This window comes from Mesoplodon bidens, assembly GCF_964165515.1.
Source record: "Mesoplodon bidens genome assembly, chromosome: Y".
Taxonomy (NCBI): Eukaryota; Metazoa; Chordata; class Mammalia; order Artiodactyla; family Ziphiidae; genus Mesoplodon; species Mesoplodon bidens.
The window spans coordinates 33923952-34068130 of NC_138180.1; positions in this window are offsets into that span (position 1 = coordinate 33923952).

Below are 144179 nucleotides of genomic sequence, written 5' to 3' on the forward strand. Positions count from 1 at the left end.
ATGTACAAACAACAAATTCTGGGGAGGGTGTGGACAAAAGGAACCCTCTTCCGCTATTGGTGGGAATGTAAATTGATACAGTCACTATGGAGAACAGTATGGAGGTTCCTTTAAAAAACTAAAAAGAGAATTACCATCGGATCCAGCAATCCCACTTCTGGGCATATACCCAGAGAAAACCATAAATCACAAAGACACATTCACCACAATGTTCATTGCAGCACTATTTACAATAGCAAGGTAATGGAAGCAACCTAAATGCCCACAGACAGAAGAATGGATAAAGATGTGGTACATATATAAAATGGAATATTACTCAGCCATAAAAAGGAATGAAACTGGGTCATTTGTAGAGAAGTTGATGGATCTAGAGACTGTCATGCAGAGTGAAGTAAGTCAGAAAGAGAAAAACAAATATTGTATATTAAGGCCTATATGTGGAACCTAGAAAAATCGTACAGATGAACTGGTTTGCAGGGCAGAAATAGAGACACAGAGGTAGAGAACAAACGTATGGACACAAAGTGGGGGAAGCCATGGGGTGGTGGTGGTGGGATGAGTTGGGAGATTGGGATTGACCTGTATACATGTTTATGCATAAAATAGATAACTAATAATAACCTACTGTATAAAAAAATAAATAAAATTAAATTTCAAATTTTTAAAAAATAAAATGTAAAAATAATACAGAAAAAAAAGTTCTTCCTTTCACACTGATGTATTTATAAGAATGAATTATTTCCATGCTTATATCCATAAATACATAAAAGAGGAATAAAATCTAACTTGAACCAAAAAAGAAAAAAAAAACTGAACCTAACAGTTATACAGAGGAAAACACTACCAAGGCACTTGCTCCAGTGGTAAACAATTCTGAAATTGGTCAGAGGTGGGGAATCATCTCCCATACAGCCAGCAGCCCCGCCCGCCCACGTAAGGAGCGTCCTTATTGCAAAGCTGGGGGACCGTGCCGAGGCCTTTGTGAGTAAATGTGAGCTGAGCCCCAGGCCAGCTGCTGCTGAACTGTTCCCACCCTTCCCAGGTGAAACACCTGAATATGTACAAGGGCTTGAAAGCCTAGAGGAAGGGCCGTGGAGGCACACCAGCGACAGCACGCAGGCCAACTTGGTGCCTGCAGGTCAGCCAGGATGGTCCTGGCCACGGGCGCTCTTCTGGAAGCTTTCCATTGCCCTGCCTGAGATACCCCTCCTGTCCCGGCCCCCACTCCTTTTTTTCCTTCCTCACCTCAGCCCGGAGAGATATTCCAGTGGAAGTTATGGGTGACACATCCTCTTCTTTACAGGTGGCAGCCTGGCAACTCCTGCCGAAAATCCAGCAGAGCCCCACTCACACCGGGCCACCCACAAAGCCGTGGACCCTCACACCCTCCCACCAGCACAGCCCCGAGACGGCTGATGGTGCAGAGAATATGGAGTCAGGCACAGCTGCAGGGGCTATTGCTGCCTGGAGTGCTGTTTATATTGACCTCAACACAGGCACACCTGGAGAGGGCTTGCCGGCAGGGTCAGGCTGCCCAGGTCAGCTAATCCTCAGCCCTCAGGGAATCACATTGCAGAAAATGGACCTCGCTAAGACAGCATATTCGCCAAGGAAAAAAAGGACACAATGCCATTTGCAGCACCGTAGATGAGTCTAGAGGTAATCACGTGACTTGGAGTAAGTCAGAAAGTGAAAGACACATATCATATCATATCACTTATAGGTGTTACCTATAAATTGATACCAGGGCAGATATTTCCACGGAGAAGGGCAATCACAGATTCATTAAACAAACATATGGTTCACCAAAGGAAAGGTGTGAGGATTGAATTCATTACGATATTGGGGTTAACAGACATATACAAACACAGTGGACGTATATAATCACCAAAGACCTACGGAGTACCAAGAGAAGACTACTCAACATTCTGTCATAAGGTACATGGGAAAAGGATCCCAGGGAGAACAGACATATGTATATGTGTAAAAGAACCACCTCTTGCACACCTACAACAAGCTAAACGTTGTACTCAAACTTGCTGTAATAAAAAATAAAAAATTAAATTAAAAACACGAACAAGAAGTAGTGAGACAAACTTGAGGGGCTTTCTCCTGGCACATTCCGTTCTACATTCCAATCTAGAAGGCTTCTTCCATTGAGGCTCTGCTGCCCTAGAAACCAGATTTGGTAAGGGAGAACTGCTGCCACCTTGTGGCCGTTTCACACAACAGCAGCTTTAATCCCAGCGCTAATGGTCAGTGGATATTCCAAATCATTACAGGCCAGTAAATGACACCTGCCCTGAAAACAAATCCTGGGGTCATATATCGACGAAAAAATTCAAAAGACGTCCATATTTCAAAACGACAGTTTCAAGAGGCATATTTCACGCACATTAGTGTTCTGCTTCTTTTGCTTTCTTTCTTTCTTTGTTAAAATAAGAGAATGGAAAAAGGCAACCCTCAGAATGGGCGAAAACGTTCACAAACGAATCAATGGACAAAGGTTTAATCTCCAATATATATAAACAGCTCATGCAGCTTAATATTAATAAAACAAACAACCCAATACAAAAATGGGCAGAAGATCTAAAGAGACGTTTCTTCAAAGAAGACACAGAGATGGCCAAGACGCACATGAAAGCTGCTCAACATCACTAATTATTAGAGAAATGCAAATCAAAACTACAATGAGGTAAGACCTCACACCTGTTAGAATCGGCATCATCAGATAATGTACAAACAACAAATTCTGGGGAGGGTGTGGACAAAAGGAACCCTCTTCCGCTATTGGTGGGAATGTAAATTGATACAGTCATTATGGAGAAGAGTATGGAGGTTCCTTTAAAAAACTAAAAAGAGAATTACCATCGGATCCAGCAATCCCACTTCTGGGCATATACCCAGAGAAAACCATAAATCACAAAGACACATTCACCACAATGTTCATTGCAGCACTATTTACAATAGCCAGGTAATGGAAGCAACCTAAATGCCCACAGACAGACGAATGGATAAAGATGTCGTACATATATAAAATGGAATATTACTCAGCCATAAAAAGGAATGAAACGGTCATTTGTAGAGAAGTTGATGGATCTAGAGACTGTCATGCAGAGTGAAGTAAGTCAGAAAGAGAAAAACAAATATTGTATATTAATGCCTATATGTGGAACCTAGAAAAATGGTACACATGAACTGGTTTGCAGGGCAGAAATAGAGACACAGAGGTAGAGAACAAACGTATGGACACAAAGTGGCGGAAGCCATGGGGAGGTGGTGGTGGTATGAGTTGGGAGATTGGGATTGACCTGTATACATGTTTATGCATAAAATAGATAACTAATAATAACCTACTGTATAAAAAAATAAATAAAATTAAATTTCAAATTTCTTAAAAATAAAATGTAAAAATAATACAGAAAAAAAGTTCTTCCATTCACACTGATGTATTTATAAGAATGAATTATTTCCATGCTTATATCCATAAATATATAAAAGAGGAATAAAATCTAACTTGAACCAAAAAAGAAAAAAAAAACTGAACCTAACAGTTATACAGAGGAAAACACTACCAAGGCACTTGCTCCAGTGGTAAACAATTCTGAAATTGGTCAGAGGTGGGGAATCATCTCCCATACAGCCAGCAGCCCCGCGCGCCCACGCAAGGAGCGTCCTTATTGCAAAGCCTGTGGACCGTGCCGAGGCCTTTGTGAGTAAACGTGAGCTGAGCCCCAGGCCAGCTGCTGCTGAACTGTTCCCACCCTTCCCAAGTGAAACACCTGAATATGTACAAGGGCTTGAAAGCCTAGAGGAAGGGCCGTGGAGGCACACCAGCGACAGCACGCAGGCCAACTTGGTGCCTGCAGGTCAGCCAGGATGGTCCTGGCCACGGGCGCTCTTCTGGAAGCTTTCCATTGCCCTGCCTGAGATACCCCTCCTGTCCCGGCCCCCACTCCTTTTTTTCCTTCCTCACCTCAGCCCGGAGAGATATTCCAGTGGAAGTTATGGGTGACACATCCTCTTCTTTACAGGTGGCAGCCTGGCAACTCCTGCCGAAAATCCAGCAGAGCCCCACTCACAACGGGCCACCCACAAAGCCGTGGACCCTCACACCCTCCCACCAGCACAGCCCGGAGACTGCTGATGGTGCAGAGAATATGGAGTCAGGCACAGCTGCAGGGGCTATTGCTGCCTGGAGTGCTGTTTATATTGACCTCAACCCAGGCACACCTGGGGAGGGCTTGCCGGCAGGGTCAGGCTGCCCAGGTCAGCTAATCCTCAGCCCTCAGGGAATCACATTGCAGAAAATGGACCTCGCTAAGACAGCATATTCGCCAAGGAAAAAAAGGACACAATGCCATTTGCAGCACCGTAGATGAGTCTAGAGGTAATCACGTGACTTGGAGTAAGTCAGAAAGTGAAAGACACATATCATATCATATCACTTATAGGTGTTACCTATAAATTGATACCAGGGCAGATATTTCCACGGAGAAGGGCAATCACAGACTCATTAAACAAACTTATGGTTCACCAAAGGAAAGGTGTGAGGATTGAATTCATTACGATATTGGGGTTAACAGACATATACAAACACAGTAGACGTATATAATCACCAAAGACCTACGGAGTACCAAGACAAGACTACTCAACATTCTGTCATAAGGTACATGGGAAAAGGATCCCAGGGAGAACAGACATATGTATATGTGTAAAAGAACCACCTCTTGCACACCTACAACAAGCTAAACGTTGTACTCATACTTGCTGTAATAAAAAATAAAAAATTAAATTAAAAACACGAGCAAGAAGTAGTGAGACAAACTTGAGGGGCTTTCTCCTGGCACATTCCGTTCTACATTCCAATCTAGAAGGCTTCTTCCATTGAGGCTCTGCTGCCCTAGTAACCAGATTTGGTAAGGGAGAACTGCTGCCACCTTGTGGCCGTTTCACACAACAGCAGCTTTAATCCCAGCGCTAATGGTCAGGGGATATTCCAAATCATTACAGGCCAGTAAATGACACCTGCCCTGAAAACAAATCCTGGGGTCATATATCGACCAAAAAATTCAAAAGACGTCCATATTTCAAAACGACAGTTTCAAGAGGCATATTTCACGCACATTAGTGTTCTGCTTCTTTTGCTTTCTTTCTTTCTTTGTTAAAATACGAGAATGGAAAAAGGCAACCCTCAGAATGGGCGAAAACGTTCACAAACGAATCAATCGACAAAGGTTTAATCTCCAATATATATAAACAGCTCATGCAGCTTAATATTAATAAAACAAACAACCCAATACAAAAATGGGCAGAAGATCTAAAGAGACTTTTCTTCAAAGAAGACACAGAGATGGCCAAGACGCACATGAAAGCTGCTCAACATCACTAATTATTAGAGAAATGCAAATCAAAACTACAATGAGGTAAGACCTCACACCTGTTAGAATCGGCATCATCAGATAATGTACAAACAACAAATTCTGGGGAGGGTGTGGACAAAAGGAACCCTCTTCCGCTATTGATGGGAATGTAAATTGATACAGTCACTATGGAGAACAGTATGGAGGTTCCTTTAAAAAACTAAAAAGAGAATTACCATCGGATCCAGCAATCCCACTTCTGGGCATATACCCAGAGAAAACCATAAATCACAAAGACACATTCACCACAATGTTCATTGCAGCACTATTTACAATAGCAAGGTAATGGAAGCAACCTAAATGCCCACAGACAGACGAATGGATAAAGATGTGGTACATATATAAAATGGAATATTAATCAGCCATAAAAAGGAATGAAACTGGGTCATTTGTAGAGAAGTTGATGGATCTAGAGACTGTCATGCAGAGTGAAGTAAGTCAGAAAGAGAAAAACAAATATTGTATATTAAGGCCTATATGTGGAACCTAGAAAAATCGTACAGATGAACTGGTTTGCAGGGCAGAAATAGAGACACAGAGGTAGAGAACAAACGTATGGACACAAAGTGGGGGAAGCCATGGGGTGGTGGTGGTGGGATGAGTTGGGAGATTGGGATTGACCTGTATACATGTTTATGCATAAAATAGATAACTAATAATAACCTACTGTATAAAATAATAAATAAAATTAAATTTCAAATTTTTTAAAAATAAAATGTAAAAATAATACAGAAAAAAAAGTTCTTCCATTCACACTGATGTATTTATAAGAATGAATTATTTCCATGCTTATATCCATAAATACGTAAAAGAGGAGTAAAATCTAACTTGAACCAAAAAAGAAAAAAAAAAACTGAACCTAACAGTTATACAGAGGAAAACACTACCAAGGCACTTGCTCCAGTGGTAAACAATTCTGAAATTGGTCAGAGGTGGAGAATCATCTCCCATACAGCCAGCAGCCCCGACCGCCCACGTAAGGAGCGTCCTTATTGCAAAGCTGGGGGACCGTGCCGAGGCCTTTGTGAGTAAATGTGAGCTGAGCCCCAGGCCAGCTGCTGCTGAACTGTTCCCACCCTTCCCAGGTGAAACACCTGAATATGTACAAGGGCTTGAAAGACTAGAGGAAGGGCCGTGGAGGCACACCAGCGACAGCACGCAGGCCAACTTGGTGCCTGCAGGTCAGCCAGGATGGTCCTGGCCACGGGCGCTCTTCTGGAAGCTTTCCATTGCCCTGCCTGAGATACCCCTCCTGTCCCGGCCCCCACTCCTTTTTTTCCTTCCTCACCTCAGCCCGGAGAGATATTCCAGTGGAAGTTAAGGGTGACACATCCTCTTCTTTACAGGTGGCAGCCTGGCAACTCCTGCCGAAAATCCAGCAGAGCCCCACTCACACCGGGCCACCCACAAAGCCGTGGACCCTCACACCCTCCCACCAGCACAGCCCCGAGACTGCTGATGGTGCAGAGAATATGGAGTCAGGCACAGCTGCAGGGGCTATTGCTGCCTGGAGTGCTGTTTATATTGACCTCAACCCAGGCACACTTGGACAGGGCTTGCCGGCAGGGTCAGGCTGCCCAGGTCAGCTAATCATCAGCCCTCAGGGAATCACATTGCAGAAAATGGACCTCGCTAAGACAGCATATTCGCCAAGGAAAAAAAGGACACAATGCCATTTGCAGCACCGTAGATGAGTCTAGAGGTAATCACGTGACTTGGAGTAAGTCAGAAAGTGAAAGACACATATCATATCATATCACTTATAGGTGTTACCTATAAATTGATACCAGGGCAGATATTTCCACGGAGAAGGGCAATCACAGACTCATTAAACAAACTTATGGTTCACCAAAGGAAAGGTGTGAGGATTGAATTCATTACGATATTGGGGTTAACAGACATATACAAACACAGTAGACGTATATAATCACCAAAGACCTACGGAGTACCAAGAGAAGACTACTCAACATTCTGTCATAAGGTACATGGGAAAAGGATCCCAGGGAGAACAGACATATGTATATGTGTAAAAGAACCACCTCTTGCACACCTACAACAAGCTAAACGTTGTACTCAAACTTGCTGTAATAAAAAATAAAAAATTAAATTAAAAACACGAGCAAGAAGTAGTGAGACAAACTTGAGGGGCTTTCTCCTGGCACATTCCGTTCTACATTCCAATCTAGAACGCTTCTTCCATTGAGGCTCTGCTGCCCTAGTAACCAGATTTGGTAAGGGAGAACTGCTGCCACCTTGTGGCCGTTTCACACAACAGCAGCTTTAATCCCAGTGCTAATGGTCAGTGGATATTCCAAATCATTACAGGCCAGTAAATGACACCTGCCCTGAAAACAAATCCTGGGGTCATATATCGACCAAAAAATTCAAAAGACGTCCATATTTCAAAACGACAGTTTCAAGAGGCATATTTCACGCACATTAGTGTTCTGCTTCTTTTCCTTTCTTTCTTTTTGTTAAAATACGAGAATGGAAAAAGGCAACCCTCAGAATGGGCGAAAACGTTCACAAACGAATCAATGGACAAAGGTTTAATCTCCAATATATATAAACAGCTCATGCAGCTTAATATTAATAAAACAAACAACCCAATACAAAAATGGGCAGAAGATCTAAAGAGACGTTTCTTCAAAGAAGACACAGAGATGGCCAAGACGCACATGAAAGCTGCTCAACATCACTAATTATTAGAGAAATGCAAATCAAAACTACAATGAGGTAAGACCTCACACCTGTTAGAATCGGCATCATCAGATAATGTACAAACAACAAATTCTGGGGAGGGTGTGGACAAAAGGAACCCTCTTCCGCTATTGGTGGGAATGTAAATTGATACAGTCACTATGGAGAAGAGTATGGAGGTTCCTTTAAAAAACTAAAAAGAGAATAACCATCGGATCCAGCAATCCCACTTCTGGGCATATACCCAGAGAAAACCATAAATCACAAAGACACATTCACCACAATGTTCATTGCAGCACTATTTACAATAGCAAGGTAATGGAAGCAACCTAAATGCCCACAGACAGAAGAATGGATAAAGATGTGGTACATATATAAAATGGAATATTACTCAGCCATAAAAAGGAATGAAACTGGGTCATTTGTAGAGAAGTTGATGGATCTAGAGACTGTCATGCAGAGTGAAGTAAGTCAGAAAGAGAAAAACAAATATTGTATATTAAGGCCTATATGTGGAACCTAGAAAAATGGTACACATGAACTGGTTTGCAGGGCAGAAATAGAGACACAGAGGTAGAGAACAAACGTATGGACACAAAGTGGGGGAAGCCATGGGGTGGTGGTGGTGGTATGAGTTGGGAGATTGGGATTGACCTGTATACATGTTTATGCATAAAATAGATAACTAATAATAACCTACTGTATAAAAAAATAAATAAAATTAAATTTCAAATTTCTTAAAAATAAAATGTAAAAATAATACAGAAAAAAAGTTCTTCCATTCACACTGATGTATTTATAAGAATGAATTATTTCCATGCTTATATCCATAAATATATAAAAGAGGAATAAAATCTAACTTGAACCAAAAAAGAAAAAAAAAACTGAACCTAACAGTTATACAGAGGAAAACACTACCAAGGCACTTGCTCCAGTGGTAAACAATTCTGAAATTGGTCAGAGGTGGGGAATCATCTCCCATACAGCCAGCAGCCCCGCGCGCCCACGCAAGGAGCGTCCTTATTGCAAAGCCTGTGGACCGTGCCGAGGCCTCTGTGAGTAAACGTGAGCTGAGCCCCAGGCCAGCTGCTGCTGAACTGTTCCCACCCTTCCCAGGTGAAACACCTGAATATGTACAAGGGCTTGAAAGCCTAGAGGAAGGGCCGTGGAGGCACACCAGCGACAGCACGCAGGCCAACTTGGTGCCTGCAGGTCAGCCAGGATGGTCCTGGCCACGGGCGCTCTTCTGGAAGCTTTCCATTGCCCTGCCTGAGATACCCCTCCTGTCCCGGCCCCCACTCCTTTTTTTCCTTCCTCACCTCAGCCCGGAGAGATATTCCAGTGGAAGTTATGGGTGACACATCCTCTTCTTTACAGGTGGCAGCTTGGCAACTCCTGCCTAAAATCCAGCAGAGCCCCACTCACAACGGGCCACCCACAAAGCCGTGGACCCTCACACCCTCCCACCAGCACAGCCCGGAGACTGCTGATGGTGCAGAGAATATGGAGTCAGGCACAGCTGCAGGGGCTATTGCTGCCTGGAGTGCTGTTTATATTGACCTCAACCCAGGAACACCTGGGGAGGGCTTGCCGGCAGGGTCAGGCTGCCCAGGTCAGCTAATCCTCAGCCCTCAGGGAATCACATTGCAGAAAATGGACCTCGCTAAAACAGCATATTCGCCAAGGAAAAAAAGTACACAATGCCATTTGCAGCACCGTAGATGAGTCTAGAGGTAATCACGTGACTTGGAGTAAGTCAGAAAGTGAAAGACACATATCATATCATATCACTTATAGGTGTTACCTATAAATTGATACCAGGGCAGATATTTCCACGGAGAAGGGCAATCACAGATTCATTAAACAAACTTATGGTTCACCAAAGGAAAGGTGTGAGGATTGAATTCATTACGATATTGGGGTTAACAGACATATACAAACACAGTAGACGTATATAATCACCAAAGACCTACGGAGTACCAAGAGAAGACTACTCAACATTCTGTCATAAGGTACATGGGAAAAGGATCCCAGGGAGAACAGACATATGTATATGTGTAAAAGAACCACCTCTTGCACACCTACAACAAGCTAAACGTTGTACTCAAACTTGCTGTAATAAAAAATAAAAAATTAAATTAAAAACACGAACAAGAAGTAGTGAGACAAACTTGAGGGGCTTTCTCCTGGCACATTCCGTTCTACATTCCAATCTAGAAGGCTTCTTCCATTGAGGCTCTGCTGCCCTAGAAACCAGATTTGGTAAGGGAGAACTGCTGCCACCTTGTGGCCGTCTCACACAACAGCAGCATTAATCCCAGCGCTAATGGTCAGTGGATATTCCAAATCATTACAGGCCAGTAAATGACACCTGCCCTGAAAACAAATCCTGGGGTCATATATCGACGAAAAAATTCAAAAGACGTCCATATTTCAAAACGACAGTTTCAAGAGGCATATTTCACGCACATTAGTGTTCTGCTTCTTTTGCTTTCTTTCTTTCTTTGTTAAAATACGAGAATGGAAAAAGGCAACCCTCAGAATGGGCGAAAACGTTCACAAACGAATCAATGGACAAAGGTTTAATCTCCAATATATATAAACAGCTCATGCAGCTTAATATTAATAAAACAAACAACCCAATACAAAAATGGGCAGAAGATCTAAAGAGACGTTTCTTCAAAGAAGACACAGAGATGGCCAAGACGCACATGAAAGCTGCTCAACATCACTAATTATTAGAGAAATGCAAATCAAAACTACAATGAGGTAAGACCTCACACCTGTTAGAATCGGCATCATCAGATAATGTACAAACAACAAATTCTGGGGAGGGTGTGGACAAAAGGAACCCTCTTCCGCTATTGGTGGGAATGTAAATTGATACAGTCACTATGGAGAAGAGTATGGAGGTTCCTTTAAAAAACTAAAAAGAGAATAACCATCGGATCCAGCAATCCCACTTCTGGGCATATACCCAGAGAAAACCATAAATCACAAAGACACATTCACCACAATGTTCATTGCAGCACTATTTACAATAGCAAGGTAATGGAAGCAACCTAAATGCCCACAGACAGACGAATGGATAAAGATGTGGTACATATATAAAATGGAATATTACTCAGCCATAAAAAGGAATGAAACTGGGTCATTTGTAGAGAAGTTGATGGATCTAGAGACTGTCATGCAGAGTGAAGTAAGTCAGAAAGAGAAAATCAAATATTGTATATTAAGGCCTATATGTGGAACCTAGAAAAATCGTACAGATGAACTGGTTTGCAGGGCAGAAATAGAGACACAGAGGTAGAGAACAAACGTATGGACACAAAGTGGGGGAAGCCATGGGGTGGTGGTGGTGGGATGAGTTGGGAGATTGGGATTGACCTGTATACATGTTTATGCATAAAATAGATAACTAATAATAACCTACTGTATAAAAAAATAAATAAAATTAAATTTCAAATTTTTTTAAAATAAAATGTAAAAATAATACAGAAAAAAAAGTTCTTCCATTCACACTGATGTATTTATAAGAATGAATTATTTCCATGCTTATATCCATAACTACATAAAAGAGGAATAAAATCTAACTTGAACCAAAAAAGAAAAAAAAAAAAACTGAACCTAACAGTTATACAGAGGAAAACACTACCAAGGCACTTGCTCCAGTGGTAAACAATTCTGAAATTGGTCAGAGGTGGGGAATCATCTCCCATACAAACAGCAGCCCAGCCCGCCCACGTAAGGAGCATCCTTATTGCAAAGCTGGGGGACCGTGCCGAGGCCTTTGTGAGTAAATGTGAGCTGAGCCCCAGGCCAGCTGCTGGTGAACTGTTCCCACCCTTCCCAGGTGAAACACCTGAATATGTACAAGGGCTTGAAAGACTAGAGGAAGGGCCGTGGAGGCACACCAGCGACAGCACGCAGGCCAACTTGGTGCCTGCAGGTCAGCCAGGATGGTCCTGGCCACGGGCGCCCTTCTGGAAGCTTTCCATTGCCCTGCCTGAGATACCCCTCCTGTCCCGGCCCCCACTCCTTTTTTTCCTTCCTCACCTCAGCCCGGAGAGATATTCCAGTGGAAGTTATGGGTGACACATCCTCTTCTTTACAGGTGGCAGCCTGGCAACTCCTGCCGAAAATCCAGCAGAGCCCCACTCACAACGGGCCACCCACAAAGCCGTGGACCCTCACACCCTCCCACCAGCACAGCCCCGAGACTGCTGATGGTGCAGAGAATATGGAGTCAGGCACAGCTGCAGGGGCTATTGCTGCCTGGAGTGCTGTTTATATTGACCTCAACCCAGGCACACTTGGACAGGGCTTGCCGGCAGGGTCAGGCTGCCCAGGTCAGCTAATCCTCAGCCCTCAGGGAATCACATTGCAGTAAATGGACCTCGCTAAGACAGCATATTCGCCAAGGAAAAAAAGGACACAATGCCATTTGCAGCACCGTAGATGAGTCTAGAGGTAATCACGTGACTTGGAGTAAGTCAGAAAGTGAAAGACACATATCATATCATATCACTTATAGGTGTTACCTATAAATTGATACCAGGGCAGATATTTCCACGGAGAAGGGCAATCACAGACTCATTAAACAAACTTATGGTTCACCAAAGGAAAGGTGTGAGGATTGAATTCATTACGATATTGAGGTTAACAGACATATACAAACACAGTAGACGTATATAATCACCAAAGACCTACGGAGTACCAAGACAAGACTACTCAACATTCTGTCATAAGGTACATGGGAAAAGGATCCCAGGGAGAACAGACATATGTATATGTGTAAAAGAACCACCTCTTGCACACCTACAACAAGCTAAACGTTGTACTCATACTTGCTGTAATAAAAAATAAAAAATTAAATTAAAAACACGAGCAAGAAGTAGTGAGACAAACTTGAGGGGCTTTCTCCTGGCACATTCCGTTCTACATTCCAATCTAGAAGGCTTCTTCCATTGAGGCTCTGCTGCCCTAGTAACCAGATTTGGTAAGGGAGAACTGCTGCCACCTTGTGGCCGTTTCACACAACAGCAGCTTTAATCCCAGCGCTAATGGTCAGTGGATATTCCAAATCATTACAGGCCAGTAAATGACACCTGCCCTGAAAACAAATCCTGGGGTCATATATCGACCAAAAAATTCAAAAGACGTCCATATTTCAAAACGACAGTTTCAAGAGGCATATTTCACGCACATTAGTGTTCTGCTTCTTTTGCTTTCTTTCTTTCTTTGTTAAAATACGAGAATGGAAAAAGGCAACCCTCAGAATGGGCGAAAACGTTCACAAACGAATCAATCGACAAAGGTTTAATCTCCAATATATATAAACAGCTCATGCAGCTTAATATTAATAAAACAAACAACCCAATACAAAAATGGGCAGAAGATCTAAAGAGACTTTTCTTCAAAGAAGACACAGAGATGGCCAAGACGCACATGAAAGCTGCTCAACATCACTAATTATTAGAGAAATGCAAATCAAAACTACAATGAGGTAAGACCTCACTCCTGTTAGAATCGGCATCATCAGATAATGTACAAACAACAAATTCTGGGGAGGGTGTGGACAAAAGGAACCCTCTTCCGCTATTGGTGGGAATGTAAATTGATACAGTCATTATGGAGAAGAGTATGGAGGTTCCTTTAAAAAACTAAAAAGAGAATTACCATCGGATCCAGCAATCCCACTTCTGGGCATATACCCAGAGAAAACCATAAATCACAAAGACACATTCACCACAATGTTCATTGCAGCACTATTTACAATAGCAAGGTAATGGAAGCAACCTAAATGCCCACAGACAGACGAATGGATAAAGATGTGGTACATATATAAAATGGAATATTACTCAGCCATAAAAAGGAATGAAACTGGGTCATTTGTAGAGAAGTTGATGGATCTAGAGACTGTCATGCAGAGTGAAGTAAGTCAGAAAGAGAAAAACAAATATTGTATATTAAGGCCTATATGTGGAACCTAGAAAAATCGTACAGATGAACTGGTTTGCAGGGCAGAAATAGAGACACAGAGGTAGAGAACAAACGTATGGACACAAAGTGGGGGAAGCCATGGGGTGGTGGTGGTGGGATGAGTTGGGAGATTGGGATTGACCTGTATACATGTTTATGCATAAAATAGATAACTAATAATAACCTACTGTATAAAATAATAAATAAAATTAAATTTCAAATTTTTTAAAAATAAAATGTAAAAATAATACAGAAAAAAAAGTTCTTCCATTCACACTGATGTATTTATAAGAATGAATTATTTCCATGCTTATATCCATAAATACGTAAAAGAGGAGTAAAATCTAACTTGAACCAAAAAAGAAAAAAAAAACTGAACCTAACAGTTATACAGAGGAAAACACTACCAAGGCACTTGCTCCAGTGGTAAACAATTCTGAAATTGGTCAGAGGTGGAGAATCATCTCCCATACAGCCAGCAGCCCCGACCGCCCACGTAAGGAGCGTCCTTATTGCAAAGCTGGGGGACCGTGCCGAGGCCTTTGTGAGTAAATGTGAGCTGAGCCCCAGGCCAGCTGCTGCTGAACTGTTCCCACCCTTCCCAGGTGAAACACCTGAATATGTACAAGGGCTTGAAAGACTAGAGGAAGGGCCGTGGAGGCACACCAGCGACAGCACGCAGGCCAACTTGGTGCCTGCAGGTCAGCCAGGATGGTCCTGGCCACGGGCGCCCTTCTGGAAGCTTTCCATTGCCCTGCCTGAGATACCCCTCCTGTCCCGGCCCCCACTCCTTTTTTTCCTTCCTCACCTCAGCCCGGAGAGATATTCCAGTGGAAGTTATGGGTGACACATCCTCTTCTTTACAGGTGGCAGCCTGGCAACTCCTGCCGAAAATCCAGCAGAGCCCCACTCACACCGGGCCACCCACAAAGCCGTGGACCCTCACACCCTCCCACCAGCACAGCCCCGAGACTGCTGATGGTGCAGAGAATATGGAGTCAGGCACAGCTGCAGGGGCTATTGCTGCCTGGAGTGCTGTTTATATTGACCTCAACCCAGGCACACCTGGAGAGGAATTGCCGGCAGGGTCAGGCTGCCCAGGTCAGCTAATCCTCAGCCCTCAGGGAATCACATTGCAGAAAATGGACCTCGCTGAGACAGAATATTCGCCAAGGAAAAAAAGCACACAATGCCATTTGCAGCACCGTAGATGAGTCTAGAGGTAATCACGTGACTTGGAGTAAGTCAGAAAGTGAAAGACACCTATCATATCATATCACTTATAGGTGTTACCTATAAATTGATACCAGGGCAGATATTTCCACGGAGAAGGGCAATCACAGATTCATTAAACAAACTTATGGTTCACCAAAGGAAAGGTGTGAGGATTGAATTCATTACGATATTGGGGTTAACAGACATATACAAACACAGTAAACGTATATAATCACCAAAGACCTACGGAGTACCAAGAGAAGACTACTCAACATTCTGTCATAACGTACATGGGAAAAGGATCCCAGGAAGAACAGACATATGTATATGTGTAAAAGAACCACCTCTTGCACACCTACAACAAGCTAAACGTTGTACTCAAACTTGCTGTAATAAAAAATAAAAAATTAAATTAAAAACACGAACAAGAAGTAGTGAGACAAACTCGAGGGGCTTTCTCCTGGCACATTCCCTTCTACATTTCAATCTAGAACGCGACTTCCATTGAGGCTCTGCTGCCCTAGTAACCAGATTTGGTAAGGGAGAACTGCTGCCACCTTGTGGCCGTTTCACACAACAGCAGCTTTAATCCCAGCGCTAATGGTCAGTGGATATTCCAAATCATTACAGGCCTGTAAATGACACCTGCCCTGAAAACAAATCCTGGGGTCATATATCGACCTAAAAATTCAAAAGACGTCCATATTTCAAAACGACAGTTTCAAGAGGCATATTTCACGCACATTAGTGTTCTGCTTCTTTGGCTTTCTTTCTTTCTTTGTTAAAAAAACGGGAATGGAAAAAGGCAACCCTCAGAATGGGCGAAAACGTTCAAAAACGAATCAATGGACAAAGGTTTAATCTCCAATATATATAAACAGCTCATGCAGCTTAATATTAATAAAACAAACAACCCAATACATAAATGGGCAGAAGACCTAAAGAGACGTTTCTTCAAAGAAGACACAGAGATGGCCAAGACGCACATGAAAAGCAGCTCAACATCACTCATTATTAGAGAAATGCAAATCAAAACTACAATGAGGTAAGACCTCACACCTGTTAGAATCGGCATCATCAGATAATCTACAAACAACAAATTCTGGGGAGGGTGTGGACAAAAGGAACCCTCTTCCGCTATTGGTGGGAATGTAAATTGATACAGTCACTATGGAGAACAGTATGGAGGTTCCTTTAAAACACTAAAAAGAGAATTACCATAGGATCCAGCAATCCCACTTCTGGGCATATACCCAGAGAAAACCATAAATCACAAAGACACTTTCACCACAATGTTCATTGCAGCACTATTTACAATAGCCAGGTAATGGAAGCAACCTAAATGCCCACAGACAGACGAATGGATAAAGATGTGGACATATATAAAATGGAATATTACTCAGCCATAAAAAGGAATGAAACTGGGTCATTTGTAGAGAAGTTGATGGATCTAGAGACTGTCATACAGAGTGAAGTAAGTCAGAAAGAGAAAAACAAATATTGTATATTAATGCCTATATGTGGAACCTAGAAAAATGGTACAGATGAACTGGTTTGCAGGGCAGAAATAGAGACACAGAGGTAGAGAACAAACGAATGGACACAAAGTGGGGGAAGCCATGGGGTGGTGGTGGTGGGATGAGTTGGGAGATTGGGATTGACCTGTATACATGTATATGCATAAAATAGATAACTAATAATAACCTACTGTATAAAAAAATAAATAAAACTAAATTTCAAAATTTTAAAAAATAAAATGTAAAAATAAAACAGAAAAAATGTTCTTCCATTCACACTGATGTATTTATAAGAATGAATTATTTCCATGCTTATATCCATAAATACATAAAAGGGAATAAAATCTAACTTGAACCAAAAAAGAAAAAAAAACTGAACCTAACAGTTTTACAGAGGAGAACACTACCAAGGCACTTGCTCCAGTGGTAAACAATTCTGAAATTGGTCAGAGGTGGGAAATCATCTCCCATACAGCCAGCAGCCAAGCCCACCCATGCAAGGAGCGTCCTTATTGCAAAGCTGGGGGACCGTGCCGAGGCCTCTGTGAGTAAACGTGAGCTGAGCCCCAGGCCAGCTGCTGCTGAACTGTTCCCACCCTTCCCAGGTGAAACACCTGAATATGTACAAGGGCTTGAAAGCCCAGAGGAAGGGCCGTGGAGCCACACCAGCGACAGCACGCAGGCCAACTTGGTGCCTGCAGGTCAGCCAGGATGGTCCTGGCCACGGGTGCTCTTCTGGAAGCTTTTCATTGCCCTGCCTGAGATACCCCTCCTTCCCGGCCCCCACTCCTTTTTTTCCTTCCTCACCTCAGCCCGGAGAGATATTCCAGTGGAAGTTATGGGTGACACATCCTCTTCTTTACAGGTGGCAGCCTGGCAACTCCTGCTGAAAGTCCAGCAGAGCCCCACTCACACCGGGACACCCAAAAAGCCGTGGACCCTCACACCCTCCCACCAGCACAGCCCCGAGACTGCTGACGGGGCAGAGAATATGGAGTCAGGCACAGCTGCAGGGGCTATTGCTGCCTGGAGTGCTGTTTATATTGACCTCAACCCAGGCACACCTGGGGAGGGCTTGCCGGCAGGGTCAGGCTGGCCAGGTCAGCTAATCCTCAGCCCTCAGGGAATCACATTGCAGAAAATGGACCTCGCTAAGACAGAATATTCGCCAAGGAAAAAAAGCACACAATGCCATTTGCAGCACCGTAGATGAGTCTAGAGGTAATCACGTGACTTGGAGTAAGTCAGAAAGTGAAAGACACATATCATATCATATCACTTATAGGTGTTACCTATAAATTGATACCAGGGCAGATATTTCCACGGAGAAGGGCAATCACAGATTCATTAAACAAACTTATGGTTCACCAAAGGAAAGGTGTGAGGATTGAATTCATTACGATATTGGGGTTAACAGACATATTCAAACACAGTACACGTATATAATCACCAAAGACCTACGGAGTACCAAGACAAGACTACTCAACATTCTGTCATAACGTACATGGGAAAAGGATCCCAGGAAGAACAGACATATGTATATGTGTAAAAGAACCACCTCTTGCACACCTACAACAAGCTAAACGTTGTACTCAAACTTGCTGTAATAAAAAATAAAAAATTAAATTAAAAACACGAACAAGAAGTAGTGAGACAAACTCGAGGGGCTTTCTCCTGGCACATTCCCTTCTACATTTCAATCTAGAACGCGACTTCCATTGAGGCTCTGCTGCCCTAGTAACCAGATTTGGTAAGGGAGAACTGCTGCCACCTTGTGGCCGTTTCACACAACAGCAGCTTTAATCCCAGCGCTAATGGTCAGTGGATATTCCAAATCATTACAGGCCTGTAAATGACAACTGCCCTGAAAACAAATCCTGGGGTCATATATCGACCAAAAAATTCAAAAGACGTCCATATTTCAAAACGACAGTTTCAAGAGGCATATTTCACGCACATTAGTGTTCTGCTTCTTTGGCTTTCTTTCTTTCTTTGTTAAAAGAACGGGAATGGAAAAAGGCAACCCTCAGAATGGGCGAAAACGTTCACAAACGAATCAATGGACAAAGGTTTAATCTCCAATATATATAAACAGCTCATGCAGCTTAATATTAATAAAACAAACAACCCAATACAAAAATGGGCAGAAGATCTAAAGAGACGTTTCTTCAAAGAAGACACAGAGATGGCCAAGACGCACATGAAAAGCAGCTCAACATCACTCATTATTAGAGAAATGCAAATCAAAACTACAATGAGGTAAGACCTCACACCTGTTAGAATCGGCATCATCAGATAATCTACAAACAACAAATTCTGGGGAGGGTGTGGACAAAAGGAACCCTCTTCCGCTATTGGTGGGAATGTAAATTGATACAGTCACTATGGAGAACAGTATGGAGGTTCCTTTAAAACACTAAAAAGAGAATTACCATAGGATCCAGCAATCCCACTTCTGGGCATATACCCAGAGAAAACCATAAATCACAAAGACACTTTCACCACAATGTTCATTGCAGCACTATTTACAATAGCCAGGTAATGGAAGCAACCTAAATGCCCACAGACAGGCGAATGGATAAAGATGTGGTACATATATAAAATGGAATATTACTCAGCCATAAAAAGGAATGAAACTGGGTCATTTGTAGAGAAGTTGATGGATCTAGAGACTGTCATACAGAGTGAAGTAAGTCAGAAAGAGAAAAACAAATATTGTATATTAATGCCTATATGTGGAACCTAGAAAAATGGTACAGATGAACTGGTTTGCAGGGCAGAAATAGAGACACAGAGGTAGAGAACAAACGAATGGACACAAAGTGGGGGAAGCCATGGGGTGGTGGTGGTGGGATGAGTTGGGAGATTGGGATTGACCTGTATACATGTATATGCATAAAATAGATAACTAGTAATAACCTACTGTATAAAAAAAATAAATAAAACTAAATTTCAAAATTTTAAAAAATAAAATGTAAAAATAAAACAGAAAAAAAGTTCTTCCATTCACACTGATGTATTTATAAGAATGAATTATTTCCATGCTTATATCCATAAATACATAAAAGGGAATAAAATCTAACTTGAACCAAAAAAGAAAAAAAAAACTGAACCTAACAGTTTTACAGAGGAGAACACTACCAAGGCACTTGCTCCAGTGGTAAACAATTCTGAAATTGGTCAGAGGTGGGAAATCATCTCCCATACAGCCAGCAGCCCCGCCCGGCCACGCAAGGAGCGTCCTTACTGCAAAGCTGGGGGACCGTGCCGAGGCCTCTGTGAGTAAACGTGAGCTGAGCCCCAGGCCAGCTGCTGCTGAACTGTTCCCACCCTTCCCAGGTGAAACACCTGAATATGTACAAGGGCTTGAAAGCCCAGAGGAAGGGCCGTGGAGCCACACCAGCGACAGCACGCAGGCCAACTTGGTGCCTGCAGGTCAGCCAGGATGGTCCTGGCCACGGGTGCTCTTCTGGAAGCTTTTCATTGCCCTGCCTGAGATACCCCTCCTTCCCGGCCCCCACTCCTTTTTTTCCTTCCTCACCTCAGCCCGGAGAGATATTCCAGTGGAAGTTATGGGTGACACATCCTCTTCTTTACAGGTGGCAGCCTGGCAACTCCTGCCGAAAGTCCAGCAGAGCCCCACTCACACCGGGCCACCCACAAAGCCGTGGACCCTCACACCCTCCCACCAGCACAGCCCCGAGACTGCTGATGGTGCAGAGAATATGGAGTCAGGCACAGCTGCAGGGGCTATTGCTGCCTGGAGTGCTGTTTATATTGACCTCAACCCAGGCACACCTGGAGAGGGCTTGCCGGCAGGGTCAGGCTGCCCAGGTCAGCTAATCCTCAGCCCTCAGGGAATCACATTGCAGAAAATGGACCTCGCTAAGACAGAATATTCGCCAAGGAAAAAAAGCACACAATGCCATTTGCAGCACCGTAGATGAGTCTAGAGGTAATCACGTGACTTGGAGTAAGTCAGAAAGTGAAAGACACATATCATATCATATCACTTATAGGTGTTACCTATAAATTGATACCAGGGCAGATATTTCCACGGAGAAGGGCAATCACAGATTCATTAAACAAACTTATGGTTCACCAAAGGAAAGGTGTGAGGATTGAATTCATTACGATATTGGGGTTAACAGACATATACAAACAGAGTACACGTATATAATCACCAAAGACCTACGGAGTACCAAGACAAGACTACTGAACATTCTGTCATAACGTACATGGGAAAAGGATCCCAGGAAGAACAGACATATGTATATGTGTAAAAGAACCACCTCTTGCACACCTACAACAAGCTAAACGTTGTACTCAAACTTGCTGTAATAAAAAATAAAAAATTAAATTAAAAACACGAACAAGAAGTAGTGAGACAAACTCGAGGGGCTTTCTCCTGGCACATTCCCTTCTACATTTCAATCTAGAACGCGACTTCCATTGAGGCTCTGCTGCCCTAGTAACCAGATTTGGTAAGGGAGAACTGCTGCCACCTTGTGGCCGTTTCACACAACAGCAGCTTTAATCCCAGCGCTAATGGTCAGTGGATATTCCAAATCATTACAGGCCTGTAAATGACAACTGCCCTGAAAACAAATCCTGGGGTCATATATCGACCAAAAAATTCAAAAGACGTCCATATTTCAAAACGACAGTTTCAAGAGGCATATTTCACGCACATTAGTGTTCTGCTTCTTTGGCTTTCTTTCTTTCTTTGTTAAAAGAACGGGAATGGAAAAAGGCAACCCTCAGAATGGGCGAAAACGTTCACAAACGAATCAATGGACAAAGGTTTAATCTCCAATATATATAAACAGCTCATGCAGCTTAATATTAATAAAACAAACAACCCAATACAAAAATGGGCAGAAGATCTAAAGAGACGTTTCTTCAAAGAAGACACAGAGATGGCCAAGACGCACATGAAAAGCAGCTCAACATCACTCATTATTAGAGAAATGCAAATCAAAACTACAATGAGGTAAGACCTCACACCTGTTAGAATCGGCATCTTCAGATAATCTACAAACAACAAATTCTGGGGAGGGTGTGGACAAAAGGAACCCTCTTCCGCTATTGGTGGGAATGTAAATTGATACAGTCACTATGGAGAACAGTATGGAGGTTCCTTTAAAACACTAAAAAGAGAATTACCATAGGATCCAGCAATCCCACTTCTGGGCATATACCCAGAGAAAACCATAAATCACAAAGACACTTTCACCACAATGTTCATTGCAGCACTATTTACAATAGCCAGGTAATGGAAGCAACCTAAATGCCCACAGACAGGCGAATGGATAAAGATGTGGTACATATATAAAATGGAATATTACTCAGCCATAAAAAGGAATGAAACTGGGTCATTTGTAGAGAAGTTGATGGATCTAGAGACTGTCATACAGAGTGAAGTAAGTCAGAAAGAGAAAAACAAATATTGTATATTAATGCCTATATGTGGAACCTAGAAAAATGGTACAGATGAACTGGTTTGCAGGGCAGAAATAGAGACACAGAGGTAGAGAACAAACGAATGGACACAAAGTGGGGGAAGCCATGGGGTGGTGGTGGTGGGATGAGTTGGGAGATTGGGATTGACCTGTATACATGTATATGCATAAAATAGATAACTAGTAATAACCTACTGTATAAAAAAAATAAATAAAACTAAATTTCAAAATTTTAAAAAATAAAATGTAAAAATAAAACAGAAAAAAAGTTCTTCCATTCACACTGATGTATTTATAAGAATGAATTATTTCCATGCTTATATCCATAAATACATAAAAGGGAATAAAATCTAACTTGAACCAAAAAAGAAAAAAAAAACTGAACCTAACAGTTTTACAGAGGAGAACACTACCAAGGCACTTGCTCCAGTGGTAAACAATTCTGAAATTGGTCAGAGGTGGGAAATAATCTCCCATACAGCCAGCAGCCCCGCCCGCCCACACAAGGAGCGTCCTTACTGCAAAGCTGGGGGACCGTGCCCAGGCCTCTGTGAGTAAACGTGAGCTGAGCCCCAGGCCAGATGCTGCTGAACTGTTCCCACCCTTCCCAGGTGAAACACCTGAATATGTACAAGGGCTTGAAAGCCCAGAGGAAGGGCCGTGGAGCCACACCAGCGACAGCACGCAGGCCAACTTGGTGCCTGCAGGTCAGCCAGGATGGTCCTGGCCACGGGTGCTCTTCTGGAAGCTTTTCATTGCCCTGCCTGAGATACCCCTCCTTCCCGGCCCCCACTCCTTTTTTTCCTTCCTCACCTCAGCCCGGAGAGATATTCCAGTGGAAGTTATGGGTGACACATCCTCTTCTTTACAGGTGGCAGCCTGGCAACTCCTGCCGAAAGTCCAGCAGAGCCCCACTCACACCGGGCCACCCACAAAGCCGTGGACCCTCACACCCTCCCACTAGCACAGCCCCGAGACTGCTGATGGTGCAGAGAATATGGAGTCAGGCACAGCTGCAGGGGCTATTGCTGCCTGGAGTGCTGTTTATATTGACCTCAACCCAGGCACACCTGGAGAGGGCTTGCCGGCAGGGTCAGGCTGCCCAGGTCAGCTAATCCTCAGCCCTCAGGGAATCACATTGCAGAAAATGGACCTCGCTAAGACAGAATATTCGCCAAGGAAAAAAAGCACACAATGCCATTTGCAGCACCGTAGATGAGTCTAGAGGTAATCACGTGACTTGGAGTAAGTCAGAAAGTGAAAGACACATATCATATCATATCACTTATTGGTGTTACCTATAAATTGATACCAGGGCAGATATTTCCACGGAGAACGGCAATCACAGATTCATTAAACAAACTTATGGTTCACCAAAGGAAAGGTGTGAGGATTGAATTCATTACGCTATTGGGGTTAACAGACATATACAAACAGAGTACACGTATATAATCACCAAAGACCTACGGAGTACCAAGACAAGACTACTCAACATTCTGTCATAACGTACATGGGAAAAGGATCCCAGGAAGAACAGACATATGTATATGTGTAAAAGAACCACCTCTTGCACACCTACAACAAGCTAAACGTTGTACTCAAACTTGCTGTAATAAAAAATAAAAAATTAAATTAAAAACACGAACAAGAAGTAGTGAGACAAACTCGAGGGGCTTTCTCCTGGCACATTCCCTTCTACATTTCAATCTAGAACGCGACTTCCATTGAGGCTCTGCTGCCCTAGTAACCAGATTTGGTAAGGGAGAACTGCTGCCACCTTGTGGCCGTTTCACACAACAGCAGCTTTAATCCCAGCGCTAATGGTCAGTGGATATTCCAAATCATTACAGGCCTGTAAATGACAACTGCCCTGAAAACAAATCCTGGGGTCATATATCGACCAAAAAATTCAAAAGACGTCCATATTTCAAAACGACAGTTTCAAGAGGCATATTTCACGCACATTAGTGTTCTGCTTCTTTTGCTTTCTTTCTTTCTTTGTTAAAAGAACGGGAATGGAAAAAGGCAACCCTCAGAATGGGCGAAAACTTTCACAAACGAATCAATGGACAAAGGTTTAATCTCCAATATATATAAACAGCTCATGCAGCTTAATATTAATAAAACAAACAACCCAATACAAAAATGGGCAGAAGATCTAAAGAGACGTTTCTTCAAAGAAGACACAGAGATGGCCAAGACGCACATGAAAAGCAGCTCAACATCACTCATTATTAGAGAAATGCAAATCAAAACTACAATGAGGTAAGACCTCAAACCTGTTAGAATCGGCATCATCAGATAATCTACAAACAACAAATTCTGGGGAGGGTGTGGACAAAAGGAACCCTCTTCCGCTATTGGTGGGAATGTAAATTGATACAGTCACTATGGAGAACAGTATGGAGGTTCCTTTAAAACACTAAAAAGAGAATTACCATAGGATCCAGCAATCCCACTTCTGGGCATATACCCAGAGAAAACCATAAATCACAAAGACACTTTCACCACAATGTTCATTGCAGCACTATTTACAATAGCCAGGTAATGGAAGCAACCTAAATGCCCACAGACAGACGAATGGATAAAGATGTGGTACATATATAAAATGGAATATTACTCAGCCATAAAAAGGAATGAAACTGGGTCATTTGTAGAGAAGTTGATGGATCTAGAGACTGTCATACAGAGTGAAGTAAGTCAGAAAGAGAAAAACAAATATTGTATATTAATGCCTATATGTGGAACCTAGAAAAATGGTACAGATGAACTGGTTTGCAGGGCAGAAATAGAGACACAGAGGTAGAGAACAAACAAATGGACACAAAGTGGGGGAAGCCATGGGGTGGTGGTGGTGGGATGAGTTGGGAGATTGGGATTGACCTGTATACATGTATATGCATAAAATAGATAACTAGTAATAACCTACTGTATAAAAAAATAAATAAAACTAAATTTCAAAATTTTAAAAAATAAAATGTAAAAATAAAACAGAAAAAAAGTTCTTCCATTCACACTGATGTATTTATAAGAATGAATTATTTACATGCTTATATCCATAAATACATAAAAGGGAATAAAATCTAACTTGAACCAAAAAAGAAAAAAAAAACTGAACCTAACAGTTTTACAGAGGAGAACACTACCAAGGCACTTGCTCCAGTGGTAAACAATTCTGAAATTGGTCAGAGGTGGGAAATCATCTCCCATACAGCCAGCAGCCCCACCCGCCCACGCAAGGAGCGTCCTTATTGCAAAGCTGGGGGACCGTGCCGAGGCCTCTGTGAGTAAACGTGAGCTGAGCCCCAGGCCAGCTGCTGCTGAACTGTTCCCACCCTTCCCAGGTGAAACACCTGAATATGTACAAGGGCTTGAAAGCCCAGAGGAAGGGCCGTGGAGCCACACCAGCGACAGCACGCAGGCCAACTTGGTGCCTGCAGGTCAGCCAGGATGGTCCTGGCCACGGGTGCTCTTCTGGAAGCTTTTCATTGCCCTGCCTGAGATACCCCTCCTTCCCGGCCCCCACTCCTTTTTTTCCTTCCTCACCTCAGCCCGGAGAGATATTCCAGTGGAAGTTATGGGTGACACATCCTCTTCTTTACAGGTGGCAGCCTGGCAACTCCTGCCGAAAGTCCAGCAGAGCCCCACTCACACCGGGCCACCCACAAAGCCGTGGACCCTCACACCCTCCCACCAGCACAGCCCCGAGACTGCTGATGGTGCAGAGAATATGGAGTCAGGCACAGCTGCAGGGGCTATTGCTGCCTGGAGTGCTGTTTATATTGACCTCAACCCAGGCACACCTGGAGAGGGCTTGCCGGCAGGGTCAGGCTGCCCAGGTCAGCTAATCCTCAGCCCTCAGGGAATCACATTGCAGAAAATGGACCTCGCTAAGACAGAATATTCGCCAAGGAAAAAAAGCACACAATGCCATTTGCAGCACCGTAGATGAGTCTAGAGGTAATCACGTGACTTGGAGTAAGTCAGAAAGTGAAAGACACATATCATATCATATCACTTATAGGTGTTACCTATAAATTGATACCAGGGCAGATATTTCCACGGAGAAGGGCAATCACAGATTCATTAAACAAACTTATGGTTCACCAAAGGAAAGGTGTGAGGATTGAATTCATTACGCTATTGGGGTTAACAGACATATACAAACAGAGTACACGTATATAATCACCAAAGACCTACGGAGTACCAAGACAAGACTACTCAACATTCTGTCATAACGTACATGGGAAAAGGATCCCAGGAAGAACAGACATATGTATATGTGTAAAAGAACCACCTCTTGCACACCTACAACAAGCTAAACGTTGTACTCAAACTTGCTGTAATAAAAAATAAAAAATTAAATTAAAAACACGAACAAGAAGTAGTGAGACAAACTCGAGGGGCTTTCTCCTGGCACATTCCCTTCTACATTTCAATCTAGAACGCGACTTCCATTGAGGCTCTGCTGCCCTAGTAACCAGATTTGGTAAGGGAGAACTGCTGCCACCTTGTGGCCGTTTCACACAACAGCAGCTTTAATCCCAGCGCTAATGGTCAGTGGATATTCCAAATCATTACAGGCCAGTAAATGACACCTGCCCTGAAAACAAATCCTGGGGTCATATATCGACGAAAAAATTCAAAAGACGTCCATATTTCAAAACGACAGTTTCAAGAGGCATATTTCACGCACATTAGTGTTCTGCTTCTTTTGCTTTCTTTCTTTCTTTGTTAAAATACGAGAATGGAAAAAGGCAACCCTCAGAATGGGCGAAAACGTTCACAAACGAATCAATGGACAAAGGTTTAATCTCCAATATATATAAACAGCTCATGCAGCTTAATATTAATAAAACAAACAACCCAATACAAAAATGGGCAGAAGATCTAAAGAGACGTTTCTTCAAAGAAGACACAGAGATGGCCAAGACGCACATGAAAGCTGCTCAACATCACTAATTATTAGAGAAATGCAAATCAAAACTACAATGAGGTAAGACCTCACACCTGTTAGAATCGGCATCATCAGATAATGTACAAACAACAAATTCTGGGGAGGGTGTGGACAAAAGGAACCCTCTTCCGCTATTGGTGGGAATGTAAATTGATACAGTCACTATGGAGAAGAGTATGGAGGTTCCTTTAAAAAACTAAAAAGAGAATTACCATCGGATCCAGCAATCCCACTTCTGGGCATATACCCAGAGAAAACCATAAATCACAAAGACACATTCACCACAATGTTCATTGCAGCACTATTTACAATAGCCAGGTAATGGAAGCAACCTAAATGCCCACAGACAGATGAATGGATAAAGATGTGGTACATATATAAAATGGAATATTACTCAGCCATAAAAAGGAATGAAACTGGGTCATTTGTAGCGAAGTTGACGGATCTACAGACTGTCATGCAGAGTGAAGTAAGTCAGAAAGAGAAAATCAAATATTGTATATTAAGGCCTATATGTGGAACCTAGAAAAATCGTACAGATGAACTGGTTTGCAGGGCAGAAATAGAGACACAGAGGTAGAGAACAAACGTATGGACACAAAGTGGGGGAAGCCATGGGGTGGTGGTGGTGGGATGAGTTGGGAGATTGGGATTGACCTGTATACATGTTTATGCATAAAATAGATAACTAATAATAACCTACTGTATAAAAAAATAAATAAAATTAAATTTCAAATTTTTTTTAAAATAAAATGTAAAAATAATACAGAAAAAGAAGTTCTTCCATTCACACTGATGTATTTATATGAATGAATTATTTCCATGCTTATATCCATAACTACATAAAAGAGGAATAAAATCTAACTTGAACCAAAAAAGAAAAAAAAAAAAACTGAACCTAACAGTTATACAGAGGAAAACACTACCAAGGCACTTGCTCCAGTGGTAAACAATTCTGAAATTGGTCAGAGGTGGGGAATCATCTCCCATACAGCCAGCAGCCCCGCCCGCCCACGTAAGGAGCGTCCTTATTGCAAAGCTGGGGGACCGTGCCGAGGCCTTTGTGAGTAAATGTGAGCTGAGCCCCAGGCCAGCTGCTGCTGAACTGTTCCCACCCTTCCCAGGTGAAACACCTGAATATGTACAAGGGCTTGAAAGACTAGAGGAAGGGCCGTGGAGGCACACCAGCGACAGCACGCAGGCCAACTTGGTGCCTGCAGGTCAGCCAGGATGGTCCTGGCCTCGGGCGCTCTTCTGGAAGCTTTCCATTGCCCTGCCTGAGATACCCCTCCTGTCCTGGCCCCCACTCCTTTTTTTCCTTCCTCACCTCAGCCCGGAGAGATATTCCAGTGGAAGTTATGGGTGACACATCCTCTTCTTTACAGGTGGCAGCCTGGCAACTCCTGCCGAAAATCCAGCAGAGCGCCACTCACACCGGGCCACCCACAAAGCCGTGGACCCTCACACCCTCCCACCAGCACAGCCCCGAGACTGCTGATGGTGCAGAGAATATGGAGTCAGGCACAGCTGCAGGGGCTAATGCTGCCTGGAGTGCTGTTTATATTGACCTCAACCCAGGCACACTTGGACAGGGCTTGCCGGCAGGGTCAGGCTGCCCAGGTCAGCTAATCCTCAGCCCTCAGGGAATCACATTGCAGAAAATGGACCTCGCTAAGACAGCATATTCGCCAAGGAAAAAAAGGACACAATGCCATTTGCAGCACCGTAGATGAGTCTAGAGGTAATCACGTGACTTGGAGTAAGTCAGAAAGTGAAAGACACATATCATATCATATCACTTATAGGTGTTACCTATAAATTGATACCAGGGCAGATATTTCCACGGAGAAGGGCAATCACAGACTCATTAAACAAACTTATGGTTCACCAAAGGAAAGGTGTGAGGATTGAATTCATTACGATATTGGGGTTAACAGACATATACAAACACAGTAGACGTATATAATCACCAAAGACCTACGGAGTACCAAGAGAAGACTACTCAACATTCTGTCATAAGGTACATGGGAAAAGGATCCCAGGGAGAACAGACATATGTATATGTGTAAAAGAACCACCTCTTGCACACCTACAACAAGCTAAACGTTGTACTCAAACTTGCTGTAATAAAAAATAAAAAATTAAATTAAAAACACGAGCAAGAAGTAGTGAGACAAACTTGAGGGGCTTTCTCCTGGCACATTCCGTTCTACATTCCAATCTAGAACGCTTCTTCCATTGAGGCTCTGCTGCCCTAGTAACCAGATTTGGTAAGGGAGACCTGCTGCCACCTTGTGGCCGTTTCACACAACAGCAGCTTTAATCCCAGTGCTAATGGTCAGTGGATATTCCAAATCATTACAGGCCAGTAAATGACACCTGCCCTGAAAACAAATCCTGGGGTCATATATCGACCAAAAAATTCAAAAGACGTCCATATTTCAAAACGACAGTTTCAAGAGGCATATTTCACGCACATTAGTGTTCTGCTTCTTTTGCTTTCTTTCTTTCTTTGTTAAAAGAACGGGAATGGAAAAAGGCAACCCTCAGAATGGGCGAAAACGTTCACAAACGAATCAATGGACAAAGGTTTAATCTCCAATATATATAAACAGCTCATGCAGCTTAATATTAATAAAACAAACAACCCAATACAAAAATGGGCAGAAGATCTAAAGAGACGTTTCTTCAAAGAAGACACAGAGATGGCCAAGACGCACATGAAAAGCAGCTCAACATCACTCATTATTAGAGAAATGCAAATCAAAACTACAATGAGGTAAGACCTCACACCTGTTAGAATCGGCATCATCAGATAATCTACAAACAACAAATTCTGGGGAGGGTGTGGACAAAAGGAACCCTCTTCCGCTATTGGTGGGAATGTAAATTGATACAGTCTCTATGGAGAACAGTATGGAGGTTCCTTTAAAACACTAAAAAGAGAATTACCATAGGATCCAGCAATCCCACTTCTGGGCATATACCCAGAGAAAACCATAAATCACAAAGACACTTTCACCACAATGTTCATTGCAGCACTATTTACAATAGCCAGGTAATGGAAGCAACCTAAATGCCCACAGACAGGCGAATGGATAAAGATGTGGTACATATATAAAATGGAATATTACTCAGCCATAAAAAGGAATGAAACTGGGTCATTTGTAGAGAAGTTGATGGATCTAGAGACTGTCATACAGAGTGAAGTAAGTCAGAAAGAGAAAAACAAATATTGTATATTAATGCCTATATGTGGAACCTAGAAAAATGGTACAGATGAACTGGTTTGCAGGGCAGAAATAGAGACACAGAGGTAGAGAACAAACGAATGGACACAAAGTGGGGGAAGCCATGGGGTGGTGGTGGTGGGATGAGTTGGGAGATTGGGATTGACCTGTATACATGTATATGCATAAAATAGATAACTAGTAATAACCTACTGTATAAAAAAATAAATAAAACTAAATTTCAAAATTTTAAAAAATAAAATGTAAAAATAAAACAGAAAAAAAGTTCTTCCATTCACACTGATGTATTTATAAGAATGAATTATTTCCATGCTTATATCCATAAATACATAAAAGGGAATAAAATCTAACTTGAACCAAAAAAGAAAAAAAAAACTGAACCTAACAGTTTTACAGAGGAGAACACTACCAAGGCACTTGCTCCAGTGGTAAACAATTCTGAAATTGGTCAGAGGTGGGAAATCATCTCCCATACAGCCAGCAGCCCCGCCCGCCCACGCAAGGAGCGTCCTTACTGCAAAGCTGGGGGACCGTGCCGAGGCCTCTGTGAGTAAACGTGAGCTGAGCCCCAGGCCAGCTGCTGCTGAACTGTTCCCACCCTTCCCAGGTGAAACACCTGAATATGTACAAGGGCTTGAAAGCCCAGAGGAAGGGCCGTGGAGCCACACCAGCGACAGCACGCAGGCCAACTTGGTGCCTGCACGTCAGCCAGGATGGTCCTGGCCACGGGTGCTCTTCTGGAAGCTTTTCATTGCCCTGCCTGAGATACCCCTCCTTCCCGGCCCCCACTCCTTTTTTTCCTTCCTCACCTCAGCCCGGAGAGATATTCCAGTGGAAGTTATGGGTGACACATCCTCTTCTTTACAGGTGGCAGCCTGGCAACTCCTGCCGAAAGTCCAGCAGAGCCCCACTCACACCGGGCCACCCACAAAGCCGTGGACCCTCACACCCTCCCACCAGCACAGCCCCGAGACTGCTGATGGTGCAGAGAATATGGAGTCAGGCACAGCTGCAGGGGCTATTGCTGCCTGGAGTGCTGTTTATATTGACCTCAACCCAGGCACACCTGGAGAGGGCTTGCCGGCAGGGTCAGGCTGCCCAGGTCAGCTAATCCTCAGCCCTCAGGGAATCACATTGCAGAAAATGGACCTCGCTAAGACAGAATATTCGCCAAGGAAAAAAAGCACACAATGCCATTTGCAGCACCGTAGATGAGTCTAGAGGTAATCACGTGACTTGGAGTAAGTCAGAAAGTGAAAGACACATATCATATCATATCACTTATAGGTGTTACCTATAAATTGATACCAGGGCAGATATTTCCACGGAGAAGGGCAATCACAGATTCATTAAACAAACTTATGGTTCACCAAAGGAAAGGTGTGAGGATTGAATTCATTACGCTATTGGGGTTAACAGACATATACAAACAGAGTACACGTATATAATCACCAAAGACCTACGGAGTACCAAGACAAGACTACTCAACATTCTGTCATAACGTACATGGGAAAAGGATCCCAGGAAGAACAGACATATGTATATGTGTAAAAGAACCACCTCTTGCACACCTACAACAAGCTAAACGTTGTACTCAAACTTGCTGTAATAAAAAATAAAAAATTAAATTAAAAACACGAACAAGAAGTAGTGAGACAAACTCGAGGGGCTTTCTCCTGGCACATTCCCTTCTACATTTCAATCTAGAACGCGACTTCCATTGAGGCTCTGCTGCCCTAGTAACCAGATTTGGTAAGGGAGAACTGCTGCCACCTTGTGGCCGTTTCACACAACAGCAGCTTTAATCCCAGCGCTAATGGTCAGTGGATATTCCAAATCATTACAGGCCTGTAAATGACAACTGCCCTGAAAACAAATCCTGGGGTCATATATCGACCAAAATATTCAAAAGACGTCCATATTTCAAAACGACAGTTTCAAGAGGCATATTTCACGCACATTAGTGTTCTGCTTCTTTTGCTTTCTTTCTTTCTTTGTTAAAAGAACGGGAATGGAAAAAGGCAACCCTCAGAATGGGCGAAAACGTTCACAAACGAATCAATGGACAAAGGTTTAATCTCCAATATATATAAACAGCTCATGCAGCTTAATATTAATAAAACAAACAACCCAATACAAAAATGGGCAGAAGATCTAAAGAGACGTTTCTTCAAAGAAGACACAGAGATGGCCAAGACGCACATGAAAAGCAGCTCAACATCACTCATTATTAGAGAAATGCAAATCAAAACTACAATGAGGTAAGACCTCACACCTGTTAGAATCGGCATCTTCAGATAATCTACAAACAACAAATTCTGGGGAGGGTGTGGACAAAAGGAACCCTCTTCCGCTATTGGTGGGAATGTAAATTGATACAGTCACTATGGAGAACAGTATGGAGGTTCCTTTAAAACACTAAAAAGAGAATTACCATAGGATCCAGCAATCCCACTTCTGGGCATATACCCAGAGAAAACCATAAATCACAAAGACACTTTCACCACAATGTTCATTGCAGCACTATTTACAATAGCCAGGTAATGGAAGCAACCTAAATGCCCACAGACAGGCGAATGGATAAAGATGTGGTACATATATAAAATGGAATATTACTCAGCCATAAAAAGGAATGAAACTGGGTCATTTGTAGAGAAGTTGATGGATCTAGAGACTGTCATACAGAGTGAAGTAAGTCAGAAAGAGAAAAACAAATATTGTATATTAATGCCTATATGTGGAACCTAGAAAAATGGTACAGATGAACTGGTTTGCAGGGCAGAAATAGAGACACAGAGGTAGAGAACAAACGAATGGACACAAAGTGGGGGAAGCCATGGGGAGGTGGTGGTGGGATGAGTTGGGAGATTGGGATTGACCTGTATACATGTATATGCATAAAATAGATAACTAATAATAACCTACTGTATAAAAAATAAATATAATTAAATTTCAAAATTTTAAAAAATAAAATGTAAAAATAAAACAGAAAAAAAGTTCTTCCTTTCACACTGATGTATTTATAAGAATGAATTATTTCCATGCTTATATCCATAAATACATAAAAGGGAATAAAATCTAACTTGAATCAAAAAAGAAAAAAAAAACTGAACCTAACAGTTTTACAGAGGAAAACACTACCAAGGCACTTGCTCCAGTGGTAAACAATTCTGAAATTGGTCAGAGGTGGGAAATCATCTCCCATACAGCCAGCAGCCCAGCCCGCCCACGCAAGGTGCGTCCTTATTGCAAAGCTGGGGGACCGTGCCGAGGCCTCTGTGAGTAAACGTGAGCTGAGCCCCAGGCCAGCTGCTGCTGAACTGTTCCCACCCTTCCCAGGTGAAACACCTGAATATGTACAAGGGCTTGAAAGCCCAGAGGAAGGGCCGTGGAGCCACACCAGCGACAGCACGCAGGCCAACTTGGTGCCTGCAGTTCAGCCAGGATGGTCCTGGCCACGGGTGCTCTTCTGGAAGCTTTTCATTGCCCTGCCTGAGATACCCCTCCTTCCCGGCCCCCACTCCTTTTTTTCCTTCCTCACCTCAGCCCGGAGAGATATTCCAGTGGAAGTTATGGGTGACACATCCTCTTCTTTACAGGTGGCAGCCTGGCAACTCCTGCCGAAAGTCCAGCAGAGCCCCACTCACACCGGGCCACCCACAAAGCCGTGGACCCTCACACCCTCCCACCAGCACAGCCCCGAGACTGCTGATGGTGCAGAGAATATGGAGTCAGGCACAGCTGCAGGGGCTATTGCTGCCTGGAGTGCTGTTTATATTGACCTCAACCCTGGCACACCTGGAGAGGAATTGCCGGCAGGGTCAGGCTGCCCAGGTCAGCTAATCCTCAGCCCTCAGGGAATCACATTGCAGAAAATGGACCTCGCTAAGACAGAATATTCGCCAAGGAAAAAAAGCACACAATGCCATTTGCAGCACCGTAGATGAGTCTAGAGGTAATCACGTGACTTGGAGTAAGTCAGAAAGTGAAAGACACATATCATATCATATCACTTATAGGTGTTACCTATAAATTGATACCAGGGCAGATATTTCCACGGAGAAGGGCAATCACAGATTCATTAAACAAACTTATGGTTCACCAAAGGAAAGGTGTGAGGATTGAATTCATTACGCTATTGGGGTTAACAGACATATACAAACAGAGTACACGTATATAATCACCAAAGACCTACGGAGTACCAAGACAAGACTACTCAACATTCTGTCATAACGTACATGGGAAAAGGATCCCAGGAAGAACAGACATATGTATATGTGTAAAAGAACCACCTCTTGCACACCTACAACAAGCTAAACGTTGTACTCAAACTTGCTGTAATAAAAAATAAAAAATTAAATTAAAAACACGAACAAGAAGTAGTGAGACAAACTCGAGGGGCTTTCTCCTGGCACATTCCCTTCTACATTTCAATCTAGAACGCGACTTCCATTGAGGCTCTGCTGCCCTAGTAACCAGATTTGGTAAGGGAGAACTGCTGCCACCTTGTGGCCGTTTCACACAACAGCAGCTTTAATCCCAGCGCTAATGGTCAGTGGATATTCCAAATCATTACAGGCCTGTAAATGACAACTGCCCTGAAAACAAATCCTGGGGTCATATATCGACCAAAAAATTCAAAAGACGTCCATATTTCAAAACGACAGTTTCAAGAGGCATATTTCACGCACATTAGTGTTCTGCTTCTTTGGCTTTCTTTCTTTCTTTGTTAAAAGAACGGGAATGGAAAAAGGCAACCCTCAGAATGGGCGAAAACGTTCACAAACGAATCAATGGACAAAGGTTTAATCTCCAATATATATAAACAGCTCATGCAGCTTAATATTAATAAAACAAACAACCCAATACAAAAATGGGCAGAAGATCTAAAGAGACGTTTCTTCAAAGAAGACACAGAGATGGCCAAGACGCACATGAAAAGCAGCTCAACATCACTCATTATTAGAGAAATGCAAATCAAAACTACAATGAGGTAAGACCTCACACCTGTTAGAATCGGCATCTTCAGATAATCTACAAACAACAAATTCTGGGGAGGGTGTGGACAAAAGGAACCCTCTTCCGCTATTGGTGGGAATGTAAATTGATACAGTCACTATGGAGAACAGTATGGAGGTTCCTTTAAAACACTAAAAAGAGAATTACCATAGGATCCAGCAATCCCACTTCTGGGCATATACCCAGAGAAAACCATAAATCACAAAGACACTTTCACCACAATGTTCATTGCAGCACTATTTACAATAGCCAGGTAATGGAAGCAACCTAAATGCCCACAGACAGGCGAACGGATAAAGATGTGGTACATATATAAAATGGAATATTACTCAGCCATAAAAAGGAATGAAACTGGGTCATTTGTAGAGAAGTTGATGGATCTAGAGACTGTCATACAGAGTGAAGTAAGTCAGAAAGAGAAAAACAAATATTGTATATTAATGCCTATATGTGGAACCTAGAAAAATGGTACAGATGAACTGGTTTGCAGGGCAGAAATAGAGACACAGAGGTAGAGAACAAACGAATGGACACAAAGTGGGGGAAGACATGGGGAGGTGGTGGTGGGATGAGTTGGGAGATTGGGATTGACCTGTATACATGTATATGCATAAAATAGATAACTAATAATAACCTACTGTATAAAAAATAAATAAAATTAAATTTCAAAATTTTAAAAAATAAAATGTAAAAATAAAACAGAAAAAAAGTTCGTCCTTTCACACTGATGTATTTATAAGAATGAATTATTTCCATGCTTATATCCATAAATACATAAAAGGGAATAAAATCTAACTTGAATCAAAAAAGAAAAAAAAAAACTGAACCTAACAGTTTTACAGAGGAAAACACTACCAAGGCACTTGCTCCAGTGGTAAACAATTCTGAAATTGGTCAGAGGTGGGAAATCATCTCCCATACAGCCAGCAGCCCAGCCCACCCACGCAAGGAGCGTCCTTATTGCAAAGCTGGGGGACCGTGCCGAGGCCTCTGTGAGTAAACGTGAGCTGAGCCCCAGGCCAGCTGCTGCTGAACTGTTCCCACCCTTCCCAGGTGAAACACCTGAATATGTACAAGGGCTTGAAAGCCCAGAGGAAGGGCCGTGCAGCCACACCAGCGACAGCACGCAGGCCAACTTGGTGCCTGCACGTCAGCCAGGATGGTCCTGGCCACGGGTGCTCTTCTGGAAGCTTTTCATTGCCCTGCCTGAGATACCCCTCCTTCCCGGCCCCCACTCCTTTTTTTCCTTCCTCACCTCAGCCCGGAGAGATATTCCAGTGGAAGTTATGGGTGACACATCCTCTTCTTTACAGGTGGCAGCCTGGCAACTCCTGCCGAAAGTCCAGCAGAGCCCCACTCACACCGGGCCACCCACAAAGCCGTGGACCCTCACACCCTCCCACCAGCACAGCACCGAGACTGCTGACGGGGCAGAGAATATGGAGTCAGGCACAGCTGCAGGGGCTATTGCTGCCTGGAGTGCTGTTTATATTGACCTCAACCCAGGCACACCTGGGGAGGGCTTGCCGGCAGGGTCAGGCTGCCCAGGTCAGCTAATCCTCAGCCCTCAGGGAATCACATTGCAGAAAATGGACCTCGCTAAGACAGAATATTCGCCAAGGAAAAAAAGCACACAATGCCATTTGCAGCACCGTAGATGAGTCTAGAGGTAATCACGTGACTTGGAGTAAGTCAGAAAGTGAAAGACACATATCATATCATATCACTTATAGGTGTTACCTATAAATTGATACCAGGGCAGATATTTCCACGGAGAAGGGCAATCACAGATTCATTAAACAAACTTATGGTTCACCAAAGGAAAGGTGTGAGGATTGAATTCATTACGATATTGGGGTTAACAGACATATTCAAACACAGTACACGTATATAATCACCAAAGACCTACGGAGTACCAAGACAAGACTACTCAACATTCTGTCATAACGTACATGGGAAAAGGATCCCAGGAAGAACAGACATATGTATATGTGTAAAAGAACCACCTCTTGCACACCTACAACAAGCTAAACGTTGTACTCAAACTTGCTGTAATAAAAAATAAAAAATTAAATTAAAAACACGAACAAGAAGTAGTGAGACAAACTCGAGGGGCTTTCTCCTGGCACATTCCCTTCTACATTTCAATCTAGAACGCGACTTCCATTGAGGCTCTGCTGCCCTAGTAACCAGATTTGGTAAGGGAGAACTGCTGCCACCTTGTGGCCGTTTCACACAACAGCAGCTTTAATCCCAGCGCTAATGGTCAGTGGATATTCCAAATCATTACAGGCCTGTAAATGACAACTGCCCTGAAAACAAATCCTGGGGTCATATATCGACCAAAAAATTCAAAAGACGTCCATATTTCAAAACGACAGTTTCAAGAGGCATATTTCACGCACATTAGTGTTCTGCTTCTTTGGCTTTCTTTCTTTCTTTGTTAAAAGAACGGGAATGGAAAAAGGCAACCCTCAGAATGGGCGAAAACGTTCACAAACGAATCAATGGACAAAGGTTTAATCTCCAATATATATAAACAGCTCATGCAGCTTAATATTAATAAAACAAACAACCCAATACAAAAATGGGCAGAAGATCTAAAGAGACGTTTCTTCAAAGAAGACACAGAGATGGCCAAGACGCACATGAAAAGCAGCTCAACATCACTCATTATTAGAGAAATGCAAATCAAAACTACAATGAGGTAAGACCTCACACCTGTTAGAATCGGCATCTTCAGATAATCTACAAACAACAAATTCTGGGGAGGGTGTGGACAAAAGGAACCCTCTTCCGCTATTGGTGGGAATGTAAATTGATACAGTCACTATGGAGAACAGTATGGAGGTTCCTTTAAAACACTAAAAAGAGAATTACCATAGGATCCAGCAATCCCACTTCTGGGCATATACCCAGAGAAAACCATAAATCACAAAGACACTTTCACCACAATGTTCATTGCAGCACTATTTACAATAGCCAGGTAATGGAAGCAACCTAAATGCCCACAGACAGGCGAATGGATAAAGATGTGGTACATATATAAAATGGAATATTACTCAGCCATAAAAAGGAATGAAACTGGGTCATTTGTAGAGAAGTTGATGGATCTAGAGACTGTCATACAGAGTGAAGTAAGTCAGAAAGAGAAAAACAAATATTGTATATTAATGCCTATATGTGGAACCTAGAAAAATGGTACAGATGAACTGGTTTGCAGGGCAGAAATAGAGACACAGAGGTAGAGAACAAACGAATGGACACAAAGTGGGGGAAGCCATGGGGAGGTGGTGGTGGGATGAGTTGGGAGATTGGGATTGACCTGTATACATGTATATGCATAAAATAGATAACTAATAATAACCTACTGTATAAAAAATAAATAAAATTAAATTTCAAAATTTTAAAAAATAAAATGTAAAAATAAAACAGAAAAAAAGTTCTTCCTTTCACACTGATGTATTTATAAGAATGAATTATTTCCATGCTTATATCCATAAATACATAAAAGGGAATAAAATCTAACTTGAATCAAAAAAGAAAAAAAAAACTGAACCTAACAGTTTTACAGAGGAAAACACTACCAAGGCACTTGCTCCAGTGGTAAACAATTCTGAAATTGGTCAGAGGTGGGAAATCATCTCCCATACAGCCAGCAGCCCAGCCCCCCCACGCAAGGAGCGTCCTTATTGCAAAGCTGGGGGACCGTGCCGAGGCCTCTGTGAGTAAACGTGAGCTGAGCCCCAGGCCAGCTGCTGCTGAACTGTTCCCACCCTTCCCAGGTGAAACACCTGAATATGTACAAGGGCTTGAAAGCCCAGAGGAAGGGCCGTGGAGCCACACCAGCGACAGCACGCAGGCCAACTTGGTGCCTGCAGGTCAGCCAGGATGGTCCTGGCCACGGGTGCTCTTCTGGAAGCTTTTCATTGCCCTGCCTGAGATACCCCTCCTTCCCGGCCCCCACTCCTTTTTTTCCTTCCTCACCTCAGCCCGGAGAGATATTCCAGTGGAAGTTATGGGTGACACATCCTCTTCTTTACAGGTGGCAACCTGGCAACTCCTGCCGAAAGTCCAGCAGAGCCCCACTCACACCGGGCCACCCAAAAAGCCGTGGACCCTCACACCCTCCCACCAGCACAGCCCCGAGACTGCTGACGGGGCAGAGAATATGGAGTCAGGCACAGCTGCAGGGGCTATTGCTGCCTGGAGTGCTGTTTATATTGACCTCAACCCAGGCACACCTGGAGAGGGCTTGCCGGCAGGGTCAGGCTGCCCAGGTCAGCTAATCCTCAGCCCTCAGGGAATCACATTGCAGAAAATGGACCTCGCTAAGACAGAATATTCGCCAAGGAAAAAAAGCACACAATGCCATTTGCAGCACCGTAGATGAGTCTAGAGGTAATCACGTTACTTGGAGTAAGTCAGAAAGTGAAAGACACCTATCATATCATATCACTTATAGGTGTTACCTATAAATTGATACCAGGGCAGATATTTCCACGGAGAAGGGCAATCACAGATTCATTAAACAAACTTATGGTTCACCAAAGGAAAGGTGTGAGGATTGAATTCATTACGCTATTGGGGTTAACAGACATATACAAACAGAGTACACGTATATAATCACCAAAGACCTACGGAGTACCAAGACAAGACTACTCAACATTCTGTCATAACGTACATGGGAAAAGGATCCCAGGAAGAACAGACATATGTATATGTGTAAAAGAACCACCTCTTGCACACCTACAACAAGCTAAACGTTGTACTCAAACTTGCTGTAATAAAAAATAAAAAATTAAATTAAAAACACGAACAAGAAGTAGTGAGACAAACTCGAGGGGCTTTCTCCTGGCACATTCCCTTCTACATTTCAATCTAGAACGCGACTTCCATTGAGGCTCTGCTGCCCTAGTAACCAGATTTGGTAAGGGAGAACTGCTGCCACCTTGTGGCCGTTTCACACAACAGCAGCTTTAATCCCAGCGCTAATGGTCAGTGGATATTCCAAATCATTACAGGCCTGTAAATGACAACTGCCCTGAAAACAAATCCTGGGGTCATATATCGACCAAAAAATTCAAAAGACGTCCATATTTCAAAACGACAGTTTCAAGAGGCATATTTCACGCACATTAGTGTTCTGCTTCTTTGGCTTTCTTTCTTTCTTTGTTAAAAGAACGGGAATGGAAAAAGGCAACCCTCAGAATGGGCGAAAACGTTCACAAACGAATCAATGGACAAAGGTTTAATCTCCAATATATATAAACAGCTCATGCAGCTTAATATTAATAAAACAAACAACCCAATACAAAAATGGGCAGAAGATCTAAAGAGACGTTTCTTCAAAGAAGACACAGAGATGGCCAAGACGCACATGAAAAGCAGCTCAACATCACTCATTATTAGAGAAATGCAAATCAAAACTACAATGAGGTAAGACCTCACACCTGTTAGAATCGGCATCTTCAGATAATCTACAAACAACAAATTCTGGGGAGGGTGTGGACAAAAGGAACCCTCTTCCGCTATTGGTGGGAATGTAAATTGATACAGTCACTATGGAGAACAGTATGGAGGTTCCTTTAAAACACTAAAAAGAGAATTACCATAGGATCCAGCAATCCCACTTCTGGGCATATACCCAGAGAAAACCATAAATCACAAAGACACTTTCACCACAATGTTCATTGCAGCACTATTTACAATAGCCAGGTAATGGAAGCAACCTAAATGCCCACAGACAGGCGAATGGATAAAGATGTGGTACATATATAAAATGGAATATTACTCAGCCATAAAAAGGAATGAAACTGGGTCATTTGTAGAGAAGTTGATGGATCTAGAGACTGTCATACAGAGTGAAGTAAGTCAGAAAGAGAAAAACAAATATTGTATATTAATGCCTATATGTGGAACCTAGAAAAATGGTACAGATGAACTGGTTTGCAGGGCAGAAATAGAGACACAGAGGTAGAGAACAAATGAATGGACACAAAGTGGGGGAAGCCATGGGGAGGTGGTGGTGGGATGAGTTGGGAGATTGGGATTGACCTGTATACATGTATATGCATAAAATAGATAACTAATAATAACCTACTGTATAAAAAATAAATAAAATTAAATTTCAAAATTTTAAAAAATAAAATGTAAAAATAAAACAGAAAAAAAGTTCTTCCTTTCACACTGATGTATTTATAAGAATGAATTATTTCCATGCTTATATCCATAAATACATAAAAGGGAATAAAATCTAACTTGAATCAAAAAAGAAAAAAAAAAACTGAACCTAACAGTTTTACAGAGGAAAACACTACCAAGGCACTTGCTCCAGTGGTAAACAATTCTGAAATTGGTCAGAGGTGGGAAATCATCTCCCATACAGCCAGCAGCCCAGCCCCCCCACGCAAGGAGCGTCCTTATTGCAAAGCTGGGGGACCGTGCCGAGGCCTCTGTGAGTAAACGTGAGCTGAGCCCCAGGCCAGCTGCTGCTGAACTGTTCCCACCCTTCCCAGGTGAAACACCTGAATATGTACAAGGGCTTGAAAGCCCAGAGGAAGGGCCGTGGAGCCACACCAGCGACAGCACGCAGGCCAACTTGGTGCCTGCAGGTCAGCCAGGATGGTCCTGGCCACGGGTGCTCTTCTGGAAGCTTTTCATTGCCCTGCCTGAGATACCCCTCCTTCCCGGCCCCCACTCCTTTTTTTCCTTCCTCACCTCAGCCCGGAGAGATATTCCAGTGGAAGTTATGGGTGACACATCCTCTTCTTTACAGGTGGCAACCTGGCAACTCCTGCCGAAAGTCCAGCAGAGCCCCACTCACACCGGGCCACCCAAAAAGCCGTGGACCCTCACACCCTCCCACCAGCACAGCCCCGAGACTGCTGACGGGGCAGAGAATATGGAGTCAGGCACAGCTGCAGGGGCTATTGCTGCCTGGAGTGCTGTTTATATTGACCTCAACCCAGGCACACCTGGAGAGGGCTTGCCGGCAGGGTCAGGCTGCCCAGGTCAGCTAATCCTCAGCCCTCAGGGAATCACATTGCAGAAAATGGACCTCGCTAAGACAGAATATTCGCCAAGGAAAAAAAGCACACAATGCCATTTGCAGCACCGTAGATGAGTCTAGAGGTAATCACGTGACTTGGAGTAAGTCAGAAAGTGAAAGACACATATCATATCATATCACTTATAGGTGTTACCTATAAATTGATACCAGGGCAGATATTTCCACGGAGAAGGGCAATCACAGATTCATTAAACAAACTTATGGTTCACCAAAGGAAAGGTGTGAGGATTGAATTCATTACGCTATTGGGGTTAACAGACATATACAAACAGAGTACACGTATATAATCACCAAAGACCTACGGAGTACCAAGACAAGACTACTCAACATTCTGTCATAACGTACATGGGAAAAGGATCCCAGGAAGAACAGACATATGTATATGTGTAAAAGAACCACCTCTTGCACACCTACAACAAGCTAAACGTTGTACTCAAACTTGCTGTAATAAAAAATAAAAAATTAAATTAAAAACACGAACAAGAAGTAGTGAGACAAACTCGAGGGGCTTTCTCCTGGCACATTCCCTTCTACATTTCAATCTAGAACGCGACTTCCATTGAGGCTCTGCTGCCCTAGTAACCAGATTTGGTAAGGGAGAACTGCTGCCACCTTGTGGCCGTTTCACACAACAGCAGCTTTAATCCCAGCGCTAATGGTCAGTGGATATTCCAAATCATTACAGGCCTGTAAATGACAACTGCCCTGAAAACAAATCCTGGGGTCATATATCGACCAAAAAATTCAAAAGACGTCCATATTTCAAAACGACAGTTTCAAGAGGCATATTTCACGCACATTAGTGTTCTGCTTCTTTGGCTTTCTTTCTTTCTTTGTTAAAAGAACGGGAATGGAAAAAGGCAACCCTCAGAATGGGCGAAAACGTTCACAAACGAATCAATGGACAAAGGTTTAATCTCCAATATATATAAACAGCTCATGCAGCTTAATATTAATAAAACAAACAACCCAATACAAAAATGGGCAGAAGATCTAAAGAGACGTTTCTTCAAAGAAGACACAGAGATGGCCAAGACGCACATGAAAAGCAGCTCAACATCACTCATTATTAGAGAAATGCAAATCAAAACTACAATGAGGTAAGACCTCACACCTGTTAGAATCGGCATCTTCAGATAATCTACAAACAACAAATTCTGGGGAGGGTGTGGACAAAAGGAACCCTCTTCCGCTATTGGTGGGAATGTAAATTGATACAGTCACTATGGAGAACAGTATGGAGGTTCCTTTAAAACACTAAAAAGAGAATTACCATAGGATCCAGCAATCCCACTTCTGGGCATATACCCAGATAAAACCATAAATCACAAAGACACTTTCACCACAATGTTCATTGCAGCACTATTTACAATAGCCAGGTAATGGAAGCAACCTAAATGCCCACAGACAGGCGAATGGATAAAGATGTGGTACATATATAAAATGGAATATTACTCAGCCATAAAAAGGAATGAAACTGGGTCATTTGTAGAGAAGTTGATGGATCTAGAGACTGTCATACAGAGTGAAGTAAGTCAGAAAGAGAAAAACAAATATTGTATATTAATGCCTATATGTGGAACCTAGAAAAATGGTACAGATGAACTGGTTTGCAGGGCAGAAATAGAGACACAGAGGTAGAGAACAAACAAATGGACACAAAGTGTGGGAAGCCATGGGTTGGTGATGGTGGGATGAGTTGGGAGATTGGGATTGACCTGTATACATGTATATGCATAAAATAGATAACTAGTAATAACCTACTGTATAAAAAAATAAATAAAACTAAATTTCAAAATTTTAAAAATAAAATGTAAAAATAAAACAGAAAAAAAGTTCTTCCATTCACACTGATGTATTTATAAGAATGAATTATTTACATGCTTATATCCATAAATACATAAAAGGGAATAAAATCTAACTTGAACCAAAAAAGAAAAAAAAAACTGAACCTAACAGTTTTACAGAGGAGAACACTACCAAGGCACTTGCTCCAGTGGTAAACAATTCTGAAATTGGTCAGAGGTGGGAAATCATCTCCCATACAGCCAGCAGCCCCACCCGCCCACGCAAGGAGCGTCCTTATTGCAAAGCTGGGGGACCGTGCCGAGGCCTCTGTGAGTAAACGTGAGCTGAGCCCCAGGCCAGCTGCTGCTGAACTGTTCCCACCCTTCCCAGGTGAAACACCTGAATATGTACAAGGGCTTGAAAGCCCAGAGGAAGGGCCGTGGAGCCACACCAGCGACAGCACGCAGGCCAACTTGGTGCCTGCAGGTCAGCCAGGATGGTCCTGGCCACGGGTGCTCTTCTGGAAGCTTTTCATTGCCCTGCCTGAGATACCCCTCCTTCCCGGCCCCCACTCCTTTTTTTCCTTCCTCACCTCAGCCCGGAGAGATATTCCAGTGGAAGTTATGGGTGACACATCCTCTTCTTTACAGGTGGCAGCCTGGCAACTCCTGCCGAAAGTCCAGCAGAGCCCCACTCACACCGGGCCACCCAAAAAGCCGTGGACCCTCACACCCTCCCACCAGCACAGCCCCGAGACTGCTGACGGGGCAGAGAATATGGAGTCAGGCACAGCTGCAGGGGCTATTGCTGCCTGGAGTGCTGTTTATATTGACCTCAACCCAGGCACACCTGGAGAGGGCTTGCCGGCAGGGTCAGGCTGCCCAGGTCAGCTAATCCTCAGCCCTCAGGGAATCACATTGCAGAAAATGGACCTCGCTAAGACAGAATATTCGCCAAGGAAAAAAAGCACACAATGCCATTTGCAGCACCGTAGATGAGTCTAGAGGTAATCACGTGACTTGGAGTAAGTCAGAAAGTGAAAGACACATATCATATCATATCACTTATAGGTGTTACCTATAAATTGATACCAGGGCAGATATTTCCACGGAGAAGGGCAATCACAGATTCATTAAACAAACTTATGGTTCACCAAAGGAAAGGTGTGAGGATTGAATTCATTACGATATTGGGGTTAACAGACATATACAAACAGAGTACACGTATATAATCACCAAAGACCTACGGAGTACCAAGACAAGACTACTCAACATTCTGTCATAACGTACATGGGAAAAGGATCCCAGGAAGAACAGACATATGTATATGTGTAAAAGAACCACCTCTTGCACACCTACAACAAGCTAAACGTTGTACTCAAACTTGCTGTAATAAAAAATAAAAAATTAAATTAAAAACACGAACAAGAAGTAGTGAGACAAACTCGAGGGGCTTTCTCCTGGCACATTCCCTTCTACATTTCAATCTAGAACGCGACTTCCATTGAGGCTCTGCTGCCCTAGTAACCAGATTTGGTAAGGGAGAACTGCTGCCACCTTGTGGCCGTTTCACACAACAGCAGCTTTAATCCCAGCGCTAATGGTCAGTGGATATTCCAAATCATTACAGGCCTGTAAATGACAACTGCCCTGAAAACAAATCCTGGGGTCATATATCGACCAAAAAATTCAAAAGACGTCCATATTTCAAAACGACAGTTTCAAGAGGCATATTTCACGCACATTAGTGTTCTGCTTCTTTGGCTTTCTTTCTTTCTTTGTTAAAAGAACGGGAATGGAAAAAGGCAACCCTCAGAATGGGCGAAAACGTTCACAAACGAATCAATGGACAAAGGTTTAATCTCCAATATATATAAACAGCTCATGCAGCTTAATATTAATAAAACAAACAACCCAATACAAAAATGGGCAGAAGATCTAAAGAGACGTTTCTTCAAAGAAGACACAGAGATGGCCAAGACGCACATGAAAAGCAGCTCAACATCACTCATTATTAGAGAAATGCAAATCAAAACTACAATGAGGTAAGACCTCACACCTGTTAGAATCGGCATCTTCAGATAATCTACAAACAACAAATTCTGGGGAGGGTGTGGACAAAAGGAACCCTCTTCCGCTATTGGTGGGAATGTAAATTGATACAGTCACTATGGAGAACAGTATGGAGGTTCCTTTAAAACACTAAAAAGAGAATTACCATAGGATCCAGCAATCCCACTTCTGGGCATATACCCAGAGAAAACCATAAATCACAAAGACACTTTCACCACAATGTTCATTGCAGCACTATTTACAATAGCCAGGTAATGGAAGCAACCTAAATGCCCACAGACAGGCGAACGGATAAAGATGTGGTACATATATAAAATGGAATATTACTCAGCCATAAAAAGGAATGAAACTGGGTCATTTGTAGAGAAGTTGATGGATCTAGAGACTGTCATACAGAGTGAAGTAAGTCAGAAAGAGAAAAACAAATATTGTATATTAATGCCTATATGTGGAACCTAGAAAAATGGTACAGATGAACTGGTTTGCAGGGCAGAAATAGAGACACAGAGGTAGAGAACAAACGAATGGACACAAAGTGGGGGAAGCCATGGGGAGGTGGTGGTGGGATGAGTTGGGAGATTGGGATTGACCTGTATACATGTATATGCATAAAATAGATAACTAATAATAACCTACTGTATAAAAAATAAATATAATTAAATTTCAAAATTTTAAAAAATAAAATGTAAAAATAAAACAGAAAAAAAGTTCTTCCTTTCACACTGATGTATTTATAAGAATGAATTATTTCCATGCTTATATCCATAAATACATAAAAGGGAATAAAATCTAACTTGAATCAAAAAAGAAAAAAAAAACTGAACCTAACAGTTTTACAGAGGAAAACACTACCAAGGCACTTGCTCCAGTGGTAAACAATTCTGAAATTGGTCAGAGGTGGGAAATCATCTCCCATACAGCCAGCAGCCCAGCCCGCCCACGCAAGGTGCGTCCTTATTGCAAAGCTGGGGGACCGTGCCGAGGCCTCTGTGAGTAAACGTGAGCTGAGCCCCAGGCCAGCTGCTGCTGAACTGTTCCCACCCTTCACAGGTGAAACACCTGAATATGTACAAGGGCTTGAAAGCCCAGAGGAAGGGCCGTGGAGCCACACCAGCGACAGCACGCAGGCCAACTTGGTGCCTGCAGTTCAGCCAGGATGGTCCTGGCCACGGGTGCTCTTCTGGAAGCTTTTCATTGCCCTGCCTGAGATACCCCTCCTTCCCGGCCCCCACTCCTTTTTTTCCTTCCTCACCTCAGCCCGGAGAGATATTCCAGTGGAAGTTATGGGTGACACATCCTCTTCTTTACAGGTGGCAGCCTGGCAACTCCTGCCGAAAGTCCAGCAGAGCCCCACTCACACCGGGCCACCCACAAAGCCGTGGACCCTCACACCCTCCCACCAGCACAGCCCCGAGACGGCTGATGGTGCAGAGAATATGGAGTCAGGCACAGCTGCAGGGGCTATTGCTGCCTGGAGTGCTGTTTATATTGACCTCAACCCAGGCACACCTGGAGAGGGCTTGCCGGCAGGGTCAGGCTGCCCAGGTCAGCTAATCCTCAGCCCTCAGGGAATCACATTGCAGAAAATGGACCTCGCTGAGACAGAATATTCGCCAAGGAAAAAAAGGACACAATGCCATTTGCAGCACTGTAGATGAGTCTAGAGGTAATCACGTGACTTGGAGTAAGTCAGAAAGTGAAAGACACATATCATATCATATCACTTATAGGTGTTACCTATAAATTGATACCAGGGCAGATATTTCCACGGAGAAGGGCAATCACAGATTCATTAAACAAACTTATGGTTCACCAAAGGAAAGGTGTGAGGATTGAATTCATTACGATATTGGGGTTAACAGACATATACAAACACAGTAGACGTATATAATCACCAAAGACCTACGGAGTACCAAGAGAAGACTACTCAACATTCTGTCATAACGTACATGGGAAAAGGATCCCAGGGAGATCAGACATATGTATATGTGTAAAAGAACTACCTCTTGCACACCTACAACAAGCTAAACGTTGTACTCAAACTTGCTGTAATAAAAAATAAAAAAATTAAATTAAAAACACGAACAAGAAGTAGTGAGACAAACTTGAGGGGCTTTCTCCTGGCACATTCCGTTCTACATTCCAATCTAGAACGCGACTTCCATTGAGGCTCTGCTGCCCTAGTAACCAGATTTGGTAAGGGAGAACTGCTGCCACCTTGTGGCCGTTTCACACAACAGCAGCTTTAATCCCAGCGCTAATGGTCAGTGGATATTCCAAATCATTACAGGCCTGTAAATGACACCTGCCCTGAAAAGAAATCCTGGGGTCATATATCGACCAAAAAATTCAAAAGACGTCCATATTTCAAAACGACAGTTTCAAGAGGCATATTTCACGCACATTAGTGTTCTGCTTCTTTTGCTTTCTTTCTTTCTTTGTTAAAAAACGGGAATGGAAAGAGGCAACCCTCAGAATGGGCGAAAAAGTTCACAAACGAATCAATGGACAAAGGTTTAATCTCCAATATATATAAACAGCTCATGCAGCTTAATATTAATAAAACAAACAACCCAATACAAAAATGGGCAGAAGATCTAAAGAGACGTTTCTTCAAAGAAGACACAGAGATGGCCAAGACGCACATGAAAAGCTGCTCAACATCACTCATTATTAGAGAAATGCAAATCAAAACTACAATGAGGTAAGACCTCACACCTGTTAGAATCGGCATCATCAGATAATCTACAAACAACCAATTCTGGGGAGGGTGTGGACAAAAGGAACCCTCTTCCGCTATTGGTGGGAATGTAAATTGATACAGTCACTATGGAGAACAGTATGGAGGTTCCTTTAAAAAACTAAAAAGAGAATTACCATAGGATCCAGCAATCCCGCTTCTGGGCATACACCCAGAGAAAACCATAAATCACAAAGACACATTCACCACAATGTTCATTGCAGCACTATTTATAATAGCCAGGTAATGGAAGCAACCTAAATGGCCACAGACAGACGAATGGATAAGGATGTGGTACGTATATAAAATGGAATATTACTCAGCCATAAAAAGGAATGAAACGGTCATTTGTAGAGAAGTTGATGGATCTAGAGACTGTCATGCAGAGTGAAGTAAGTCAGAAAGAGAAAAACAAATATTGTATATTAATGCCTATATGTGGAACCTAGAAAAATGGTACAGATGAACTGGTTTGCAGGGCAGAAATAGAGACACAGAGGAAGAGAACAAACGTATGGACACAAAGTGGGGGAAGCCATGGGGTGGTGGTGATGGGATGAGTTGGGAGATTGGGATTGACCTGTATACATGTTTATGCATAAAATAGATAACTAATAATAACCTACTGTATAAAAATATAAATAAAATTAAATTTCAAATTTTTTAAAAATAAAATGTAAAAATAAAACAGAAAAAAAGTTCTTCCATTCACACTGATGTATTTATAAGAATGAATTATTTCCATGCTTATATCCATAAATTCATAAAAGAGGAATAAAATCTAACTTGAACCAAAAACGAAAAAAAAAAACTGAACCTAACAGTTATACAGAGAAAAACTCTACCAAGGCACTTGCTCCAGTGGTAAACAATTCTGAAATTGGTCAGAGGTGGGGAATCATCTCCCATACAGCCAGCAGCCCCGCCCGCCCACGCAAGGAGCGTCCTTATTGCAAAGCTGGGGGACCGTGCCGAGGCCTCTGTGAGTAAACGTGAGCTGAGCCCCAGGCCAGCTGCTGCTGAACTGTTCCCACCTTCCCAGGTGAAACACCTGAATATGTACAAGGGCTTGAAAGCCTAAGGAAGGGCCGTGGAGCCACACCAGAGACAGCACGCAGGCCAAATTGGTGCCTGCAGGTCAGCCAGGATGGTTCTGGCCACGGGCGCTCTTCTGGAAGCTTTCCATTGCCCTGCCTGAGATACCCCTCCTGTCCTGGCCCCCACTCCTTTTTTTCCTTCCTCACCTAAGCCCGGAAAGTTATTCCAGTGGAAGTTATGGGTGACACATCCTCTTCTTTACAGGTGGCAGCCTGGCAACTCCTGCCGAAAATCCAGCAGAGCCCCACTCACACCGGACCAACCACAAAGCCGTGGACCCTCACACCCTCCCACCAGCACAGCACCGAGACTGCTGATGGTGCAGAGAATATGGAGTCAGGCACAGCTGCAGGGGCTATTGCTGCCTGGAGTGCTGTTTATATTGACCTCAACCCAGGCACACCTGGGGAGGGCTTGGCGGCAGGGTCAGGCTGCCCAGGTCAGCTAATCCTCAGCCCTCAGGGAATCACATTGCAGAAAATGGACCTCGCTAAGAGAGAATATTCGCCAAGGAAAAAAAGGACACAATGCCATTTGCAGCACCGTAGATGAGTCTAGAGGTAATCACGTGACTTGGAGTAAGTCAGAAAGTGAAAGACACATATCATATCATATCACTTATAGGTGTTACCTATAAATTGATACCAGGGCAGATATTTCCACGGAGAAGGGCAATCACAGATTCATTAAACAAACTTATGGTTCACCAAAGGAAAGGTGTGAGGATTGAATTCATTACGATATTGGGGTTAACAGACATATACAAACAGAGTAGACGTATATAATCACCAAAGACCTACGGAGTACCAAGAGAAGACTACTCAACATTCTGTCATAACGTACATGGGAAAAGGATTCCAGGAAGAACAGACATATGTATATGTGTAAAAGAACCACCTCTTGTACACCTACAACAAGCTAAACGTTGTACTCAAACTTGCTGTAATAAAAAATAAAAAATTAAATTAAAAACACGAACAAGAAGTAGTGAGACAAACTTGAGGGGCTTTCTCCTGGCACATTCCGTTCTATATTCCAATCTAGAACGCGACTTCCATTGAGGCTCTGCTGCCCTAGTAACCAGATTTGGTAAGGGAGAACTGCTGCCACTTTGTGGCCGTTTCACACAACCGCAGCTTTAATCCCAGCGCTAATGGTCAGTGGATATTCAAAATCATTACAGGCCTGTAAATGACACCTGCTCTGAAAAGAAATCCTGGGGTCATATATCGACAAAAAAATTCAAAAGACGTCCATATTTCAAAACGGCAGTTTCAAGAGGCATATTTCACGCACATTAGTGTTCTGCTTCTTTTGCTTTCTTTCTTTCATTGTTAAAAATACGGGAATGGAAAAAGGCAACCCTCAGAATGGGCGAAAACGTTCACAAACGAATCAATGGACAAAGGTTTAATCTCCAATATATATAAACAGCTCATGCAGCTTAATATTAATAAAACAAACAACCCAATACAAAAATGGGCAGAAGATCTAAAGAGACGTTTCTTCAAAGAAGACACAGAGATGGCCAAGACGCACATGAAAAGCTGCTCAACATCACTAATTATTAGAGAAATGCAAATCAAAACTACAATGAGGTAAGACCTCACACCTGTTAGAATCGGCATCATCAGATAATCTACAAACAACAAATTCTGGGGAGGGTGTGGACAAAAGGAACCCTCTTCCGCTATTGGTGGGAATGTAAATTGATACAGTCACTATGGAGAACAGTATGGAGGTTCCTTTAAAAAACGAAAAAGAGAATTACCATAGGATCCAGCAATCCTACCTCTGGGAATATACCCAGAGAAAACCATAAATCACAGAGACACATTCACCACAATGTTCATTGCAGCACTATTTACAATAGCCAGGTAATGGAAGCAAACTAAATGGCCACAGACAGACGAATGGATAAAGATGTGGTACATATATAAAATGGAATATTACTCAGCCATAAAAAGGAATGAAACTGGGTCATTTGTATAGAAGTTGATGGATCTAGAGACTGTCATGCAGAGTGAAGTAAGTCAGAAAGAGAAAAACAAATATTGTATATTAAGGCCTATATGTGGAACCTAGAAAAATGGTACAGATGAACTGGTTTGCAGGGCAGAATTTGAGACACAGAGGTAGAGAACAAACGTATGGACACAAAGTGGGGGAAGCCATGGGGTGGTGGTGGTGGGATGAGTTGGGAGATTGGGATTGACCTGTATACATGTTTATGCATAAAATAGATAACTAATAATAACCTACTGTATAAAAAAATAAACAAAATTAAATTTCAAAATTTTTAAATATAAAATGTAGAAATAAAACTGAAAAAAAAGTTCTTCCATTCACACTGATGTATTTATAAGAATGAATTATTTCCATGCTTATATCCATAAATACATAAAAGAGGAATAAAATCTAACTTGAACCAAAAAAGGAAAAAAAACCTGAACCTAACAGTTATACAGAGGAAAACACTACCAAGGCACTTGCTCCAGTGATAAACAATTCTGAAATTGGTCAGAGGTGGGGAATCATCTCCCATACAGACAGCATCCCCGCCCGCCCACGCAAGGAGCGTCCTTATTGCAAAGCTGGGGGACCGTGCCGAGGCCTCTGTGAGTTAACGTGAGCTGAGCCCCAGGCCAGCTGCTGCTGAACTGTTCCCACCCTTCCCAGGTGAAACACCTGAATATGTACAAGGGCTTGAAAGCCTAGAGGAAGGGCCGTGGAGCCACACCAGCGACAGCACGCAGGCCAACTTGGTGCCTGCAGGTCAGCCAGGATGGTCCTGGCCACGGGCGCTCTTCTGGAAGCTTTCCATTGCCCTGCCTGAGATACCCCTCCTGTCCCGGCCCACACTCCTTTTTTCCTTCCTCACCTCAGCCCGGAGAGATATTCCAGTGGAAGTTATGGGTGACACATCCTCTTCTTTACAGGTGGCAGCCTGGCCAAGACGCACAGGAAAAGCTGCTCAACATCACTAATTATTAGAGAAATGCAAATCAAAACTACAATGAGGTAAGACCTCACACCTGTTAGAATTGGCATCATCAGATAATCTACAAACAACAAATTCTGGGGAGGGTGTGGACAAAAGGAACCCTCTTCCGCTATTGGTGGGAATGTAAATTGATACAGTCACTATGGAGAACAGTATGGAGGTTCCTTTAAAAAACTAAAAAGAGAATTACCATAGGATCCAGCAATCCCACTTCTGGGCATATACCCAGAGAAAACCATAAATCACAAAGACACATTCACCACAATGTTCATTGCAGCACTATTTACAATAGCCAGGTAATGGAAGCAACCTAAATGGCCACAGACAGACGAATGGATAAGGATGTGGTACATATATAAAATGGAATATTACTCAGCCATAAAAAGGAATGAAACGGTCATATGTAAAGAAGTTGATGGATCTAGAGACTGTTATGCAGAGTGAAGTAAGTCAGAAAGAGAAAAACAAATATTGTATATTAATGCCTATATGTGGAACCTAGAAAAATGGGACAGATGAACTGGTTTGCAGGGCAGAACTAGAGACACAGAGGTAGAGAACAAACGTATGGACACAAAGTGGGGGAAGCCATGGCGTGGTGGTGGTGGGATGAGTTGGGAGATTGGGATTGACCTGTATACATGTTTATGCATAAAATAGATAACTAATAATAACCTACTGTATAAAAAAATAAATAATATTAAATTTCAAAATTTTAAAAAATAAAATGTAAAAATAAAACAGAAAAAAAGTTTTTCCATTCACACTGATGTATTTATAAGAATGAATTATTTCCATGCTTATATCCATAAATACATAAAAGAGGAATAAAATCTATCTTGAACCAAAAAAGAAAAAAAAAAACTGAACCTAACAGTTATACAGAGGAAAACACTACCAAGGCACTTGCTCCAGTGGTAAACAATTCTGAAATTGGTCAGAGGTGGGAAATCATCTCCCATACAGCCAGCAGCCCCGCCCTCCCACGCAAGGGGCATCCTTATTGCAAAGCTGGGGGACCGTGCCGAGGCCTCTCTGAGTAAACGTGAGCTGAGCCCCAGGCCAGCTGCTGCTCAACTGTTCCCACCCTTCCCAGGTGAAACACCTGAATATGTACAAGGGCTTGAAAGCCTAGAGGAAGGGCCGTGGAGCCACACCAGCGACAGCACGCAGGACAACTTGGTGCCTGCAGGTCAGCCAGGATGGTCCTGGTCACGGGCGCTCTTCTGGAAGCTTTCCATTGCCCTGCCTGAGATAGCCCTCCTGTCCCGGCCCCCACTCCTTTTTTTCCTTCCTCACCTCAGCCCGGAAAGATATTCCAGTGGAAGTTATGGGTGACACATCCTCTTCTTTACAGGTGGCAGCCTGGCAACTCCTGCCGAAAATCCAGCAAAGCCCCACTCACACCGGGCCACCCACAAAGCCGTGGACCCTCACACCCTCCCACCACCACAGCCACGAGACTGCTGACAGTGCAGAGAATATGGAGTCAGGCACAGCTGCAGGGGCTATTGCTGCCTGGAGTGCTGTTTATATTGACATCAACCCAGGCACACCTGGGGAGGGCTTGCCGGCAGGGTCAGGCTGCCCAGGTCAGCTAATCCTCAGCCCTCAGGGAATCACATTGCACAAAATGGACCTCGCTAAGACAGAATATTCGCCAAGGAAAAAAAGCACACAATGCCATTTGCAGCACCGTAGATGAGTCTCGAGGTAATCACGTGACTTGGAGTAAGTCAGAAAGTGAAAGACACATATCATATCATATCACTTATAGGTGTTACCTATAAATTGATACCAGGGCAGATATTTCCACGGAGAAGGGCAATCACAGATTCATTAAGCAAACTTATGGTTCACCAAAGGAAAGGTGTGAGGATTGAATTCATTACGATATTGGGGTTAACAGACATATACAAACACAGTAGACGTATATAATCACCAAAGACCTACGGAGTACCAAGAGAAGACTACTCAACATTCTGTCATAACGTACATGGGAAAAGGATCCCAGGGAGAACAGACATATGTATATGTGTAAAAGAACCACCTCTTGCACACCTACAACAAGCTAAACGTTGTACTCAAACTTGCTATAATAAAAAATAAAAAAATTAATTAAAAACACGAACAAGAAGTAGTGAGACAAACTTGAGGGGCTTTCTCCTGGCACATTCCGTTCTACATTCCAATCTAGAACGCGACTTCCATTGAGGCTCTGCTGCCCTAGTAACCAGATTTGGTAAGGGAGAACTGCTGCCACCTTGTGGCCGTTTCACACAACAGCAGCTTTAATCCCAGTGCTAATGGTCAGTGGATATTCCAAATCATTACAGGCCTGTAAATGACACCTGCCCTGAAAACAAATCCTGGGGTCATATATCGACCAAAAAATTCAAAAGACGTCCATATTTCAACACGACAGTTTCAAGAGGCATATTTCACGCACATTAGTGTTCTGCTTCTTCTGCTTTCTTTCTTTCTTTGTTAAAAATACGGGAATGGAAAAAGGCAACCCTCAGAATGGGCGAAAACGTTCACAAACGAATCAATGGACAAAAGTTTAATCTCCAATATATATAAACAGCTCATGCAGCTTAATATTAATAAAACAAACAACCCAATACAAAAATGGGCAGAAGATCTAAATAGACGTTTCTTCAAAGAAGACACAGAGATGGCCAAGACACACATGAAAAGCAGCTCAACATCACTAATTATTAGAGAAATGCAAATCAAAACTACAATGAGGTAAGACCTCACACTTGTTAGAATCGGCATCATCAGATAATCTACAAACAACAAATTCTGGGGAGGGTGTGGACAAAAGGCACCCTCTTCCGCTATTGGTGGGAATGTAAATTGATACAGTCACTATGGAGAACAGTATGGAGGTTCCTTTAAAACACTAAAAAGAGAATTACCATAGGATCCAGCAATCCCACTTCTGGGCATATACCCAGAGAAAACTATAAATCACAAAGACACATTCACCACAATGTTCATTGCAGCACTATTTACAATAGCCAGGTAATGGAAGCAACCTAAATGGCCTCAGACAGACGAATGGATAAAGATGTGGTACATATATAAAATGGAATATTACTCAGCCATAAAAAGGAATGAAACTGGGTCATTTGTAGAGAAGTTGATGGATCTAGAGACTGTCATGCAGAGTGAAGTAAGTCAGAAAGAGAAAAACAAATATTGTATATTAATGCCTATATGTGGAACCTAGAAAAATGGTACAGATGAACTGGTTTGCAGGGCAGAAATAGAGACACAGAGGTAGAGAACAAACGTATGGACACAAAGTGGGGGAAGCCATGGGTGGTGGTGGTGGGATGAGTTGGGAGATTGGGATTGACCTGTATACATGTTTATGCATAAAATAGATAACTAATAATAACCTACTGTATAAAAAAATAAATAAAATTAAATTCCAAAATTTTTAAAAATAAAATGTAGAAATAAAACTGAAAAAAAAGTTCTTCCATTCACACTGATGTATTTATAAGAATGAATTATTTCCATGCTTATATCCATAAATACATAAAAGAGGAATAAAATCTAACTTGAACCAAAAAAGAAAAAAAAAACCTGAACCTAACAGTTATACAGAGGAAAACACTACCAAGGCACTTGCTCCAGTGGTAAACAATTCTGAAATTGGTCAGAGGTGGGGAATCATCTCCCATACAGACAGCATCCCCGCCCGCCCACGCAAGGAGCGTCCTTATTGCAAAGATGGGGGACCGTGTCGAGGCCTCTGTGAGTAAACGTGAGCTGAGCCCCAGGCCAGCTGCTGCTGAACTGTTCCCACCCTTCCCAGGTGAAACACCTGAATATGTACAAGGGCTTGAAACCCTAGAGGAAGGGCCGTGGAGCAACACCAGCGACAGCACGCAGGCCAACTTGGTGCCTGCAGGTCAGCCAGGATGGTCCTGGCCACGGGCGCTCTTCTGGAAGCTTTCCATTGCCCTGCCTGAGATACCCCTCCTGTCCCGGCCCACACTCCTTTTTTCCTACCTCACCTCAGCCCGGAGAGATATTCCAGTGGAAGTTATGGGTGACACATCCTCTTCTTTACAGGTGGCAGCCTGGCAACTCCTGCCGAAAATCCAGCAGAGCCCCACTCACACCGGGCCACCCACAAAGCCGTGGACCCTCACACCCTCCCACCAGCACAGCCCCGAGACTGCTGACTGTGCAGAGAATATGGAGTCAGGCACAGCTGCAGGGGCTATTGCTGCCTGGAGTGCTGTTTATATTGACCTCAACCCAGGCACACCTGGGGAGGGCTTGCCGGCAGGGTCAGGCTGCCCAGGTCAGCTAATCCTCAGCCCTCAGGGAATCACATTGCACAAAATGGACCTCGCTAAGACAGAATATTCGCCAAGGAAAAATAGGACACAATACCATTCGCAGCACCGTAGATGAGTCTAGAGTTAATCACGTGACTTGGAGTAAGTCAGAAAGTGAAAGACACATATCATATCATATCACTTATAGGTGTTACCTATAAATTGATACCAGGGCAGATATTTCCACGGAGAAGGGCAATCACAGATTCATTAAACAAACTTATGGTTCACCAAAGGAAAGGTGTGAGGATTGAATTCATTACGATATTGGGGTTAACAGACATATACAAACACAGTAGACGTATATAATCACCAAAGACCTACGGAGTACCAAGAGAAGACTACTCAACATTCTGTCATAACGTACATGGGAAAAGGATCCCAGGAAGAACAGACATATGTATATGTGTAAAAGAACCACCTCTTGCACACCTACAAAAAGCTAAACGTTGTACTCAAACTTGCTGTAATAAAAAATAAAAAAATTAATTAAAAACACGAACAAGAAGTAGTGAGACAAACTTGAGGGGCTTTCTCCTGGCACATTCCGTTCTACATTCCAATCTAGAACGCGACTTCCATTGAGGCTCTGCTGCCCTAGTAACCAGATTTGGTAAGGGAGAACTGCTGCCACCTTGTGGCCGTTTCACACAACAGCAGCTTTAATCCCAGCGCTAATGGTCAGTGGATATTCCAAATCATTACAGGCCTGTAAATGACACCTGCCCTGAAAACAAATCCTGGGGTCATATATCGACCAAAAAATTCAAAAGACGTCCATATTTCAAAACGACAGTTTCAAGAGGCATATTTCACTCACATTAGTGTTCTGCTTCTTCTGCTTTCTTTCTTTCTTTGTTAAAAAAACGGGAATGGAACAAGGCAACCCTCAGAATGGGCGAAAACGTTCACAAACGAATCAATTGACCAAAGTTTAATATCCAATATATATAAACAGCTCATGCAGCTTAATATTAATAAAACAAACAACCCAATACAAAAATGGGCAGAAGATCTAAATAGACGTTTCTTCAAAGAAGACACAGAGATGGCCAAGACGCACATGAAAAGCTGCTCAACATCACTAATTATTAGAGAAATGCAAATCAAAACTACAATGAGGTAAGACCTCACACCTGTTAGAATCGGCATCATCAGATAATTTACAAACAACAAATTCTGGGGAGGGTGTGGACAAAAGGAACACTCTTCCGCTATTGGTGGGAATGTAAATTGATACAGTCACTATGGAGAACAGTATGGAGGTTCCTTTAAAAAACTAAAAAGAGAATTACCATAGGATCCAGCAATCCCACTTCTGGGCATATACCCAGAGAAAACCATAAATCACAAAGACACTTTCACCACAATGTTCATTGCAGCACTATTTACAATAGCCAGGTAATGGAAACAAACTAAATGCCCACTGACAGACGAATGGATAAGGATGTGGTACATATATAAAATGGAATATTACTCAGCTATAAAAAGGAATGAAACTGGGTCATTTGTAGAGAAGTTGATGGATCTAGAGACTGTCATGCAGAGTGAAGTAAGTCAGAAAGAGAAAAACAAATATTGTATATTAATGCCTATATGTGGAACCTAGAAAAATGGTACAGATGAACTGGTTTGCAGGGCAGGAATAGAGACACAGAGGTAGAGAACAAACGTATGGACACAAAGTGGGGGAAGCCATGGGGTGGTGGTGGTGGGATGAGTTGGGAGATTGGGATTGACCTGTCTACATGTTTATGCATAAAATAGATAACTAATAATAACCTACTGTATAAAAAAATAAACAAAATTAAATTTCAAAATTTTTAAAAATAAAATGTAGAAATAAAACTGAAAAAAAAGTTCTTCCATTCACACTGATGTATTTATAAGAATGAATTATTTCCATGCTTATATCCATAAATACATAAAAGAGGAATAAAATCTAACTTGAACCAAAAAAGAAAAAAAAACCTGAACCTAACAGTTATACAGAGGAAAACACTACCAAGGCACTTGCTCCAGTGGTAAACAATTCTGAAATTGGTCAGAGGTGGGGAATCATCTCCCATACAGACAGCATCCCCGCCCGCCCACGCAATGAGCGTCCTTATTGCAAAGCTGGGGGACCGTGCCGAGGCCTCTGTGAGTTAACGTGAGCTGAGCCCCAGGCCAGCTGCTGCTGAACTGTTCCCACCCTTCCCAGGTGAAACACCTGAATATGTACAAGGGCTTGAAAGCCTAGAGGAAGGGCCGTGGAGCCACACCAGCGACAGCACGCAGGCCAACTTGGTGCCTGCAGGTCAGCCAGGATGGTCCTGGCCACGGGCGCTCTTCTGGAAGCTTTCCATTGCCCTGCCTGAGATACCCCTCCTGTCCCTGCCCACACTCCTTTTTTCCTTCCTCACCTCAGCCCGGAGAGATATTCCAGTGGAAGTGATGGGTGACACATCCTCTTCTTTACAGGTGGCAGCCTGTCAACTCCTGCCGAAAATCCAGCAGAGCCCCACTCACACCGGGCCACCCACAAAGCCGTGGACCCTCACACCCTCCCACCAGCACAGCCCCGAGACTGCTGACAGTGTAGAGAATATGGAGTCAGGCACAGCTGCAGGGGCTATTGCTGCCTGGAGTGCTGTTTATATTGACCTCAACCCAGGCACACGTGGGGAGGGCTTGCCGGCAGGGTCAGGCTGCCCAGGTCAGCTAATCCTCAGCCCTCAGGGAATCACATTGCAGAAAATGGACCTCGCTAAGACAGAATATTCGCCAAGGATAAAAAGTACACAATGCCATTTGCAGCACCGTAGATGAGTCTAGAGGTAATCACGTGACTTGGAGTAAGTCAGAAAGTGAAAAACACATATCATATCATATCACTTATAGGTGTTACCTATAAATTGATACCAGGGCAGATATTTCCACGGAGAAGGGCAATCACAGATACATTAAACAAACTTATGGTTCACCAAAGGAAAGGTGTGAGGATTGAATTCATTACGATATTGGGGTTAACAGACATATACAAACACAGTAGACGTATATAATCACCAAAGACCTACGGAGTACCAAGAGAAGACTACTCAACATTCTGTCATAACGTACATGGGAAAAGGATCCCAGGAAGAACAGACATATGTATATGTGTAAAAGAACCACCACTTGCACACCTACAAAAATCTAAACGTTGTACTCAAACTTGCTGTAATTAAAAATAAAAAAATTAATTAAAAACACGAACAAGAAGTAGTGAGACAAACTTGAGGGGCTTTCTCCTGGCACATTCCGTTCTACATTCCAATCTAGAACGCGACTTCCATTGAGGCTCTGCTGCCCTAGTAACCAGATTTGGTAAGGGAGAACTGCTGCCACCTTGTGGCCTTTTCACACAACAGCAGCTTTAATCCAGCGCTAATGGTCAGTGGATATTCCAAATCATTACAGGCCTGTAAATGACACCTGCCCTGAAAAGAAATCCTGGGGTCATATATCGACCAAAAAATTCAAAAGACGTCCATATTTCAAAACGACAGTTTCAAGAGGCATATTTCACTCACATTAGTGTTCTGCTTCTTCTGCTTTCTTTCTTTCTTTGTTAAAAATACGGGAATGGAACAAGGCAACCCTCAGAATGGGCGAAAACGTTCACAAACGAATCAATGGACAAAAGTTTAATCTCCAATATATATAAACAGCTCATGCAGCTTAATATTAATAAAACAAACAACCCAATACAAAAATGGGCAGAAGATCTAAATAGACGTTTCTTCAAAGAAGACACAGAGATGGCCAAGACGCACATGAAAAGCTGCTCAACATCACTAATTATTAGAGAAATGCAAATCAAAACTACAATGAGGTAAGACCTCACACCTGTTAGAATCGGCATCATCAGATAATCTACAAACAACAAATTCTGGGGAGGGTGTGGACAAAAGGAACCCTCTTCCGCTATTGGTGGGAATGTAAATTGATACAGTCACTATGGAGAACAGTATGGAGGTTCCTTTAAAAAACTAAAAGGAGAATTACCATAGGATACAGCAATCACATTTCTGGGCATATACCCAGAGAAAACCATAAATCACAAAGACACATTCACCACAATGTTCATTGCAGCACTATTTACAATAAAATAGCCAGGTAATGGAAGCAACCTAAATGCCCACAGACAGACAAATGGATAAGGATGTGGTACATATATAAAATGGAATATTACTCAGCCATAAAAAGGAATGAAACGGTCATATGTAGAGAAGTTGATGGATCTAGAGACTGTTATGCAGAGTGAAGTAAGTCAGAAAGACAAAAACAAATATTGTATATTAATGCCTATATGTGGAACCAAGAAAAATGGTACAAATGAACTTGTTTGCAGGGCAGAAATAGAGACACAGAGGTAGAGAACAAACGAATGGAAACAAAGTGGGGGAAGCCATGGGGTGGTGGTGGTGGGATGAGTTGGGAGATTGGGATTGACCTGTATACATGTATATGCATAAAATAGATAACTAATAATAACCTACTGTATAAAAAAATAAATAAAACTAAATTTCAAAATTTTCAAAAATAAAATGTAAAAATAAAACAGAAAAAAATTTCTTCCATTCACACTGATGTATTTATAAGAATGAATTATTTCCATGCTTATATCCATAAATACATAAAAGAGGAATAAAATCGAACTTCAAACACAAAAGAAATAAAAAACTGAACCTAACAGTTTTAAAGAGGAAAACACTACCAAGGCACTTGCTCCAGTGGTAAACAATTCTGAAATTGGTCAGAGGTGGGGAATCATCTCCCATAGAACCAGCAGCCCCGCCCTCCCACGCAAGGAGCGTCCTTATTGCAAAGCTGGGGGACCGTGCCGAGGCCTCTGTGAGTAAACGTGAGCTGAGCCCCAGGCAAGCTGCTGCTCAACTGTTCCCACCCTTCCCAGGTGAAACACCTAAATATGTACAAGTGCTTGAAAGCCCACAGGAAGGGCCGTGGAGCCACACCAGCGACAGCACGCAGGCCAACTTGGTGCCTGCAGGTCAGCCAGGATGGTCCTGTCCACGGGCGCTCTTCTGGAAGTTTTCCATTGCCCTGCCTGAGATACCCCTCCTGTCCCGGCCCCCACTCCTTTTTTTCCTTCCTCACCTCAGCCCGGAGAGATATTCCAGTGGAAGTTATGGGTGACACATCCTCTTCTTTACAGGTGGCAGCCTGGCAACTCCTGCCGAAAATCCAGTAGAGCCCCACTCACACCGGGCCACCCACAAATCCGTTGACACTCACACCCTCCCACCAGCACAGCCACGAGACTGCTGATGGCGCAGAGAATATGGAGTCAGGCACAGCGGCAGTGGCTATTGCTGCCTGGAGTGCTGTTTATATTGACCTCAACCCAGGCACACCTGGGGAGGGCTTGCCGGCAGGGTCAGGCTGCCCAGGTCAGCTAATCCTCAGCCCTCAGGGAATCACATTGCACAAAATGGACCTCGCTAAGACAGAATATTCGCCAAGGAAAAAAAGGACACAATGCCATTTCCAGCACCGTAGATGAGTCTAGAGGTAATCACGTGACTTGGAGTAAGTCAGAAAGTGAAAGACACATATCATATCATATCACTTATAGGTGTTACCTATAAATTGATACCAGAGCAGATATTTCCACGGAGAAGGGCAATCACAGATTCATTAAACAAACTTATGGTTCACCATACGAAAGGTGTGGGGATTGAATTCATTACGATATTGGGGTTAACAGACATATACAAACACAGTAGACGTATATAATCACCAAAGACATACGGAGTACCAAGAGAAGACTACTCAACATTCTGTCATAACGTACATGGGAAAAGGATCCCAGGAAGAACAGACATATGTATATGTGTAAAAGAACCACCTCTTGCACACCTACAACAAGCTAAACGTTGTACTCAAACTTGCTGTAATAAAAAATAAAAAAATTAAATTAAAAACACGAACAAGAAGTAGTGAGACAAACTTGAAGGGCTTTCTCCTGGCACATTCCGTTCTACATTTCAATCTAGAACGCGACTTCCATTGAGGCTCTCCTGCCCTAATAACCAGATTTGGTAAGGGAGAACTGCTGCCACCTTGTGGCCGTTTCACACAACAGCAGCTTTAATCCCAGCGCTAATGGTCAGTGGATATTCCAAATCATTACAGGCCTGTAAATGACACCTGACCTGAACACAAATCCTGGGGTCATATATCGACCAAAAAATTCAAAAGACGTCCATATTTCAAAACGACAGTTTCAAGAGGCATATTTCACGCACATTAGTGTTCTGCTTCTTTTGCTTTCTTTCTTTCTTTCTAAAATAACGGGAATGGAAAAAGGCAACCCTCAGAATGGCCGAAAATGTTCACAAACGAATCAATGGACAAAGGTTTAATCTCCAATATATATAAACAGCTCATGCAGCTTAATATTAATAAAACAAACAACCCAATACAAAAATGGGCAGAAGATCTAAAGAGACGTTTCTTCAAAGAAGACACAGAGATGGCCAAGACGCACATGAAAAGCAGCTCAACATCACTAATTATTAGAGAAATGCAAATCAAAACTACAAGGAGGTAAGACCTCACACCTGTTAGAATCGGCATCATCAGATAATCTACAAACAACAAATTCTGGGGAGGGTGTGGGCAAAAGGAACCCTCTTCCGCTATTGGTGGGAATGTAAATTGATACAGTCACTATGGAGAACAGTATGGAGGTTCCTTTAAAAAACTAAAAAGAGAATTACCATAGGATCCAGCAATCCCACTTCTGGGCATATACCCAGAGAAAACCATAAATCACAAAGACACATTCACCACAATGTACATTGCAGCACTATTTACAATAGCCAGGTAATGGAAGCAACCTAAATGCCCACAGACAGACGAATGGATAAAGATGTGGTACATATATAAAATGGAATATTACTCAGCCATAAAAAGGAATGAAACTGGGTCATTTGTAGAGAAGTTGATGGATCTAGAGACTGTCATACACAGTGAAGTAAGTCAGAAAGAGAAAAACAAATATTGTATATTAATGCCTATATGTGGAACCTAGAAAAATGGTACAGATGAACTGGTTTGCAGGGCAGAAATAGAGACACAGAGGTAGAGAACAAACGAATGGACACAAAGTGGGGGAAGCCATGGGGAGGTGGTGGTGGGATGAGTTGGGAGATTGGGATTGACCTGTATACATGAATATGCATAAAATAGATAACTAATAATAACCTACTGTATAAAAAATAAATAAAATTAAATTTCAAAATTTTAAAAAATAAAATGTAAAAATAAAACAGAAAAAAAGTTCTTCCTTTCACACTGATGTATTTATAAGAATGAATTATTTCCATGCTTATATCCATAAATATATAAAAGAGGAATAAAATCTAACTTGAACCAAAAAAGAAAAAAAAAACTGAACCTAACAGTTATACAGAGGAAAACACTACCAAGGCACTTGCTCCAGTGGTAAACAATTCTGAAATTGGTCAGAGGTGGGGAATCATCTCCCATACAGCCAGCAGCCCCGAGCGCCCACGCAAGCAGCGTCCTTATTGCAAAGCCTGGGGACCGTGCCGAGGCCTCTGTGAGTAAACGTGAGCTGAGCCCCAGGCCAGCTGCTGCTGAACTGTTCCCACCCTTCCCAGGTGAAACACCTGAATATGTACAAGGGCTTGAAAGCCCAGAGGAAGGGCCGTGGAGCCACACCAGCGACAGCACGCAGGCCAACTTGGTGCCTGCAGGTCAGCCAGGATGGTCCTGGCCACGGGCGCTCTTCTGGAAGCTTTCCATTGCCCTGCCTGAGATACCCCTCCTGTCCCGGCCCCCACTCCTTTTTTTCCTTCCTCACCTCAGCCCGGAGAGATATTCCAGTGGAAGTTATGGGTGACACATCCTCTTCTTTACAGGTGGCAGCCTGGCAACTCCTGCCGAAAATCCAGCAGAGCCCCACTCACAACGGGCCACCCACAAAGCCGTGGACCATCACACCCTCCCACCAGCACAGCCCGGAGACTGCTGATGGTGCAGAGAATATGGAGTCAGGCACAGCTGCAGGGGCTATTGCTGCCTGGAGTGCTGTTTATATTGACATCAACCCAGGCACACCTGGGGAGGGCTTGCCGGCACGGTCAGGCTGCCCAGGTCAGCTAATCCTCAGCCCTCAGGGAATCACATTGCAGAAAATGGACCTCGCTAAAACAGCATATTCGCCAAGGAAAAAAAGGACACAATGCCATTTGCAGCACCGTAGATGAGTCTAGAGGTAATCACGTGACTTGGAGTAAGTCAGAAAGTGAAAGACACATATCATATCATATCACTTATAGGTGTTACCTATAAATTGATACCAGGGCAGATATTTCCACGGAGAAGGGCAATCACAGATTCATTAAACAAACTTATGGTTCACCAAAGGAAAGGTGTGAGGATTGAATTCATTACGATATTGGGGTTAACAGACATATACAAACACAGTAGACGTATATAATCACCAAAGACCTACGGAGTACCAAGAGAAGACTACTCAACATTCTGTCATAAGGTACATGGGAAAAGGATCCCAGGGAGAACAGACATATGTATATGTGTAAAAGAACCACCTCTTGCACACCTACAACAAGCTAAACGTTGTACTCAAACTTGCTGTAATAAAAAATAAAAAATTAAATTAAAAACACGAACAAGAAGTAGTGAGACAAACTTGAGGGGCTTTCTCCTGGCACATTCCGTTCTACATTCCAATCTAGAAGGCTTCTTCCATTGAGGCTCTGCTGCCCTAGAAACCAGATTTGGTAAGGGAGAACTGCTGCCACCTTGTGGCCGTTTCACACAACAGCAGCTTTAATCCCAGCGCTAATGGTCAGTGGATATTCCAAATCATTACAGGCCAGTAAATGACACCTGCCCTGAAAACAAATCCTGGGGTCATATATCGACGAAAAAATTCAAAAGATGTCCATATTTCAAAACGACAGTTTCAAGAGGCATATTTCACGCACATTAGTGTTCTGCTTCTTTTGCTTTCTTTCTTTCTTTGTTAAAATACGAGAATGGAAAAAGGCAACCCTCAGAATGGGCGAAAACGTTCACAAACGAATCAATGGACAAAGGTTTAATCTCCAATATATATAAACAGCTCATGCAGCTTAATATTAATAAAACAAACAACCCAATACAAAAATGGGCAGAAGATCTAAAGAGACGTTTCTTCAAAGAAGACACAGAGATGGCCAAGACGCACATGAAAGCTGCTCAACATCACTAATTATTAGAGAAATGCAAATCAAAACTACAATGAGGTAAGACCTCACACCTGTTAGAATCGGCATCATCAGATAATGTACAAACAACAAATTCTGGGGAGGGTGTGGACAAAAGGAACCCTCTTCCGCTATTGGTGGGAATGTAAATTGATACAGTCACTATGGAGAAGAGTATGGAGGTTCCTTTAAAAAACTAAAAAGAGAATTACCATCGGATCCAGCAATCCCACTTCTGGGCATATACCCAGAGAAAACCATAAATCACAAAGACACATTCACCACAATGTTCATTGCAGCACTATTTACAATAGCCAGGTAATGGAAGCAACCTAAATGCCCACAGACAGACGAATGGATAAAGATGTGGTACATATATAAAATGGAATATTACTCAGCCATAAAAAGGAATGAAACTGGGTCATTTGTAGCGAAGTTGACGGATCTACAGACTGTCATGCAGAGTGAAGTAAGTCAGAAAGAGAAAATCAAATATTGTATATTAAGGCCTATATGTGGAACCTAGAAAAATCGTACAGATGAACTGGTTTGCAGGGCAGAAATAGAGACACAGAGGTAGAGAAGAAACGAATGGACACAAAGTGGGGGAAGCCATGGGGTGGTGGTGGTGGGATGAGTTGGGAGATTGGGATTGACCTGTATATATGTATATGCATAAAATAGATAACTAATAATAACCTACTGTATAAAAAATAAATAAAATTAAATTTCAAAATTTTAAAAAATAAAATGTAAAAATAAAACAGAAAAAAAGTTCTTCCATTCACACTGATGTATTTATAAGAATGAATTATTTCCATGCTTATATCCATAAATACATAAAAGGGAATAAAATCTAACTTGAACCAAAAAAGAAAAAAAAAACGGAACCTAACAGTTTTACAGAGGAAAACACTACCAAGGCACTTGCTCCAGTGGTAAACAATTCTGAAATTGGTCAGAGGTGGGAAATCATCTCTCATACAGCCAGCAGCCCCGCCCGCCCACGCAAGGAGCGTCCTTATTGCAAAGCTGGGGGACCGTGCCGAGGCCTCTGTGAGTAAACGTGAGCTGAGCCCCAGGCCAGCTGCTGCTGAACTGTTCCCACCCTTCCCAGGTGAAACACCTGAATATGTACAAGGGCTTGAAAACCTAGAGGAAGGGCCGTGGAGCCACACCAGCGACAGCACGCAGGCCAACTTGGTGCCTGCAGGTCAGCCAGGATGGTCCTGCCCACGGGTGCTCTTCTGGAAGCTTTCCATTGCCCTGCCTGAGATACACCTCCTGTCCCGGTCCCCACTCCTTTTTTTCCTTCCTCACCTCAGCCAGGAGAGATATTCCAGTGGAAGTTATGGGTGACACATCCTCTTCTTTACTGGTGGCAGCCTGGAAACTCCTGCCGAAAATCCAGCAAAGCCCCACTCACACCGGGCCACCCACAAAGCCGTGGACCCTCACACCCTCCCACCAGCACAGGCCCGAGACTGCTGATGGTGCAGAGAATATGGAGTCAGGCACAGCTGCAGGGGCTATTGCTGCCTGTAGCGCTGTTTATATTGACCTCAACCCAGGCACACCTGGGGAGGGCTTGCCGGCAGGGTCAGGCTGCCCAGGTCAGCTAATCCTCAGCCCTCAGGGAATCACATTGCAGAAAATGGACCTCGCTAAGACAGAATATTCGCCAAGGAAAAAAGCACACAATGCCATTTGCAGCACCGTAGATGAGTCTAGAGGTAATCACGTGACTTGGAGTAAGTCAGAAAGTGAAGGACACATATCATATCATATCACTGATAGGTGTTACCTATAAATTGATACCAGGGCAGATATTTCCACGGAGAAGGGCAATCACAGATTCATTAAACAAACTTATGGTTCACCATAGGAAAGGTGTGAGGATTGAATTCATTACGATATTGGGGTTAACAGACATATACAAACACAGTAGACGTATATAATCACCAAAGACCTACGGAGTACCAAGAGAAGACTACTCAACATTCTGTCATAACGTACATGGGAAAAGGATCCCAGGAAGAACAGACATATGTATATGTGTAAAAGAACCACCTCTTGCACACCTACAACAAGCTAAACGTTGTACTCAAACTTGCTGTAATAAAAAATAAAAAATTAAATTAAAAACACGAACAAGAAGTAGTGAGACAAACTCGAGGGGCTTTCTCCTGGCACATTCCGTTCTACATTCCAATCTAGAACACTTCTTCCATTGAGGCTCTGCTGCCCTAATAACCAGATTTGGTAAGGGAGAACTGCTGCCACCTTGTGGCCGTTTCACACAACAGCAGCTTTAATCCCAGCGCTAATGGTCAGTGGATATTCCAAATCATTACAGGCCTGTAAATGACACCTGCCCTGAAAACAAATCCTGGGGTCATATATCGACCAAAAAGTTCAAAAGACGTCCATATTTCAAAACGACAGTTTCAAGAGGCATATTTCACGCACGTTAGTGTTCTGCTTCTTTTGCTTTCTTTCTTTCTTTGTTAAAAGAACGGGAATGGAAAAAGGCAACCCTCAGAATGGGCGAAAATGTTCACAAACGAATCAATGGACAAAGGTTTAATCTCCAATATATATAAACAGCTCATGCAGCTTAATATTAATAAAACAAACAACCCAATACAAAAATGGGCAGAAGATCTAAAGAGACGTTTCTTCAAAGAAGACACAGAGATGGCCAAAACACACATGAAAAGCAGCTCAACATCACTAATTATTAGAGAAATGCAAATCAAAACTACAATGAGGTAAGACCTCACACCTGTTAGAATCGGCATCATCAGATAATCTACAAGCAACAAATTCTGGGGAGGGTGTGGACAAAAGGAACCCTCTTCCGCTATTGGTGGGAATGTAAATTGATACAGTCACTATGGAGAACAGTATGGAGGTTCCTTTAAAAAACTAAAAAGAGAATTACCATAGGTTCCAGCAATCCCACTTCTGGGCATATACCCATAGAAAACCATAAATCACAAAGACACATTCACCACAATGTACATTGCAGCACTATTTACAATAGCCAGGTAATGGAAGCAACCTAAATGCCCACAGACAGACGAATGGATAAAGATGTGGTACATATATAAAATGGAATATTACTCAGCCATAAAAAGGAATGAAACTGGGTCATTTGTAGAGAAGTTGATGGATCTAGAGACTGTCATACAGAGTGAAGTAAGTCAGAAAGAGAAAAACAAATATTGTATATTAATGCCTATATGTGGAACCTAGAAAAATGGTACAGATGAACTGGTTTGCAGGGCAGAAATAGAGACACAGAGGTAGAGAAGAAACGAAAGGACACAAAGTGGGGGAAGCCATGGGGTGGTGGTGGTGGGATGAGTTGGGAGATTGGGAATGACCTGTATATATGTATATGCATAAAATAGATAACTAATAATAACCTACTGTATAAAAAATAAATAAAATTAAATTTCAAAATTTTAAAAAATAAAATGTAAAAATAAAACAGAAAAAAAGTTCTTCCATTCACACTGATGTATTTATAAGAATGAATTATTTCCATGCTTATATCCATAAATACATAAAAGGGAATAAAATATAACTTGAACCAAAAAAGAAAAAAAAAACTGAACCTAACAGTTTTACAGAGGAAAACACTACCAAGGCACTTGCTCCAGTGGTAAACAATTCTGAAATTGGTCAGAGGTGGGAAATCATCTCTCATACAGTCAGGAGCCCCGCCCGCCCACGCAAGGAGCGTCCTTATTGCAAAGCTGGGGGACCGTGCCGAGGCCTCTGTGAGTAAACGTGAGCTGAGCCCCAGGCCAGCTGCTGCTGAACTGTTCCCACCCTTCCCAGGTGAAACACCTGAATATGTACAAGGGCTTGAAAGCCCAGAGGAAGGGCCGTGGAGCCACACCAGCGACAGCACGCAGGCCAACTTGGTGCCTGCAGGTCATCCAGGATGCTCCTGGCCACGGGTGCTCTTCTGGAAGCTTTCCATTACCCTGCCTGAGATACCCCTCCGGTCACGGCCCCCACTCCTTTTTTTCCTTCCTCACCTCAGCCAGGAGAGATATTCCAGTGGAAGTTATGGGTGACACATCCTCTTCTTTACAGGTGGCAGCCTGGCAACTCCTGCCGAAAGTCTAGCAGAGCCCCACTCACACCGGGCAACCCACAAAGCCGTGGACCCTCACACCCTCCCACCAGCACAGCCCCGAGACTGCTGACGGGGCAGAGAATATTGAGTCAGGCACAGCTGCAGGGGCTATTGCTGCCTGGAGTGCTGTTTATATTGACCTCAACACAGGCACACCTGGGGAGGGCTTGCCGGCAGGGTCAGGCTGCCCAGGTCAGCTAATCCTCAGCCCTCAGGGAATCACATTGCAGAAAATGGACCTCGCTAAGACAGAATATTCGCCAAGGAAAAAAAGGACACAATGCCATTTGCAGCACCGTAGATGAGTCTAGAGGTAATCACGTGACTTGGAGTAAGTCAGAAAGTGAAAGACACATATCATATCATATCACTTATAGGTGTTACCTATAAATTGATACCAGGGCAGATATTTCCACGGAGAAGGGCAATCACAGATTCATTAAACAAACTTATGGTTCACAAAAGGAAAGGTGTGAGGATTGAATTCATTACGATATTGGGGTTAACAGACATATACAAACACAGTAGACGTATATAATCACCAAAGACCTACGGAGTACCAAGAGAAGACTACTCAACATTCTGTCATAACGTACATGGGAAAAGGATCCCAGGAAGAACAGACATATGTATATGTGTAAAAGAACCACCTCTTGCACACCTACAACAAGCTAAACGTTGTACTCAAACTTGCTGTAATAAAAAATAAAAAATTAAATTAAAAACACGAACAAGAAGTAGTGAGATAAACTCGAGGGGCTTTCTCCTGGCACATTCCCTTCTACATTTCAATCTAGAACGCGACTTCCATTGAGGCTCTGCTGCCCTAGTAACCAGATTTGGTAAGGGAGAACTGCTGCCACCTTGTGGCCGTTTCACACAACAGCAGCTTTAATCCCAGCGCTAATGGTCAGTGGATATTCCAAATCATTACAGGTCTGTAAATGACACCTGCCCTGAAAACAAATCCTGGGGTCATATATCGACCAAAAAATTCAAAAGACGTCCATATTTCAAAACGACAGTTTCAAGAGGCATATTTCACGCACATTAGTGTTCTGCTTCTTTGGCTTTCTTTCTTTCTTTGTTAAAAGAACGGGAATGGAAAAAGGCAACCCTCAGAATGGGCGAAAACGTTCACAAACGAATCAATGGACAAAGGTTTAATCTCCAATATATATAAACAGCTCATGCAGCTTAATATTAATAAAACAAACAACCCAATACAAAAATGGGCAGAAGATCTAAAGAGACGTTTCTTCAAAGAAGACACAGAGATGGCCAAGACGCACATGAAAAGCAGCTCAACATCACTAATTATTAGAGTAATGCAAATCAAAACTACAATGAGGTAAGACCTCACACCTGTTAGAATCGGCATCATCAGATAATCTACAAACAACAAATTCTGGGGAGGGTGTGGACAAAAGGAACCCTCTTCCGCTATTGGTGGGAATGTAAATTGATACAGTCACTATGGAGAACAGTATGGAGGTTCCTTTAAAACACTAAAAAGAGAATTACCATAGGATCCAGCAATCCCACTTCTGGGCATATACCCAGAGAAAACCATAAATCACAAAGACACATTCAACACAATGTACATTGCAGCACTATTTACAATAGCCAGGTAATGGAAGCAACCTAAATGCCCACAGACAGACGAATGGATAAAGATGTGGTACATATATAAAATGGAATATTACTCAGCCATAAAAAGGAATGAAACTGGGTCATTTGTAGAGAAGTTGATGGATCTAGAGACTGTCATACAGAGTGAAGTAAGTCAGAAAGAGAAAAACAAATATTGTATATTAATGCCTATATGTGGAACCTAGAAAAATGGTACAGATGAACTGGTTTGCAGGGCAGAAATAGAGACACAGAGGTAGAGAACAAACGAATGGACACAAAGTGGGGGAAGCCATGGGGTGGTGGTGCTGGGATGAGTTGGGAGATTGGGATTGACCTGTATACATGTATATGCATAAAATAGATAACTAATAATAACCTACTGTATAAAAAAAATAAATAAAATTAAATTTCCATATTTTTAAAAATAAAATGTAAAAATAAAACAGAAAAAAAGTTCTTCCATTCACACTGATGTATTTATAAGAATGAATTATTTCCATGCTTATATCCATAAATACATAAAAGGGAATAAAATCTAACTTGAATCAAAAAAAAAACTGAAACTAACAGTTTTACAGAGGAAAACACTACCAAGGCACTTGCTCCAGTGGTAAACAATTCTGAAATTGGTCAGAGGTGGGAAAGCATCTCCCATACAGCCAGCAGCCCCGCCCACCCACGCAAGGAGCGTCCTTACTGCAAAGCTGGGGGACCGTGCCGAGGCCTCTGTGAGTAAACGTGAGCTGAGCCCCAGGCCAGCTGCTGCTGAACTGTTCCCACCCTTCCCAGGTGAAACACCTGAATATGTACAAGGGCTTGAAAGCCCAGAGGAAGGGCCGTGGAGCCACACCAGCGACAGCACGCAGGCCAACTTGGTGCCTGCAGGTCAGCCAGGATGGTCCTGGCCACGGGTGCTCTTCTGGAAGCCTTTCATTGCCCTGCCTGAGATAACCCTCATTCCCGGCCACCACTCCTTTTTTTCCTTCCTCACCTCAGCCCGGAGAGATATTCCAGTGGAAGTTATGGGTGACACATCCTCTTCTTTACAGGTGGCAGCCTGGCAACTCCTGCCGAAAGTCCAGCAGAGCCCCACACACACCGGGCCTCGCACAAATCCGTGGACCCTCACACCCTCCCACCAGCACAGCCCCGAGACTGCAGACGGGGCAGAGAATATTGAGTCAGGCACAGCTGCAGGGGCTATTGCTGCCTGGAGTGCTGTTTATATTGACCTCAACCCAGGCACACCTGGGGAGGGCTTGCCGGCAGAGTCAGGCTGCCCAGGTCAGCTAATCTTCAGCCCTCAGGGAATCACATTGCAGAAAATGGACCTCGCTAAGACAGAATATTCGCCAAGGAAAAAAAGCACACAATGCCATTTGCAGCACCGTAGATGAGTCTAGAGGTAATCACGTGACTTGGAGTAAGTCAGAAAGTGAAAGACACCTGTCATATCATATCACTTATAGGTGTTACCTATAAATTGATACCAGGGCAGATATTTCCACGGAGAAGGGCAATCACAGATTCATTAAACAAACTTATGGTTCACCAAAGGAAAGGTGTGAGGATTGAATTCATTACGATATTGGGGTTAACAGACATATACAAACACAGTAGACGTATATAATCACCAAAGACCTACGGAGTACCAAGAGAAGACTACTCAACATTCTGTCATAACGTACATGGGAAAAGGATCCCAGGAAGAACAGACATATGTATATGTGTAAAAGAACCACCTCTTGCACACCTACAACAAGCTAAACGTTGTACTCAAACTTGCTGTAATAAAAAATAAAAAATTAAATTAAAATCACGAACAAGAAGTAGTGAGACAAACTCGAGGGGCTTTCTCCTGGCACATTCCCTTCTACATTTCAATCTAGAACGCGACTTCCATTGAGGCTCTCCTGCCCTAGAACCAGATTTGGTAAGGGAGAACTGCTGCCACCTTGTGGCCGTTTCACACAACCGCAGCTTTAATCCCAGCGCTAATGGTCAGTGGATATTCCAAATCATTACAGGCCTGTAAATGACACCTGCCCTGAACACAAATCCTGGGGTCATATATCGACCAAAAAATTCAAAAGACGTCCATATTTCAAAACGACAGTTTCAAGAGGCATATTTCACCAACATTAGTGTTCTGCTTCTTTTGCTTTCTTTCTTTCTTTGTTAAAAAAATGGGAATGGAAAAAGGCAACCCTCAGAATGGGCGAAAACGTTCACAAACGAATCAATGGACAAAGGTTTAATCTCCAATATATATAAACATCTCATGCAGCTTAATATTAATAAAACAAACAACCCAATACAAAAATGGGCAGAAGATCTAAAGAGACGTTTCTTCAAAGAAGTCACAGAGATGGCCAAGACGCACATGAGAAGCTGCTCAACATCACTAATTATTAGAGAAATGCAAATCAAAACTACAATGAGGTAAGACCTCACACCTGTTAGAATCGGCATCATCAGATAATGTACAAACAACAAATTCTGGGGAGGGTGTGGACAAAAGGAACCCTCTTCCGCTATTGGTGGGAATGTAAATTGATACAGTCACTATGGAGAACAGTATGGAGGTTCCTTTAAAAAACTAAAAAGAGAATTACCATAGGATCCAGCAATCCCACTTCTGGGCATATACCCAGAGAAAACCATAAATCACAAAGACACTTTCACCACAATGTTCATTGCAGCACTATTTACAATAGCCAGGTAATGGAAGCAACCTAAATGCCCACAGACAGACGAATGGATAAAGATGTGGTACATATATAAAATGGAATATTACTCAGCCATAAAAAGGAATGAAACTGCGTCATTTGTAGAGGAGTTGATGGATCTAGAGACTGTCATACAGAGTGAAGTAAGTCAGAAAGAGAAAAACAAATATTGTGTATTAATGCCTATATGTGGAACCTAGAAAAATGGTACAGATGAAGTGGTTTGCAGGGCAGAAATAGAGACACAGATGTAGAGAACAAACGAATGGACACAAAGTGGGGGAAGCCATGGGGTGGTGGTGGTGGGATGAGTTGGGAGATTGGGATTGACCTGTATACATGTATATGCATAAAATAGACAACTAATAATAACCTACTGTATAAAAAAATAAATAAAATTAAATTTCAAAATTTTAAAAAATAAAAGGTAAAAATAAAACAGAAACAAAGTTCTTCCATTCACACTGATGTATTTATAAGAATGAATTATTTCCATGCTTATATCCATAAATACATAAAAGGGAATAAAATCTAACTTGAACCAAAAAAGAAAAAAAAAACTGAACCTAACAGTTTTACAGAGGAAAACACTACCAAGGCACTTGCTCCAGTGGTAAACAATTCTGAAATTGGTCAGAGGTGGGAAATCATCTCCCATACAGCCAGCAGCCCCGCCCGCCCACGCAAGGAGCGTCCTTATTGCAAAGCTGGGGTACCGTGCCGAGGCCTCTGTGAGTAAACGTGAGCTGAGCCCCAGGCCAGCTGCTGCTGAACTGTTCCCACCCTTCCCAGGTGAAACACCTGAATATGTACAAGGGCTTGAAAGCCTAGACGAAGGGCCGTGGAGCCACACCAGCGACAGCACGCAGGTCAACTTGGTGCCTGCAGGTCAGCCAGGATGGTCCTGGCCACGGGTGCTCTTCTGGAAGATTTCCATTGCCCTGCGTGAGATACCCCTCCTGTCATGGCCCCCACTACTTTTTTTCCTTTCTCACCTAAGCCCGGAGAGATTTTCCAGTGGAAGTTATGGGTGACACATCCTCTTCTTTACAGGAGGCAGCCTGGTAACACCTGCCGAATGTCCAGCAGAGCCCCACTCACACCGGGCCACCCACAAAGCCGTTGACCCTCACACCCTCCCACCAGCACAGCCCCGAGACTGATGACGGGGCAGAGAATATGGAGTCAGGCACACCTGCAGGGGCTATTGCTGCCTGGAGTGCTGTTTATATTGACCTCAACCCAGGCACACCTGGGGAGGGCTTGCCGGCAGTGTCAGGCTGCCCAGGTCAGCTAATCCTCAGCCCTCAGGGAATCACATTGCAGAAAATGGACCTCGCTAAGACAGAATATTCGCCAAGGAAAAAAAGGACACAATGCCTTTTGCAGCACCGTAGATGAGTCTAGAGGTAATCACGTGACTTGGAGTAACTCAGAAAGTGAAACACACATATCATATCATATCACTTATAGGTGTTTCCTATAAATTGATACCACGGCAGATATTTCCACGGAGAAGGGCAATCACAGATTCATTAAACAAACTTATGGTTCTCCAAAGGAAAGGTGTGAGGATTGAATTCATTATGATATTGGGGTTAACAGACATATACAAACACAGTAGACGTATATAATCACCAAAGACCTACGGAGTACCAAGAGAAGACTACTCAACATTCTGTCATAACGTACATGGGAAAAGGATCCCAGGAAGAACAGACATATGTATATGTGTAAAAGAACCACCTCTTGCACACCTACAACAAGCTAAACGTTGTACTCAAACTTGCTGTAATAAAAAATAAAAAATTACATTAAAAACACGAACACGAAGTAGTGAGACAAACTTGAGGGGCTTTCTCCTGGCACATTCCGTTCTACATTTCAAACTAGAACGCGACTTCCATTGAAACTCTGCTGCCCAAGTAACCAGATTTGGTAAGGGAGAACTGCTCCCACCTTGTGGCCGTTTCACACAACTGCAGCTTTAATCCCAGCACTAATGGTCAGTGGATATTCCAAATCATTACAGGCCTGTAAATGACACCTGCCCTGAAAACAAATCCTGGGGTCATATATCGACCAAAAAATTCAAAAGATGTCCATATTTCAACACGACAGTTTCAAGAGGCATATTTCACCCACATTAGTGTTCTGCTTCTTTTGCTTTCTTTCTTTCTTTGTTAAAAAAACGGGAATGGAAAAAGGCAACCCTCAGAATGGGCGAAAACGTTCACAAACGAATCAATGGACAAAGGTTTAATCTCCAATATATATAAACAGCTCATGCAGCTTAATATTAATAAAACAAACAACCCAATACAAAAATGGGCAGAAGATCTAAAGAGACGTTTCTTCAAAGAAGACACAGAGATGGCCAAGACGCACATGAAAACCTGCTCAACATCACTAATTATTAGAGAAATGCAAATCAAAACTACAATGAGGTAAGACCTCACACCTGTTAGAATCGGCATCATCAGATAATCTACAAACAACAAATTCTGGGGAGGGTGTGGACAAAAGGAACCCTCTTCCGCTATTGGTGGGAATGTAAATTGATACAGTCACTATGGAGAACAGTATGGAGGTTCCTTTAAAAAACTAAAAAGAGAATTACCATAGGATCCAGCAATCCCACTTCTGGGCATATACCCAGAGAAAACCAGAAATCACAAAGACACATTCACCACAATGTTCATTGCAGCACTATTTACAATAGCCAGGTAATGGAAGCAACCTAAATGCCCACAGACAGACGAATGGATAAAGATGTGGAACATATATAAAATGGAATATTACTCAGCCATAAAAAGGAATGAAATTGGGTCATTTGTAGAGAAGTTGATGGATCTAGAGACTGTCATACAGAGTGAAGTAAGTCAGAAATAGAAAAACAAATATAGTACATTAATAGCTATATGTGGAACCAAGAAAAATGGTACAGATGAACTGGTTTGCAGGGCAGAAATAGAGACACAGAGGTAGAGAACAAACGAATGGACACAAAGTGGGGGAAGCCATGGGGTGGTGGTGGTGGGATAGGTTGGGAGATTGGGATTGACCTGTATACATGTATATGCATAAAATAGATAACTAATAATAACCTACTGTATAAAAAAAATAAATAAAATTAAATTTCAAAATTTTAAAAAATAAAATGTAAAAATAAAACAGAAAAAAAGTTCTTCCATTCACACTGATGTATTTATAAGAATGAATTATTTCCATGCTTATATCCATAAATACATAAAAGAGGAATAAAATCTAACTTGAAACACAAAAGAAAAAAAAAACTGAACCTAACAGTTTTACAGAGGAAACACTACCAAGGCACTTGCTCCAGTGGTAAACAATTCTGAAATTGGTCAGAGCTGGGAAGTCATCACCCTTACAGCCAGCAGCCCCGCCAGCCTACGCATGGAGCGTCCTTATTGCAAAGCTGGGGGACCGTGCCGAGGCCTCTGTGAGTAAACGTGAGCTGAGCCGCAGGCCAGATGCTGCTGACCTGTTCCCACACTTCCCAGGTGAAACACCTGAATATGTACAAGGGCTTGTTTTCCTAGTGGAAGGGCCGTGGAGCCACACCAGCGACAGCACGCAGGCCAACTTGGTGCCTGCAGGTCAGCCAGGATGGTCCTGGCCACGGGCGCTCTTCTGGAAGCTTTCCATTGCCCTGCCTGAGATACCCCTCCTGTCCCGGCCCCCACTCCTTTTTTTCCTTCCTCACGTCAGCCAGGAGAGATATTCCAGTGGAAGTTATGGGTGACACATCCTCTTCTTTACAAGTGGCAGCCTGGCAACTCCTGCCGAAAGTCCAGCAGAGCCCCACTCACACCGGGCCACCCACAAAGCCGTGGACCCTCACAGCCTCCCACCAGGACAGCCCCGAGACGGCTTACAGGGCAGAGAATATGGAGTCAGGCACAGCTGCAGGGGCTATTGCTGCCTGGAGTGCTCTTTATATTGACCTCAACCCAGGCACACCTGGGGAGGGCTTGCCGGCAGGGTCAGGCTGCCCAGGTCAGCTAATCCTCAGCCCTCTGGGAATCACATTGCAGAAAATGGACCTCGCTAAGTCAGAATATTCGCCAAGGAAAAAGAGCACACAATGCCATTTGCAGCACCGTAGATGAGTCTAGAGGTAATCACGTTTCTTGGAGTAAGTCAGAAATTGAAAGACACATATCATATCATATCACTTATAGGTGTTACCTATAAATTGACACCAGGGCAGATATTTCCACGGAGAAGGGCAATCACAGATTCATGAAACAAAATTATGGTTCACCAAAGGAAAGGTGTGAGGATTGAATTCATTACGATATTGGGGTTAACAGACATATACAAACACAGTAGACGTATATAATCACCAAAGACCTACGGAGTACCAAGAGAAAACTAGTCAACATTCTGTCATAACATACATGGGAGAAGGATCCCAGGAAGAACAGACATATGTATATGTGTAAAAGAACCACCTCTTGCACACCTACAACAAGCTAAACGTTGTACTCAAACTTGCTGTAATAAAAAATAAATAATTAAGTTAAAAACACGAACAAGAAGTAGTGAGACAAACCCGAGGCGCTTTCTCCTGGCACATTCCCTTCTACATTTCAATCTAGATCGCGACTTCCATTGAGGCTCTGCTGCCCTAGTAACCAGATTTGGTAAGGGAGAACTGCTGCCACCTTGTGGCCGTTTCACACAACAGCAGCTTTAATACCACCGCTAATGGTCAGTGGATATTCCAAATCATTACAGGCCTGTAAATGACACCTGCCCTGAAAACAAATCCTGGGGTCATATATCGACCAAAAAATTCAAAAGACGTCTATATTTCAAAACGACATTTTCAAGAGGCATATTTCACGCACATTAGTGTTCTGCTTCTTTTGCTTTCTTTCTTTCTTTGTTAAAAAAACGGGAATGGAAAAAGGCAACCCTCAGAATGGGCAAAAACGTTCACAAACGAATTAATGGACAAAGGTTTAATCTCCAATATATATAAACAGCTCATGCAGCTTAATATTAATAAAACAAACAACCCAATACAAAAATGGGCAAAAGATCTAAAGAGACGTTTCTTCAAAGAAGACACAGAGATGGCCAAGACGCACATGAAAAGCTGCTCAACATCACTAATTATTAGAGAAATGCAAATCAAATCTACAATGAGGTAAGACCTCACACCTGTTAGAATCGGCATCATCAGATAATCTACAAACAACAAATTCTGGGGAGGGTGTGGACAAAAGGAACCCTCTTCCGCTATTGGTGGGAATGTAAATTGATACAGTCACTAAGGAGAACTGTATGGAGGTTCCATTAAAAAACTAAAAAGAGAATTACCATAGGATCCAGCAATCCCACTTCTGGGCATATACCCAGAGAAAACCATAAATCACAAAGACACATTCACCACAATGTTCTTTGCAGCAGTATTTACAATAGCCAGGTAATGGAAGCAACCTAAATGCCCACAGACAGACGAATGGATAAAGATGTGGTACATATATAAAATGGAATATTACTCAGCCATAAAAAGGAATGAAACTGGGTCATTTGTAGAGAAGTTGATGGATCTAGAGACTGTTATACAGAGTGAAGTAAGTCAGAAAGAGAAAAACAAATATTGTATATTAATGCCTATATGTGGAACCTAGAAAAATCGTACAGATGAACTGGTTTGCAGGGCAGATATAGAGACACAGAGGTAGAGAACAAACGTATGGACACAAAGTGGGGGAAGCCATGGGGTGGTGGTGGTGGGATGAGTTGGGAGATTGGGATTGACCTGTATACATGTTTATGCATAAAATAGATAACTAATAATAACTTACTGTATAAAAAAATAAAAAAATTAAATTTCAATATTTTTAAAAATAAAATGTAAAAATAAAACAGAAAAAAAAGTTCTTCCATTCACACTGATGTATTTATAAGAATGAATTATTTCCATGCTTATATCCATAAATACATAAAAGAGGAATAAAATCTATCTTGAACCAAAAAAGAAAAAAAAAAAACTGAACCTAACAGTTATAGAGAGGAAAACACTACCAAGGCACTTGCTCCAGTGGTAAACAATTCTGAAATTGGTCAGAGGTGGGAAATCGTCTCCCATACAGCCAGCAGCCCCGCCCTCCCACGCAAGGAGCATCCTTTTTGCAAATCTGGGGGACCGTGCCGAGGCCTCTGTGAGTAAACGTGAGCTGAGCCCCAGGCCAGCGGCTGCTGAACTGTTCCCACCCTTCCCAGGTGAAACACCTGAATATGTACAAGGGCTTGAAAGCCTAGAGGAAGGGCCGTGGAGCCACACCAGCGACAGCACGCAGGCCAACTTGGTGCCTGCAGGTCAGCCAGGATAGTCCTGGCCACGGGCGCTCTTCTGGAAGCTTTCCATTGCCCTGCCTGAGATACACCTCCTGTCCCGGGCCCCACTCCTTTTTTTCTTTCCTCACCTCAGCCCGCAGAGATATTCCACTGTAAGTTATGGGTGACACATCCTTTTCTTTACTGGTGGCAGCCTGGAAACTCCTGCCGAAAATCCAGCAAAGCCCCACTCACACCGGGCCACCCACAAAGCCGTGGACCCTCACACCCTCCCACCAGCACAGGCCCGAGACTGCTGACGGGGCAGAGAATATGGAGTCAGGCACAGCTGCAGGGGCTATTGCTGCCTGTAGCGCTGTTTATATTGACCTCAACCCAGGCACACCTGCGGAGGGCTTGCCGGCAGGGTCAGGCTGCCCAGGTCAGCTAATCCTCAGCCCTCAGGGAATCACATTGCAGAAAATGGACCTCGCTAAGCCAGAATATTCGCCAAGGAAAAAAAGCACACAATGCCATTCGCAGCACCGTAGATGAGTCTAGAGTTAATCACGTGACTTGGAGTAAGTCAGAAAGTGAAAGACACATATCATATCATATCACTGATAGGTGTTACCTATAAATTGATACCAGGGCAGATATTTCCACGGAGAACGGCAATCACAGATTCATTAAACAAACTTATGGTTCACCATAGGAAAGGTGTGAGGATTGAATTCATTACAATATTGGGGTTAACAGACATATACAAACACAGTAGACGTATATAATCACCAAAGACCTACGGAGTACCAAGAGAAAACTACTCAACATTCTGTCATAACGTACATGCGAAAAGGATCCCAGGAAGAACAGACATATGTATATGTGTAAAAGAACCACCTCTTGCACACCTACAACAAGCTAAACGTTGTACTCAAACTTGCTGTAATAAAAAATAAAAAATTAAATTAAAAACACGAACAAGAAGTAGTGAGACAAACTCGAGGGGCTTTCTCCTGGCACATTCCCTTCTACATTTCAATCTAGAACGCGACTTCCATTGAGGCTCTGCTGCCCTAGTAACCAGATTTGGTAAGGGAGAACTGCTGCCACCTTGTGGCCGTTTCACACAACAGCAGCTTTAATCCCAGCGCTAATGGTCAGTGGATATTCCAAATCATTACAGGCCTGTAAATGACACCTGCCCTGAAAAGAAATCCTGGGGTCATATATCGACCAAAAAGTTCAAAAGACGTCCATATTTCAAAACGACAGTTTCAAGAGGCATATTTCACGCACATTAGTGTTCTGCTTCTTTTGCTTTCTTTCTTTCTTTGTTAAAAGAACGGGAATGGAAAAAGGCAACCCTCAGAATGGGCGAAAACGTTCACAAACGAATCAATGGACAAAGGTTTAATCTCCAATATATATAAACAGCTCATGCAGCTTAATATTAATAAAACAAACAACCCAATACAAAAATGGGCAGAAGATCTAAAGAGACGTTTCTTCAAAGAAGACACAGAGATGGCCAAGACGCACATGAAAAGCTGCTCAACATCACTAATTATTAGAGAAATGCAAATCAAAACTACAATGAGGTAAGACCTCACACCTGTTAGAATCGGCATCATCAGATAATGTACAAACAACAAATTCTGGGGAGGGTGTGGACAAAAGGAACCCTCTTCCGCTATTGGTGGGAATGTAAATTGATACAGTCACTAAGGAGAACAGTATGGAGGTTCCATTAAAAAACTAAAAACAGAATTACCATAGGATCCAGCAATCCCACTTCTGGGCATATACCCAGAGAAAACCATAAATCACAAAGACAAATTCACCAAAATGTTCATTGCAGCAGTATTTACAATAGCCAGGTAATGGAAGCAACCTAAATTGCCACAGTCAGGCGAATGGATAAAGATGTGGTACATATATAAAATGGAATATTACTCAGCCATAAAAAGGAATGAAACTGGGTCATTTGTAGAGAAGTTGATGGATCTAGAGACTGTTATACAGAGTGAAGTAAGTCAGAAAGAGAAAAACAAATATTGTATATTAATGCCTATATGTGGAACCTAGAAAAATGGTACAGATGAACTGGTTTGCAGGGCAGAAATAGAGACACAGAGGTAGAGAACAAACGTATGGACACAAAGTGGGGGAAGCCATGGGGTGGTGGTTGTGGGATGAGTTGGGTGATTGGGATTGACCTGTATACATGTTTATGCATAAAATAGATAACTAATAATAACCTACTGTATAAAAAAATAAATAAAATTAAATTTCAATATTTTTAAAAATAAAATGTAAAAATAAAACAGAAAAAAAAGTTCTTCCATTCACACTGATGTATTTATAAGAATGAATTATTTCCATGCTTATATCCATAAATACATAAAAGAGGAATAAAATCTATCTTGAACCAAAAAAGAAAAAAAAAACTGAACCTAACAGTTATAGAGAGGAAAACACTACCAAGGCACTTGCTCCAGTGGTAAACAATTCTGAAATTGGTCAGAGGTGGGAAATCGTCTCCCATACAGCCAGCAGCCCCGCCCTCCCACGCAAGGAGCATCCTTATTGCAAATCTGGGGGACCGTGCCGAGGCCTCTGTGAGTAAACGTGAGCTGAGCCCCAGGCCAGCTGCTGCTGAACTGTTCCCACCCTTCCCAGGTGAAACACCTGAATATGTACAAGGGCTTGAAAGCCTAGAGGAAGGGCCGTGGAGCCAAACCAGCGACAGCACGCAGGCCAACTTGGTGCCTGCAGGTCAGCCTGGATAGTCCTGGCCACGGGCGCTCTTCTGGAAGCTTTCCATTGCCCTGCCTGACATACACCTCCTGTCCCGGGCCCCACTCCTTTTTTTCCTTCCTCACCTCAGCCCGGAGAGATATTCCACTGTAAGTTATGGGTGACACATCCTCTTCTTTACTTGTGGCAGCCTGGAAACTCCTGCCGAAAATCCAGCAAAGCCCCACTCACACCGGGCCACCCACAAAGCCGTGGACCCTCACACTCTCCCACCAGCACATGCCCGAGACTGCTGATGGTGCAGAGAATATGGAGTCAGGCACAGCTGCAGGGTCTATTGCTGCCTGTAGCGCTGTTTATATTGACCTCAACCCAGGCACACCTGGGGAGGGCTTTCCGGCAGGGTCAGGCTGCCCAGGTCACCTAATCCTCAGCCCTCAGGGAATCACATTGCAGAAAATGGACCTCGCTAAGACAGAATATTCGCCAAGGAAAAAAAGCACACAATGCCATTTGCAGCACCGTAGATGAGTCTAGAGGTAATCACGTGACTTGGAGTAAGTCAGAAAGTGAAAGACACCTATCATATCATATCACTTATAGGTGTTACCTATAAATTGATACCAGGGCAGATATTTCCACGGAGAAGGGCAATCACAGATTCATTAAACAAACTTATGGTTCACCAAAGGAAAGGTGTGAGGATTGAATTCATTACGATATTGGGGTTAACAGACATATACAAACACAGTAGACGTATATAATCACCAAAGACCTACGGAGTACCAAGAGAAGACTACTCAACATTCTGTCATAACGTACATGGGAAAAGGATCACAGGAAGAACAGACATATGTATATGTGTAAAAGAACCACCTCTTGCACACCTACAACAAGCTAAACGTTGTACTCAAACTTGCTGTAATAAAAAATAAAAAATTAAATTAAAAACACGAACAAGAAGTAGTGAGACAAACTCGAGGGGCTTTCTCCTGGCACATTCCCTTCTACATTTCAATCTAGAACGCGACTTCCATTGAGGCTCTGCTGCCCTAGTAACCAGATTTGGTAAGGGAGAACTGCTGCCACCTTGTGGCCGTTTCACACAACAGCAGATTTAATCCCAGCGCTAATGGTCAGTGGATATTCCAAATCATTACAGGCCTGTAAATGACACCTGCCCTGAACACAAACCCTGGGGTCATATATCGACCAAAAAGTTCAAAAGACGTCCATATTTCAAAACGACAGTTTCAAGAGGCATATTTCACGCACATTAGTGTTCTGCTTCTTTTGCTTTCTTTCTTTCTTTGTTAAAAGAACGGGAATGGAAAAAGGCAACCCTCAGAATGGGCGAAAACGTTCACAAACGAATCAATGGACAAAGGTTTAATCTCCAATATATATAAACAGCTCATGCAGCTTAATATTAATAAAACAAACAACCCAATACAAAAATGGGCAGAAGATCTAAAGAGACGTTTCTTCAAAGAAGACACAGAGATGGCCAAGACGCACATGAAAAGCAGCTCAACATCACTGATTATTAGAGAAATGCAAATCAAAACTACAATGAGGTAAGACCTCACACCTGTTAGAATCGGCATCATCAGATAATCTACAAACAACAAATTCTGGGGAGGGTGTGGGCAAAAGGAACCCTCTTCCGCTATTGGTGGGAATGTAAATTGATACAGTCACTATGGAGAACAGTATGGAGGTTCCTTTAAAAAACTAAAAAGAGAATTACCATAGGATCCAGCAATCCCACTTCTGGGCATATACCCAGAGAAAACCATAAATCACAAAGACACATTCACCACAATGTACATTGCAGCACTTTTACAATAGCCAGGTAATGGAAGCAACCTAAATGCCCACAGACAGACGAATGGATAAAGATGTGGTACATATATAAAATGGAATATTACTCAGCCATAAAAAGGAATGAAACTGGGTCATTTGTAGAAAAGTTGATGGATCTAGAGACGGTCATACACAGTGAAGTAAGTCAGAAAGAGAAAAACAAATATTGTATATTAATGCCTATATGTGGAACCTAGAAAAATGGTACAGAAGAACTGGTTTGCAGGGCAGAAATAGAGACACAGAGGTAGAGAACAAACGTATGGACACAAAGTGGGGGAAGCCATGGGGTGGTGGTGGTGGGATGAGTTGGGAGATTGGGATTGACCTGTATATATGTATATGTATAAAATAGATAACTAATAATAACCTACTGTATAAAAAATAAATAAAATTAAATTTCAAAATTTTAAAAAATAAAATGTAAAAATAAAACAGAAAAAAAGTTCTTCCATTCACACTGATGTATTTATAAGAATGAATTATTTCCATGCTTATATCCATAAATACATAAAAGGGAATAAAATCTAACTTGAACCAAAAAAGAAAAAAAAAACTGAACCTAACAGTTTTACAGAGGAAAACACTACCAAGGCACTTGCTCCAGTGGTAAACAATTCTGAAATTGGTCAGAGGTGGGAAATCATCTCTCATACAGCCAGCAGCCCCGCCCGCCCCCGCAAGGAGCGTCCTTATTGCAAAGCTGGGGGACCGTGCCGAGGCCTCTGTGAGTAATCGTGAGCTGAGCCCGAGGCCAGCTGCTGCTGAACTGTTCCCACCCTTCCCAGGTGAAACACCTGAATATGTACAAGGGCTTGAAAGCCCAGAGGAAGGGCCGTGGAGCCACACCAGCGACAGCACGCAGGCCAACTTTGTGCCTGCAGGTCATCCAGGATGCTCCTGGCCACGGGTGCTCTTCTGGAAGCTTTCCATTACCCTGCCTGAGATACCCCTCCGGTCACGGCCCCCACTCCTTTTTTTCCTTCCTCACCTCAGCCCGGAGAGATATTCCAGTGGAAGTTATGGGTGACACATCCTCTTCTTTACAGGTGGCAGCCTGGCAACTCCTGCCGAAAGTCCAGCAGAGCCCCACTCACACCGGGCCACCCACAAAGCCGTGGACCCTCACACCCTCCCACCAGCACAGCCGCGAGACTGCTGACGGGGCAGAGAATATTGAGTCAGGCACAGCTGCAGGGGCTATTGCTGCCTGGAGTGCTGTTTATATTGACCTCAACCCAGGCACACCTGGGGAGGGCTTGCCGGCAGTGTCAGGCTGCCCAGGTCAGCTAATCCTCAGCCCTCAGGGAATCACATTGCAGAAAATGGACCTCGCTAAGACAGAATATTCGCCAAGGAAAAAAAGCACACAATGCCATTTGCAGCACCGTAGATGAGTCTCGAGGTAATCACGTGACTTGGAGTAAGTCAGAAAGTGAACGACACATATCATATCATATCACTTATAGGTGTTACCTATAAATTGATACCAGGGCAGATATTTCCACGGAGAAGGGCAATCACAGATTCATTAAACAAACTTATGGTTCACCAAAGGAAAGGTGTGAGGATTGAATTCATTACGATATTGGGGTTAACAGACATATACAAACACAGTAGACGTATATAATCACCAAAGACCTACGGAGTACCAAGAGAAGACTACTCAACATTCTGTCATAACGTACATGGGAAAAGGATCCCAGGAAGAACAGACATATGTATATGTGTAAAAGAACCACCTCTTGCACACCTACAACAAGCTAAACGTTGTACTCAAACTTGCTGTAATAAAAAATAAAAAATTAAATTAAAAACACGAACAAGAAGTAGTGAGACAAACTCGAGGGGCTTTCTCCTGGCACATTCCCTTCTACATTTCAATCTACAACGCGACTTCCATTGAGGCTCTGCTGCCCTAGTAACCAGATTTGGTAAGGGAGAACTGCTGCCACCTTGTGGCCGTTTCACACAACAGCAGCTTTAATCCCAGCGCTAATGGTCAGTGGATATTCCAAATCATTACAGGCCTGTAAATGACACCTGCCCTGAAAACAAATCCTGGGGTCATATATCGACCAAAAAATTCAAAAGACGTCCATATTTCAAAACGACAGTTTCAAGAGGCATATTTCACGCACATTAGTGTTCTGCTTCTTTTGCTTTCTTTCTTTCTTTGTTAAAAGAACGGGAATGGAAAAAGGCAACCCTCAGAATGGGCGAAAACGTTCACAAACGAATCAATGGACAAAGGTTTAATCTCCAATATATATAAACAGCTCATGCAGCTTAATATTAATAAAACAAACAACCCAATACAAAAATGGGCAGAAGATCTAAAGAGACGTTTCTTCAAAGAAGACACAGAGATGGCCAAGACGCACATGAAAAGCAGCTCAACATCACTAATTATTAGAGTAATGCAAATCAAAACTACAATGAGGTAAGACCTCACACCTGTTAGAATCGGCATCATCAGATAATCTACAAACGACAAATTCTGGGGAGGGTGTGGACAAAAGGAACCCTCTTCCGCTATTGGTGGGAATGTAAATTGATACAGTCACTATGGAGAACAGTATGGAGGTTCCTTTAAAAAACTAAAAAGAGAATTACCATGGATCAAGCAATCCCACTTCTGGGCGTATACCCAGAGAAAACCATAAATCACAAAGACACATTCAACACAATGTACATTGCAGCACTATTTACAATAGCCAGGTAATGGAAGCAACCTAAATGGCCACAGACAGACGAATGGATAAAGATGTGGTACATATATAAAATGGAATATTACTCAGCCATAAAAAGGAATGAAACTGGGTCATTTGTAGAGAAGTTGATGGATCTAGAGACTGTCATACAGAGTGAAGTAAGTCAGAAAGAGAAAAACAAATATTGTATATTAATGCCTATATGTGGAACCTAGAAAAATGGTACAGATGAACTGGTTTGCAGGGCAGAAATAGAGACACAGAGGTAGAGAACAAACAAATGGACACAAAGTGGGGGAAGCCATGGGGTGGTGGTGGTGGGATGAGTTGGGAGATTGGGATTGACCTGTATACATGTATATGCATAAAATAGATAACTAATAATAACCTACTATATAAAAAATAAATAAAATTAAATATCAAAATTTTAAAAAATAAAATGTAAAAATAAAACAGAAAAAAAGTTCTTCCTTTCACACTGATGTATTTATAAGAATGAATTATTTCCATGCTTATATCCATAAATACATAAAAGGGAATAAAATCTAACTTGAACCAAAAAAGAAAAAAAAAAACTGAACCTAACAGTTTTACAGAGGAAAACACTACCAAGGCACTTGCTCCAGTGGTAAACAATTCTGAAATTGGTCAGAGGTGGGAAATCATCTCCCATACAGCCAGCAGCCCAGCCCACCCACGCAAGGAGCGTCCTTATTGCAAAGCTGGGGGACCGTGCCGAGGCCTCTGTGAGTAAACGTGAGCTGAGCCCCAGGCCAGCTGCTGCTGAACTGTTCCCACCCTTCCCAGGTGAAACACCTGAATATGTACAAGGGCTTGAAAGCCCAGAGGAAGGGCCATGGAGCCACACCAGCGACAGCACGCAGGCCAACTTGGTGCCTGCAGGTCAGCCATGATGGTCCTGGCCACGGGTGCTCTTCTGGAAGCTTTTCATTGCCCTGCCTGAGATACACCTCCTTCCCGGCCCCCACTCCTTTTTTTCATTCCTCACCTCAGCCCGGAGAGATATTCCAGTGGAAGTTATGGGTGACACATCCACTTCTTTACAGGTGGCGGCCTGGCAACTCCTGCCGAAAGTCCAGCAGAGCCCCACTCACACCGGGCCACCCACAAAGCCGTGGACCCACACACCCTCCCACCAGCACAGCCCCGAGACTGCTGACGGGGCAGAGAATATTGAGTCAGGCACAGCTGCAGGGGCTATTGCTGCCTGGAGTGCTCTTTATATTGACCTCAACCCAGGCACACCTTGGGAGGGCTTGCCGGCAGGGTCAGGCTGCCCAGGTCAGCTAATCCTCAGCCCTCAGGGAATCACATTGCAGAAAATTGACCTCGCTAAGACAGAATATTCGCCAAGGAAAAAAAGCACACAATGCCATTTGCAGCACCGTAGATGAGTCTAGAGGTAATCACGTGACTTGGAGTAAGTCAGAAAGTGAAAGACACATATCATATCATATCACTTATAGGTGTTACCTATAAATTGATACCAGGGCAGATGTTTCCACGGAGAAGGGCAATCACAGATTCATTAAACAAACTTATGGTTCAGCAAAGGAAAGGTGTGAGGATTGAATTCATTACGATATTGGGGCTAACAGACATATTCAAACACAGTACACGTATATAATCACCAAAGACCTACGGAGTACCAAGACAAGACTACTCAACATTCTGTCATAACGTACATGGGAAAAGGATCCCAGGAAGAACAGACATATGTATATGTGTAAAAGAACCACCTCTTGCACACCTACAACAAGCTAAACGTTGTACTCAAACTTGCTGTAATAAAAAATAAAAAAATAAATTAAAAACACGAACAAGAAGTAGTGAGACAAACACGAGGGGCTTTCTCCTGGCACATTCCCTTCTACATTTCAATCTAGAACGCGACTTCCATTGAGGCTCTGCTACCCTAGTAACCAGATTTGGTAAGGGAGAACTGCTGCCACCTTGTGGCCGTTTCACACAACAGCAGCTTTTATCCCAGCGCTAATGGTCAGTGGATATTCCAAATCATTACAGGCCTGTAAATGACACCTGCCCTGAAAAGAAATCCTGGGGTCATATATCGACCAAAAAATTCAAAAGACGTCCATATTTCAAAACGACAGTTTCAAGAGGCATATTTCACGCACATTAGTGTTCTGCTTCTTTGGCTTTCTTTCTTTCTTTGTTAAAAGAACGGGAATGGAAAAAGGCAACCCTCAGAATGGGCAAAAACGTTCACAAACGAATCAATGGACAAAGGTTTAATCTCCAATATATATAAACAGCTCATGCAGCTTAATATTAATAAAACAAACAACCCAATACAAAAATGGGCAGAAGACCTAAAGAGACGTTTCTTCAAAGAAGACACAGAGATGGCCAAGACGCACATGAAAAGCTGCTCAACATCACTAATTATTAGAGAAATGCAAATCAAAACTACAATGAGGTAAGACCTCACACCTGTTAGAATCGGCATCATCAGATAATCTACAAACAACAAATTATGGGGAGGGTGTGGACAAAAGGAACCCTCTTCCGCTATTGGTGGGAATGTAAATTGATACAGTCACTATGGAGAACAGTATGGAGGTTCCTTTAAAACACTAAAAAGAGAATTACCATAGGATCCAGCAATCCCACTTCTGGGCATATACCCAGAGAAAACCATAAATCACAAAGACACATTCACCACAATGTATATTGCAGCTCTATTTACAATAGCCAGGTAATGGAAGCAACCTAAATGCCCACAGACAGACGAATGGATAAAGATGTGGTACATATATAAAATGGAATATTACTCAGCCATAGAAAGGAATGAAACTGGGTCATTTGTAGAGAAGTTGATGGATCTAGAGACTGTCATACAGAGTGAAGTAAGTCAGAAAGAGAAAAACAAATATTGTATATTAATGCCTATATGTGGAACCTAGAAAAATGGTACAGATGAACTGGTTTGCAGGGCAGAAATAGAGACACAGAGGTAGAGAACAAACGAATGGACACAAAGTGGGGGAAGCCATGGGGTGGTGGTGGTGGGATGAGTTGGGAGATTGGGATTGACCTGTATACATGTATATGCATAAAATAGATAACTAATAATAACCTACTGTATAAAAAATAAATAAAATTAAATTTCAAAATTTTAAAAAATAAAATGTAAAAATAAAACAGAAAAAAAGTTCTTCCATACACACTGATGTATTTATAAGAATGAATTATTTCCATGCTTATATCCATAAATACATAAAAGGGAATAAAATCTAACTTGAACCAAAAAAGAAAAAAAAAAACTGAACCTAACAGTTTTACAGTGGAAAACACTACCAAAGCACTTGCTCCAGTGGTAAACAATTCTGAAATTGGTCAGAGGTGGGAAATCATCTCCCATACAGCCAGCAGCCCTGCCCGGCCACGCAAGGAGCATCCTTATTGCAAAGCTGGGGGACCGTGCCGAGGCCTCTGTGAGTAAACGTGAGCTGAGCCCCAGGCCAGCTGCTGCTGAACTGTTCCCTCCCTTCCCAGGTGAAACACCTGAATATGTACAAGGGCTTGAAAGCCCAGAGGAAGGGCCGTGGAGCCACACCAGCGACAGCACGCAGGCCAACTTGGTGCCTGCAGGTCAGCCAGGATGCTCCTGGCCACGGGTGCTCTTCTGGAAGCTTTCCATTGCACTGCCTGAGATACCCCTCCTGTCCCGGCCCCCACTCCTTTTTTTCCTTCCTCACCTCAGCCCGGAGAGATATTCCAGTGGAAGTTATGGATGACACATCCTCTTCTTTACAGGTGGCAGCCTGGAAACTCCTGCCGAAAGTCCAGCAGAGCCCCACTCACACCGGGCCACCCACAAAGCTGTGGACCCTCACACCCTCCCACCAGCACAGCCCCGAGACTGCTGACGGGGCAGAGAATATTGAGTCAGGCACAGCTGCAGGGGCTATTGCTGCCTGGAGTGCTCTTTATATTGACCTCAACCCAGGCACACCTGGGGAGGGCTTGCCGGCAGGGTCAGGCTGCCCAGGTCAGCTAATCCTCAGCCCTCAGGGAATCACATTGCAGAAAATGGACCTCGCTAAGACAGAATATTCGCCAAGGAAAAAAAGGACACAATGCCATTTGCAGCACCGTAGATGAGTCTAGAGGTAATCACGTGACTTGGAGTAAGTCAGAAAGTGAAAGACACATATCATAAAATATCACTTATAGGTGTTACCTATAAATTGATACCAGGGCAGATATTTCCACGGAGAAGGGCAATCACAGATTCATTAAACAAAATTATGGTTCACCAAAGGAAAGGTGTGAGGATTGAATTCATTACGATATTGGGGTTAACAGACATATACAAACACAGTAGACGTATATAATCACCAAAGACCTACGGAGTACCAAGAGAAGACTACTCAACATTCTGTCATAACGTACATGGGAAAAGGATCCCAGGAAGAACAGACATATGTATATGTGTAAAAGAACCACCTCTTGCACACCTACAACAAGCTAAACGTTGTACTCAAACTTGCTGTAATAAAAAATAAAAAATTAAATTAAAAACACGAAGAAGAAGTAGTGAGACAAACACGAGGGGCTTTCTCCTGGCACATTCCCTTCTACATTTCAATCTAGAACGCGACTTCCATTGAGGCTCTGCTGCCCTAGTAACCAGATTTGGTAAGGGAGAACTGCTGCCACCTTGTGGCCGTTTCACACAACAGCAGCTTTAATCCCAGCGCTAATGGTCAGTGGATATTCCAAATCATTACAGGCCTGTAAATGACACCTGCCCTGAAAACAAATCCTGGGGTCATATATCGACCAAAAAGTTCAAAAGACGTCCATATTTCAAAACGACAGTTTCAAGAGGCATATTTCACGCACGTTAGTGTTCTGCTTCTTTTGCTTTCTTTCTTTCTTTGTTAAAAGAACGGGAATGGAAAAAGGCAACCCTCAGAATGGGCGAAAACGTTCACAAACGAATCAATGGACAAAGGTTTAATCTCCAATATATATAAACAGCTCATGCAGCTTAATATTAATAAAACAAACAACCCAATACAAAAATGGGCAGAAGATCTAAAGAGACGTTTCTTCAAAGAAGACACAGAGATGGCCAAGACGCACATGAAAAGCAGCTCAACATCACTAATTATTAGAGAAATGCAAATCAAAACTACAATGAGGTAAGACCTCACACCTGTTAGAATCGGCATCATCAGATAATCTACAAACGACAAATTCTGGGGAGGGTGTGGACAAAAGAAACCCTCTTCCGCTATTGGTGGGAATGTAAATTGATACAGTCACTATGGAGAACAGTATGGAGGTTCCTTTAAAACACTAAAAAGAGAATTACCATAGGATCCAGGATTCCCACTTCTGGGCATATACCCAGAGAAAACCATAAATCACAAAGACACATTCACCACAATGTACATTGCAGCTCTATTTACAATAGCCAGGTAATGGAAGCAACCTAAATGCCCACAGACAGACGAATGGATAAAGATGTGGTACATATATAAAATGGAATATTACTCAGCCATAAAAAGGAATGAAACTGGGTCATTTGTAGAGAAGTTGATGGATCTAGAGACTGTCATACAGAGTGAAGTAAGTCAGAAAGAGAAAAACAAATATTGTATATTAATGCCTATATGTGGAACCTAGAAAAATGGTACAGATGAACTGGTTTGCAGGGCAGAAATAGAGACACAGAGGTAGAGAACAAACGAATGGACACAAAGTGGGGGAAGCCATGGGGTGGTGGTGGTGGGATGAGTTGGGAGATTGGGATTGACCTGTATACATGTATATGCATAAAATAGATAACTAATTATAACCTATTGTATAAAAAATAAATAAAATTAAATTTCAAAATTTTAAAAAATAAAATGTAAAAATAAAACAGAAAAAAAGTTTTTCCATTCACACTGATGTATTTATAAGAATGAATTATTTCCATGCTTATATCCATAAAATACATAAAAGGGAATAAAATCTAACTTGAACCAAAAAAGAAAAAAAAAACTGAACCTAACAGTTTTACAGAGGAAAACACTACCAAGGCACTTGCTCCTGTGGTAAACAATTCTGAAATTGGTCAGAGGTGGGAAATCATCTCCCATACAGCCAGCAGCCCCGCCCACCCACGCAAGGAGCGTCCTTATTGCAAAGCTGTGGGACCGTGCCGAGGCCTCTGTGAGTAAACGTGAGCTGAGCCCCAGGCCAGCTGCTGCTGAACTGTTCCCACCCTTCCCAGGTGAAACACCTGAATATGTACAAGGGCTTGAAAGCCCAGAGGAAGGGCCGTGGAGCCACACCAGCGACAGCACGCAGGACAACTTGGTGCCTGCAGGTCAGCCATGATGGTCCTGGCCACGGGTGCTCTTCTGGAAGCTTTCCATTGCCCTGCCTGAGATACCCCTCCTGTCCCGGCCCCCACTCCTTTTTTTCCTTCCTCACCTCAGCCCAGAGAGTTATTCCAGTGAAAGTTATGGGTGACACATCCTCTTCTTTACAGGTGGCAGCCTGGCAACTCCTGCCGAAAGTCCAGCAGAGCCCCACTCACACCGGGCCACCCACAAAGCCGTGGACCCTCACACCCTCCCACCAGCACAGCCCCGAGACTGCTGACGGGGCAGAGAATATGGAGTCAGGCACAGCTGCAGGGGCTATTGCAGCCTGGAGTGCTCTTTATATTGACCTCAACCCAGGCACACCTGGGGAGGGCTTGACGGCAGTGTCAGGCTGCCCAGGTCAGCTAATCCTCAGCCCTCAGGGAATCACATTGCAGAAAATGGACCTCGCTAAGACAGAATATTCGCCAAGGAAAAAAAGGACACAATGCCATTTGCAGCACCGTAGATGAGTCTAGAGGTAATCACGTGACTTGGAGTAAGTCAGAAAGTGAAAGATACATATTATATCATATCACTTATAGGTGTTACCTATAAATTGATACCAGGGCAGATATTTCCACGGAGAAGGGCAATCACAGATTCAGTAAACAAACTTATGGTTCACCAAAGGAAAGGTGTGAGGATTGAATTCATTACGATATTGGGGTTAACAGACATATACAAACACAGTAGACGTATATAATCACCAAAGACCTACGGAGTACCAAGAGAAGACTACTCAACATTCTGTCATAACGTACATGGGAAAAGGATCCCAGGAAGAACAGACATATGTATATGTGTAAAAGAACCACCTCTTGCACACCTACAACAAGCTAAACGTTGTACTCAAACTTGCTGTAATAAAAAATAGAAAATTAAATTAAAAACACGAACAAGAAGTAGTGAGACAAACTCGAGGGGCTTTCTCCTCGCACATTCCCTTCTACATTTCAATCTAGAACGCGACTTCCATTGAGGCTCTGCTACCCTAGTAACCAGATTTGGTAAGGGAGAACTGCTGCCACCTTGTGGCCGTTTCACACAACAGCAGCTTTTATCCCAGCGCTAATGGTCAGTGGATATTCCAAATCATTACAGGCCTGTAAATGACACCTGCCCTGAAAACAAATCCTGGGGTCATATATCGACCAAAAAATTCAAAAGACGTCCATATTTCAAAACGGCAGTTTCAAGAGGCATATTTCACGCACATTAGTGTTCTGCTTCTTTGGCTTTCTTTCTTTCTTTGTTAAAAGAACGGGAATGGAAAAAGGCAACCCTCAGAATGGGCAAAAACGTTCACAAACGAATCAATGGACAAAGGTTTAATCTCCAATATATATAAACAGCTCATGCAGCTTAATATTAATAAAACAAACAACCCAATACAAAAATGGGCAGAAGACCTAAAGAGACGTTTCTTCAAAGAAGACACAGAGATGGCCAAGACGCACATGAAAAGCTGCTCAACATCACTAATTATTAGAGAAATGCAAATCAAAACTACAATGAGGTAAGACCTCACACCTGTTAGAATCGGCATCATCAGATAATCTACAAACAACAAATTCTGGGGAGGGTGTGGACAAAAGGAACCCTCTTCCGCTATTGGTGGGAATGTAAATTGATACAGTCACTATGGAGAACAGTATGGAGGTTCCTTTAAAACACTAAAAAGAGAATTACCATAGGATCCAGCAATCCCACTTCTGGGCATATACCCAGAGAAAACCATAAATCACAAAGACACATTCACCACAATGTATATTGCAGCTCTATTTACAATAGCCAGGTAATGGAAGCAACCTAAATGCCCACAGACAGACGAATGGATAAAGATGTGGTACATATATAAAATGGAATATTACTCAGCCATAGAAAGGAATGAAACTGGGTCATTTGTAGAGAAGTTGATGGATCTAGAGACTGTCATACAGAGTGAAGTAAGTCAGAAAGAGAAAAACAAATATTGTATATTAATGCCTATATGTGGAACCTAGAAAAATGGTACAGATGAACTGGTTTGCAGGGCAGAAATAGAGACACAGAGGTAGAGAACAAACGAATGGACACAAAGTGGGGGAAGCCATGGGGTGGTGGTGGTGGGATGAGTTGGGAGATTGGGATTGACCTGTATACATGTATATGCATAAAATAGATAACTAATAATAACCTACTGTATAAAAAATAAATAAAATTAAATTTCAAAATTTTAAAAAATAAAATGTAAAAATAAAACAGAAAAAAAGTTCTTCCATTCACACTGATGTATTTATAAGAATGAATTATTTCCATGCTTATATCCATAAATACATAAAAGGGAATAAAATCTAACTTGAACCAAAAAAGAAAAAAAAAACTGAACCTAACAGTTTTACAGTGGAAAACACTACCAAGGCACTTGCTCCAGTGGTAAACAATTCTGAAATTGGTCAGAGGTGGGAAATCATCTCCCATACAGCCAGCAGCCCTGCCCGGCCACGCAAGGAGCATCCTTATTGCAAAGCTGGGGGACCGTGCCGAGGCCTCTGTGAGTAAACGTGAGCTGAGCCCCAGGCCAGCTGCTGCTGAACTGTTCCCTCCCTTCCCAGGTGAAACACCTGAATATGTACAAGGGCTTGAAAGCCCAGAGGAAGGGCCGTGGAGCCACACCAGCGACAGCACGCAGGCCAACTTGGTGCCTGCAGGTCAGCCAGGATGCTCCTGGCCACGGGTGCTCTTCTGGAAGCTTTCCATTGCACTCCCTGAGATACCCCTCCTGTCCCGGCCCCCACTCCTTTTTTTCCTTCCTCACCTCAGCCCGGAGAGATATTCCAGTGGAAGTTATGGGTGACACATCCTCTTCTTTACAGGTGGCAGCCTGGAAACTCCTGCCGAAAGTCCAGCAGAGCCCCACTCACACCGGGCCACCCACAAAGCTGTGGACCCTCACACCCTCCCACCAGCACAGCCCCGAGACTGCTGACGGGGCAGAGAATATTGAGTCAGGCACAGCTGCAGGGGCTATTGCTGCCTGGAGTGCTCTTTATATTGACCTCAACCCAGGCACACCTGGGGAGGGCTTGCCGGCAGGGTCAGGCTGCCCAGGTCAGCTAATCCTCAGCCCTCAGGGAATCACATTGCAGAAAATGGACCTCGCTAAGACAGAATATTCGCCAAGGAAAAAAAGGACACAATGCCATTTGCAGCACCGTAGATGAGTCTAGAGGTAATCACGTGACTTGGAGTAAGTCAGAAAGTGAAAGACACATATCATATCATATCACTTATAGGTGTTACCTATAAATTGATACCAGGGCAGATATTTCCACGGAGAAGGGCAATCACAGATTCATTAAACAAAATTATGGTTCACCAAAGGAAAGGTGTGAGGATTGAATTCATTACGATATTGGGGTTAACAGACATATACAAACACAGTAGACGTATATAATCACCAAAGACCTACGGAGTACCAAGAGAAGACTACTCAACATTCTGTCATAACGTACATGGGAAAAGGATCCCAGGAAGAACAGACATATGTATATGTGTAAAAGAACCACCTCTTGCACACCTACAACAAGCTAAACGTTGTACTCAAACTTGCTGTAATAAAAAATAAAAAATTAAATTAAAAACACGAAGAAGAAGTAGTGAGACAAACTCGAGGGGCTTTCTCCTGGCACATTCCCTTCTACATTTCAATCTAGAACGCGACTTCCATTGAGGCTCTGCTGCCCTAGTAACCAGATTTGGTAAGGGAGAACTGCTGCCACCTTGTGGCCGTTTCACACAACAGCAGATTTAATCCCAGCGCTAATGGTCAGTGGATATTCCAAATCATTACAGGCCTGTAAATGACACCTGCCCTGAAAACAAATCCTGGGGTCATATATCGACCAAAAAATTCAAAAGACGTCCATATTTCAAAACGACAGTTTCAAGAGGCATATTTCACGCACATTAGTGTTCTGCTTCTTTGGCATTCTTTCTTTCTTTGTTAAAAAAACGGGAATGGAAAAAGGCAACACTCAGAATGGGCGAAAACGTTCACAAACGAATCAATGGACAAAGGTTTAATCTCCAATATATATAAACAGCTCATGCAGCTTAATATTAATAAAACAAACAACCCAATACATAAATGGGCAGAAGACCTAAAGAGACGTTTCTTCAAAGAAGACACAGAGATGGACAAGACGCACATGAAAAGCTGCTCAACATCACTAATTATTAGAGAAATGCAAATCAAAACTACAATGAGGTAAGACCTCACACCTGTTAGAATCGGCATCATCAGATAATCTACAAACAACAAATTCTGGGGAGGGTGTGGACAAAAGGAACCCTCTTCCGCTATTGGTGGGAATGTAAATTGATACAGTCACTATGGAGAACAGTATGGAGGTTCCTTTAAAACACTAAAAAGAGAATTACCATAGGATCCAACAATCCCACTTCTGGGCATATACCCAGAGAAAACCATAAATCACAAAGACACTTTCACCACAATGTTCATTGCAGCACTATTTACAATAGCCAGGTAATGGAAGCAACCTAAATGCCCACAGACAGACGAATGGATAAAGATGTGGTACATATATAAAATGGAATATTACTCAGCCATAAAAAGGAATGAAACTGGGTCATTTGTAGAGAAGTTGATGGATCTAGAGACTGTCATACAGAGTGAAGTAAGTCAGAAAGAGAAAAACAAATATTGTATATTAATGCCTATATGTGGAACCTAGAAAAATGGTACAGATGAACTGGTTTGCAGGGCAGAAATAGAGACACAGAGGTAGAGAACAAACGAATGGACACAAAGTGGGGGAAGCCATGGGGTGGTGGTGGTGGGATGAGTTCGGAGATTGGGATTGACCTGTATACATGTATATGCATAAAATAGATAACTAATAATAACCTACTGTATAAAAAAATAAATAAAACTAAATTTCAAAATTTTAAAAAATAAAATGTAAAAATAAAACAGAAAAAATGTTCTTCCATTCACACTGATGTATTTATAAGAATGAATTATTTCCATGCTTATATCCATAAATACATAAAAGGGAATAAAATCTAACTTGAAACAAAAAAGAAAAAAAAACTGAACCTAACAGTTTTACAGAGGAGAACACTACCAAGGCACTTGCTCCAGTGGTAAACAATTCTGAAATTGGTCAGAGGTGGGAAATCATCTCCCATACAGCCAGCAGCCCCGCCGACCCACGCAAGGAGCGTCCTTATTGCAAAGCTGGGGGACCGTGCCGAGGCCTCTGTGAGTAAACGTGAGCTGAGCCCCAGGCCAGCTGCTGCTGAACTGTTCCCACCCTTCCCAGGTGAAACACCTGAATATGTACAAGGGCTTGAAAGCCCAGAGGAAGGGCCGTGGAGCCACACCAGCGACAGCACGCAGGCCAACTTGGTGCCTGCAGGTCAGCCATGATGGTCCTGGCCACGGGTGCTCTTCTGGAAGCTTTTCATTGCCCTGCCTGAGATACACCTCCTTCCCGGCCCCCACTCCTTTTTTTCCTTCCTCACCTCAGCCCGGAGAGATATTCCAGTGGAAGTTATGGGTGACACATCCTCTTCTTTACAGGTGGCGGCCTGGCAACTCCTGCCGAAAGTCCAGCAGAGCCCCACTCACACCGGGCCACCCACAAAGCCGTGGACCCACACACCCTCCCACCAGGACAGCCCCGAGACTGCTGACGGGGCAGAGAATATTGAGTCAGGCACAGCTGCAGGGGCTATTGCTGCCTGGAGTGCTCTTTATATTGACCTCAACCCAGGCACACCTTGGGAGGGCTTGCCGGCAGGGTCAGGCTGCCCAGGTCAGCTAATCCTCGGCCCTCAGGGAATCACATTGCAGAAAATGGACCTCGCTAAGACAGAATATTCGCCAAGGAAAAAAAGCACACAATGCCATTTGCAGCACCGTAGATGAGTCTAGAGGTAATCACGTGACTTGGAGTAAGTCAGAAAGTGAAAGACACATATCATATCATATCACTTATAGGTGTTACCTATAAATTGATACCAGGGCAGATATTTCCATGGAGAAGGGCAATCACAGATTCATTAAACAAACTTATGTTTCACCAAAGGAAAGGTGTGAGGATTGAATTCATTACGATATTGGGGCTAACAGACATATTCAAACACAGTACACGTATATAATCACCAAAGACCTACGGAGTACCAAGACAAGACTACTCAACATTCTGTCATAACGTACATGGGAAAAGGATCCCAGGAAGAACAGACATATGTATATGTGTAAAAGAACCACCTCTTGCACACCTACAACAAGCTAAACGTTGTACTCAAACTTGCTGTAATAAAAAATAAAAAAATAAATTAAAAACACGAACAAGAAGTAGTGAGACAAACTCGAGGGGCTTTCTCCTGGCACATTCCCTTCTACATTTCAATCTAGAACGCGACTTCCATTGAGGCTCTGCTGCCCTAGTAACCAGATTTGGTAAGGGAGAACTGCTGCCACCTTGTGGCCGCTTCACACAACAGCAGCTTTAATCCCAGCGCTAATGGTCAGTGGATATTCCAAATCATTACAGGCCTGTAAATGACAACTGCCCTGAAAACAAATCCTGGGGTCATATATCGACCAAAAAATTCAAAAGACGTCCATATTTCAAAACGACAGTTTCAAGAGGCATATTTCACGCACATTAGTGTTCTGCTTCTTTGGCTTTCTTTCTTTCTTTGTTAAAAGAACGGGAATGGAAAAAGGCAACCCTCAGAATGGGCAAAAACGTTCACAAACGAATCAATGGACAAAGGTTTAATCTCCAATATATATAAACAGCTCATGCAGCTTAATATTAATAAAACAAACAACCCAATACAAAAATGGGCAGAAGATCTAAAGAGACGTTTCTTCAAAGAAGACACAGAGATGGCCAAGACGCACATGAAAAGCAGCTCAACATCACTCATTATTAGAGAAATGCAAATCAAAACTACAATGAGGTAAGACCTCATACCTGTTAGAATCGGCATCTTCAGATAATCTACAAACAACAAATTCTGGGGAGGGTGTGGACAAAAGGAACCCTCTTCCGCTATTGGTGGGAATGTAAATTGATACAGTCACTATGGAGAACAGTATGGAGGTTCCTTTAAAACACTAAAAAGAGAATTACCATAGGATCCAGGATTCCCACTTCTGGGCATATACCCAGAGAAAACCATAAATCACAAAGACACATTCACCACAATGTACATTGCAGCTCTATTTACAATAGCCAGGTAATGGAAGCAACCTAAATGCCCACAGACAGACGAATGGATAAAGATGTGGTACATATATAAAATGGAATATTACTCAGCCATAAAAAGGAATGAAACTGGGTCATTTGTAGAGAAGTTGATGGATATACAGACTGTCATACAGAGTGAAGTAAGTCAGAAAGAGAAAAACAAATATGGTATATTAATGCCTATATGTGGAACCTAGAAAAATGGGACAGATGAACTGGTTTGCAGGGCAGAAATAGAGACACAGAGGTAGAGAACAAACGAATGGACACAAAGCGGGGGAAGCCATGCGGTGGTGGTGGTGGGATGAGTTGGGAGATTGGGATTGACCTGTATACATGTATATGCATAAAATAGATAACTAATAATAACCTACTGTATAAAAAAATAAATAAAATTAAATTTCAAAATTTTAAAAAATAAAATGTAAAAATAAAACAGAAAAAAAGTTCTTCCATTCACACTGATGTATTTATAAGAATGAATTATTTCCATGCTTATATCCATAAATACATAAAAGGGAATAAAATCTAACTTGAACCAAAAAAGAAAAAAAAAACTGAACCTAACAGTTTTACAGAGGAGAACACTACCAAGGCACTTGCTCCAGTGGTAAACAATTCTGAAATTGGTCAGAGGTGGGAAATCATCTCCCATACAGCCAGCAGCCCTGCCCGGCCACGCAAGGAGTGTCCTTATTGCAAAGCTGGGGGACCGTGCCGAGGCCTCTGTGAGTAAACGTGAGCTGAGCCCGAGGCCAGCTGCTGCTGAACTGTTCCCACCCTTCCCAGGTGAAACACCTGAATATGTACAAGGGCTTGAAAGCCCAGAGGAAGGGCCGTGGAGCCACACCAGCGACAGCACGCAGGCCAACTTGGTGCCTGCAGGTCAGCCAGGATGGTCCGGGCCACGGGTGCTCTTCTGGAAGCTTTTCATTGCCCTGCCTGAGATACCCCTCCTTCCCGGCCCCCACTCCTTTTTTTCCTTCCTCACCTCAGCCCGGAGAGATATTCCAGTGGAAGTTATGCGTGACACATCCTCTTCTTTACAGGTGGCAGCCTGGCAACTCCTGCCGAAAGTCCAGCAGAGCCCCACTCACACCGGGCCACCCACAAAGCCGTGGACCCACACACCCTCCCACCAGCACAGCCCCGAGACTGCTGACGGTGCAGAGAAAATTGAGTCAGGCACAGCTGCAGGGGCTATTGCTGCCTGGAGTGCTCTTTATATTGACCTCAACCCAGGCACACCTGGGGAGAGCTTGCCGGCAGGGTCAGGCTGCCCAGGTCAGCTAATCCTCAGCCCTCAGGGAATCACATTGCAGAAAATGAACCTCGCTAAGACAGAATATTCGCCAAGGAAAAAAAGCACACAATGCCATTTGCAGCACCGTAGATGAGTCTAGACGTAATCACGTGACTTGGAGTAAGTCAGAAAGTGAAAGACACATATCATATCATATCACTTATAGGTGTTACCTATAAATTGATACCGGGGCAGATATTTCCACGGAGAAGGGCAATCACAGATTCATTAAACAAACTTATGGTTCACCAAAGGAAAGGTGTGAGGATTGAATTCATTACGATATTGGGGTTAACAGACATATTCAAACACAGTACACGTATATAATCACCAAAGACCTACGGAGTACCAAGAGAAGACTACTCAACATTCTGTCATAACGTACATGGGAAAAGGATCCCAGGAAGAACAGGCATATGTATATGTGTAAAAGAACCACCTCTTGCACACCTACAACAAGCTAAACGTTGTACTCAAACTTGCTGTAATAAAAAATAAAAAATTAAATTAAAAACACGAACAAGAAGTAGTGAGACAAACACGAGGGGCTTTCTCCTGGCACATTCCCTTCTACATTTCAATCTAGAACGCGACTTCCATTGAGGCTCTGCTGCCCTAGTAACCAGATTTGGTAAGGGAGAACTGCTGCCACCTTGTGGCCGTTTCACACAACAGCAGCTTTAATCCCAGCGCTAATGGTCAGTGGATATTCCAAATCATTACAGGCCTGTAAATGACACCTGCCCTGAAAACAAATCCTGGGGTCATATATCGACCAAAAAATTCAAAAGACGTCCATATTTCAAAACGACAGTTTCAAGAGGCATATTTCACGCACATTAGTGTTCTGCTTCTTTGGCTTTCTTTCTTTCTTTGTTAAAAAAACGGGAATGGAAAAAGGCAACCCTCAGAATGGGCGAAAACGTTCACAAACGAATCAATGGACAAAGGTTTAATCTCCAATATATATAAACAGCTCATGCAGCTTAATATTAATAAAACAAACAACCCAATACATAAATGGGCAGAAGACCTAAAGAGACGTTTCTTCAAAGAAGACACAGAGATGGACAAGACGCACATGAAAAGCTGCTCAACATCACTAATTATTAGAGAAATGCAAATCAAAACTACAATGAGGTAAGACCTCACACCTGTTAGAATCGGCATCATCAGATAATCTACAAACAACAAATTCTGGGGAGGGTGTGGACAAAAGGAACCCTCTTCTGCTATTGGTGGGAATGTAAATTGATACAGTCACTATGGAGAACAGTATGGAGGTTCCTTTAAAACACTAAAAAGAGAATTACCATAGGATCCAGCAATCCCACTTCTGGGCATATACCCAGAGAAAACCAGAAATCACAGAGACACATTCACCACAATGTTCATTGCAGCACTATTTACAATAGCCAGGTAATGGAAGCAACCTAAATGCCCACAGACAGACGAATGGATAAAGATGTGGTACATATATAAAATGGAATATTACTCAGCCATAAAAAGGAATGAAACTGGGTCATTTGTAGAGAAGTTGATGGATCTAGAGACTGTCATACAGAGTGAAGTAAGTCAGAAAGAGAAAAACAAATATTGTATATTAATGCCTATATGTGGAACCTAGAAAAATGGTACAGATGAACTTGTTTGCATTGCAGAAATAGAGACAGAGATGTAGAGAACAAACGTATGGACACAAAGAGGGGGAAGCCATGGGGTGGTGTTGGTGGGATGAGTTGGGAGATTGGGATTGAACTGTCTACATGTTTATGCATAAAATAGATAAATAATAATAACCTCCTATATAAAAAAACAAATAAAATTAAATTTCAACATTTTTAAAAATAAAATGTAAAAATAAAACAGAAAAAATGTTCTTCCATTCACACTGATGTATTTATAAGAATGAATTATTTCCATGCTTATATCCATAAATACATAAAAGGGAATAAAATCTAACTTGAACCAAAAAAGAAAAAAAAACTGAACCTAACAGTTTTACAGAGGAGAACATTACCAAGGCACTTGCTCCAGTGGTAAACAATTCTGAAATTGGTCAGAGGTGGGAAATCATCTCCCATACAGCCAGCAGCCCCGCCCACCCACGCAAGGAGCGTCCTTATTGCAAAGCTGGGGGACCGTGCTGAGGCCTCTGTTAGTAAACGTGAGCTGAGCCCCAGGCCAGCTGCTGCTGAACTGTTCCCACCCTTCCCAGGTGAAACACCTGAATATGTACAAGGGCTTGAAAGCCCAGAGGAAGGGCCGTGGAGCCACACCAGCGACAGCACGCAGGCCAACTTGGTGCCTGCAGGTCAGCCAGGATTGTCCTGGCCACGGGTGCTCTTCTGGAATCTTTTCATTGCCCTGCCTGAGATACCCCTCCTTCCCGGCCCCCACTCCTTTTTTTCCTTCCTCACCACAGCCCGGAGAGATATTCCAGTGGAAGTTATGGGTGACACATCCTCTTCTTTACAGGTGGCAGCCTGGCAACTCCTGCCGAAAGTCCAGCAGAGCCCCACTCACACCGGGCCACCCACAAAGCCGTGGACCCTCACACCCTCCCACCAGCACAGCCCCGAGACTGCTGACGGGGCAGAGAATATGGAGTCAGGCACAGCTGCAGGGGCTATTGCTGCCTGGAGTGCTGTTTATATTGACCTCAACCCAGGCACACCTGGGGAGGGCTTGCCGGCAGGGTCAGGCTGCCCAGGTCAGCTAAACCTCAGCCCTCAGGGAATCACATTGCAGAAAATGGACCTCGCTAAGACAGAATATTCGCCAAGGAAAAAAAGCACACAATGCCATTTGCAGCACCGTAGATGAGTCTAGAGGTAATCACCTGACTTGGAGTAAGTCAGAAAGTGAAAGACACATATCATATCATATCACTTATAGGTGTTACCTATAAATTGATACCAGGGCAGATATTTCCACGGAGAAGGGCAATCACAGATTCATTAAACAAACTTATGGTTCACCAAAGGAGAGGTGTGAGGATTGAATTCATTACGATATTGGGGTTAACAGACATATTCAAACACAGTACACGTATATAATCACCAAAGACCTACGGAGTACCAAGACAAGACTACTCAACATTCTGTCATAACGTACATGGGAAAAGGATCCCAGGAAGAACAGACATATGTATATGTGTAAAAGAACCACCTCTTGCACACCTACAACAAGCTAAACGTTGTACTCAAACTTGCTGTAATAAAAAATAAAAAATTAAATTAAAAACACGAACAAGAAGTAGTGAGACAAACTCGAGGGGCTTTCTCATGGCACATTCCCTTCTACATTTCAATCTAGAACGCCACTTCCATTGAGGCTCTGCTGCCCTAGTAACCAGATTTGGTAAGGGAGAACTGCTGCCACCTTGTGGCCGTTTCACACAACAGCAGCTTTAATCCCAGCGCTAATGGTCAGTGGATATTCCAAATCATTACATGCCTGTAAATGACACCTTCCCTGAAAACAAATCCTGGGGTCATATATCGACCAAAAAATTCAAAAGACGTCCATATTTCAAAACGACAGTTTCAAGAGGCATATTTCACGCACATTAGTGTTTTGCTTCTTTGGCTTTCTTTCTTTCTTTGTTAAAAGAACGGGAATGGAAAAAGGCAACCATCAGAATGGGCGAAAACGTTCACAAACGAATCAATGGACAAAGGTTTAATCTCCAATATATATAAACAGCTCATGCAGCTTAATATTAATAAAACAAACAACCCAATACAAAAATGGGCAGAAGATCTAAAGAGACGTTTCTTCAAAGAAGACCCAGAGATGGCCAAGACGCACATGAAAAGCAGCTCAACATCAGTAATTATTAGAGAAATGCAAATCAAAACTACAATGAGGTAAGACCTCACACCTGTTAGAATCGGCATCATCAGATAATCTACAAACAACAAATTCTGGGGAGGGTGTGGACAAAAGGAACCCTCTTCCGCTATTGGTGGGAATGTAAATTGATACAGTCACTATGGAGAATAGTATGGAGGTTCCTTTAAAACACTAAAAAGAGAATTACCATAGGATCCAGCAATCCCACTTCTGGGCATATACCCAGAGAAAACCATAAATCTCAAAGACACTTTCACCACAATGTTCATTGCAGCACAATTTACAATAGCCAGGTAATGGAAGCAACCTAAATGCCCACAGACAGACGAATGGATAAAGATGTGGTACATATATAAAATGGAATATTACTCAGCCATAAAAAGGAATGAAACTGGGTCATTTGTAGAGAAGTTGATGGATCTAGAGACTGTCATACAGAGTGAAGTAAGTCAGAAAGAGAAAAACAAATATTGTATATTAATGCCTATATGTGGAACCTAGAAAAATGGTACAGATGAACTGGTTTGCAGGGCCGAAATAGAGACACAGAGGTAGAGAACAAACGAATGGACACAAAGTTGGGGAAGCCATGGGGTGGTGGTGGTGGGATGAGTTGGGAGATTGGGATTGACCTGTATACATGTATATGCATAAAATAGATAACTAATAATAACCTACTGTATAAAAAATAAATAAAATTAAATTTCAAAATTTTAAAAAATAAAATGTAAAAATAAATCAGAAAAAAAGTTCTTCCTTTCACACTGATGTATTTATAAGAATGAATTATTTCCATGCTTATATCCATAAATACATAAAAGGGAATAAAATCTAACTTGAACCAAAAAAGAAAAAGAAACTGAACCTAACAGTTTTACAGAGGAAAACACTACCAAGGCACTTGCTCAAGTGGTAAACAATTCTGAAATTGGTCAGAGGTGGGGAATCATCTCCCATACAGCCAGCAGCCCCGCGCGCCCACGCAAGGTGCGTCCTTATTGCAAAGCTGGTGGACCGTGCCGAGGCCTCTGTGAGTAAACGTGAGCTGAGCCCCAGGCCAGCTGCTGCTGAACTGTTCCCACCCTTCCCAGGTGAAACACCTGAATATGTACAAGGGCTTGAAAGCCTAGAGGAAGGGCCGTGGAGGCACACCAGCGACAGCACGCAGGCCAACTTGGTGCCTGCAGGTCAGCCAGGATGGTCCTGGTCACGGGCGCTCTTCTGGAAGATTTCCATTGCCCTGCCTGAGATACCCCTCCTGTCCCGGCCCCCACTCCTTTTTTCCTTCCTCACCTCAGCCCGGAGAGATATTCCAGTGGAAGTTATGGGTGACACATCCTCTTCTTTACAGGTGGCAGCCTGGCAACTCCTGCCGAAAATCCAGCAGAGCCCCACTCACACCGGGCCACCCACAAAGCCGTGGACCCTCACACCCTCCCACCAGCACAGCCCCGAGACTGCTGATGGTGCAGAGAATATGGAGTCAGGCACAGCTGCAGGGGCTATTGCTGCCTGGAGTGCTGTTTATATTGACCTCAACCCAGGCACACCTGGGGAGGGCTTGCCGGCAGAGTCAGGCTGCCCAGGTCAGCTAATCCTCAGCCCTCAGGGAATCACATTGCAGAAAATGGACCTCGCTAAGACAGCATATTCGCCAAATATAAAAGGACACAATGCCATTTGCAGCACCGTAGATGAGTCTAGAGGTAATCACCTGACTTGGAGTAAGTCAGAAAGTGAAAGACACATATCATATCATATCACTTATAGGTGTTACCTATAAATTGATACCAGGGCAGATATTTCCACGGAGAAGGGCAATCACAGATTCATTAAACAAACTTATGGTTCACCAAAGGAAAGGCGTGAGGATTGAATTCATTACGATATTGGGGTTAACAGACATATACAAACACAGTAGACGTATATAATCACCAAAGACCTACGGAGTACCAAGAGAAGACTACTCAACATTCTGTCATAAGGTACATGGGAAAAGGATCCCAGGGAGAACAGACATATGTATATGTGTAAAAGAACCACCTCTTGCACACCTACAACAAGCTAAACGTTGTACTCAAACTTGCTGTAATAAAAAATAAAAAATTAAATTAAAAACACGAGCAAGAAGTAGTGAGACAAACTTGAGGGGCTTTCTCCTGGCACATTCCGTTCTACATTCGAATCTAGAACGCTTCTTCCATTGAGGCTCTGCTGCCCTAGTAACCAGATTTGGTAAGGGAGAACTGCTGCCACCTTGTGGCCGTTTCACACAACAGCAGCTTTAATCCCAGTGCTAATGGACAGTGGATATTCCAAATCATTACAGGCCAGTAAGTGACACCTGCCCTGAAAAGAAATCCTGGGGTCATATATCGACCAAAAAATTCAAAAGACGTCCATATTTCAAAACGACAGTTTCAAGAGGCATATTTCACGCACATTAGTGTTCTGCTTCTTTTGCTTTCTTTCTTTCTTTGTTAAAATACGAGAATGGAAAAAGGCAACCCTCAGAATGGGCGAAAACGTTCACAAACGAATCAATGGACAAAGGTTTAATCTCCAATATATATAAACAGCTCATGCAGCTTAATATTAATAAAACAAACAACCCAATACAAAAATGGGCAGAAGATCTAAAGAGACGTTTCTTCAAAGAAGACACAGAGATGGCCAAGACGCACATGAAAGCTGCTCAACATCACTAATTATTAGAGAAATGCAAATGAAAACTACAATGAGGTAAGACCTCACACCTGTTTGAATCGGCATCATCAGATAGTGTACAAACAACAAATTCTGGGGAGGGTGTGGACAAAAGGAACCCTCTTCCGCTATTGGTGGGAATGTAAATTGATACAGTCACTATGGAGAACAGTATGGAGGTTCCTTTAAAAAACTAAAAAGAGAATTACCATCGGATCCAGCAATCCCACTTCTGGGCATATACCCAGAGAAAACCATAAATCACAAAGACACATTCACCACAATGTTCATTGCAGCACTATTTACAATAGCAAGGTAATGGAAGCAACCTAAATGCCCACAGACAGACGAATGGATAAAGATGTGGTACATATATAAAATGGAATATTACTCAGCCATAAAAAGGAATGAAACTGGGTCATTTGTAGAGAAGTTGATGGATCTAGAGACTGTCATGCAGAGTGAAGTAAGTCAGAAAGAGAAAAACAAATATTGTATATTAAGGCCTATATGTGGAACCTAGAAAAATCGTACAGATGAACTGGTTTGCAGGGCAGAAATAGAGACACAGAGGTAGAGAACAAACGTATGGACACAAAGTGGGGGAAGCCATGGGGTGGTGGTGGTGGGATGAGTTGGGAGATTGGGATTGACCTGTATACATGTTTATGCATAAAATAGATAACTAATAATAACCTACTGTATAAAAAAATAAATAAAATTAAATTTCAAATTTTTTAAAAATAAAATGTAAAAATAATACAGAAAAAAAAGTTCTTCCATTCACACTGATGTATTTATAAGAATGAATTATTTCCATGCTTATATCCATAAATACATAAAAGAGGAATAAAATCTAACTTGAACCAAAAAAGAAAAAAAAAAAAACTGTACCTAACAGTTATACAGAGGAAAACACTACCAAGGCACTTGCTCCAGTGGTAAACAATTCTGAAATTGGTCAGAGGTGGGGAATCATCTCCCATAGAGCCAGCAGCCCCGCCCGCCCACGTAACGAGCGTCCTTATTGCAAAGCTGGGGGACCGTGCCGAGGCCTTTGTGAGTAAATGTGAGCTGAGCCCCAGGCCAGCTGCTGCTGAACTGTTCCCACCCTTCCCAGGTGAAACACCTGAATATGTACAAGGGCTTGAAAGACTAGAGGAAGGGCCGTGGAGGCACACCAGCGACAGCACGCAGGCCAACTTGGTGCCTGCAGGTCAGCCAGGATGGTCCTGGCCACGGGCGCTCTTCTGGAAGCTTTCCATTGCCCTGCCTGAGATACCCCTCCTGTCCCGGCCCCCACTCCTGTTTTTCCTTCCTCACCTCAGCCCGGAGAGATATTCCAGTGGAAGTTATGGGTGACACTTCCTCTTCTTTACAGGTGGCAGCCTGGCAACTCCTGCCGAAAATCCAGCAGAGCCCCACTCACACCGGGCCACCCACAAAGCCGTGGACCCTCACACCCTCCCACCAGCACAGCCCCGAGACTGCTGATGGTGCAGAGAATATGGAGTCAGGCACAGCTGCAGGGGCTATTGCTGCCTGGACTGCTGTTTATATTGACCTCAACCCAGGCACACCTGGAGAGGGCTTGCCGGCAGGGTCAGGCTGCCCAGGTCAGCTAATCCTCAGCCCTCAGGGAATCACATTGTAGAAAATGGACCTCGCTGAGACAGAATATTCGCCAAGGAAAAAAAGGACACAATGCCATTTGCAGCACCGTAGATGAGTCTAGAGGTAATCACGTGACTTGGAGTAAGTCAGAAAGTGAAAGACACATATCATATCATATCACTTATAGGTGTTACCTATAAATTGATACCAGGGCAGATATTTCCACGGAGAAGGGCAATCACAGATTCATTAAACAAACTTATGGTTCACCAAAGGAAAGGTGTGAGGATTGAATTCATTACGATATTGGGGTTAACAGACATATACAAACACAGTAGACGTATATAATCACCAAAGACCTACGGAGTACCAAGAGAAGACTACTCAACATTATGTCATAACGTACATGGGAAAAGGATCCCAGGGAGAACAGACATATGTATATGTGTAAAAGAACTACCTCTTGCACACCTACAACAAGCTAAACGTTGTACTCAAACTTGCTGTAATAAAAAATAAAAAAATTAAATTAAAAACACGAACAAGAAGTAGTGAGACAAACTTGAGGGGCTTTCTCCTGGCACATTCCGTTCTATATTCCAATCTAGAACGCGACTTCCATTGAGGCTCTGCTGCCCTAGTAACCAGATTTGGTAAGGGAGAACTGCTGCCACCTTGTGGCCGTTTCACACACAGCAGCTTTAATCCCAGCGCTAATGGTCAGTGGATATTCCAAATCATTACAGGCCTGTAAATGACACCTGCCCTGAAAAGAAATCCTGGGGTCATATATCGACCAAATAATTCAAAAGACGTCCATATTTCAAAACGACAGTTTCAAGAGGCATATTTCACGCACATTAGTGTTCTGCTTCTTTTGCTTTCTTTCTTTCTTTGTTAAAAAAACGGGAATGGAAAAAGGCAACCCTCAGAATGGGCGAAAACGTTCACAAACGAATCAATGGACAAAGGTTTAATCTCCAATATATATAAACAGCTCATGCAGCTTAATATTAATAAAACAAACAACCCAATACAAAAATGGGCAGAAGATCTAAAGAGACGTTTCTTCAAAGAAGACACAGAGATGGCCAAGACGCACATGAAAAGCTGCTCAACATCACTAATTATTAGAGAAATGCAAATCAAAACTACAATGAGGTAAGACCTCACACCTGTTAGAATCGGCATCATCAGATAATCTACAAACAACCAATTCTGGGTAGGGTGTGGACAAAAGGAACCCTCTTCCGCTATTGGTGGGAATGTAAATTGATACAGTCACTATGGAGAACAGTATGGAGGTTCCTTTAAAAAACGAAAAAGAGAATTACCATAGGATCCAGCAATCCCACTTCCGGGCATTTACCCAGAGAAAACCATAAATCACAAAGACACATTCACCACAATGTTCATTGCAGCACTATTATCAATAGCCAGGTAATGGAAGCAACCTAAATGGCCACAGACAGACGAATGGATAAAGATGTGGTACATATATAAAATGGAATATTACTCAGCCATAAAAAGGAATGAAACGGTCATTTGTAGGGAAGTTGATGGATCTAGAGACTGTCATGCAGAGTGAAGTAAGTCAGAAAGAGAAAAACAAATATTGTATATTAATGCCTATATGTGGAACCTAGAAAAATGGTACACATGAACTGGTTTGCAGGGCAGAAATAGAGACACAGAGGTAGAGAACAAACGTATGGACACAAAGTGGGGGAAGCCATGGGGTGGTGGTGGTGGTATGAGTTGGGAGATTGGGATTGACCTGTATACATGTTTATGCATAAAATAGATAACTAATAATAACTTACTGTATAAAAATATAAATAAAATTAAATTTCAAATTTTTTAAAAATAAAATGTAAAAATAATACAGAAAAAAAGTTCTTCCATTCACACTGATGTATTTATAAGAATGAATTATTTCCATGCTTATATCCATAAATACATAAAAGAGGAATAAAATCTAACTTGAACCAAAAAAGAAAAAAAAAACTGAACCTAACAGTTATACAGCGGAAAACACTACCAATGAACTTGCTCCAGTGGTAAACAATTCTGAAATTGGTCAGAGGTGGGGAATCATCTCCCATACAGCCAGCAGCCCCGCGCGCCCACGCAAGGAGCGTCCTTATTGCAAAGCTGGGGGACCGTGCCGAGGCCTCTGTGAGTAAACGTGAGCTGAGCCCCAGGCCAGCTGCTGCTGAACTGTTCCCACCCTTCCCAGGTGAAACACCTGAATATGTACAAGGGCTTGAAAGCCTAGAGTAAGGGCCGTGGAGGCACACCAGAGACAGCACGCAGGCCAACTTGGTGCCTGCAGGTCAGCCAGGATGGTCCTGGCCACGGGCGCTCTTCTGGAAGCTTTCCATCGCCCTGCCTGAGATACCCCTCCTGTCCCGGCCCCCACTCCTTTTTTTCCTTCCTCACCTCAGCCCGGAGAGATATTCCAGTGGAAGTTATGGGTGACACATCCTCTTCTTTACAGGTGGCAGCCTGGCAACTCCTGCCGAAAATCCAGCAGAGCCCCACTCACACCGGGCCACCCACAAAGCCGTGGACCCTCACACCCTCCCACCAGCACAGCCCGGAGACTGCTGATGGTGCAGAGAATATGGAGTCAGGCACAGCTGCAGGGGCTATTGCTGCCAGGAGTGCTGTTTATATTGACCTCAACCCAGGCACACCTGGGGGGCGCTTGCCGGCAGGGTCAGGCTGCCCAGGTCAGCTAATCCTCAGCCCTCAGGGAATCACATTGCAGAAAATGGACCTCGCTAAGACAGCATATTCGCCAAGGAAAAAAAGGACACAATGCCATTTGCAGCACCGTAGATGAGTCTAGAGGTAATCACGTGACTTGGAGTAAGTCAGAAAGTGAAAGACACATATCATATCATATCACTTATAGGTGTTACCTATAAATTGATACCAGGGCAGATATTTCCACGGAGAAGGGCAATCACAGATTCATTAAACAAACTTATGGTTCACCAAAGGAAAGGTGTGAGGATTGAATTCATTACGATATTGGGGTTAACAGACATATACAAACACAGTAGACGTATATAATCACCAAAGTCCTACGGAGTACCAAGAGAAGACTACTCAACATTCTGTCATAAGGTACATGGGAAAAGGATCCCAGGGAGAACAGACATATGTATATGTGTAAAAGAACCACCTCTTGCACACATACAACAAGCTAAACGTTGTACTCAAACTTGCTGTAATAAAAAATAAAAAATTAAATTAAAAACACGAGCAAGAAGTAGTGAGACAAACTTGAGGGGCTTTCTCCTGGCACATTCCGTTCTACATTCGAATCTAGAACGCTTCTTCCATTGAGGCTCTGCTGCCCTAGTAACCAGATTTGGTAAGGGAGAACTGCTGCCACCTTGTGGCCGTTTCACACAACAGCAGCTTTAATCCCAGTGCTAATGGTCAGTGGATATTCCAAATCATTACAGGCCAGTAAATGACACCTGGCCTGAAAAGAAATCCTGGGGTCATATATCGACCAAAAAATTCAAAAGACGTCCATATTTCAAAACGACAGTTTCAAGAGGCATATTTCACGCACATTAGTGTTCTGCTTCTTTTGCTTTCTTTCTTTCTTTGTTAAAATACGAGAATGGAAAAAGGCAACCCTCAGAATGGGCGAAAACGTTCACAAACGAATCAATGGACAAAGGTTTAATCTCCAATATATATAAACAGCTCATGCAGCTTAATATTAATAAAACAAACAACCCAATACAAAAATGGGCAGAAGATCTAAAGAGACGTTTCTTCAAAGAAGACACAGAGATGGCCAAGACGCACATGAAAGCTGCTCAACATCACTAATTATTAGAGAAATGCAAATGAAAACTACAATGAGGTAAGACCTCACACCTGTTTGAATCGGCATCATCAGATAGTGTACAAACAACAAATTCTGGGGAGGGTGTGGACAAAAGGAACCCTCTTCCGCTATTGGTGGGAATGTAAATTGATACAGTCACTATGGAGAACAGTATGGAGGTTCCTTTAAAAAACTAAAAAGAGAATTACCATCGGATCCAGCAATCCCACTTCTGGGCATATACCCAGAGAAAACCATAAATCACAAAGACACATTCACCACAATGTTCATTGCAGCACTATTTACAATAGCAAGGTAATGGAAGCAACCTAAATGCCCACAGACAGACGAATGGATAAAGATGTGGTACATATATAAAATGGAATATTACTCAGCCATAAAAAGGAATGAAACTGGGTCATTTGTAGAGAAGTTGATGGATCTAGAGACTGTCATGCAGAGTGAAGTAAGTCAGAAAGAGAAAAACAAATATTGTATATTAAGGCCTATATGTGGAACCTAGAAAAATCGTACAGATGAACTGGTTTGCAGGGCAGAAATAGAGACACAGAGGTAGAGAACAAACGTATGGACACAAAGTGGGGGAAGCCATGGGGTGGTGGTGGTGGGATGAGTTGGGAGATTGGGATTGACCTGTATACATGTTTATGCATAAAATAGATAACTAATAATAACCTACTGTATAAAAAAATAAATAAAATTAAATTTCAAATTTCTTAAAAATAAAATGTAAAAATAATACAGAAAAAAAGTTCTTCCATTCACACTGATGTATTTATAAGAATGAATTATTTCCATGCTTATATCCATAAATATATAAAAGAGGAATAAAATCTAACTTGAACCAAAAAAGAAAAAAAAAACTGAACCTAACAGTTATACAGAGGAAAACACTACCAAGGCACTTGCTCCAGTGGTAAACAATTCTGAAATTGGTCAGAGGTGGGGAATCATCTCCCATACAGCCAGCAGCCCCGCGCGCCCACGCAAGGAGCGTCCTTACTGCAAAGCCTGTGGACCGTGCCGAGGCCTCTGTGAGTAAACGTGAGCTGAGCCCCAGGCCAGCTGCTGCTGAACTGTTCCCACCCTTCCCAGGTGAAACACCTGAATATGTACAAGGGCTTGAAAGCCTAGAGGAAGGGCCGTGGAGGCACACCAGCGACAGCACGCAGGCCAACTTGGTGCCTGCAGGTCAGCCAGGATGGTCCTGGCCACGGGCGCTCTTCTGGAAGCTTTCCATTGCCCTGCCTGAGATACCCCTCCTGTCCCGGCCCCCACTCCTTTTTTTCCTTCCTCACCTCAGCCCGGAGAGATATTCCAGTGGAAGTTATGGGTGACACATCCTCTTCTTTACAGGTGGCAGCTTGGCAACTCCTGCCGAAAATCCAGCAGAGCCCCACTCACAACGGGCCACCCACAAAGCCGTGGACCCTCACACCCTCCCACCAGCACAGCCCCGAGACTGCTGATGGTGCAGAGAATATGGAGTCAGGCACAGCTGCAGGGGCTATTGCTGCCTGGAGTGCTGTTTATATTGACCTCAAACCAGGCACACCTGGAGAGGGCTTGCCGGCAGGGTCAGGCTGCCCAGGTCAGCTAATCCTCAGCCCTCAGGGAATCACATTGCAGAAAATGGACCTCGCTGAGACAGAATATTCGCCAAGGAAAGAAAGGACACAATGCCATTTGCAGCACCGTAGATGAGTCTAGAGGTAATCACGTGACTTGGAGTAAGTCAGAAAGTGAAAGACACATATCATATCATATCACTTATAGGTGTTACCTATAAATTGTTACCAGGGAAGATATTTCCACGGAGAAGGGCAATCACAGATTCATTAAACAAACTTATGGTTCACCAAAGGAAAGGTGTGAGGATTGAATTCATTACGATATTGGGGTTAACAGACATATACAAACACAGTAGACGTATATAATCACCAAAGACCTACGGAGTACTAAGAGAAGACTACTCAACATTCTGTCATAACGTACATGGGAAAAGGATCCCAGGGAGAACAGACATATGTGTATGTGTAAAAGAACTACCTCTTGCACACCTACAACAAGCTAAACGTTGTACTCAAACTTTCTGTAATAAAAAATAAAAAAATTAAATTAAAAACACGAACAAGAAGTAGTGAGACAAACTTGAGGTGCTTTCTCCTGGCACATTCCGTTCTACATTCCAATCTAGAACGCGACTTCCATTGAGGCTCTGCTGCCCTAGTAACCAGATTTGGTAAGGGAGAACTGCTGCCACCTTGTGGCCGTTTCACACAACAGCAGCTTTAATCCCAGCGCTAATGGTCAGTGGATATTCCAAATCATTACAGGCCTGTAAATGACACCTGCCCTGAAAAGAAATCCTGGGGTCATATATCGACCAAAAAATTCAAAAGACGTCCATATTTCAAAACGACAGTTTCAAGAGGCATATTTCACGCACATTAGTGTTCTGCTTCTTTTGCTTGCTTTCTTTCTTTGTTAAAAAAACGGGAATGGAAAAAGGCAACCCTCAGAATGGGCGAAAACGTTCACAAACGAATCAATGGACAAAGGTTTAATCTCCAATATATATAAACAGCTCATGCAGCTTAATATTAATAAAACAAACAACCCAATACAAAAATGGGCAGAAGATCTAAAGAGACGTTTCTTCAAAGAAGACACAGAGATGGCCAAGACGCACATGAAAGCTGCTCAATATCACTAATTATTAGAGAAATGCAAATGAAAACTACAATGAGGTAAGACCTCACACCTGTTAGAATCGGCATCATCAGATAATGTACAAACAACAAATTCTGGGGAGGGTGTGGACAAAAGGAACCCTCTTCCGCTATTGGTGGGAATGTAAATTGATACAGTCACTATGGAGAACAGTATGGAGGTTCCTTTAAAAAACTAAAAAGAGAATTACCATCGGATCCAGCAATCCCACTTCTGGGCATATACCCAGAGAAAACCATAAATCACAAAGACACATTCACCACAATGTTCATTGCAGCACTATTTACAATAGCAAGGTAATGGAAGCAACCTAAATGCCCACAGACAGACGAATGGATAAAGATGTGGTACATATATAAAATGGAATATTACTCAGCCATAAAAAGGAATGAAACTGGGTCATTTGTAGAGAAGTTGATGGATCTAGAGACTGTCATGCAGAGTGAAGTAAGTCAGAAAGAGAAAAACAAATATTGTATATTAAGGCCTATATGTGGAACCTAGAAAAATCGTACAGATGAACTGGTTTGCAGGGCAGAAATAGAGACACAGAGGTAGAGAACAAACGTATGGACACAAAGTGGGGGAAGCCATGGGGTGGTGGTGGTGGGATGAGTTGGGAAATTGGGATTGACCTGTATACATGTTTATGCATAAAATAGATAACTAATAATAACCTACTGTATAAAAAAATAAATAAAATTAAATTTCAAATTTCTTAAAAATAAAATGTAAAAATAATACAGAAAAAAAGTTCTTCCATTCACACTGATGTATTTATAAGAATGAATTATTTCCATGCTTATATCCATAAATATATAAAAGAGGAATAAAATCTAACTTGAACCAAAAAAGAAAAAAAAAACTGAACCTAACAGTTATACAGAGGAAAACACTACCAAGGCACTTGCTCCAGTGGTAAACAATTCTGAAATTGGTCAGAGGTGGGGAATCATCTCCCATACAGCCAGCAGCCCCGCGCGCCCACGCAAGGAGCGTCCTTATTGCAAAGCCTGTGGACCGTGCCGAGGCCTCTGTGAGTAAACGTGAGCTGAGCCCCAGGCCAGCTGCTGCTGAACTGTTCCCACCCTTCCCAGGTGAAACACCTGAATATGTACAAGGGCTTGAAAGCCTAGAGGAAGGGCCGTGGAGGCACACCAGCGACAGCACGCAGGCCAACTTGGTGCCTGCAGGTCAGCCAGGATGGTCCTGGCCACGGGCGCTCTTCTGGAAGCTTTCCATTGCCCTGCCTGAGATACCCCTCCTGTCCCGGCCCCCACTCCTGTTTTTCCTTCCTCACCTCAGCCCGGAGAGATATTCCAGTGGAAGTTATGGGTGACACACCCTCTTCTTTACAGGTGGCAGCCTGGCAACTCCTGCCGAAAATCCAGCAGAGCCCCACTCACACCGGGCCACCCACAAAGCCGTGGACCCTCACACCCTCCCACCAGCACAGCCCCGAGACTGCTGATGGTGCAGAGAATATGGAGTCAGGCACAGCTGCAGGGGCTATTGCTGCCTGGAGTGCTGTTTATATTGACCTCAAACCAGGCACACCTGGAGAGGGCTTGCCGGCAGGGTCAGGCTGCCCAGGTCAGCTAATCCTCAGCCCTCAGGGAATCACATTGCAGAAAATGGACCTCGCTGAGACAGAATATTCGCCAAGGAAAGAAAGGACACAATGCCATTTGCAGCACCGTAGATGAGTCTAGAGGTAATCACGTGACTTGGAGTAAGTCAGAAAGTGAAAGACACATATCATATCATATCACTTATAGGTGTTACCTATAAATTGATACCAGGGAAGATATTTCCACGGAGAAGGGCAATCACAGATTCATTAAACAAACTTATGGTTCACCAAAGGAAAGGTGTGAGGATTGAATTCATTACGATATTGGGGTTAACAGACATATACAAACACAGTAGACGTATATAATCACCAAAGACCTACGGAGTACTAAGAGAAGACTACTCAACATTCTGTCATAACGTACATGGGAAAAGGATCCCAGGGAGAACAGACATATGTATATGTGTAAAAGAACTACCTCTTGCACACCTACAACAAGCTAAACGTTGTACTCAAACTTGCTGTAATAAAAAATAAAAAAATTAAATTAAAAACACGAACAAGAAGTAGTGAGACAAACTTGAGGGGCTTTCTCCTGGCACATTCCGTTCTATATTCCAATCTAGAACGCGACTTCCATTGAGGCTCTGCTGCCCTAGTAACCAGATTTGGTAAGGGAGAACTGCTGCCACCTTGTGGCCGTTTCACACAACAGCAGCTTTAATCCCAGCGCTAATGGTCAGTGGATATTCCAAATCATTACAGGCCTGTAAATGACACCTGCCCTGAAAAGAAATCCTGGGGTCATATATCGACCAAAAAATTCAAAAGACGTCCATATTTCAAAACGACAGTTTCAAGAGGCATATTTCACGCACATTAGTGTTCTGCTTCTTTTGCTTTCTTTCTTTCTTTGTTAAAAAAACGGGAATGGAAAAAGGCAACCCTCAGAATGGGCGAAAACGTTCACAAACGAATCAATGGACAAAGGTTTAATCTCCAATATATATAAACAGCTCATGCAGCTTAATATTAATAAAACAAACAACCCAATACAAAAATGGGCAGAAGATCTAAAGAGACGTTTCTTCAAAGAAGACACAGAGATGGCCAAGACGCACATGAAAAGCTGCTCAACATCACTAATTATTAGAGAAATGCAAATCAAAACTACAATGAGGTAAGACCTCACACCTGTTAGAATCGGCATCATCAGATAATCTACAAACAACCAATTCTGGGTAGGGTGTGGACAAAAGGAACCCTCTTCCGCTATTGGTGGGAATGTAAATTGATACAGTCACTATGGAGAACAGTATGGAGGTTCCTTTAAAAAACGAAAAAGAGAATTACCATAGGATCCAGCAATCCCACTTCCGGGCATTTACCCAGAGAAAACCATAAATCACAAAGACACTTTCACCACAATGTTCATTGTAGCACTATTATCAATAGCCAGGTAATGGAAGCAACCTAAATGGCCACAGACAGACGAATGGATAAAGATGTGGTACATATATAAAATGGAATATTACTCAGCCATAAAAAGGAATGAAACGGTCATTTGTAGAGAAGTTGATGGATCTAGAGACTGTCATGCAGACTGAAGTAAGTCAGAAAGAGAAAAACAAATATTGTATATTAATGCCTATATGTGGAACCTAGAAAAATGGTACACATGAACTGGTTTGCAGGGCAGAAATAGAGACACAGAGGTAGAGAACAAACGTATGGACACAAAGTGGGGGAAGCCATGGGGTGGTGGTGGTGGTATGAGTTGGGAGATTGGGATTGACCTGTATACATGTTTATGCATAAAATAGATAACTAATAATAACCTACTGTATAAAAAAATAAATAAAATTAAATTTCAAATTTTTTAAAAATAAAATGTAAAAATAATACAGAAAAAAAGTTCTTCCATTCACACTGATGTATTTATAAGAATGAATTATTTCCATGCTTATATCCATAAATACATAAAAGAGGAATAAAATCTAACTTGAACCAAAAAAGAAAAAAAAAACTGAACCTAACAGTTATACAGCGGAAAACACTACCAAGGCACTTGCTCCAGTGGTAAACAATTCTGAAATTGGTCAGAGGTGGGGAATCATCTCCCATACAGCCAGCAGCCCCGCGCGCCCACGCAAGGAGCGTCCTTATTGCAAAGCTGGGGGACCGTGCCGAGGCCTCTGTGAGTAAACGTGAGCTGAGCCCCAGGCCAGCTGCTGCTGAACTGTTCCCACCCTTCCCAGGTGAAACACCTGAATATGTACAAGGGCTTGAAAGCCTAGAGGAAGGGCCGTGGAGGCACACCAGAGACAGCACGCAGGCCAACATGGTGCCTGCAGGTCAGCCAGGATGGTCCTGGCCACGGGCGCTCTTCTGGAAGCTTTCCATTGCCCTGCCTGAGATACCCCTCCTGTCCCGGCCCCCACTCCTTTTTTTCCTTCCTCACCTCAGCCCGGAGAGATATTCCAGTGGAAGTTATGGGTGACACATCCTCTTCTTTACAGGTGGCAGCCTGGCAACTCCTGCCGAAAATCCAGCAGAGCCCCACTCACACCGGGCCACCCACAAAGCCGTGGACCCTCACACCCTCCCACCAGCACAGCCCGGAGACTGCTGATGGTGCAGAGAATATAGAGTCAGGCACAGCTGCAGGGGCTATTGCTGCCAGGAGTGCTGTTTATATTGACCTCAACCCAGGCACACCTGGGGAGGGCTTGCCGGCAGGGTCAGGCTGCCCAGGTCAGCTAATCCTCAGCCCTCAGGGAATCACATTGCAGAAAATGGACCTCGCTAAGACAGCATATTCGCCAAGGAAAAAAAGGACACAATGCCATTTGCAGCACCGTAGATGAGTCTAGAGGTAATCACGTGACTTGGAGTAAGTCAGAAAGTGAAAGACACATATCATATCATATCACTTATAGGTGTTACCTATAAATTGATACCAGGGCAGATATTTCCACGGAGAAGGGCAATCACAGATTCATTAAACAAACTTATGGTTCACCAAAGGAAAGGTGTGAGGATTGAATTCATTACGATATTGGGGTTAACAGACATATACAAACACAGTAGACGTATATAATCACCAAAGTCCTACGGAGTACCAAGAGAAGACTACTCAACATTCTGTCATAAGGTACATGGGAAAAGGATCCCAGGGAGAACAGACATATGTATATGTGTAAAAGAACCACCTCTTGCACACCTACAACAAGCTAAACGTTGTACTCAAACTTGCTGTAATAAAAAATAAAAAATTAAATTAAAAACACGAACAAGAAGTAGTGAGACAAACTTTAGGGGCTTTCTCCTGGCACATTCCGTTCTACATTCCAATCTAGAACGCTTCTTCCATTGAGGCTCTGCTGCCCTAGTAACCAGATTTGGTAAGGGAGAACTGCTGCCACCTTGTGGCCGTTTCACACAACAGCAGATTTAATCCCAGCGCTAATGGTCAGTGGATATTCCAAATCATTACAGGCCTGTAAATGACACCTGCCCTGAAAACAAATCCTGGGGTCATATATCGACCAAAAAATTCAAAAGACGTCCATATTTCAAAACGACAGTTTCAAGAGGCATATTTCACGCACATTAGTGTTCTGCTTCTTTTGCTTTCTTTCTCTCTTTGTTAAAATACGAGAATGGAAAAAGGCAACCCTCAGAATGGGCGAAAACGTTCACAAACGAATCAATGGACAAAGGTTTAATCTCCAATATATATAAACAGCTCATGCAGCTTAATATTAATAAAACAAACAACCCAATACAAAAATGGGCAGAAGATCTAAAGAGACGTTTCTTCAAAGAAGACACAGAGATGGCCAAGACGCACATGAAAGCTGCTCAACATCACTAATTATTTGAGAAATGCAAATCAAAACTACAATGAGGTAAGACCTCACACCTGTTAGAATCGGCATCATCAGATAATCTACAAACAACAAATTCTGGGGAGGGTGTGGACAAAAGGAACCCTCTTCCGCTATTGGTGGGAATGTAAATTGATACAGTCACTATGGAGAACAGTATGGAGGTTCCTTTAAAACACTAAAAAGAGAATTACCATAGGATCCAGCAATCCCACTTCTGGGCATATACCCAGAGAAAACCATAAATCACAAAGACACTTTCACCACAATGTTCATTGCAGCACTATTTACAATAGCCAGGTAATGGAAGCAACCTAAATGCCCACAGACAGACGAATGGATAAAGATGTGGTACATATATAAAATGGAATATTACTCAGCCATAAAAAGGAATGAAACTGGGTCATTTGTAGAGAAGTTGATGGATCTAGAGACTGTCATACAGAGTGAAGTAAGTCAGAAAGAGAAAAACAAATATTGTATATTAATGCCTATATGTGGAACCTAGAAAAATGGTACAGATGAACTGGTTTGCAGGGCAGAAATAGAGACACAGAGGTAGAGAAGAAACGAAAGGACACAAAGTGGGGGAAGCCATGGGGTGGTGGTGGTGGGATGAGTTGGGAGATTGGGAATGACCTGTATATATGTATATGCATAAAATAGATAACTAATAATAACCTACTGTTTAAAAAATAAATAAAATTAAATTTCAAAATTTTAAAAAATAAAATGTAAAAATAAAACAGAAAAAAAGTTCTTCCATTCACACTGATGTATTTATAAGAATGAATTATTTCCATGCTTATATCCATAAATACATAAAAGGGAATAAAATATAACTTGAACCAAAAAAGAAAAAAAAAACTGAACCTAACAGTTTTACAGAGGAAAACACTACCAAGGCACTTGCTCCAGTGGTAAACAATTCTGAAATTGGTCAGAGGTGGGAAATCATCTCTCATACAGTCAGGAGCCCCGCCCGCCCACGCAAGGAGCGTCCTTATTGCAAAGCTGGGGGACCGTGCCGAGGCCTCTGTGAGTAAACGTGAGCTGAGCCCCAGGCCAGCTGCTGCTGAACTGTTCCCACCCTTCCCAGGTGAAACACCTGAATATGTACAAGGGCTTGAAAGCCCAGAGGAAGGGCCGTGGAGCCACACCAGCGACAGCACGCAGGCCAACTTGGTGCCTGCAGGTCATCCAGGATGCTCCTGGCCACGGGTGCTCTTCTGGAAGCTTTCCATTACCCTGCCTGAGATACCCCTCCGGTCACGGCCCCCACTCCTTTTTTTCCTTCCTCACCTCAGCCAGGAGAGATATTCCAGTGGAAGTTATGGGTGACACATCCTCTTCTTTACAGGTGGCAGCCTGGCAACTCCTGCCGAAAGTCTAGCAGAGCCCCACTCACACCGGGCAGCCCACAAAGCCGTGGACCCTCACACCCTCCCACCAGCACAGCCCCGAGACTGCTGACGGGGCAGAGAATATTGAGTCAGGCACAGCTGCAGGGGCTATTGCTGCCTGGAGTGCTGTTTATATTGACCTCAACACAGGCACACCTGGGGAGGGCTTGCCGGCAGGGTCAGGCTGCCCAGGTCAGCTAATCCTCAGCCCTCAGGGAATCACATTGCAGAAAATGGACCTCGCTAAGACAGAATATTCGCCAAGGAAAAAAAGGACACAATGCCATTTGCAGCACCGTAGATGAGTCTAGAGGTAATCACGTGACTTGGAGTAAGTCAGAAAGTGAAAGACACATATCATATCATATCACTTATAGGTGTTACCTATAAATTGATACCAGGGCAGATATTTCCACGGAGAAGGGCAATCACAGATTCATTAAACAAACTTATGGTTCACAAAAGGAAAGGTGTGAGGATTGAATTCATTACGATATTGGGGTTAACAGACATATACAAACACAGTAGACGTATATAATCACCAAAGACCTACGGAGTACCAAGAGAAGACTACTCAACATTCTGTCATAACGTACATGGGAAAAGGATCCCAGGAAGAACAGACATATGTATATGTGTAAAAGAACCACCTCTTGCACACCTACAACAAGCTAAACGTTGTACTCAAACTTGCTGTAATAAAAAATAAAAAATTAAATTAAAAACACGAACAAGAAGTAGTGAGATAAACTCGAGGGGCTTTCTCCTGGCACATTCCCTTCTACATTTCAATCTAGAACGCGACTTCCATTGAGGCTCTGCTGCCCTAGTAACCAGATTTGGTAAGGGAGAACTGCTGCCACCTTGTGGCCGTTTCACACAACAGCAGCTTTAATCCCAGCGCTAATGGTCAGTGGATATTCCAAATCATTACAGGCCTGTAAATGACACCTGCCCTGAAAACAAATCCTGGGGTCATATATCGACCAAAAAATTCAAAAGACGTCCATATTTCAAAACGACAGTTTCAAGAGGCATATTTCACGCACATTAGTGTTCTGCTTCTTTGGCTTTCTTTCTTTCTTTGTTAAAAGAACGGGAATGGAAAAAGGCAACCCTCAGAATGGGCGAAAACGTTCACAAACGAATCAATGGACAAAGGTTTAATCTCCAATATATATAAACAGCTCATGCAGCTTAATATTAATAAAACAAACAACCCAATACAAAAATGGGCAGAAGATCTAAAGAGACGTTTCTTCAAAGAAGACACAGAGATGGCCAAGACGCACCTGAAAAGCAGCTCAACATCACTAATTATTAGAGTAATGCAAATCAAAACTACAATGAGGTAAGACCTCACACCTGTTAGAATCGGCATCATCAGATAATCTACAAACAACAAATTCTGGGGAGGGTGTGGACAAAAGGAACCCTCTTCCGCTATTGGTGGGAATGTAAATTGATACAGTCACTATGGAGAACAGTATGGAGGTTCCTTTAAAACACTAAAAAGAGAATTACCATAGGATCCAGCAATCCCACTTCTGGGCATATACCCAGAGAAAACCATAAATCACAAAGACACATTCAACACAATGTACATTGCAGCACTATTTACAATAGCCAGGTAATGGAAGCAACCTAAATGCCCACAGACAGACGAATGGATAAAGATGTGGTACATATATAAAATGGAATATTACTCAGCCATAAAAAGGAATGAAACTGGGTCATTTGTAGAGAAGTTGATGGATCTAGAGACTGTCATACAGAGTGAAGTAAGTCAGAAAGAGAAAAACAAATATTGTATATTAATGCCTATATGTGGAACCTAGAAAAATGGTACAGATGAACTGGTTTGCAGGGCAGAAATAGAGACACAGAGGTAGAGAACAAACGAATGGACACAAAGTGGGGGAAGCCATGGGGTGGTGGGGCTGGGATGAGTTGGGAGATTGGGATTGACCTGTATACATGTATATGCATAAAATAGATAACTAATAATAACCTACTGTATAAAAAAAATAAATAAAATTAAATTTCCATATTTTTAAAAATAAAATGTAAAAATAAAACAGAAAAAAAGTTCTTCCATTCACACTGATGTATTTATAAGAATGAATTATTTCCATGCTTATATCCATAAATACATAAAAGGGAATAAAATCTAACTTGAATCAAAAAAAAAAACTGAAACTAACAGTTTTACAGAGGAAAACACTACCAAGGCACTTGCTCCAGTGGTAAACAATTCTGAAATTGGTCAGAGGTGGGAAAGCATCTCCCATACAGCCAGCAGCCCCGCCCACCCACGCAAGGAGCGTACTTACTGCAAAGCTGGGGGACCGTGCCGAGGCCTCTGTGAGTAAACGTGAGCTGAGCCCCAGGCCAGCTGCTGCTGAACTGTTCCCACCCTTCCCAGGTGAAACACCTGAATATGTACAAGGGCTTGAAAGCCCAGAGGAAGGGCCGTGGAGCCACACCAGCGACAGCACGCAGGCCAACTTGGTGCCTGCAGGTCAGCCAGGATGGTCCTGGCCACGGGTGCTCTTCTGGAAGCCTTTCATTGCCCTGCCTGAGATAACCCTCATTCCCGGCCACCACTCCTTTTTTTCCTTCCTCACCTCAGCCCGGAGAGATATTCCAGTGGAAGTTATGGGTGACACATCCTCTTCTTTACAGGTGGCAGCCTGGCAACTCCTGCCGAAAGTCCAGCAGAGCCCCACACACACCGGGCCTCGCACAAATCCGTGGACCCTCACACCCTCCCACCAGCACAGCCCCGAGACTGCAGACGGGGCAGAGAATATTGAGTCAGGCACAGCTGCAGGGGCTATTGCTGCCTGGAGTGCTGTTTATATTGACCTCAACCCAGGCACACCTGGGGAGGGCTTGCCGGCAGAGTCAGGCTGCCCAGGTCAGCTAATCTTCAGCCCTCAGGGAATCACATTGCAGAAAATGGACCTCGCTAAGACAGAATATTCGCCAAGGAAAAAAAGCACACAATGCCATTTGCAGCACCGTAGATGAGTCTAGAGGTAATCACGTGACTTGGAGTAAGTCAGAAAGTGAAAGACACCTGTCATATCATATCACTTATAGGTGTTACCTATAAATTGATACCAGGGCAGATATTTCCACGGAGAAGGGCAATCACAGATTCATTAAACAAACTTATGGTTCACCAAAGGAAAGGTGTGAGGATTGAATTCATTACGATATTGGGGTTAACAGACATATACAAACACAGTAGACGTATATAATCACCAAAGACCTACGGAGTACCAAGAGAAGACTACTCAACATTCTGTCATAACGTACATGGGAAAAGGATCCCAGGAAGAACAGACATATGTATATGTGTAAAAGAACCACCTCTTGCACACCTACAACAAGCTAAACGTTGTACTCAAACTTGCTGTAATAAAAAATAAAAAATTAAATTAAAATCACGAACAAGAAGTAGTGAGACAAACTCGAGGGGCTTTCTCCTGGCACATTCCCTTCTACATTTCAATCTAGAACGCGACTTCCATTGAGGCTCTCCTGCCCTAGAACCAGATTTGGTAAGGGAGAACTGCTGCCACCTTGTGGCCGTTTCACACAACCGCAGCTTTAATCCCAGCGCTAATGGTCAGTGGATATTCCAAATCATTACAGGCCTGTAAATGACACCTGCCCTGAACACAAATCCTGGGGTCATATATCGACCAAAAAATTCAAAAGACGTCCATATTTCAAAACGACAGTTTCAAGAGGCATATTTCACCAACATTAGTGTTCTGCTTCTTTTGCTTTCTTTCTTTCTTTGTTAAAAAAATGGGAATGGAAAAAGGCAACCCTCAGAATGGGCGAAAACGTTCACAAACGAATCAATGGACAAAGGTTTAATCTCCAATATATATAAACATCTCATGCAGCTTAATATTAATAAAACAAACAACCCAATACAAAAATGGGCAGAAGATCTAAAGAGACGTTTCTTCAAAGAAGTCACAGAGATGGCCAAGACGCACATGAGAAGCTGCTCAACATCACTAATTATTAGAGAAATGCAAATCAAAACTACAATGAGGTAAGACCTCACACCTGTTAGAATCGGCATCATCAGATAATGTACAAACAACAAATTCTGGGGAGGGTGTGGACAAAAGGAACCCTCTTCCGCTATTGGTGGGAATGTAAATTGATACAGTCACTATGGAGAACAGTATGGAGGTTCCTTTAAAAAACTAAAAAGAGAATTACCATAGGATCCAGCAATCCCACTTCTGGGCATATACCCAGAGAAAACCATAAATCACAAAGACACTTTCACCACAATGTTCATTGCAGCACTATTTACAATAGCCAGGTAATGGAAGCAACCTAAATGCCTACAGACAGACGAATGGATAAAGATGTGGTACATATATAAAATGGAATATTACTCAGCCATAAAAAGGAATGAAACTGCGTCATTTGTAGAGGAGTTGATGGATCTAGAGACTGTCATACAGAGTGAAGTAAGTCAGAAAGAGAAAAACAAATATTGTGTATTAATGCCTATATGTGGAACCTAGAAAAATGGTACAGATGAAGTGGTTTGCAGGGCAGAAATAGAGACACAGATGTAGAGAACAAACGAATGGACACAAAGTGGGGGAAGCCATGGGGTGGTGGTGGTGGGATGAGTTGGGAGATTGGGATTGACCTGTATACATGTATATGCATAAAATAGACAACTAATAATAACCTACTGTATAAAAAAATAAATAAAATTAAATTTCAAAATTTTAAAAAATAAAAGGTAAAAATAAAACAGAAACAAAGTTCTTCCATTCACACTGATGTATTTATAAGAATGAATTATTTCCATGCTTATATCCATAAATACATAAAAGGGAATAAAATCTAACTTGAACCAAAAAAGAAAAAAAAAACTGAACCTAACAGTTTTACAGAGGAAAACACTACCAAGGCACTTGCTCCAGTGGTAAACAATTCTGAAATTGGTCAGAGGTGGGAAATCATCTCCCATACAGCCAGCAGCCCCGCCCGCCCACGCAAGGAGCGTCCTTATTGCAAAGCTGGGGTACCGTGCCGAGGCCTCTGTGAGTAAACGTGAGCTGAGCCCCAGGCCAGCTGCTGCTGAACTGTTCCCACCCTTCCCAGGTGAAACACCTGAATATGTACAAGGGCTTGAAAGCCTAGACGAAGGGCCGTGGAGCCACACCAGCGACAGCACGCAGGTCAACTTGGTGCCTGCAGGTCAGCCAGGATGGTCCTGGCCACGGGTGCTCTTCTGGAAGATTTCCATTGCCCTGCGTGAGATACCCCTCCTGTCATGGCCCCCACTACTTTTTTTCCTTTCTCACCTAAGCCCGGAGAGATTTTCCAGTGGAAGTTATGGGTGACACATCCTCTTCTTTACAGGAGGCAGCCTGGTAACACCTGCCGAATGTCCAGCAGAGCCCCACTCACACCGGGCCACCCACAAAGCCGTTGACCCTCACACCCTCCCACCAGCACAGCCCCGAGACTGATGACGGGGCAGAGAATATGGAGTCAGGCACACCTGCAGGGGCTATTGCTGCCTGGAGTGCTGTTTATATTGACCTCAACCCAGGCACACCTGGGGAGGGCTTGCCGGCAGTGTCAGGCTGCCCAGGTCAGCTAATCCTCAGCCCTCAGGGAATCACATTGCAGAAAATGGACCTCGCTAAGACAGAATATTCGCCAAGGAAAAAAAGGACACAATGCCTTTTGCAGCACCGTAGATGAGTCTAGAGGTAATCACGTGACTTGGAGTAACTCAGAAAGTGAAACACACATATCATATCATATCACTTATAGGTGTTTCCTATAAATTGATACCACGGCAGATATTTCCACGGAGAAGGGCAATCACAGATTCATTAAACAAACTTATGGTTCTCCAAAGGAAAGGTGTGAGGATTGAATTCATTATGATATTGGGGTTAACAGACATATACAAACACAGTAGACGTATATAATCACCAAAGACCTACGGAGTACCAAGAGAAGACTACTCAACATTCTGTCATAACGTACATGGGAAAAGGATGCCAGGAAGAACAGACATATGTATATGTGTAAAAGAACCACCTCTTGCACACCTACAACAAGCTAAACGTTGTACTCAAACTTGCTGTAATAAAAAATAAAAAATTACATTAAAAACACGAACACGAAGTAGTGAGACAAACTTGAGGGGCTTTCTCCTGGCACATTCCGTTCTACATTTCAAACTAGAACGCGACTTCCATTGAAACTCTGCTGCCCAAGTAACCAGATTTGGTAAGGGAGAACTGCTCCCACCTTGTGGCCGTTTCACAGAACTGCAGCTTTAATCCCAGCACTAATGGTCAGTGGATATTCCAAATCATTACAGGCCTGTAAATGACACCTGCCCTGAAAACAAATCCTGGGGTCATATATCGACCAAAAAATTCAAAAGATGTCCATATTTCAACACGACAGTTTCAAGAGGCATATTTCACGCACATTAGTGTTCTGCTTCTTTTGCTTTCTTTCTTTCTTTGTTAAAAAAACGGGAATGGAAAAAGGCAACCCTCAGAATGGGCGAAAACGTTCACAAACGAATCAATGGACAAAGGTTTAATCTCCAATATATATAAACAGCTCATGCAGCTTAATATTAATAAAACAAACAACCCAATACAAAAATGGGCAGAAGATCTAAAGAGACGTTTCTTCAAAGAAGACACAGAGATGGCCAAGACGCACATGAAAACCTGCTCAACATCACTAATTATTAGAGAAATGCAAATCAAAACTACAATGAGGTAAGACCTCACACCTGTTAGAATCGGCATCATCAGATAATCTACAAACAACAAATTCTGGGGAGGGTGTGGACAAAAGGAACCCTCTTCCGCTATTGGTGGGAATGTAAATTGATACAGTCACTATGGAGAACAGTATGGAGGTTCCTTTAAAAAACTAAAAAGAGAATTACCATAGGATCCAGCAATCCCACTTCTGGGCATATACCCAGAGAAAACCAGAAATCACAAAGACACATTCACCACAATGTTCATTGCAGCACTATTTACAATAGCCAGGTAATGGAAGCAACCTAAATGCCCACAGACAGACGAATGGATAAAGATGTGGAACATATATAAAATGGAATATTACTCAGCCATAAAAAGGAATGAAATTGGGTCATTTGTAGAGAAGTTGATGGATCTAGAGACTGTCATACAGAGTGAAGTAAGTCAGAAATAGAAAAACAAATATAGTACATTAATAGCTATATGTGGAACCAAGAAAAATGGTACAGATGAACTGGTTTGCAGGGCAGAAATAGAGACACAGAGGTAGAGAACAAACGAATGGACACAAAGTGGGGGAAGCCATGGGGTGGTGGTGGTGGGATAGGTTGGGAGATTGGGATTGACCTGTATACATGTATATGCATAAAATAGATAACTAATAATAACCTACTGTATAAAAAAAATAAATAAAATTAAATTTCAAAATTTTAAAAAATAAAATGTAAAAATAAAACAGAAAAAAAGTTCTTCCATTCACACTGATGTATTTATAAGAATGAATTATTTCCATGCTTATATCCATAAATACATAAAAGAGGAATAAAATCTAACTTGAAACACAAAAGAAAAAAAAACTGAACCTAACAGTTTTACAGAGGAAACACTACCAAGGCACTTGCTCCAGTGGTAAACAATTCTGAAATTGGTCAGAGCTGGGAAGTCATCACCCTTACAGCCAGCAGCCCCGCCCGCCTACGCATGGAGCGTCCTTATTGCAAAGCTGGGGGACCGTGCCGAGGCCTCTGTGAGTAAACGTGAGCTGAGCCGCAGGCCAGCTGCTGCTGACCTGTTCCCACACTTCCCAGGTGAAACACCTGAATATGTACAAGGGCTTGTTTTCCTAGAGGAAGGGCCGTGGAGCCACACCAGCGACAGCACGCAGGCCAACTTGGTGCCTGCAGGTCAGCCAGGATGGTCCTGGCCACGGGCGCTCTTCTGGAAGCTTTCCATTGCCCTGCCTGAGATACCCCTCCTGTCCCGGCCCCCACTCCTTTTTTTCCTTCCTCACGTCAGCCAGGAGAGATATTCCAGTGGAAGTTATGGGTGACACATCCTCTTCTTTACAAGTGGCAGCCTGGCAACTCCTGCCGAAAGTCCAGCAGAGCCCCACTCACACCGGGCCACCCACAAAGCCGTGGACCCTCACAGCCTCCCACCAGGACAGCCCCGAGACGGCTTACAGGGCAGAGAATATGGAGTCAGGCACAGCTGCAGGGGCTATTGCTGCCTGGAGTGCTCTTTATATTGACCTCAACCCAGGCACACCTGGGGAGGGCTTGCCGGCAGGGTCAGGCTGCCCAGGTCAGCTAATCCTCAGCCCTCTGGGAATCACATTGCAGAAAATGGACCTCGCCTAGTCAGAATATTCGCCAAGGAAAAAGAGCACACAATGCCATTTGCAGCACCGTAGATGAGTCTAGAGGTAATCACGTTTCTTGGAGTAAGTCAGAAATTGAAAGACACATATCATATCATATCACTTATAGGTGTTACCTATAAATTGACACCAGGGCAGATATTTCCACGGAGAAGGGCAATCACAGATTCATGAAACAAAATTATGGTTCACCAAAGGAAAGGTGTGAGGATTGAATTCATTACGATATTGGGGTTAACAGACATATACAAACACAGTAGACGTATATAATCACCAAAGACCTACGGAGTACCAAGAGAAAACTAGTCAACATTCTGTCATAACATACATGGGAGAAGGATCCCAGGAAGAACAGACATATGTATATGTGTAAAAGAACCACCTCTTGCACACCTACAACAAGCTAAACGTTGTACTCAAACTTGCTGTAATAAAAAATAAATAATTAAGTTAAAAACACGAACAAGAAGTAGTGAGACAAACCCGAGGCGCTTTCTCCTGGCACATTCCCTTCTACATTTCAATCTACATCGCGACTTCCATTGAGGCTCTGCTGCCCTAGTAACCAGATTTGGTAAGGGAGAACTGCTGCCACCTTGTGGCCGTTTCACACAACAGCAGCTTTAATACCACCGCTAATGGTCAGTGGATATTCCAAATCATTACAGGCCTGTAAATGACACCTGCCCTGAAAACAAATCCTGGGGTCATATATCGACCAAAAAATTCAAAAGACGTCTATATTTCAAAACGACATTTTCAAGAGGCATATTTCACGCACATTAGTGTTCTGCTTCTTTTGCTTTCTTTCTTTCTTTGTTAAAAAAACGGGAATGGAAAAAGGCAACCCTCAGAATGGGCAAAAACGTTCACAAACGAATTAATGGACAAAGGTTTAATCTCCAATATATATAAACAGCTCATGCAGCTTAATATTAATAAAACAAACAACCCAATACAAAAATGGGCAAAAGATCTAAAGAGACGTTTCTTCAAAGAAGACACAGAGATGGCCAAGACGCACATGAAAAGCTGCTCAACATCACTAATTATTAGAGAAATGCAAATCAAATCTACAATGAGGTAAGACCTCACACCTGTTAGAATCGGCATCATCAGATAATCTACAAACAACAAATTCTGGGGAGGGTGTGGACAAAAGGAACCCTCTTCCGCTATTGGTGGGAATGTAAATTGATACAGTCACTAAGGAGAACTGTATGGAGGTTCCATTAAAAAACTAAAAAGAGAATTACCATAGGATCCAGCAATCCCACTTCTGGGCATATACCCAGAGAAAACCATAAATCACAAAGACACTTTCACCACAATGTTCATTGCAGCACTATTTACAATAGCCAGTTAATGGAAGCAACCTAAATGCCTACAGACAGACGAATGGATAAAGATGTGGTACATATATAAAATGGAATATTACTCAGCCATAAAAAGGAATGAAACTGCGTCATTTGTAGAGGAGTTGATGGATCTAGAGACTGTCATACAGAGTGAAGTAAGTCAGAAAGAGAAAAACAAATATTGTGTATTAATGCCTATATGTGGAACCTAGAAAAATGGTACAGATGAAGTGGTTTGCAGGGCAGAAATAGAGACACAGATGTAGAGAACAAACGAATGGACACAAAGTGGGGGAAGCCATGGGGTGGTGGTGGTGGGATGAGTTGGGAGATTGGGATTGACCTGTATACATGTATATGCATAAAATAGACAACTAATAATAACCTACTGTATAAAAAAATAAATAAAATTAAATTTCAAAATTTTAAAAAATAAAAGGTAAAAATAAAACAGAAACAAAGTTCTTCCATTCACACTGATGTATTTATAAGAATGAATTATTTCCATGCTTATATCCATAAATACATAAAAGGGAATAAAATCTAACTTGAACCAAAAAAGAAAAAAAAAACTGAACCTAACAGTTTTACAGAGGAAAACACTACCAAGGCACTTGCTCCAGTGGTAAACAATTCTGAAATTGGTCAGAGGTGGGAAATCATCTCCCATACAGCCAGCAGCCCCGCCCGCCCACGCAAGGAGCGTCCTTATTGCAAAGCTGGGGTACCGTGCCGAGGCCTCTGTGAGTAAACGTGAGCTGAGCCCCAGGCCAGCTGCTGCTGAACTGTTCCCACCCTTCCCAGGTGAAACACCTGAATATGTACAAGGGCTTGAAAGCCTAGACGAAGGGCCGTGGAGCCACACCAGCGACAGCACGCAGGTCAACTTGGTGCCTGCAGGTCAGCCAGGATGGTCCTGGCCACGGGTGCTCTTCTGGAAGATTTCCATTGCCCTGCGTGAGATACCCCTCCTGTCATGGCCCCCACTACTTTTTTTCCTTTCTCACCTAAGCCCGGAGAGATTTTCCAGTGGAAGTTATGGGTGACACATCCTCTTCTTTACAGGAGGCAGCCTGGTAACACCTGCCGAATGTCCAGCAGAGCCCCACTCACACCGGGCCACCCACAAAGCCGTGGACCCTCACACCCTCCCACCAGCACAGCCCCGAGACTGATGACGGGGCAGAGAATATGGAGTCAGGCACACCTGCAGGGGCTATTGCTGCCTGGAGTGCTGTTTATATTGACCTCAACCCAGGCACACCTGGGGAGGGCTTGCCGGCAGTGTCAGGCTGCCCAGGTCAGCTAATCCTCAGCCCTCAGGGAATCACATTGCAGAAAATGGACCTCGCTAAGACAGAATATTCGCCAAGGAAAAAAAGGACACAATGCCTTTTGCAGCACCGTAGATGAGTCTAGAGGTAATCACGTGACTTGGAGTAACTCAGAAAGTGAAACACACATATCATATCATATCACTTATAGGTGTTTCCTATAAATTGATACCACGGCAGATATTTCCACGGAGAAGGGCAATCACAGATTCATTAAACAAACTTATGGTTCTCCAAAGGAAAGGTGTGAGGATTGAATTCATTATGATATTGGGGTTAACAGACATATACAAACACAGTAGACGTATATAATCACCAAAGACCTACGGAGTACCAAGAGAAGACTACTCAACATTCTGTCATAACGTACATGGGAAAAGGATGCCAGGAAGAACAGACATATGTATATGTGTAAAAGAACCACCTCTTGCACACCTACAACAAGCTAAACGTTGTACTCAAACTTGCTGTAATAAAAAATAAAAAATTACATTAAAAACACGAACACGAAGTAGTGAGACAAACTTGAGGGGCTTTCTCCTGGCACATTCCGTTCTACATTTCAAACTAGAACGCGACTTCCATTGAAACTCTGCTGCCCAAGTAACCAGATTTGGTAAGGGAGAACTGCTCCCACCTTGTGGCCGTTTCACAGAACTGCAGCTTTAATCCCAGCACTAATGGTCAGTGGATATTCCAAATCATTACAGGCCTGTAAATGACACCTGCCCTGAAAACAAATCCTGGGGTCATATATCGACCAAAAAATTCAAAAGATGTCCATATTTCAACACGACAGTTTCAAGAGGCATATTTCACGCACATTAGTGTTCTGCTTCTTTTGCTTTCTTTCTTTCTTTGTTAAAAAAACGGGAATGGAAAAAGGCAACCCTCAGAATGGGCGAAAACGTTCACAAACGAATCAATGGACAAAGGTTTAATCTCCAATATATATAAACAGCTCATGCAGCTTAATATTAATAAAACAAACAACCCAATACAAAAATGGGCAGAAGATCTAAAGAGACGTTTCTTCAAAGAAGACACAGAGATGGCCAAGACGCACATGAAAACCTGCTCAACATCACTAATTATTAGAGAAATGCAAATCAAAACTACAATGAGGTAAGACCTCACACCTGTTAGAATCGGCATCATCAGATAATCTACAAACAACAAATTCTGGGGAGGGTGTGGACAAAAGGAACCCTCTTCCGCTATTGGTGGGAATGTAAATTGATACAGTCACTATGGAGAACAGTATGGAGGTTCCTTTAAAAAACTAAAAAGAGAATTACCATAGGATCCAGCAATCCCACTTCTGGGCATATACCCAGAGAAAACCAGAAATCACAAAGACACATTCACCACAATGTTCATTGCAGCACTATTTACAATAGCCAGGTAATGGAAGCAACCTAAATGCCCACAGACAGACGAATGGATAAAGATGTGGAACATATATAAAATGGAATATTACTCAGCCATAAAAAGGAATGAAATTGGGTCATTTGTAGAGAAGTTGATGGATCTAGAGACTGTCATACAGAGTGAAGTAAGTCAGAAATAGAAAAACAAATATAGTACATTAATAGCTATATGTGGAACCAAGAAAAATGGTACAGATGAACTGGTTTGCAGGGCAGAAATAGAGACACAGAGGTAGAGAACAAACGAATGGACACAAAGTGGGGGAAGCCATGGGGTGGTGGTGGTGGGATAGGTTGGGAGATTGGGATTGACCTGTATACATGTATATGCATAAAATAGATAACTAATAATAACCTACTGTATAAAAAAAATAAATAAAATTAAATTTCAAAATTTTAAAAAATAAAATGTAAAAATAAAACAGAAAAAAAGTTCTTCCATTCACACTGATGTATTTATAAGAATGAATTATTTCCATGCTTATATCCATAAATACATAAAAGAGGAATAAAATCTAACTTGAAACACAAAAGAAAAAAAAAACTGAACCTAACAGTTTTACAGAGGAAACACTACCAAGGCACTTGCTCCAGTGGTAAACAATTCTGAAATTGGTCAGAGCTGGGAAGTCATCACCCTTACAGCCAGCAGCCCCGCCCGCCTACGCATGGAGCGTCCTTATTGCAAAGCTGGGGGACCGTGCCGAGGCCTCTGTGAGTAAACGTGAGCTGAGCCGCAGGCCAGCTGCTGCTGACCTGTTCCCACACTTCCCAGGTGAAACACCTGAATATGTACAAGGGCTTGTTTTCCTAGAGGAAGGGCCGTGGAGCCACACCAGCGACAGCACGCAGGCCAACTTGGTGCCTGCAGGTCAGCCAGGATGGTCCTGGCCACGGGCGCTCTTCTGGAAGCTTTCCATTGCCCTGCCTGAGATACCCCTCCTGTCCCGGCCCCCACTCCTTTTTTTCCTTCCTCACGTCAGCCAGGAGAGATATTCCAGTGGAAGTTATGGGTGACACATCCTCTTCTTTACAAGTGGCAGCCTGGCAACTCCTGCCGAAAGTCCAGCAGAGCCCCACTCACACCGGGCCACCCACAAAGCCGTGGACCCTCACAGCCTCCCACCAGGACAGCCCCGAGACGGCTTACAGGGCAGAGAATATGGAGTCAGGCACAGCTGCAGGGGCTATTGCTGCCTGGAGTGCTCTTTATATTGACCTCAACCCAGGCACACCTGGGGAGGGCTTGCCGGCAGGGTCAGGCTGCCCAGGTCAGCTAATCCTCAGCCCTCTGGGAATCACATTGCAGAAAATGGACCTCGCTAAGTCAGAATATTCGCCAAGGAAAAAGAGCACACAATGCCATTTGCAGCACCGTAGATGAGTCTAGAGGTAATCACGTTTCTTGGAGTAAGTCAGAAATTGAAAGACACATATCATATCATATCACTTATAGGTGTTACCTATAAATTGACACCAGGGCAGATATTTCCACGGAGAAGGGCAATCACAGATTCATGAAACAAAATTATGGTTCACCAAAGGAAAGGTGTGAGGATTGAATTCATTACGATATTGGGGTTAACAGACATATACAAACACAGTAGACGTATATAATCACCAAAGACCTACGGAGTACCAAGAGAAAACTAGTCAACATTCTGTCATAACATACATGGGAGAAGGATCCCAGGAAGAACAGACATATGTATATGTGTAAAAGAACCACCTCTTGCACACCTACAACAAGCTAAACGTTGTACTCAAACTTGCTGTAATAAAAAATAAATAATTAAGTTAAAAACACGAACAAGAAGTAGTGAGACAAACCCGAGGCGCTTTCTCCTGGCACATTCCCTTCTACATTTCAATCTAGATCGCGACTTCCATTGAGGCTCTGCTGCCCTAGTAACCAGATTTGGTAAGGGAGAACTGCTGCCACCTTGTGGCCGTTTCACACAACAGCAGCTTTAATACCACCGCTAATGGTCAGTGGATATTCCAAATCATTACAGGCCTGTAAATGACACCTGCCCTGAAAACAAATCCTGGGGTCATATATCGACCAAAAAATTCAAAAGACGTCTATATTTCAAAACGACATTTTCAAGAGGCATATTTCACGCACATTAGTGTTCTGCTTCTTTTGCTTTCTTTCTTTCTTTGTTAAAAAAACGGGAATGGAAAAAGGCAACCCTCAGAATGGGCAAAAACGTTCACAAACGAATTAATGGACAAAGGTTTAATCTCCAATATATATAAACAGCTCATGCAGCTTAATATTAATAAAACAAACAACCCAATACAAAAATGGGCAAAAGATCTAAAGAGACGTTTCTTCAAAGAAGACACAGAGATGGCCAAGACGCACATGAAAAGCTGCTCAACATCACTAATTATTAGAGAAATGCAAATCAAATCTACAATGAGGTAAGACCTCACACCTGTTAGAATCGGCATCATCAGATAATCTACAAACAACAAATTCTGGGGAGGGTGTGGACAAAAGGAACCCTCTTCCGCTATTGGTGGGAATGTAAATTGATACAGTCACTAAGGAGAACTGTATGGAGGTTCCATTAAAAAACTAAAAAGAGAATTACCATAGGATCCAGCAATCCCACTTCTGGGCATATACCCAGAGAAAACCATAAATCACAAAGACACATTCACCACAATGTTCTTTGCAGCAGTATTTACAATAGCCAGGTAATGGAAGCAACCTAAATGCCCACAGACAGACGAATGGATAAAGATGTGGTACATATATAAAATGGAATATTACTCAGCCATAAAAAGGAATGAAACTGGGTCATTTGTAGAGAAGTTGATGGATCTAGAGACTGTTATACAGAGTGAAGTAAGTCAGAAAGAGAAAAACAAATATTGTATATTAATGCCTATATGTGGAACCTAGAAAAATCGTACAGATGAACTGGTTTGCAGGGCAGATATAGAGACACAGAGGTAGAGAACAAACGTATGGACACAAAGTGGGGGAAGCCATGGGGTGGTGGTGGTGGGATGAGTTGGGAGATTGGGATTGACCTGTATACATGTTTATGCATAAAATAGATAACTAATAATAACTTACTGTATAAAAAAATAAATAAAATTAAATTTCAATATTTTTAAAAATAAAATGTAAAAATAAAACAGAAAAAAAAGTTCTTCCATTCACACTGATGTATTTATAAGAATGAATTATTTCCATGCTTATATCCATAAATACATAAAAGAGGAATAAAATCTATCTTGAACCAAAAAAGAAAAAAAAAACTGAACCTAACAGTTATAGAGAGGAAAACACTACCAAGGCACTTGCTCCAGTGGTAAACAATTCTGAAATTGGTCAGAGGTGGGAAATCGTCTCCCATACAGCCAGCAGCCCCGCCCTCCCACGCAAGGAGCATCCTTTTTGCAAATCTGGGGGACCGTGCCGAGGCCTCTGTGAGTAAACGTGAGCTGAGCCCCAGGCCAGCGGCTGCTGAACTGTTCCCACCCTTCCCAGGTGAAACACCTGAATATGTACAAGGGCTTGAAAGCCTAGAGGAAGGGCCGTGGAGCCACACCAGCGACAGCACGCAGGCCAACTTGGTGCCTGCAGGTCAGCCAGGATAGTCCTGGCCACGGGCGCTCTTCTGGAAGCTTTCCATTGCCCTGCCTGAGATACACCTCCTGTCCCGGGCCCCACTCCTTTTTTTCTTTCCTCACCTCAGCCCGCAGAGATATTCCACTGTAAGTTATGGGTGACACATCCTCTTCTTTACTGGTGGCAGCCTGGAAACTCCTGCCGAAAATCCAGCAAAGCCCCACTCACACCGGGCCACCCACAAAGCCGTGGACCCTCACACCCTCCCACCAGCACTGGCCCGAGACTGCTGATGGTGCAGAGAATATGGAGTCAGGCACAGCTGCAGGGGCTATTGCTGCCTGTAGCGCTGTTTATATTGACCTCAACCCAGGCACACCTGCGGAGGGCTTGCCGGCAGGGTCAGGCTGCCCAGGTCAGCTAATCCTCAGCCCTCAGGGAATCACATTGCAGAAAATGGACCTCGCTAAGCCAGAATATTCGCCAAGGAAAAAAAGCACACAATGCCATTCGCAGCACCGTAGATGAGTCTAGAGTTAATCACGTGACTTGGAGTAAGTCAGAAAGTGAAAGACACATATCATATCATATCACTAATAGGTGTTACCTATAAATTGATACCAGGGCAGATATTTCCACGGAGAACGGCAATCACAGATTCATTAAACAAACTTATGGTTCACCATAGGAAAGGTGTGAGGATTGAATTCATTACAATATTGGGGTTAACAGACATATACAAACACAGTAGACGTATATAATCACCAAAGACCTACGGAGTACCAAGAGAAAACTACTCAACATTCTGTCATAACGTACATGCGAAAAGGATCCCAGGAAGAACAGACATATGTATATGTGTAAAAGAACCACCTCTTGCACACCTACAACAAGCTAAACGTTGTACTCAAACTTGCTGTAATAAAAAATAAAAAATTAAATTAAAAACACGAACAAGAAGTAGTGAGACAAACTCGAGGGGCTTTCTCCTGGCACATTCCCTTCTACATTTCAATCTAGAACGCGACTTCCATTGAGGCTCTGCTGCCCTAGTAACCAGATTTGGTAAGGGAGAACTGCTGCCACCTTGTGGCCGTTTCACACAACAGCAGCTTTAATCCCAGCGCTAATGGTCAGTGGATATTCCAAATCATTACAGGCCTGTAAATGACACCTGCCCTGAAAAGAAATCCTGGGGTCATATATCGACCAAAAAGTTCAAAAGACGTCCATATTTCAAAACGACAGTTTCAAGAGGCATATTTCACGCACATTAGTGTTCTGCTTCTTTTGCTTTCTTTCTTTCTTTGTTAAAAGAACGGGAATGGAAAAAGGCAACCCTCAGAATGGGCGAAAACGTTCACAAACGAATCAATGGACAAAGGTTTAATCTCCAATATATATAAACAGCTCATGCAGCTTAATATTAATAAAACAAACAACCCAATACAAAAATGGGCAGAAGATCTAAAGAGACGTTTCTTCAAAGAAGACACAGAGATGGCCAAGACGCACATGAAAAGCAGCTCAACATCACTAATTATTAGAGAAATGCAAATCAAAACTACAATGAGGTAAGACCTCACACCTGTTAGAATCGGCATCATCAGATAATCTACAAACAACAAATTCTGGGGAGGGTGTGGACAAAAGGAACCCTCTTCCGCTATTGGTGGGAATGTAAATTGATACAGTCCCTATGGAGAACAGTATGGAGGTTCCTTTAAAACACTAAAAAGTTAATTACCATAGGATCCAGCAATCCCACTTCTGGGCATATACCCAGAGAAAACCATAAATCACAAAGACACATTCAACACAATGTACATTGCAGCACTATTTACAATAGCCAGGTAATGGAAGCAACCTAAATGCCCACAGACAGACGAATGGATAAAGTTGTGGTACATATATAAAATGGAATATTAATCAGCCATAAAAGGAATGAAACTGGGTCATTTGTAGAGAAGTTGATGGATCTAGAGACTGTCATACAGAGTGAAGTAAGTCAGAAAGAGAAAAACAAATATTGTATATTAATGCCTATATGTGGAACCTAGAAAAATGGTACAGATGAACTGGTTTGCAGGGCAGAAATAGAGACACAGAGGTAGAGAACAAACAAATGGACACAAAGTGGGGGAAGCCATGGGGTGGTGGTGGTGGGATGAGTTGGGAGATTGGGATTGACCTGTATACATGTATATGCATAAAATAGATAACTAATAATAACCT